This window comes from Chionomys nivalis, chromosome 4 (assembly GCF_950005125.1).
Source record: "Chionomys nivalis chromosome 4, mChiNiv1.1, whole genome shotgun sequence".
Taxonomy (NCBI): Eukaryota; Metazoa; Chordata; class Mammalia; order Rodentia; family Cricetidae; genus Chionomys; species Chionomys nivalis.
The window spans coordinates 118,638,118-118,768,547 of NC_080089.1; the positions used below are offsets into that span (position 1 = coordinate 118,638,118).

The following is a 130,430-nucleotide window of genomic DNA, read 5'->3' on the forward strand; positions in this document are numbered from 1 at the left end:
CACGGGTACGGGAGAGTACTGTACCGTCCTGTTCCCACGGGTGCGGGAGAATACTGTACCGTCCCTGCACCCACGGGTGCGGGAGAGTACTGTACCGTCCTGTTCCCACGAGTACGGGAGAATACTGTACCGTTCTGCACCCACGGGTACGGGAGAGTACTGTACCGTCCTGTTCCCACGGGTGCGGGAGAGTACTGTACCGTCCTGCTCCCACGGGTACGGGAGAGTACTGTACCGTCCTGTTCCCACGGGTGCGGGAGAGTACTGTACCGTCCCTGCACCCACGGGTACGGGAGAATACTGTACCGTTCCTGCACCCACGGGTGCGGGAGAATACTGTACCGTCCCTGCACCCACGGGTGCGGGAGAGTACTGTACCGTCCTGCTCCCACGGGTACGGGAGAGTACTGTACCGTCCTGTTCCCACGGGTGCGGGAGAATACTGTACCGTCCCTGCACCCACGGGTGCGGGAGAGTACTGTACCGTCCTGTTCCCACGGGTGCGGGAGAGTACTGTACCGTCCTGCTCCCACGGGTACGGGAGAGTACTGTACCGTCCTGTTCCCACGGGTGCGGGAGAGTACTGTACCGTCCCTGCACCCACGGGTGCGGGAGAGTACTGTACCGTCCCTGCACCCACGGGTGGAGAGACAAAGGACAGGAAGCCTTTCTCTCCTCAACACCTCGCACCTCTGCTTGTCTTTATTTGTCTTCATTTGTAGCATCGAGTTTGAACTTCTAACGGTATGAAAGTTCTTCATTTCACCAGGGAAACAGCAGGCAGTGGCTTTCCTGAGGCAACGTTGTGGGGAGAAGAAAGCAGAACCCCCCAGGCTTTCTTGTTCTCTCCTCCTAGCCACCCCACACTCCTAGCTGGTCTACCCCTCCACGCAGTCTCCCCAGTGTGAGTTCCCAGCTCCTACAGCCTGCAGCAGAGAGGAGGGCACATCTGTGGAGTGGGAGGTCCCAGGGAGAGTCCAGAAGAAACAATTTGATATCTCCTAAAGGATGCTATATGTAATTCAATCAATAAAAATGAGGCCCTTGGTATCTCACTGCGATCTAGGGCTATCCTCCTATGGTCATAGAACTGAAGCCCCAAAGGAGATTGCGTACAAGCATGTCTATTCTGATCCACATCTCTTTAGATGTGTCTCCACACACTGGGGGAACTGAGTGCCCCTGAAGCCAGCATTGTGTAGAAAACAAATTCCAGCACATTTTTTGTTAGGTATTTATTTGTTTATGTACATAGTGTGGTGTGGTGTGTAGATGTATGTGTGCAGAGACCAAAGGAAAACCATCAGATGCTGTGCTGGTTTGAAAGAGAATGGCCCCCATAGGCTCATGTGCTTGAATGCCTGGTCCCCAGTTGGTAGACCAACGGTGTGTGAGTTCACACATGTGTGTGTACTTAAATGTTGTTTTATTTAGTTTTCAGTCCTAGTCTCATTTTTTTCTGTTGAATTTTAGCCACATTGCTTTCTTGTTCAGGTTTTGCATTGACTTCTATATTTCATTCATCTGTTTATCTGAATTAAAATAACTTTATAGGACCTCAGTATCTCACGGAGGAGTCATGCACTTTTGGGAGTCATACTGCCTGAGTTTTCATATTTCTTGTGTTTCTGTATTGAAACTGTGCATAGTTTTGTGAGGATATATGTTTCATGGGTTCCCTCTCCTACTTATTTTATGAGGTTCTTTTTAGGAGGAGGCTTCTCTTGGATTTATGATCTTCACTACACCTTAGAAGGGAGAAAACTGGCTGTGTTAATAAAAACTACAATTTGGGAACAATTGAGGTATTAAAATGTAATAAAAGCCAACCAAAACATCAGCTGCTTCCTCAATAAGATTAGAAGAAGAGCCAAGATACTTAACAGTTTAGACTGTGATTCTAGAAGTTATTAAAGGTTATAATAATTAAGTTGTAAAAGAAGAAGTCAAGTGTGCTCATTGGCACTTCTGATGGAGCACTTGAGAGGTTGAGGGGAGCATAAAGTCAGGTACGGTCACGCGCATCTATGATCCAACACTTGTAAGGCTGAAGACGGCCTGTGTGTTCAAGGTCAGTTTAGACTTAGAAAGATGCAGTCAGCTGAGCTACATAATGGGAGTGGGTTTCAAAAACAACAAAACAAAAGAGGGAGAAGAACAAGGTTACAAATAGTCAAGGATTTTAAGCCTGTTCCTTGAGGGACAACTTTACTTTAGTAACCTTTACTTTAGTGTCTCTGTGGTAAAGAAATAAGCAATGGATGTAAGTCTGGGAGGTGGCTTGGTGAGTAAAAGTACTCGCTGAGCAAGCGTGAGGACCTGAGTTCAAATCCCCGGACCCACATAAAAGCCGCATACACGCGATATTTGTCATCTCAGTAACCTATACATAGCAACAACAAAAGAGAACCTGTCTCACACTTAGTGGGAAATGAAGACTCACATCCAGACTGTCCTCAACCATATTCAGGTAGAGGCACCTGCATGTTTACATGTGAGTGCATATATACTTAAAGGAAAATGGTTTAATTCTATTAAATTAACATCTCATTTTAAGAACTTTAGTAAACTGTTCATTTGCAAAAGTATGTGTTGATGACATTACTTTAGAAAAACACTATTCTCAGGCAGAAGGATGCAGGGAGGGGAAAAGAAAGATTCTGGATGGTTCCAACCTGTCTGAGTATTAACCAAGAAAATACTTCAGATAACAGCGCAAAGATTGAAGAACTACATCCAGCTGATCCTAGAAGCAGGTGGTGAGCTCTGAGATCCTTCTTACTCCAGCTGTGAAGATTACCTCAGCCAACAAACAAAAGTATGCAAGTCAATCTACAGTAAAGGAGAAGCTGGAAGGCTGGCATTGGAGGACACGGTACTTCTCAGCCGCAGGAGCCTAGTGTCTCTGGGTTTGTACAGTACGTTAGGTACCACTTGAGGCTCCAGTGCCAGCTGGCTCAAGAGGTCTGCTTGAGTACTCCAAGGCAGTTACTTAAGTAGTAACTGAAAAAAAAACCTACAAATGTTTAGTGCCTACAAAAACCACTTTATTTCCAGGATGCGCTGGTTTCTTAATACGTTAGGTAGGCATCTTGCTAGTTTTTGTCAATTTGACACCAGCTAGCATCATCAGAGAAGAAGAATCTCAGTTGAAAAGATGTCTCTTTTGGATACCTATTTGCAGTGGCATTTCAATTGTATTTTAATAAATAAAGATTACCTGAAGATCAGAGAGTAAAACAGCCCCACTGGTCAGCCTTACAGACCAGGCAGTGATGACACACACCTTTAATCCCAGTAGCCACACCAGTTACCAGAGAAACAGGGCAGTGCATGACTTTAATCCCAGCCCTAGAGAGGATTATAAAATGGGAGGAGACAGCTCTCACACACGGTCTCGTTCTGAGATTCCTGGAGGCAGAATAACATTTTTGGACTGAGGTTGAGGTAAAAGCTTTGCTTTTTAGATCTTCAGGTTGAACCCTAATATCTGTCTCTGAGCCTTTATTAATCATGCATCACCTATTGACAATTTTGTAGGGCATTTTCTTGATTGAGGATTGATGTAGGAGGGCTGAGCCCATGAGGAACGGAGCATCCCAGGGCAGATGGTCCCAGGTGATGTAAGGGAGCAGGCTGTGCAAGCCGAGAGAAGTGAGTAAACAGTGTTCCTCCATGGCTTTTGCTTCAGTTCCTGCTTCCAGCTTCCTGCCCTGAGCTCCTGCCCTGATGTCCCTTCATGATAAACTGTAAGTTGTAAGCCAAATAAACCCTTCCCTCCCCAAGTTGCTTTTATTCATGTTCTTTATCAAAACAATATAAAGCAAACTAAGGCGCAGGTAACTCCAACTCAACAAAGACTTAGTTCTCTGAAGCAACAGGGCGCATTGTTATCCCCTTATAAGTCCATCAGACCAAACTTCAGAGGCGTATTACGCTCCACCGGGAGCGGCTGAGGTTTCAGAGAGACAGTTGTTTGGGAAGTCAAAGCAGAACGGAAGAGACTGCAGCTGGTGTTTACAGGCAGGAGGCTGGTGTGGGCTTAGGCTAATTGGCGCGATAACGATGTGAAAAACTTACATCAGCACCAGTGACGTGCACCGAAAACTAATCCTGCGAGCCTTTGTCTCATTTCCACAACTTCTTACCTGCTTTCCACTTCTTACGCCCGTGTGTTCTGGTCTTGTGGTGAGGAAGGGCTGCTTGGCTTGTCAGGAGGTAATGCTTGCGTGCTTCAACTTGTGGAACGTTTCTGTATTTCTCAAAACATCTGAGTCTCATGTTTATGACTCTTGGTATAGCTTGTTCACATCTTCCTAGTATGAGAAACAGGGTGGGGAATGTTGACAGCTTTGATAGGACAGAGGCGGGCGTCACATGACCACCATGCTTTCTCAGCGTGGTGAGTAAGCGTGTAAGTAAGCCTCTAGTTAGGGCTTACTTACAGTGATAGAGGTTTAGTCCATTGTCATCATGGTAGGGAACATGGTGGCATGGAGACATGGTACTGGAGAAGTAGCTGAGACTACATCTGGATCTGTAGGCACCTGGAAGAAAGAGAGAGACTCTGGACATAGTTTTTTGAGACCCCCAAAGCCCATCCCCAGTGACACACTTCTTCCAACAAGGCCACATCTGCTGTAACAACATTACCACACCTCCTGATCCTTCCCAAGTAGTACCACTTTCTGATAACTAAACATTCAAATATATGAGCCTATCGGGGCCACCCTTATTCAGACCACCACCTGGTACAGAGACATAATGCAGACAAAACATCCAGACACAATAATAAAAAGAAAAATGGTGTGTTAATATGCAGAAGGGGACTTCTGAACCCTCCGAATGTAAAGACAAGGGCAACAGAAAGCTTTTCTGGGAGATGCACTGTAGTTTTCCAGGCACACAAGCAAAGAAGTAATTTTAAGAATAAGTGTATAGATAGGCACAAGCAAAGTACATGTGATCTGGGGAATTCCAGGAGTAGCTCAAGGTGGCATAAGTGAAAGCCACGTGTGGTATTAATTTATTTTTAAAGACCTGTCTCACATATAGACGTGAAAATGTGTTAAGGAGCTTATTTCTCTCATCAAGTACATTTTATAACTACTAGTTCACAGCTTAAGAATAAAGAGCAAACACATTTATGGATCAGGATTATTGAAATGGTTATGGAAACAATTTAAGTATAAGTAGAAATTAATTTCTTTGCAATAAGATGGGAAATCGATTAAGCTATTAGAAAGAATGTACATGTGTATAGACTGTTATTTTAAGTTTCTGTCACTTTAGCTGTTTAAAAAGGAAAACAAGCCAGGAAATGGTGGCACACACCTTTAAACTAGCACTTGGGAGGCAGAGGCAGGCAGATATCTATGAGTTTGAGGCCAGTCTGGTCTACAGAGTAAGTTCCAGGACAGCCTGGCCTAGAAACAAGAAAGCTCAATGCACCAGCAACAATTGGAAGTGTGCCTGTTTTGCATAGTTTTCCACTGAAGGACAGTAAAGACACCAGGGCAGTAAGATAATAACCAACTAAACAATCACAGACAGGCACGTTAGACAGGATCCAAAAAAGCACACAAGGAGTTTAAACTCTGTTCTAATCTTTAAGTGAAGGAAGTTCATGAAGGGTCAGGGTGGGAGGTGCCAGCGTCCTCCTTCAATGGAGAGGCAAGGCCTGGCAAGCTGTTCGGGTTTGGCTGAACTGGGCAGGGATGGAGACATCAATAAAATTTAGAAGCGTGATGTTGTAGGTCAAAGTCTGCGGGCCAGAGAGACAGTAACGGCAAAGGGAGGGGAGGAGAAGTGACAAACACTGAAAATAGAACCGATTAGATTTGGCAAATTTATGTGCGAGGGATCCAGGAGAGCATTTAGAAGTTTCTCTCCACAAACAGAAGAGAAGCGATTTTTTAGAGAAATAAATGGTATTTTGCACGTCTGAAGCTGGGGTGGGGGGCTGGGCTACCTGTATGGAAGTGAAGGTATTAGGAAGAAAGCGACAGTGGGCTCCCGGGAGACTAAGGGAGTAGTTAGAGGCCATTTAGGTAGACTATGGTTAGGTTAGTCGGGGTGCCTGGAAGAAGGCGCCCAGGTACCTCCGGACGTTCAGGTCTGGAGGAAGGAGAGAGGGAGGACCACCGGGATGACATCCACAGACCCGCCTGTGCAATGAGGCCCTGTCACCTCCAGCTGCAGCGAGGATCCTCGACGGAGCATGTGGCCAGGCGGACCGCGAGGCACCGAGCCGGTTGCCTCCAGCCGAGCCCAGCCTGCTCCACTTCCGCTTCCTGCCGAGTCGGTAGGCGGTGCGGTGCGGTGCAGTGCGCAGCCAGGCCAGGCCCAGGGCGGGCAGTGGGCTGTGTCCCGCGGTGGAAGCAGCGGTCGCAGACCTGGGGGCCTTCTAGGCTCCCGAGAGGGGCTGGACGAGCGGCGGTGGGCAAATGCGGCCACCAACGCCGCCCTCGGGCCCCACCACAGCCCCAGGGCGCGAAGGCGATGCCCGAGGCCTGAGGAAGCGAAGCCTCCTGCTGACGCCAGAGCCGGGCGAGGTGGGAGGCTGCAGCCTTGAGGCCAGGGGGCGCGAGGAGGAGAGCAGGCAGAAGAGGAGAGTGGTGGCCCAGGCTCCTGGGAGAGAGGAGACAGAAGGTGACAAGTTGGGTGAGACATCCGCCGCCTGGAAGGCAGCGAGCGGAGGGGCCGGGGACCCGGTGGGCCTTCCTTGTAGTGGAGCAACGAAGGAGGTGGAGCTCCCTTTTCACCCCAGAAGACACAGTAAGAGAACTGGGGGCCACAGCTCAGCTGCCCTCCGTCTTTGTTTACCGCTAGCCTTTAGTTGATTTTGTGTGGGCGCTACCAGTGCGCGGGATGGATGAGAGGCGGGGTGGGAAGGATTTTCCTATAAAAGTTTATGTTCATTTAGGAGACCGTCATTATAATGGCTGTAGAAGGAATTAGTACCAGTGGTTTAACTTAACTAGGGTAAAATGATGTTATAAAGGTTTTTCTGCCGTTTTAGAATTTATAGAGGTTTAGTTGTAGTTCTTAAAGATGGCCACAGTGATGCACACCCATAATCCTGAAGATGGGAGGCTGAAGCAGGAGAATCTCAAATTTGGGGTCAGCCTGGGCCAAAACCTGTTTGATTTTTTTTAAAAATATTGAATATTAAAATCAATTGTGTTTCTAAACAGCTCTTCAGGGAAATACAAATGGATGGCTTCACAGGTTTTCTGTTAACTGGTGTTGCTTTTTATCTGCCCGGTATAAAATGTCTTCTGGTATGTTTTTCTGTTTTTTGATCAGCCAAAGAGAAAGGAAAAGTTACTGAAGCCCCAAGTGATGATCCACAGCCAGGGACTGACCTGGTAAGAAAGGTGCCATTAACCAGTTCGGAGTCTTTACAAACAGTGGAGTGCAGTGAATTTCAGACTATGGCTTTCTTACAGTCTTTGGCTAAGGAAGATTTGGTAGACGATATTAAAAGAAGGATTCGAATTAAGAAATGTAAAAGTTTAGAAAATCCACCTCTCAAAATAACTAAGGACGAGGCATTACAAAATATTAAGGTTGAATTCCAAGATGAACTGTACAAGAATACTCCGAAATATTCTTGTAACAGCTTGTCACCTGGAGTAGAAAAAAGTTGCAGTTTCGAATCACCTGATCACAGTTTCCTCCATTCTGAGGGTTTTGATAATGAAAACGACTTTGAGCATGAACCTCAAGGTGTATGGGTGCACATAGCAGAGAACTCTTCGAAGTTAAAGAAAGAAAACCTTAGGCATCCTGCAGAGAAGAATGATAAGCTGTCAAAAATGGAAGGAAATGTAATAGCCAGTAAGTTACTGCTTGAAGAAAGTCGTTTATACCAAAATAAAAACAATGGCTTGATTTCTTGCCTTCAAAGTGAAAAAACCAAATATTCGGTAGAGGAGAACAGCGCTGGGAGAAAACACAGAAAAAAGATGAAACTGTCTGAAAAAGAAGAAAAAGTTATTGATCTTAATTTCTCTAATGTGTATAACAATTCAGAGTTGGTGTTACAAGAAAACCAAATGGGTGTGGAAGGGAAAGAAACAGAGGCCTTAGAGCCTAAAAAGAGTTTCCTAAAAGCTTTGAGAAAAATAAGCCATAATACGCTCTCTCCAGTGGACCATTTATGTCTCCCAGAAGCAGTAGAGAAAACAAGCACCAGACATCAAGTAAATGCTGTGTTTCAGAAAGCCCTTGAATCACGTTTGAAAGAGGATATAAAAAATACTTCAGAGTTCTTAGGATGCAAAAGTATGGATCCAGAAGAATATTTTAAATCGGTGATAAGCTCTTCGGCAAGATCAGCTAGTGATAGTCACCGTATGGGGAAAAGATCTCCATGGGGAGATTTGAGAAATGAAACTGAAGAGCCAAAGGTAAGCTGTCGCAGAATTATACCAATGACTGGTAAAAGAACTTGGCCTTTTTATTCTTGTGCCAGAATAACAGCCCAGTGTTGGAAAAAGACTTCCCTGTCAGGTTTAAATTTCTCACTTCCAGGATCTCTGGAAAATGGTAGGCAACATGAGTCTATCATACACCAAACAAATCAAAGTCGCTTAATTGACTCCAAGCTGTTACAGCAACCCTTAACAGAAAGAACCATTGAGTCCTCAAGTAAAGAAATGTATGATTCTGATTTAAACTGTTTGTCTTCAGTTTCTTCAGTAGAACCTACTTTGATGGTTATAAAGGAAGCTGTACCCAATGATAAAAAGATAGAGGAACCCAGAAATGGGACAGAGGTAGTTTCTAATGCTACTGAAGACACCCAGCTAACTAATGTAACTCAAAGCTTAACAGGAAATAAGAAAAAGAGAGGGAATTTATCAAAACTTAATTTGACAATGGCATCCCAAGAGAGTCAAGAAGCAAATAACATTGCAAACAAAACTATTCATCGAAAAGCTTGCATTACTAAGCAAACACTTGTGGCTCCAGATTTGGTTAAAATATTAAACACGGGACGGCTGGCTAATTTTAAAATCCCTTTACTAAAGAACAAGACAGGAAAAAGAAAAGAAGTGAATGCCAGGTCATGTGAGAGAGATGCTTACAGTCCCCTAGAGCTACTAGACAGTTTGTCTGGAGTAGAAGCAAAGCAAAGCAGAAATAAGGAAAATATCTGCGCAGCAACTTCAGGACCTCAGTCTTTGAATATACCTAAGAGTGTGACTCCAGGGCAAGCTATTTCTCACTCATTCTACAATAAGAATTCCTGCACTTCTCCAAGCTTTGCAAAGAAATGTTATGATAATAAAGCGTATAATCATATCTCTGAACCTGGCAATATTATTTCTAATAAGGAGACTATGTCTCTTAAAATTGAAAATAATACTTTTTCTTGTGATCTTGGGTTTATTGAGCAAAGTTCATTCTGTTCTAAGGAACAAGAAGCATTTGTGCCAATTCCTTCTGAAGTAAGTGGTAGAAAAATGACTAAAAGCATTTCAGAACTCAAATTGGGGTTTCCAGATATTCTTAAAGCATATGAAGATGATGTCCTCTTAATTGATGTAATTCAAGATGACCCGGAGCTCTTCGGAATCTCCAGTGAAGGGGAACTCTCATTTGCTTCAGAAGTCTCCAAGATAAGCCAGGAGCCCAGTGTACCTGAAGAGCACCCACCAGCAGACTTTAAGCACATGCAGCTTCCAGGGAAAAAAGAAGCAGGTGATTTGAGGTATGCATATTCAAGAATGCCTTTGGTTCAAATGATTGTTGGAGGTCCAAAGCTCCTTTTTAAATATTTATTAAACACGGTGTATTACTGCTGATACCTAAAACTGTCGTTATGCTGAAGTAAAGGATGTATGTTTCTTGAAACATACAGAGCAGATTAGTTAGTTTGTTTGTTTGTTTGTTTGTTTGTTTTGTTTTGTTTTGTTTGGATTTTCGAGACAGGGTTTCTCCGTAGCTTTTGGAACCTGTCCTGGAACTAGCTCTTGTAGACCAGGCTGGCCTCAAATTCACAAAGATCTGCCTGCCTCTGCCTCCCGAGTGCTGGGATTAAAGGCATGCGCCACCACCGCCCGGCTAGCAGATTAGTTTTTAAATCGAAGATTATTTATTAAGTGACTTCATCGGTTGAGTTTATTTTCATGTTCTTCATTAAACATGTAGCTAAGCTCGTTTGAACCAATTTACTAATGAATTAGCCCATTTTCTGTGGATTTCTTGTTAGATATTATAAAAATCATTTTTCAGGGCACAGAAAAGCCTTGAAATTTATTTGAAACCAGACTTGGAAGTGGAATTAAAAGCTATACTAGTTTGCAGAGGAAAGTGTTTTACACCTGACTTTTAAGATACTTGTTTTAAGCCATCATTGCCCTGGTAGGACTAGTTTACCTGAAGCAGTTCTACTGTGCTGTAACCTTTGTGCTTGGGAACATGGCCTGTTCTGGTTGGTACCAAAGTTATGTAATATCACATTTGACTACATTTTTATAATCCTTTAAGCTCTGGTTTGTATTTGTATGCAACATTGGTTAGTTCAGCCCTCATCACCCAGTTACTTCTCAGTGATTAGGTCCACCTGGGGATCAGCCCTTTAAAACACAAGTATTTTGTTTTTTGTATTTTGAGACAGGGTTTCTCTGTGTAGCTCTGGATGTCCTGGCCAGCCTCCAATTCACAGAGCTCTATAGCACAATTAATAAAAATTCAGAGACAGAAATTGGGGTTCAACCTGAAGGTCAGAAAAGCAAAACAGCCAGTCACTGACTTTTACCTCGACCTCAGTCTAAAATGGCAATCCTGCCTCCAGGAATCTCAGAGTGAGACTGTGTCTGAGAGCTGTCTCCTCCCATCTTACAATCCTCTCTAGGACTGGGATTCAGGGCATGCACCACCACCGCCCCATTTCTATGGCAGACTAGTATGGCTACTGGGTTTAAAAGTGTGTGTCACCACTGTCTGGTCTGTAAGGCTGATCAGTGGGGCTGTTTTACTCTCTGATCTTCAGGCAAGCTTTATTTATTAAAATACAAATGAAATATCACCTGTCTCTGTAAAGGTGTGCGCCACCACTGCCTGGCTCACACAGCCCTTACAAGTGGCACTTCACAGTCCTCATAACAGGGCTCAGTAAGATGCAGTTATTGGGGGGCCTTTGGAAAACCTGCTATTTCATGATTTTATTTCATTTGAAGAATAAAAGGGAAAATTAAATCCTACATTTTAGAATAACATCTTGAGGTTGCAGAGATGGCTTAGCAGTTAAGAGCATTCGCTGCTCCTCTGCAGGGCCCAGGTGTGAGTCGCAGCCCTCTATAGCTCCAGTTCCAGGACACCCAACATCCTCTCTGAGCCTCTGTGCCAGACATGCACATAGTATACAGACGTACATGTAGGCAGACATGTACATAGTATACAGACGTACATGTAGGCAGACATGCACATAGTATACAGACATGCATGTAGGCATACATGCACATAGTATACATACATGCATGTAGGCAGAACACCCATACACAGAAAAGAGCAAGCATCTTTGATGTCTCAGAGATAGAAAAATATTGTGAACTAACGTGCAGGACATGTTATTTGTACATTTGATTTGTGGGAGTGGTGCTCGGGGGAAGCTGTACATTCTATCACTGAGGCATACCCCAGCCCTCAAGATTTTCTCAGGTAACTTTTCTGATTTCTTTGGACTTGATTTGCCTTCAGATAAAAAGCACTAGTTATACTTTACCAATTCTTTGCCTTTCATATCTGCTCCTAGAATTTCAGTTTTAAATAAGCACATTTTTCTTCAGTAGTTTAATAATTTCATTTTTGTTTTACACTCAACATAGGAGTGCTAAACTAAACCTTAAAAGAGAAAGAGAAGCCACCATGGCCAGAGGATCTGCCAGGGGTTGCACAGAAGGTTGAGTCTAGAACTGAACAGTGCTTAAACCATGACTGCAGCTTTCGGCTCTGCCCCTTTTCCTCTCAGTTACTAATTCACCTACTTCTTTTTCCTGCTGTGAGAGTCAGACTCTGAACTGCCTCTTACAGGTAAACAAGTACAAGCCTGAGCTATCTAGTTATTGGGGTAGTTAGTATTCTCAGACCTTGTTGGTGTGTTTGATAAGGTGATAAGGTGCTTATTTTTGGTAGTCTCCACAGTGAAGAATAGCCATATTGAAATCCAAAGCATTAGAAGCTCATGAGAATTCTTCAAGGCCTGCATTAATGAACTTGCAAATATATAGTAATTAAAATTGGTAAAACATTTGAACTCACTTAAAAATAATTGGAAATGTTTTGAGGATATTTGTAACAGTACAGGATGGTTAGTCTGTCCTAGGACATCTGTTATATGCTACATTATTAGTTGAATGGTGCCCTAAGATGGGAATTCAAGACTGACATCTGGAGGAATTCCTGTGTTGCTAGGGATGGAGGGAGCCAGAAGTGGCTGAAACGAAGCTCAAAACACTGAGTAACCGGAAAGTAGGATTTAGAAGAGGATGAACGTCATCCTGAAAAAGTACAACTATTGATCCTTATAAATCTTGGGTTGTTTTAGGTTTGGTAGGAGAAGAGAAAGGTGGGTCTGAGCCTGGCTGTGTGGGAAGCGTGACAGCTGTGCTCAGGCACTCGGAGCGGGCAGCTAGAGAGCCCGCGTATTTTTAATTGATTTTTATTGAGCTCTACATTTTTCTCTGCTCCCCTCCCTTCCTCTCCTCTCCCCTTCAACCCCTCTCCCATGGTCCCCATGTTCCCAATTTACTCAGGAGATCTTGTCTTCTTCTACTTCCCATGTACATTAGACCCATGTATGTCTCTCTTAGGGTCCTCATTGTTGTCTAGGTTCTCTGGGATTGTGATTTGTAGGCTGTTTTTTTTTCTTTATGTTTAAAAACCACCTATGAGTGAGTACATGTGATAATTGTCTTTCTATATCTGGGTTACCTCACTCAAAATGATGTTTTCTAGCTCAGTCCGTTTTCCTGCAAATTTCAAGATGTCATTATTTTTTTCTGCTGTGTAGTACTCCATTGTGTAAATGTACCACATTTTCCTTGTCCATTCTTCAGTCAAGGGGCATTTAGATGGTTTCCAGGTTCTGGCTGTGACAAACAATGCTGCTATAAACATGGTTGAGCACATGTCCTTTTGGCACAGTTGAGCATCCTTTGGATATATACCCAAAAGTGGTATTGCTGGGTCTTGAGGAAGGTTGTTTCCTAATTTTCTAAGAAATCACCATACTAATATCCAAAGGGGCTGTACCAGCTTGCATTCCCACCAGCAATACAGTAGTGTTCCCTTTACCCCACAATCTCTCCAGCATAAGTTGTCATCAGTGTTTTTGATCTTGGCCATTCTTATAGGTGTAAGATGGAATCTCAGAGTTGTTTTGATTTGCATTTCTCTGATGACAAAGGATGCTGAGCATTTTCTTAAGTGTCTTTCAGCCATTTTAGATTCCTCTGTTGAGAGTTCTCTGTTTAGGTATGTACTCCATTTTTTATTGGATTATTTATTCTTTTGATGACCAATTTCTCGAGTTCTTTGTATACTTTGGAGATCAGACCTCTGTCTGATATGGGGTGAAGCCCTGCATATTTGCAGAGCACTTTGTGCTACTTCAGTTATGACGCCGCTTGGTGAGAGAGTAGCTCATCTCTCAATCCTGCTTCACAAACACTGGCTTCAAGAGAGTAGGAAATACCCATGTTTTATCTTTGGAAACCCGGTACCTCATATAGTGAGGGAAAGAAAGGAGCTTAAGCTGTGATCTTGAGAGTCTGGGAAGATGGCTCAGTGGGTGAGAGTGCTTGCTTGCAGCACAAGGATGAGGATCTAGTTGGGATCCCTGGCCTCTACCTGGAAAAAGCTAGGAAGCAGGCACCTGTAGCCACAGTACAGGTGGTTGAAGACGGGAGAATCTCTGGACTTACTAACCAGCCAACCTAGCCAAAAAACAGTGACTAGTGAGACCCAGGTCCAGTGAGCGCTCTCAAGAGAATAAAGCAGAGAGTGGCGAGACCACAATGCCTGACACCCTCTTCTGGCTTGACATGTGCATGCATAGGTGCACGTGCACATGTGTGCTCACACGCACACACACCCCAAATAATAGTCTTTCAGTTTTTACATGAGAATATTGCAGGCTATTTCTGAACAACTTACTTTGATTTATACGTTATGGGGTGTGTGTGTGCGTGTGTGTAAATGGAACCAGTGAATCTTTTCTAAGACAAACTGATAACTGAAGAATGCTGGGAAACAAGGTTTAGTGAGTAGATGGTGTGACATTGAGACATGAAAGTGTGAGCTCTAGAGTACAGAATTAATGCTGTTACTGCGCAGTGATCAGTTCAGACCTCTTTACCACAGGAGTTAATCCATAAGGTGTCATAGTACAGCATGGGAGATATCTAGGACCACACCTAGAAAATAAAAACCTATGGACGTAGAGATGTCTCGGAAGTTAAGAGCCCTTGTTGATCTTCCAGATGACTTAGGTTTGGTTCCCAGCACCCACACACACCAGTTCACAACTGCTTGTAGCTCTAGCTCACGGGTCCACTGCCTTCTGGGCTCTGTAGACAGCTGCACACACAGGCCCAACGTGTGTACAGACATAAAGTGATTTTCAAAAGCAAAACAAAGCGTGTCACTTTATGTGGTGTTCAAATTATATCATCCCATCCGATTCTCCAAGAGATCAGTCTTTGAGAGCAAAGGGTCCCCACCACCAGATTCGTGTTGTGGTTGGGGAGTTGGATTGGGTTTTATTTTAGTTGTTTTTGAGGAAAGGTGTCACTATGTAGCCTTGGCTGTCCTGGAACTGTTGTGTTCCAGGCTGGCCTCCAACTCATAGAGATCTGTCTGCCTGCACCACCAGATTTGACAGAAAAGGGCAGGAGTGGGGAGGTTGGGGAGGAGGTAAAGACTTTCACAAAAAATAAAGGTCATTCTCTTTCCATTCGTTGTATTTTGTATGCCTTTGCCTGTTTTTCTCCTTCCTACTTCGTACCTGTTTTGTTCTTGCTGCAACGCTGCATGAAATTATAAAAACTGCTGCTTAGTATCTGTCTGTGATAGGTGCATAGTTTAGTGGAACAGGTCTACCTTTGAAATTCTCCCTATTTTTGAGCTAGGCATGGTGTCACGTGTATTTAATCCCAGCACTCAGGAGTCAGAAGCAGGTGGATCTCTATGAGTTCAAGGCCAGCCTGGTCTACATAGTGAGTTCCAGGACAGCCAGAGCCACATAGTGAGACCCTGTCTCAAAAGAAAGAGAGAGATAAATCCTTATTTTTAATAGTTGAACTAAAGCTAATTATTTTCCAATGAGCATGATTTCTAAATGTCAGCTGAGAGCTGAACTTAAGACTTCAGTGATCCACACCAGAGTCTGTGCCCCCCACAGAGTAGCATTCCAGAAGAGGGCACGCTGGGTCCCTCTGGCTTTTATTCTATTAGTCTATGAATTACTATACAATATTTATTTTTAATCATTTTTCTTCAAATTAGTAGGTGAGATAGCATGAAATATTGTGATTTTTTTCACTGTTTTTCAGGTCACACAAATTATTTGCTGTCTTTGCTGCAGTAAACAGTAGTATACTTTAGTGGCGATTCACTGTATCAGAAGACCTAGCACTGCTCAGTATGGCACCAAGCTAGGGATGGTCTAGCCCAGTGCTACTTCTCTGCTCACGCTCATTATTCTCTGTAGGACATTTGCTCTGGTTTATCGGTGGCAGTCCAATCCAGGATAAAATGTGAACACATGAGTAAATGATTCTTACCATCTGTTTGAGAGTGGCCAGGGATACATAGTGAGACCTACCGACCAGTCTGGCCTCAGACTTCTGCCACCTGCCTCTGTGACCTGCGGGCTAGTTTTCAAGGTGTGAGCCCCCATGCCTAACCACACCTTCCGCTTTCATTGGACAATAGCTTTAAACTTGGTTTTGCTTGTAATTATCCTAAAACAGCCATCTTCAAACTTTTTTTTTTTTTTGCCAGTTACCGACTGTAATGTTTCACATTACAGCCCAGTGCATATAAGTTTGTGGTGTTTTTCTTACTACAAGGGATACAGTTTCATATTTTGTATTTTATTTTAATTCTTAGCTGGGCAGTGGTGGCACACACCTATAATCTGGAGTACAGAGGCAGATGGATCTCTTAAGTTCTAGACCAGTCTGGCCTACATAGCAAGTTCTAAGACCACTTAGGGATACATTGTGAGACATTGTCTTTAAAAAAAAAAAATCTATATGGGAATTATTCCAGTTGAGTAGCACTATGGTAGAGGATGAATTTCTGTAGTTCTTCAGAGTAGCCTCTACTCTCTCTCCCCTTCCCCTTATGCCCGTCATGTTTTCTTCCTCCACCGGAGCAGAACTAAAATTTTCACTTCACACATCAAATGGTCATGTTTTTATCTCATTAGCATCACAACCATACTGTGCTGAGGACTAAACTTATTGCTCTCCACATGCCAGAGAAGCACTGTACCTCCGAGCTACATTCCCAGCCCCAACTTAGTGCCCTCCACATGCCAGAGAAGCACTCTACCTCCGAGCTACATTCCCAGCCCCAACCTTATTTTTTTTTTTTCAATTTAGGTGAATTCAACCTCTGTGTGTCTTGAGCTCCAACTGCTTTTAAGAATGCCTTGTCTTGTTCCTGATTTTAGTGGAATCACTTTGAGTTTCTCTTCATTTAATTTGATGTTAGCTATCAGCTTTCTGTATATTGCATTTATTATATTTAGATATGATCCTTGTATCCCTAATCTCTCCAAGGCCTTTATCATAAAGGAGTGTTGAATTTTGTCAAATGCTTTTTCTGCATCTAATGAAATGATCATATGTTTTTTTTTTCTTTCAGATTATTTATAATATGATTACACTGATAGATCTTTGTATGTTGAACCAGCCCTGCATCTCTGGGATGAAGCCTACTTGATCATAATGGATGGTTTTTGATATGTTCTTGGATTCGGTTTGCCAGTATTTTATTGAGAAGTTTTGCATAGATGTTCATGAGTGAGATTCTCTGTAATTCTCTTTCTTGGTTGTGTGGTTTTGGTATCAGGGTAACTGTAGCTTCATGAAAAGCGTTTGGCAGTGACTCTTCTGTTTCTTTTATGTGAAACACATTAAGGATTATAGGTATTAGCTCTTCTTGGAAGTTCTGGTAGAAGTCTACACTACAGCCATCCGGCCCTGGGTTTTTTTTTTTTTTTGGTTGGGAGGTTTTTGATGACAGCTTCTATGTCCTCATGACTTATGGGTCTATTTAAATTGTTCACCTGGTCTTGATTTAATTTTGGTATATGGTATTTATCTAAAAAATAACCATTTCTTTTACATTTTTCAATTTTGTGGAGTAAAACCTTTTGTAGTAAGACCTAATGATTCTCTGAATTTCCTCAGTGTCTGTTGTTATGTCCCCCTTTTCATTTCTGATCTTGTTAATTTGAGTGTTCTCTCTCCGCCTTTTGATTAGTTTGTATAGGGGTTTGCCAATCTTGTTGATTTCCTTAAAGAACCAGCTCTTTGTTTCATTGATTCTTTGGATTGTTTTCTGCGTTTTATTTTGTTCATTTCAGCCCGCAGTTTGATTATTTCCAGTCTTCTACTCCTCCTGGGTGAGTCTGCTTCTTCTTTTTTTTTTAGAGCTTTCAGCTGTGCTGTCAAGTCTCTAATGTGAGCTTTCTCTGTTTTCTTTATGTGGGCACTTAGTGCTATGAACTTTCCTCTTAGCACTGCTTTCATAGTGTCCCATAGGCTTGGTTATGTGGTGTCTTCATTTTTATTGAATTCAAGGAAGACTTTACTTCGTCCTTGATCCAGGGGTGGTTCAAGTAGTTGACTGTTCAGTTTCCATGAGTTTGTAGGTTTTCTGGGGGTGGTATTGTTGTTGAATTCTAACTTTACTCCATGGTGAGCCAATAAGACACAGTGGATTACTCCAATTCTTTTGTATCTTTGGATGTTTGCTTTGTTACCAAGAATGTGATCAGTTTTAGAGAAGGTTCCATGAGGTGCTGAGAAGAAGGTGTATTCTTTTCTGTTTGGGTGGAATGTTCTATAGATGTCTGTTAAGTCCATTTGATTCACTACATCTGTTAGTTCTCTTATTTCTCTGTTACGTTTCTGTCTGTTTGACCTGTCCATTGGTGAGAGAGGAGTGTTAAAATCTCTTACTATTAGTGTGTGGGGTTTGATGTGTGATTTGAGTTCTAGTAATGTTTCTTTTACATATGTGGGTGCTTTTATATTAGGGGCATGGATATTCAAAATTGAGACTTCATCTTGATGAATTGTTCCTGTTATGAGTATAAAGTGTCCTTTTCCACATCTTCTGATTGATTTTAGTTTGAAATCAATTTTGTTAGATATTAGGATAGCCACACCCACTTGTTTCTTAGGTCCATTTGATTAGAAAACCTTTTTCCAATCCTTTACTCTGAGATAGTGTCTGTCTTTGAGGTTGAAGTGTATTTTTTGTAAACAGCAGAATGCTGGATCCTGTTTTCGTATCCATTCTCTTAACCTGTGCCTTTTTATAGGTGAATTGAGTCCATTAATATTAAGTGATATTAATGACCAGTGGTTGTTAACTCCAGTTATTTTTTGGTGGTAGTGTTTGTGTGTTTCCCTTCTTTGAGTTGTGTTGGTGGAGGGTTATCAGATGTCTGTGCTATTGTGGGTGTTGTTGGTTTCCTTGGGTTGAGGTTTTCCTTCTAGTACTTTCTGTAAGGCTGGGTTTAGGATACGTATTGTTTAAATCTGTTTTTGTCATGGGATATCTTGTTTTCTCCATTGATGGTGAAAGAAAGCTTTGCTGGGTATAGTAGTATGGGCTTGTATCCATGGTCTCTTAGTGTCTGCAGCACATCTATCCAGGACCTTCTGCTTTCATGGTTTCCATAGAGAAGTCAGGTGTAATTCTGATGGGTTTACCTTTATATGTTACTTGACCTTTTTCCTTTTCAGCTCTTAATATTCTTTCTTTGTTCTGTATGTTTTGTGTTTTGATTATTATAATGCAAGGGGATTATTTTTTTGATCCAGTCTGTTGGTGTTCTGTAAGCTTCTTGTATCTTTATAGGTATATCCTTCTTTAGTTTGGGAAAGTTTTCTTCTATAATTTTGTTGAATATATTTTTTGTGCCTTTGAGCTGGAATTCTTCTCCTTCTTCTACCCCTATTAGTCTCAGGTTTGGTCTTTTCATGGTGTCCCAGATTTCCTGGATGTTTTGTGTTAAGAATTTGTTGGAATTAATGTTTTCTTTGATCAATGAGTCTATTTCCTCTATAGTATCTTCAGCCCCTGAGATTCTTCTATCTCTTATATTCTGTTGGTTATACTTGTCTCTGTAGTTCCTGTTCATTTACTCAGATTTTCCATATCCAGCCATCCCTCAGTTTGTGCTTTCTTTATTACCTCCATTTTGGTCTTCAAGCCTTGAACTGTTTCCTTTACCTGTTTGATTGCTTTTTCTTGGTTTTCTTGGGTATCTTTGAGGAATTTATTAATTTCTTCTAACTTTTGTTTGTCTTCTCTTCCATTTCTTTAAGGGAGTTAGTTTTTCATTTCCTGTTTAAGGTTTTCAATCATTTTCATAAGATTACGTTTAAAGTCTATTCTTCTACTTCTTCTGAATTAGGATGTTCATGTCTTCCTGCTGCGTGTTCTCTGGATTCTAGTGTTACCATGTTGCTTTTCAGAATGTTGGAGGAATTTTTGCATTGGCGCCTGCCCATCTCTTCCATCAAATGAGGCCAGCAGAGTCTTGGCATCTTGGTCCAATCTTTGGTGTGGCTGACTGTGTGCTTGGGAGTTTTTCTTGGTCTGCCCTCTCTTAGGTCCCCTCAGCACTGGAGAAGGCTCTCAGATCCCCTCTGCCCTGAAGCAGGCTATGTTGGGAGATCCAAGGACCTTGCAGATGAAAAGGCAGGCTTGGGGGTCAGGATGGAATGGGGTAAAGAAAGCCCAGCAACAGGAAACACACCCAGCTGGATGGCCAGAAAAGCTTAGGGAATTGGAGGGGGCCTGGATTCAGTCCTCTGGGACTGTCCCAGAGAGTGGCACTTCAGGCTGTCCAGCCGTGTGGCCACTTACTCACCTCTCCGGATCCCCTCAGCCCACAGGAGCAAATGTTACACCATGCTTTCTTGATTGAGTAATTCTGTTGGAACCTGGTACAACGTTTGAGTTTTGTTTGCTTTGTAGTAAAGAAATTGCCTTGCTGGACCCTGGATTGCAGAAACTGGAGATCTGTCCCTCCTTATCATCAGGTAAAATTTGATGCTTGAAGAGTATTTGGTATTATACTATCTGTATGTCTCTATTCAGGCCTACTCAGTGACTTCATTAAAATGAAAACTTCTTAACATGACACAGAGTTTGTCAGTTTTCTTCCATTTTAGCTGATGAGTTGGCAGATCATATTTTGAGATAGTCTCCATTTAATTATTCAGTGTTATGCATTCTCTACAAAAGATAGGTAGTTGACCTCTGGAGTCTTCCAGACTTCTTTGAAATTGAAATAAATGTTTTAACTTTATCAGATCCTAAATTGGTCATTAAAAACTAACAGCTAATCATAATTGTAGATGCCTGAGTCACAACAATGTTAACTTCTGTTTGACTTTTGAGTTTTTTTTTTTTTTTTTTTTTTTTTTTGGTTTTTTTCGAGACAGGGTTTCTCTGTGGCTTTGGAGCCTGTCCTGGAACTAGCTCTTGTAGACCAGGCTGGTCTCGAACTCACAGAGATCCGCCTGCCTCTGCCTCCCGAGTGCTGGGATTAAAGGCGTGCGCCATCACCGCCCGGCTTGACTTTTGAGTTTTAAAAGTATTTTTAGGGCCAGTAATATGGCTGCCAGACCTGGCCTTGTAAGTTGTCCTCTGGTTTCTGCAGTGACCGTGAGTGTGTGTTCATGAAGTGAAATGTAAATATGGCTGGGTGTGGCGCACACTTCAATCTCAGCACTCAGGAAGCAGAAGCAAGTGGATTTGTGTGAGTTTGAGGCCAGCCTGGTTTTTATCGTAAGTTCCAGGACAGCCGCAGTTACATACAGAAAGCCTGTCTCAAAAATAAATAAATAAAGGTCAGTCAGGGTAGAGTTTGTTTATGTGTGACAGGGTCTCACTATGTAGTCCTGGCTGACCTGGAACTCTGCCTGTTCCTGCCTTCAAGTGCTAAGATTAAAGGCATGTGCCAGTAAAAATATTTTTAAATGTCTGGGACATAAGAAAGGTTCTTAAATATCACGCTGTCAATTCATTTTCTCCCTTACAATGCAGTTATTTTGGTAATGAGTAGGGAGCTACATAATTTGCTGAAGTTCTAATTTGGTGCTTGTCACGTTAGAACTTGAATGCTTCTGAATTCTGGGGTTTATGGCACCGTTTATGGTTGTTTAAAATTTGTGTGGTTGGATGTTGTTTCTCTTCAGCAAAGGAGCCGCAGCATGACCCTAAAGGTGCAGCCATCTCCCTGGAAGCCACTGAGGAAACTGTTGTAAGTGAAAACCTGGGAGACCTCAGTGAACAAGCGAGAGCTTCTGACTCAGATGCAAAGGTACCAGAGAAGTTTTGTGTTTGCCTGTGTCGTGTTCATAGGTACATAGATGGCTAACACAGAAAGGTACCAGAGCTTTTGTGTTTGCCTGTGTCATGTCCGTAGGCACATAGATGGCTAACACAGAAAGCTGTCTCAGCAGTGCTGTGAAGAGACAGACCAAATACTTCCACTCAGTAGGAGTGCCCTTCATTCTGGCCAGGTGACGGGTCTCTTGGTGCTCTGTGTAAGCACAATATAAGCAAATTCTTGAGAGAAGTAGAATGTGATGCATGATTATATGAGCTTCTTCATATCCTAAAGTTGCCAGAAACTTACATAAGACCTTTAAATAAAATGATACATATTCTCCTGCCTCCGTATTGAATATTATCTGATGTTCCCTGAAACTTTTTAATACGATAGTACCTATAGGCCATGAAAGTCAGCATCAGTTACATATCCACAGATGTAGAAGGCATAGGAATTGTAGGTAAGCCTAAACTGGTCTTGAAATTTACTGCTTTTATATGCTAGGGAAAATCTTTGATATTAGACTCTTTAATTAAATTTTATGTCTAAAACTGGGGATGAAGCTCGATGACAAAGTGTTAGTCTAGGATTTGCAAGGCTCCAAGTTTTTCCCCAGCACTGAAAAAAAAAGTTCTGCCCGATAATGTTGGTGATTCTCTAACCCTTTTGCACAATGTAATTTATTCCTGAACAACTATTTTATACTCTTCTCCTTAACCCTTGAAATGCTCTTCACTCTCTGCAAAGCTAACCACTTTGCTTCCTTCTTCTTTGCCAAGAAGCAAAGTCAGTGGGAAAGAACACCGTCAGCTGCCCCCGCCCGCACCCTCCTAGAACTCCAGCTTCTCTCCCAGGTGTAGCTCCTCTTCCTCCACTGTTAAGTCTTTTTCACTAACATATAAACATACTTTTTTCTCATCTTTAAATATAACAAAGCCTTTAATAGTTACCACCCCTCTGATGTGGGGTTCTGCTTCTTAGGTTGTTTGTTCTGTACTCTTAATCTCCAGCTTGCAAAGGTCTGATGGGTCTGTGTCTTCATCCTCATCTCCCACTTCCTTTGCAACCTTTTCCACTTGGTTTCCAAAATGAATGTATTTGTCTGATTTATTCTGTCTTTGTCTGCCACCTTTCAATTGGGTGTTTTTTGTCGGTCTCCCTGACCTCTGCACATTAGAGTGATTTTTCTGCCTAGATTTGCTCTCTTGCATAGTGCCATCCAAATTTATTCCATAAATGTTTATGTAGCACAAATTCTAATTGGTCTTAATAATAAAAACCCAGAGTCAGATATTAGGGTAAATGCTGAAATATCAGAGAAGTAAAAGAGCCATCCACTACAGAGACTTCTTACCCCTACCAGATCCCCAGATGGAAGGGGCTGAGCTCCTGTCTCTACAGATCCTCAGTCTGAATGGCCAAGATCCTGTCTCCACTAGCCTTATATTCCTGTTTCTACCTCCCTAGTGCTGGGATTAAAGACATGTGCCTCCTGAGTACTGGGATCAAAGGCATGAGATCTCAAGTGCTGGGATCAAAAGTATGAGCCACCATCACCTCTCTGGTTACCTAGTGGCTAGCTCTACTCTCTGATCTTCAGGGAAGCTTTATTTGTTAGAGCACAAACAAAATATCACTACATGCACATGCTAACTCCCTCACATTTCTATATTAACACAAGCTCCTCTCTCATCACTGGGATGCCCACTTAGGCATTTAAAACCTAACACAGCTAAAAACAAAAATTCCTCAGTTAAACCTCCCCTTCCCCCACACCACAAACCAGCTCCCATCCTATCCTCCATCTGTGTTAATGACAACACCATCTTTCTCAGTTACCCAGTCTCAAAATTTTAGCTTTCTTGACTTGTATCCTCACTCCATATACAGACTGCATGAGATGCTGCTGATCCTATCTTCACATGATGTCTGGAGACTGTGTGCTGTACCACCCTGTCCACACTGCACAGGTCCATGTCTGTACTGTGCAAATGATTACGTCTCCTCCTAGCCTGTTTCTAACCTTGCCCTCTTATAAGGGATTCTCAGAACAGCATAGGTTTCCTTGTGTCATTTTTTTCTTCTGCCTTAGACTCTCCAGAAGCTTCTAATGTTATTCTTTGTGATGGCTCGCTCTGTCTGCCCTGTTGTGATGACCTCATGACTGGCTCTGTCTGCCCTGTTGTAATGACCTCATGACTGGCTCTCTCTGCCCTGTTGTGATGACCTCATGGCTCGCTGTGTCTGCCCTGTTGTGATGACCTCATGGCTCGCTCTGTCTGCCCTGTTGTGATGACCTCATGACTCACTCTCTCTGCCCTGTTGTGATGACCTCATGGCTCTCTGTGTCTGCCCTGTTGTGATGACCACATGGCTCACTCTGTCTGCTCTGTTGTGATGACCTCATGGCTCTCTGTGTCTGCCCTGTTGTGATGACCTCATGGCTCTCTGTGTCTGCCCTGTTGTGATGACCTCTTGGCTCGCTGTGTCTGCCCTGTTGTGATGACCACATGGCTCACTGTGTCTGCCCTATTGTGATGACCTCATGGCTCGCTGTGTCTGCCCTGTTGTGATGACCTCTTGGCTCGCTCTGTCTGCCCCAGAGCCCTCCTCCCTTCGTCACCTCAGATCTCCCTGCTGTTCCTTCTGCATTTATCTCTGACCACTCTTCCGAATTTTTTTTGAGGCATGCTGTAAGACCCCATACATGCAATCTTGTCTTCCTGGAGTATTCTTCCCCAGAAGATGATACAGCTAATGCTCCTGTTTCCTTCAGGCTGTGTCTTACTGCTGTTCTCAGGAGGAACCTTTGCTGGGTAAAACCCAAAATTGCAGTGTTCCCCAGTTCTGTACCCCACCTTCTTGTGTTTCTCTTGACCTAGCATATACTACAGGTGGAGTATCCCTATTTGAAGTGCATAAATTCAGAAGTATCAGATTTCAGAATTTCTGTATTTTAATTTGGGCTAGATTTTGTTTTGAAATAGTGTCTTACTTTGTAGTCCAACTATTCTCAGACTGGGCAGTCTTCTTCATCTCTGAGATGATACCACCACGTACAGCCTTAGAATGTTTGTGTAATAAGAAATCCAAACTCTGAAATCTTCCCAGAATATTGGAGCATTGTTTTGGCACTCAAAGAATTTCAGGTCTCAGAGTGTTTTATGTTTACAGACCATGTACGCCCACCTAAATACACCTGTGCACTTTGTTTGTCTTTCCCCTCCTGCTAGGATAAAACCCCATAAAGACAAGAATTTTTGTCCATTTTGTGTAATGCTGGGAGAGCGGAGGCTGATAACTGCTGAGGAGTAGGATGAGTGAGAACTGGACGTGCTCTAGAAACAAGAAAAAGTCCATGATGTGCTTGCTTAACAGTTGAACAGACAACACATGGTGCCATTATTAAATGCTAGCTGATCACTGTTAACAGTGTTTCAACACCTCATGGGGATTGTCATGATATTATGAGGCCCTTAGGGTCAGTGAAAAGCCAATAAGAACTCACAGAGGTCAGCAAAGCTGTTACACCATGGTTAAATAATGGCAGTGAAACAATAAATCAGAAAGGGAAGAGGCTTCCAGACAGAGTCCCCAGCATTCTCTTCAGTACATGTGTGTGTCTGTGTGGCATAGCACAAGAATATTGCCAGCCAGAGATGCTCACCTGAGCTTAGTGTTGGAGTTTCTATTAGAATCAGTCACAAAGGCTGGACTGTGCTTAGTTCTTCAGTGTTGAAGGAGCTGCGGGCTACATTCCTGCCACCTGGCTCCCGGCCGCCTGGCTAGCTTATGCCCCAAAATAGCAACACACAAACTGTATTCATATAAACACTGCTTGGCCCATTTCTATTAATATATGTAGCACCATGAGGTGGTGACTTACCAGGGAGATTCTAGCCTACATCCATCTTGGGTCGGAGCTTCATTGCATCTGCCCCAGAGGGGAGAGCTATGGCATCTGAGCTCACTTCCTCTTCCTCCCAGCATTCTGTTCTGTTTACTCCACCCACCTATGTTCTAACCTATCAGGCCAAGCAGTTTCTTTATTAATTAACCAATGAAAGCAACGGATATATGACACTCCCACATCACTTCAGGCTTTAACCCTAACAAAGGTCAAGTTAATATCAATCACATGACCCAGGGTCACTAAAATAAATCATACTATTGTCATACACTGTCTGGCATGGTCCCAGAATCCTAAATAAACAGACACTTACATGGGAAGACATTCGAAGAGCTTGGAGGTTATCTACCAGAATCAGGGCAAGGGACAGTCCTTTAAAATGTAGTATGTGGTATGTGGATAGCCCACCCTCGTTGAGTTTCCTTTAAAATGTGGTGTGTGGATAGCCCACCCTCGATGAGTTTCCCTTCACTGTACATGAGATTTGTACTGTAATTTCCTTTTTCAAATAAGAGGACCAAGTCAAGTGTCAGTGATCTTTTCTGAGGTCATACTCGACAGTTCCACAACTCTGCCAACAGAGAACTTTTTCCTTTTATGGACCCAGATGGTACTATATGACTTTGTGGGCCATTGGATCACTGTAGCATCTACTTAACTCCACCATAGCACGGAGGAAGCCATAGACAATATAGGCATTGCTGTGTTCACATAGAGTTTCATTTACAAAAGGAGGGAGCTGCAGGCTGTCAACTCCAGCTCCTCTGTATCGCTGACCTCTAGGCTAGGGAACTGTTAACTGTCATAATTTTCAAAGAACCTGCTTTTGATTTTACTCATTCTCTTTTGCTTTTTTGTTACCTGCTTAACTCTGATTTATGTCTTTCCTTTCTTCTGCTTATTTTTGAATTTAATGTGCTGTTTTACAGTTTTTTAAAGACTTCCTTTTATTTAATTTTATCCTGCTTGTATGTAATGTGTAATGTGTCCATGTTTGGCACCTGTGAAGGCTAGAAAAAGGCATCAGTTCCCCAGATGACAGTGAGAGAAGTACAGATGGCTGTGAAAAAGGAGAGCGATCTCAGGGAAGAGCTACTGCCCTGGAGTTACAGCTCCTTAGGAGCTTCCACGTGGGTACTGGGAACTGAACCCAGGCCCTCTGCAAGAGCAACAAATGCTCCTAACTACTGAACCATCTCTCCAGTCCTTTAATAGTTACTTTTATTTTATTTATTTTGTTTTGTTTTTTAGAGACAAGGTTTCTCTGTGTAGTCCTAGCTGTTCTGGATCCCATACTATAGACCAGGTTGGCCTCAAACTCAGAGATTTGCCTCCTGAGTACTGGAATTTAAGGTGTACCACCATTGGTGAGACCATTGACTTGAAACATCATCTAATGATTAAGATGTTTTATTTAGTATTGTTAATTCACCATAGATCTGCTTTAGCAGCATTCCACTTAAAATAGTAATTGTGAATTCACCAGCAGTGCTAAAAAAAATACATAGAATATACTTTTACCTAGCTTCTCCTGGTGGCATGCTGCAGAACTGTAGCACAGCGTGGCAGCTTTGGGGCATTAGGATGTTATTCAGGAAGACCTGGCCTTTATCTGTCTGTTGACAGTAATGCAGGTGAGCTACAGAACATCCATCTTATCAAACTGTCCTTCATATTACGCCCCTTATAGTCATACCTACTTCTTTCCTGCACCTAGCCCTTCCTTACTTTAACACTGTTTCCATTTCTACAATTTTGCTGTTTCAAGAATGTTACTATCTCTGTGAGTTTGAGGCCAGTTTCTTTGAATTCAAAACCAGCCTGGTCTGTAGAGCTAGTTCTAGAACAGACAGGGCTACACAGTGAAACCATGTCTCAAAAAAATATAAATAAAAGAATGTTACATAAATGGAATCATGTAGCTTATCATCACCTTGGGTTGAGGATTATTCATTCAGATTGTTGAGGATTATTCATTCAGATTGTTCCATACATCAGTAAATTGATAGATATTTTACTCCTCAGCAGTACTCCACAGTATGGGTACCACAGTTAGAGAACTATTCATTTGCTGATGGACATCTGGGTGGCTTCAGTTTGGGATATTGCAAATATAATTATTGGCTACAGACCTCCCTGTGTAGAGTTTATGTGCACCTAAGTTTGGATGTCTCCGGGATAAGTGGGCTGCCCTTTGCTGGGCTGTGTAGTAGCTGCTACTTTACTTCCCTGCAGTTGAAATCTATGGTTAGGGTTTTAGTGCCTGTGGAGAGTAGAAATGGGTGTTGGATTCGCTGGAACTGGAGTTACATACGGATGGTTGTGAGCTGCCATGTGGATGCTGGGAATCAAATCCAGGTCCTTTGGAAGAAGAACCAATGCATTTAACTGCAGCCTTATCAGAATTAAACTCTTTTTTTTCCACTGGTACTTAGTGCATGCTTCCTTAGCATACTGTCAGTCATTTGGAAAACAGAAGCAGTAAGGAAAACTTGGTCTAAAACATACTAAGACATGTTACAAATTTAAAGCACTTTTGATTCCCTTTCATACATTCTAAGATACATCAGACTCATGCTGAAAATGATATTCAGTGAAGCACCTGGAGAATTAGCATTTTATCTTCCATATTTTCATCTGGGGACATGGCACATCTTTCCACTTGGTGTTTTTGTTTTTTTTTTTTTATGGTTCTCAACAGAGGGCCTTGTGCTTGCTGCATGGGTGGTCTAACACTGAGCCACACTCTGGAGTTTTCTGCTCGATAATGTATTCAATTTTTGTGGTGTTGTTTGTTTGAGACAGGGTCTCATCTAGCCTGAGCTGACCTCAAACTCATGGCTTTGCACAATTTCTCATCCTCCTGCCTCTACTAGGGGAATACAGGTGTGTGCCAGCACACCCAGCAGCAGGAGACAATCTTAAGTCATTGTTGAGCATTGAGCATTTTAAATTATTTAAAATAAAACTGTCTTCAGGCCATCTACTAGTTAAATTTTATCCCACAGCTCTAACAAGGCTGGCAGGCCTCATGGTTTCAGTGTATCGCAGAAATACTCATGTCTGCTTCCTCAACTGTAATCTCTTCACAGTGCAGCACTTCAGACAAGGCAGCTGGTAAAGAAGAGCAAGAGAACACTCAGGAAGTTTGCAGGTCTGTAATACGATTTTAAATCTGTTGTGTATCATTAGCTAGTATCCCACAAGCTATGCACATGGATATGGTCTAATTAGTGTGCCAGCTGTTGCCAGCTGTAAAGGTAATTTCGGTTACTTTAAAACTGGTGGTAAAGTGGGGTCACTCTTATTCTTCGCACAGGTGTGTGTGTTTGCCCTGTGTAGCTGCACATGCGTGAGTTTGCATGCATATCTGTGTTTTGCCTCTGGTCTTCAGGCAAGATTTATTTATTAAAACACAGATAATATATCACTGTAGGGAGGCGGTTTAGGTGATGCACAGACAGGGCAGTTTAGGTGATGGCAGGTGCATTCTCCTAGCACTAAGCACTGAATTCACATGAGACACTTGTTGATTTAGCCATTATGACTTTGATGGAGTCATATAGCCTTTTCTATTGAATTTACCACTATTTTAAAAATGTTTTGTCTTTAATTGTGTGTGTGTGTGTGTGTGTGTGTACACACGTGTGCAGGTGTCCTCAGAAGTCAGGAAAGGGCATCAGCTCCCTTAAAACTGGAGTTACAGATTGTTATAAGCCACTATAGTGGTTTGAAAGAAAACGGGCCCCCAAAGGGAGTGGCACTGTTAGGAGGTGTGGCCTTGTTGGAGGAAGTGTGTCCTGTGGGGGCGGGCTTTGAGGTCTCTTTTGCTTACACTTCCCTCATTGTCATTGTCAGTTGACAACATGTAACACTCTCAGCTTCAGCACATCTGCTGCATGACATCATGCTCCCTGTCATGATGATAATGACATCATGATGATAATGATGGACCAAACTTCTGAAACTGTAAGTGATCCACCCCAATTAAAAGTTTCCTTTATAAGAGTTGCCATGGTCATGGTGTCTCTTCACAGCACTAGAGGTCAGGTAATGGTGACACACATCTTTAATCCTAGGATTTGGGAGACAGAGGCAGATGGATCTCTGTGAATTCAAGGCCACCTTGAGATACACAAAATCAATACAGAAATAAATCCAGGTGGTGGTGGCTCACACCTTTAATCTCAGTACTAGGGAGTCACATGCCTTTAATCCCAGAGGATTAACTAGAGGGAATATAAAATGGGAGGAGAGGTTTAGGCTGTTTAGTTTGCAGTCGCCCGGCCTTGGTAAAGGTAAGACTTTTCTAATGGCTTTAGCTTTGCCTCTGGTCTTCAGGCAAGATTTATTTATTAAAATACAAATAACATACCACTATATTCCAGCCTCATTTAGCCGCTGTGGCAAGGCACACTCAAGTCATAAACATCCATTTGTGTTCAGGCTAAGATGTGCATATGTGGATCTTCAAACCAGCAGTCGTATATGAGAACCCAGACCTGTGAACCAGGAACTCAGTCTGTGCTCAATAAGAATTCAGCCTGATGGAAGCCTAAGGTTGACAGCTCCTATAGCAGAGGACAGAACAGGAGCACTAGACTCCATGGATGCTGTGAAGAGACACTATGACCATTTGGGAGGGGGGGTTCTCAAGACAGGGTTTCACTGTGCAGCCCTGGCTGTCCTGAAACTCACTCTGTAAGCCAGGCTGGCCTTGAACTCACAGAAATCCCCTACCTCCCAAGTGTTGAGATTAAAGGCGTGTGCCACCACCATCCAGCAGACCATGGTACTTTTTATAAAGGAAAACATTTAACTGTGCTGATTTACAGTTCAGAGGTTTAGTCCATTATCATCGTGGTGGGAAGCATGGCAGTGCACAGGCAGATGTGGTGCGTCTGAAACCTCAAAGCCCACCTCCAGTGACACACTTGCTCCAATATGGCCACACCTCCCAATAGTGCCTTCCCTGTGAGCCTATAGGTCCATTTTCACCCAAACCACCACAATGGCCTTGCAGATCTTCAACACTGAGGCGGTATCACTGCAGTCAGCAGTAGGGAGGCTCCAGCAGTCATCATCCATGCTATCCTTCTGCTGCTGCTTTTGTTTGCTTTATTAGGGAAGAATGTTGATTACATGTATCAGTGATATCCCAAATCAAGGAGAAAAGTGATTATCTTTTTAAATTTTTAAATTCTCTTAATGCTACTAAATTTCAGCTGTTATAACTATAATTCCCTGGTTTTTACTGGTTTTTCTGTTCTGCCACAATTCCCCCTTAAATCCAGTGAAAAAGCTTATTAAAATTGTTATTAAGGTTAAAAGATGATAGCATCTGAATATTGGCTCATTTCTCTGAATACCTTTTAGACATCCTCAAGTTATATATAGATATTGGGTTTTTTTGAGACAGGGTTTCTCTGTAGTTTTGGAGCCTGTCCTGGAACTAGCTCTTGTAGACTGTTGACCGAGGTTTTCTGTCCCACCCAATCCTGCAGCTGTTAAGTCCCAAAGAAATCACACAGAGGTCTGCATTAATTATAAACTGATTGGCCCAGTATCTCAGGCTTCTTATTAACTCTTATTACTTATATTAGCCCATAATTCTTGTCTATGTTAGCCACATGGCTTGGTACCTTTTTCGGCGAGGCAGTCACATCTTGCTTCCTCTGCAGCTGGGTCATGACTGCGGACTCAAACTTCCTTCTTCCCAGAATTCTTGTTGCCCCACCTCTACTTTCTGCCTGACTACTGGCCAATCAGCGTTTTATTAAAAATAATGCAAGTAACAGGATAAAAGAAAATTGTCCCACAGCAGTAGACCAGGCTGGCCTCAAACTCACAGAGATCCTCCTGCCTCTACCTCCCAAGTGCTGGGATTAAAGGTGTGCAGCACCACTGCCCTGTATTATTTTTCTATATAAGCAACTTCCAGACTAAAATTTTAATGAAATTTGTTAATTCATAATATTACATACTGAAGTGCAGTTAAAGTTGTTTATATCATCAACCTGGTAATATTTTTATGGATATGTCCAGGGAAACTTTCAAACATGTATAAGTTTATTGTATACTTATCCAGAAGAACTTATATAGTAGCTCCTCTTTATCCACAGAAGATAGTTCCAAGACCCTGAGATGTCTAGAACTTCATATAGTACCAAACCCTATGGCATGGTGTGCTTTCTCCTATACATACATCCTACAACTTAAGTACAGTAAGAGATCAACAGTAATAGAATTATCTTAGCACTATGCTGTGTGACTTGTTCTGTCACATCTCACGATGATGCGAGAAGACAAACTGCCTCCAGGAGGAGATGAAGTAAAACCACAGTGCACAGAGTAGTGCAGGGTTAGGCTATTACTGCTGGGCTCGTGTTCCTTGAGTACCAGCGGTGTAGTACAAACACAGTTGACTGTACCAGCATGGATAAATGACTGACCAGTGCTTGTATATACTAGCAGGAGAATAGTTCACATGCCATGCAGTGTGAAGCAGGATAGCCAGATGCCTTCCTAATCTACAGAACAGGATGAAGTTTAAAGTTAGAAATTATTCTTGGAGTTTTCCATTAGTATGTTAGCATTATGGCCTTTCCTGGGTTACTGAACTACGAAGCTGGATAAGGGTTTTGTGCAATGAAGCACTGGCTGCACTCTGTCCTCAGTGGTGTATTCCTGTAGTTCCCACTCTCGAGAAGCTGAGATGGGGGAGTTCAAGGACAGGGTAGTGATGTTCCATGTCAAAAAGCTTTTTTGTTGTTGTTGTTGTTGTGGTGGTGGTGGTGGTGGTTGCAGCTTTGGGGTTTTCTAGAGTGGTTTTTGTGTGTATTTTGGGGGGATCGAATTTTTGTTTTTGCTTTTGAGACAAGATCTTGCTTGTAGCCCAGACTGTTCTCAAACTCATGATCTTCCTGCTGCCTCCCTCCTGCACTGGGATTGCTGTGGTCTTAACCACACCACCCTGTACTCGTTGTATTTGTTACTCTGACAAAATGTCTGTCAGAAGCAACTTAAGGGAAAGGGGTTTGCTTTGGCTCATGGTCTGAGAGGTGTTTCGTGGCAGAGAAAATATGTTACAGTTTATGGCAATTAGATGACGGCAGGAACTCGTCACATCCCAGTGGATCAGGAAGCTGAGAGCGCAGGCCCGGTCGCCCTCAAGGCCTGCACAATAGGCTCTCATTTCTCCTCCTGGCCCCTGCCTCCTAAAGGTTTTGTAGATTCATTCAAACACATGGACCCATGGAGATCATTTCATATTCAATCCATAATCCATTATTCCTGTCCCGACCTCAACCATTTAACACGTATTGGTCTTTTGTGAAGAAGACAGGACCTTGGGCTAGCAAGATGGCTCAGCAGGTAAAAGTGCTTGCTGTACAAGCCTGAAAACCTGAGTTTAGTGTCCAGAATCCACATGAAGGTATAAGGGAAGACCCAGCCTCGCAGAGTTATCCTCTGCCCGCCACACACTCACTGTGCATGTGTGTCCCCTCCCGAAAAACGTCACCCTCATAAATTAAGTAAAATAAAATTCAGAGAGGACAGGAGCACCCCATTGGAAATATTGTAAAATCACAATATATAGATTATAGATTAGTACATGGCACATGCATAGTACTAGGTTACAGTTCTGCTTTCTTGATTCTCGTTGCTCTAATATTTTATAAATAAGCTGACATTCTGATCCAGTTTTTCTGTTCATACAGCAGAGATTCCAAAGGTGCAGAAGTTGTGGTTAATGAAGGTCAGTTAGCAATCCTGGGCCCTAAACCTCTCTGCTCATCGGTGCTTCCTTTGAATCTAAGTAGTCATCAGGAAGATGTAGTACCTGCACCCTGGATGAATGGTAATACCTGTTCTCTTGTTAAGATCTTGTCAGTGCGAAATAATATGGAAATTTCACAGAAGTCATTGCTACTGAAATAAAAACATCTGTATTTATGTGACAGTGGTACTGTGTGAAAAACCTAAAATATTCATACTTAATTATACTTGTATATGTTTAGGATTTACGTTATTTTTGATAATTCACAATTCTCTTAATTCTCTAAAAAAATGAGCTCTTTTGAAGAATGAGTTTGGAAGCTTAAGTTACTTTGTACATCACACACCTCCTCCTCTGAACCTTCCCAGTATTGCATTCATCCCACCTGGTGTTGTAGGCCATTGTAGCCAGCCCTCAGCAGCTGTGCGTTTTATTTCAAAGCCTTCTAACTTTCATAATATAGATTGCTGTAAAGTGATAGACAGCATATCTTCAGCCTGCTGAAGATTATATACAGATGCTACAGAGGTAAAGTATAAACAACTGAAAAAATATTGTGTTAAGGAGATGGCTCATTGGGCATATGCTTGCTTCACAAATGTAAGGCCAGATATGGTGGCACATGCTTTTAATTGCAGCACTTGGGAGGCAGAGGCAGATGGATCTCTGTGATCCTGGTCTAGCCTGATCCAGCTTGGTCTACATAGCAAGTTCCAAAATAGCCAGAACTAGATAATAGAGAGACCCTGGCTCAAAAAAAACAAAACAAACAAAAAATATGAGGACCTGAACTCAGATTCCTAGCACCCATGTAGAACTTGGGTATGAAGGTGCACATCTATAAACCCAGTGCTGGGGGAGAGGAGTAGGGTGGATCCCAGGGGTTCACTGGCTGCTCAGTCTTGCTGCAACAATGAACTTCAGGTTCAGTGAGAGACCCTGTCTCCAAAACATGAGTGGAGGACTGGAGAGATGGCTCAGCAATTAAGATACTTGTTGCTCTTGCAGAAGACCTGGGTTCCATTCTCAGCATCCACATGGTTTTTCACAACCATCTGTATCCCCAGTTCCTGAGGACCTGAAGCCTTCTTCTGACTTTCTCGGACATTAGGCACACGAATGGCACACACAGAGACTTTCAGCCAAAACATTCATATACATAAAATTAAAAGAAAAACCAAAAGCGAAGTAGAAGCTGGGCATGATAGTTCCAGCACTCCAGACGGAGAGGCAGGCTGAGCTCTGTGAGTCTGAGGTCAGCCTGGTCTACAGACTGAGTTCTAGGCCAGCAAGGGATACATAGTAAAATGGTGGCTCAAAAATCAGCAACAAAGAAAAATGTGGTAGAGACTGATAAAAGAAGATACCTGATGTCAGCTCAGGCCACCTTGAACATGCAGAGGTAAACACACTTGTGCACATGTGTGTGTGTGTGTGTGTGTATACACATATATATATGTTGTCTTTAGAAAAGAATGTTTTTAAATGTCCTAGTTCTTGTTTTAAAAGACACCATTAACCATTAGGCCTAGAGAGATGGCTCCATATTTAAGATCACTTACTGTTCTTTCAGAGGACCTGAGTTCAGTTCCAGCACCCATGACGAGCAGCACACAACTGTCTGTAGCCCCAGCTCCAGAGTATCCAAGGCAACACACTCATATAGATACCCACATGCAGACACATACATTGCATACAATAAAAAACATTGAAACTAAAGTTTTAGAAAACACCATTAAAGAGTACACTGTCTGCTGTGCTGATCAGCGGAGAGTAACTTAACAAAGAACTGCAGACTAGGGGGGCTAAATAGAGATTTCTTTCTGATGATTGTGGAATGCTATCAGGTTGGGTTTCCGAGGATCCTGTTTATGTCTCAAAAGGCCACCCTCTTGCTGAGTTCATGTATCTCTTTCTCTGAGTGTATAAAAAGAGTATCTATGCTAATAGGGCCCCTGGCTTCATTGAGGATTGGGAGTTCAGGCTATGAATCTTTCAGAGACCCAAACAATTTCCTAGTATTCAAATCACCACAAGTACTCTCTTTTGACCTCCTAGGGCAGCAGACATTGCAGATGTTGTACAGACACATAAAAATAAACAAAATTATTCTTTTTTAATTTTTAAAAAATAAAGGTATACCAGAGTGAAACTGAAGCAGTCAGGAGTGGCACCACTGTTCAGAAGTCTGTGTTCATGTGCCTGTTTGTAATTCTCTTTTACTTCTAGATTTCAAATTTCCAGGAAGACCTGTCTTACAGCTGCAGAACCCTGAAACTTGTGAAATTTTTAAAAGAGAAAAAAATATGGGGGTAAGTTCCCCCTCCTGAAAAAAAATAATCTTGTAAATTATAACCCACACTTAGGGAAATATAAGTGGAAGGATCCAGTCCCTTTTTAAATACTTGGAAACACAGATTTTGGGTGGGGATTAGGTAGGAATGAGTACTGACTTAGAAGATGTCCACCAGTAACAGGTTTGAGGTGGAAGAAAGGAGCCTTTGAAACTGAAAGCTGGGAGAAGGAGGGACCATCAGCTGTGGGAGATGTCTGCTGTATAAAGTTCAGCTTTTCATTTCTCTTCTCTTGTTAATCAGAGGAACTGAGGAGAGTTTTGTTTCTAATAAATGTGTCTGAAATGCAGTGTGTTCTTGGTGTAGCTAGCTTTTTATGAAAGAGGAGACAAGAGCATGAAAGAGATGACCCCTTTGTAAGCTTTTACAGATGATTGTGTGGACGGGGAATGCACAGAATGTTTCTGTGGTTCCTAGTCAGTTTTCTCTGAGTCTAAAATTGTCCTAAAAACAAGTCTTAAAGATGCGAAGCAAGCCAGGCATAGTGTGCATAACTTTAATCCTGGCACTCTGGAGGCAGAGGCAGGAGGATCTCTGTGAGTTCCAGGCCAGCCAAGGCTACATAGCGAAACCTTGTCTCAAGGGGAAAAAAAAGAAAAGAAAGAAAGCTGTCAGAATCTTTTGTATGAGAAATTAATAAAAGCCACAGGTAAATAATTCTGAACTAGTTTTTATATTCAAGCATTGGAATACTCAGATGTGTCCTCACGACTATGTTTTATGATTAACTTGGAAGTTTTTTTCTGATCTTGTAGGTGTTCCAGAAGCCCTTAGGGTTGGTGACACCCCACAGATACTGCAGATTCCACTTCAATACATTGCGTGGCTGTGAGCGAGCACAGTGCAAGTTTGTCCATGTGCCTGAGCAGGGAGACGAAAAGGTGAAACCCTGTCTGGGTTCATGCTTTATGTGAATTGTGTGTGAGAGTCTATACAGAGTCTTGCTGTGTTTCTCAGGCTGATCTCAAATTCCTGCTGCCTCAATCTCCCAAGTAACCCTGACTAATAGTGCGTACCATAGCGCCTGGCTTGCCCACTCTGGCTTAGTATTTTTGACATCTAGTTGTTAGCGTTTCCTTCTCCTCACTGTGTAACAGTTAGCACTCTGTTGTACAAGTTTATCAAAATTAACTTCATCAGTGAACATTAAGGTTGGTGGACATTTGCCTTGCTTACCTGTTTGGATAACCCAGCAGTGACTCTCGGCACTCTTTCCCTGTCTCTTGGTGAGCGTGTTCTTCTCGGCCCCAGGACTGCATGTAGAACACGCTCTGGAGTGGCTATCCCAGGTCGCACTCAGCGGTGTCAGGGAGTTCTGGTTGCATCCACTCCTGCCAGTTCTTGGTGCCATCACAGTCATGGTGGCCTAGCCAGCTTTGGTGGTATGCACCTAAAATTCCAGAACTTGGGAGGTGGAGGCAGAAGGACCAGTCGAGTATACATTTCAAGCCTGTGAATTAACACAAACAGCAATTTTTATTATAAACTCTAAGCTCATAACTTTTTGTTTTCTTGTAAAACATATAAAGGTGATTTAATATTTTATGCCTTTTTTTAGATCTGCATGGATGTGTTTAAGAAATACATAAATCTCAATGAGAAGTGTTTGCTACAGCGAGCAGGTATGGAATAACTGAATGATAATTACAAATTCCTGTGAGTGACTTCACACATGTGTTGTTGTATCTCCAAGTGTTAAAATTAGTTCAGAAAGGTAAATGTGCTGTAAAGCCTGTCAGCCTGAGTTTGATGCCTGTGTCCTGCCTCAATGTGGAAGGATAGAGCCAAGTCCTCAGAGTTGTCCTCTGCCCCCCACACTCGCCCCCACATGTGCATCATGCACAGACACACATTTTTTAATTAAAAAATAAACTTAAAATTTATTTTCAGACTAAGTATGAAAGCTGAGTCCTCCCTCATCCCTTTTCCATATTTCCCCTCATTGCCAGGGCAGCAGCCTATCAAGTTTGTGCCGCTCCGTCTAAAGCCAGCCCGTGCCATGCCTCACGGCTGCTGGCACCATGCTGAATTATGAACCCTGAGAGGATAAGAGCCAAGTTTATATAGTGTTCCCGGACAGCCACCAAAGCCACACAGGGTGGTAGTAACAACATTACACTCCACATTCATCAGCTTCAGTCTCATTCCTCTGGAGACATCCAGGGTGAGTCAGTGGCAATAGGACCCTATTTGGGAATGCATTTGTGATGCAGGGGCTGTAACAGCCAAGGAGAAATTAGATGGGATTAAATGTAGGTGAGTTTCCAAGTATTAGAGCCCATTCTCAGGCCTGTGAAAAAAAAGGTACCTGGATGGAAACCGTGGGAAACTCCCCATACGTGAGACTGTGTAAGCATCAGTGGCCACGAGAAAAGTATCTTACTTAGTTTGGGGTGTGTCTGTTTGTCTTTCTCTATGTGTGTCTGTGTGTGTTGCAATGGACCAGAGTTGGGTTCCCAGCACTCACGCTGGGCGGTGATAACCCCAGCTCCTGGCGATCCAGTGCCCTCTTGTGGCCTCCTCAGGTACTTCTCTCGTGCACAAAACCACACAGACACATGCATGTACACATAATTAAAAATAAATGGAATGGGCCTTGGGGACACACGCCTTTAATCCCAGCACTCAGGAAGCAGAGGCAGGCGTCTGCATGTTTGAGGCCAGCCTGGTCTACAGAACACGTTCCAGGACAGCCAGGGCTACAGAGATAAATAAACCTGCTCACCATTACCTTTTCAGTTTCACTGGACTTCTCATTATCTAGTGTCTTTCCCAAGCAATGTTGGGTAATTCAGACAGTAAATGAATATTTGTGGTTGAAATAATACAAAACTAAAAGTGATTTTTGCTAAGGCAATTTTAGCTAAAATGTGCGTATTTGGACTAGGAAATTTTGGAATGGATAAGATGATCTCAGTTAATTTTAGTAAAATAATGGAAAAAGTGAAAATGGGTAAATGCTGTACAGAAAATAAAATAAAGAATTGGATAGCACTTTATTAAAGGAGATTTCTTAGTCTACAATGATAAACTGAAATAAAAAAACATTCCAGGTCAATATGCTGGTGAAGTTAAGGCCGTAAAAACAAGTACTATGTCTCAGGGTCCTCACCATCACCAGGTTACTGTGCATCTCCAGGCCATGCCCAGGCCTCAGCCCTGTGGGAGCGAGGCCCTGAGGATGAGGGTCAGGACCACCGTGGCCTTCACACTGCAGTCTGAGCATGCTTGGCTTCTGATGTCGCTGCCATTTTGACGTTTTGCTTTCATTTTCATCAATTATTTCTGACATTTCTGGTCCCTTCCAAGGAATGAATTTATATATCTTTACAGGAAGTCATCTACATTCAGCAGTATGGCTGTCTTAAGATCCACAATGACTTTTTTTTTTTTTTCGCTTTCAGCGCACATATTTCTGGAGTACTACAGAAAGTTTCCCCCAGGGATCCACTTCAGTTTACAAGTGCTGAATGACCTTCTGATTTCTTTGCTCGAGCATCACTTACTGAAAGAGGTCTTTGAGGTAGTGAAGCTGAGCATCATGGCTAAAATGCTGGTGAGTGCCCTGAGACTCTCTAGCGACACCCTGCTGGTCTCCTCATTGTGGGTGTCAAGTTAGCACTTAGATTTCTGCCTGTCATATGCTCCCCAAAGAACACATTTTTCAGTATAAATGAATTTGAGAAGTTTAAGGCTCATTGAAAGACATGAAAGTAAGTGCTGTTCTTGTTTGTTTCTTTTATTCAGCCTGCTCTGAAAATATTACTAAAAATATTTGAGTTTGTGGCATCCATGAAGTTAAGGAATGCTGTGCCTACTGTAATTGAGATTTTGTGCAAGGTATGATTTTAATTTCTTTTATTCTCTGATGGGGAATAACAAAAAGAGACTGTTTCCACATAATGATTTATCTGTCTTTTATTCATGTTCTACTTGATAAAGAATTCATAAATGTTGTCTTTTTCTCCTGAAATAGTTCAGAAGCATCCTACAGTCAGTGACTTCCCCTTAAACAAATTCTCTAAGTATTCAGATGCTTTCTTACTGTAAATTATGTTTTTCCCTACTCCTTAATTATAGCTAAAAGAATTCTTTCTCAGAACTATTTAAGGTCACAACAAAAACAATTCAGTGTATAAATAGAAAGTTGTAACAAAAATAAGGTAGTTAAGAATTGGTTTTAAAATTTGGCATTAAACAAAATGAGGAGCAAGAAATTTTTTAAGGATTTTATTATATATACAGTGGTCTGCCTGCATGTACACCTGCAGGCCAGAAGAGGGCACCAGATCTCATAGATGGTTGTGAGCCACCATGTGATTGCTGGGACTTGAACTGAGGACCTCTGGAAGAGCAGTCAGTGCTCTTAACCTCTGAGCCATCTCTCCGGCCCAGAGCAAGAGTTTTTTAATGCTATCCAAAAACACACTTAAAGTGTGTGTGTGTGTGTGCGCGCGCGCGTGTGTGTGTGCGCTCACGTGGGGACTGGAGGTCGGCATCACTGTGTGTGTGTGTGCGCTCACGTGGGGGCTGAAGGTCAGCATCACTGTGTGTGTGTGTGTGTGTGTGCTCATGTGGCGGCTGGAGGTCGGCATCACTGTGTGTGCTCACGTGGGGGCTGGAGGTCGGCATCACTGTGTGTGTGTGTGTGTGTGTGTGTGTGTGTGTGTGTGCGCGCACTCACGTGGGGGCTGGAGGTCGGCATCACTGTGTGTGTGTGTGTATGTGTGTGTGCGCGCTCACGTGGGGGCTGGAGGTCGGCATCACTGTGTGTGTGTGTGTGTGCTCACGTGGGGACTGGAGGTCAGCATCACTGTGTGTGCGTGTGTGTGTGTGTGTTTACTCACGTGGGGGCTGGAGGTCAGCATCACTTTCCACTTTATTTTGTGAGAGAGACAAGGTCTCACACACACCGGGACCTGGGCTCTCTGGTTTAAGCCAGGCTGCCTACACATCAAGACTGCAGGAGCCCTGTCTCAAACAGACCTCCCTCCCTGGGACTGCAGCCGTAGGCTGCTGTGCCCAGCTCTTGGCACTGGAGTGCAAACTGAGGTCCTCGTGTTTGTGTAGCAAGCTCTTTACCAGTTGAGATTTATTTTTCAACCCGAAAGTTTAACTTTTGTGAATGCTTCAGAATACCTGATGCCCCGCCAGCACCGGATGAAAGCAGTGTGGCGGCACGAATCAGAATCTAGCCCTCCAGTGGTGGAGGCAGGGGAATCAGAAGTAGTGAGTGTGAGGCGAGCCTGGGCAACAGGAGTCTCAAGGGCAGCACTGCAGGGAACCAGAGACTAGCAAGGCAATGATTGGGGTTACCATGGGGTGTTCTGCAGAGGTTGTAGGTTCCATAGTTAGTTTGGAGCCATTATTCCTAAAAGTTGCTCAGTGCAGTATCAGCATCCCTGGGAAGACATCCAGCGACATCTTCAGGGTCCAGCGATGGCCGTATCCTATCTCCTTAGATGTCTGCTCCTGATTCTAGCAGTACCCCATCCAGTTAACCTACAGACCACAGAGAAAACAGAAAATTCAGAGTTTATTTTATGTTCATAAATAGAGTGTTAACATAGTTTTTCTAAAAATAATTTATATTTACACTGGTATTTGGGCACTTTTTAAGGATAGATTTTTTTTTTCTTTTTTGAGATAGAGTTTCACCATATAGCTCTGACTGCCTTGAACTCACTGCGTAGACCAGGGTGGTCTCAAACTCAGAGAACTGCCTCCCTCCCAAGTCCTGGGACTAAAGACGTGAGCCACCACATCCAGTGTAAGGGTAGGTTTTAAGAAAACCAGTTACCAGGTAGCAAATTTGTTCTTTCACAGGTTTGATTTATTGTTGGCTCTGTCATTTGATCAAACATCCCAGCATGGAAGGAAATACAGAGACCAACAGGTTTGTTACAGAGAACAGGAAATCCTCACGAGTGCTTTCTGTCATAAAGTTGAGTGGTTGAGGGAGGAGCTATTTTCCTTGTGAGAATAAAAATGACAGAAATAGTTCAAGGACTTGAGTTTGTAACAGGCAGGAAGTAGTTATTCATAGTTTTTCATCAGAACGGTTTCCAGTTTGTTTAATCAGAAGGCTTAGAAAGGAGTTTCTAGGACCTAACTAAGAATCCATCATCAAATTTAAGGCAGTTTTCCTACAAGTCAAAGATAGGAGATCCCCTTTGATTTTTTTACTGTTCCCTTTACTAAAGGAAATGCTGTCTCACTTCAGCTTTAAGTTCTTAATGACCAGACGGCACTGGCATCACCATACAGCTTCTCCGCTCTCCCTGCTGTTCTGTTACCCCACCCATCTTAGTTAGGGTTTCTACTGCTGTGATCAGACACCTAGGAGGAAAGTATATCCCAACCACAGGGCTTCATGAGGGGACATCCGGGCAGGAACTGGAGCAGAAGCCATGGAAGAATTGCTGGCTGACTTGCTTCTCATGACTTACTCAGCCTGCTTTCTTATACAGCCCAGGGCCACCTGCCCAGGAATGGCACCATTCACAATAGGCTGGGCCTGCCCACATTAATCACTAAATAAGAAAATGCCACGGGGCTGGAGGGATGGCTCAGTGGTTAAGAGCACTGACTGTTCTCCTAGAGGACCTGGGTTCAGTTCCCAGCCCCAACATGACAGCTCACACCTGCTCCAGGGCTTCTGACAGCCTTGCTGTAGACATACCTGTTGGCAAAACACCAATGCATATAAAAACTTTTTTTAAAAAATGAAAAACATAGAAAGAAAATGCCCCTCAAGCTTGCCTGGAAGACCAGTGTTCTGGAGGTGTCTTCTCGGTTGTAGTTCCTTCTTCTCGGAAGTCTAGCTTGTGTCAAGTTAACAAAACAACAAACAAACAAATATGACCAGGACACCACCCCAGTTTTTAATTCCTATTACTCCTTTCAGGAGACTGAGGACAGGGCTCAGTAGGTAGCAAGCATGAGGGCCCAAATTCAGATCCCCAGAGTGAACCTTCAAGAGCTGGATGCAGTACTGAATCTGTAATCCTGTCACTGTTGAAATGGGAGCAGACAGGCTGGAGTGTACACAGATAAAACAAGGTAGGACACGGATTTTACAGTCAAAAGTTGTCTGCTAGACCCGGCAGTTGGTGGCGCATGCCTTTAATCCCAGCACTCGGGAGGCAGAGGCAGAAGGATCTCTGAGTTCGAGACCAGCCTGGTCTACAGACAGAGTTCCAGGTCAGGCTCCAAAGCTACACAGAGAAACCCTGTCTTGAAAAACCAAAAAAAAAAAAAAAAAAAAAAAAGTTGTATGCTGACCACACACACTTCATACACATGCACCACACACAAAAAAAGTAAAAAATATAGACATCTCAATGTTCAAGTAATTTCTCAATAGGAGAGTATAACCACAGTAGACTTTTAGGAAGAACTAGTGCTCCGGTCCCGGGGGAGCACTCTTGGTCTCTTCACAGGCCGTTAACAGAAGTCACCACCGTCTGGGGACAAGAACTGCTGGATGCTTATCTCCATCCGTCCATTCTCACATTAGAAACATTGGCTACTTCATCAGCACTCTGCATTCAAGATGAGGAACATGAAAGGGACGGGAAATGAGGCATGTTAGAATTAAATATATGTCCATGTGTGCACAGTCATGGTCACCTCGGTTGTTACTGTATTAGATGTAGACCAGTTCCTCCATGGCAAGGGCCAAGTTGAAGCCCAGGACAAACGTCTCGGAATTTACCATCAGAGATGAGGCGTCCGTACCAGACGGACAGTGGGACGGACGTTGCCAGAGAAGAGTCACACAGCACAGTAGTCTAGGGGAGTGGGAAGAAAAAATGTCATTCCCGTGTTTGTTTTCAATTCTTAAGGCACCTTTCTGTGGTTCTCAAACTCTTGAAGAACTTATGCTTCAAACTTTGCTAATAAGTTTTGACTCCCGTGCCCCATGTTTTGCTCTTTCTGTCTCTGTCTGAGTTATTTCTCGCACATGACTTCTCAGTTATTTCACGTTTTTTTTACGAGAACAGTTGCTGTTTTTTTCTTCTGCAGTTCATTGAAGGTGGGATGGCACCTGACTCAAAGCACTTGAACTATATTGTCAAGCTGTTATACCAAACACAGGCATCCCCACAAGAAATAGCTGCCGTTCTGGAAGCCAAATCCAGGTAAGATGGGAGACTTCTTAGGTTTGTCTGTGTCTTGGTGGGGACCCAGGGAGGTGAAAGCAGAGCACTTTTCAACACTGCTGTCACCTGTCATAGGCCCTTCCTGTCTCCATCCAGACGACCTTAGCCTGCCTCTACTTGGCTCCTCGGTTTAATCTTAGTGCTCAGGCTTTACTGCCTGCCTGATTGCACTTCATACACTTCACTGTGCATGCAGATTTCCTTCCTTTTCTCGCTGGCTCACTTCCTGTTAGCCTGGTGCTCTCCTTCCTTCCTCATTCACTATGCCTGCTCAGCTTAGGAGACCCCAACCGTTGATGTAGTCTCTGACTGAGTATCCTGCCATAGGACTGGGGTCCCAACTTGGGAGAGCACTTGCCTGGCATGTACAGGTCCTAGGTTCCATCTCTAGCAAACAGGAAGTACTGCAATGTACCTACATTGAAAGGGAAAGCAAATTTTGTTGGGGTTGGAGAGAGAGTAAAATACTTGACATATGCGTGTGAAGTCTTGTGTTCAGTCTCTAGCATCCACACAAAAGCTGGTCATAGATAACTTTAATCCTAGTGCTGGGGCAGTCTGGAGTCAGCTAGACAGCCAGCCTTACTTACTTCGTGAGGTCTAGGTTTACTGAGAGACGTTAGCTCGAAAAATAAGGTGGGTGGTGCTGAGCTCTTGCTTGTCCTCAGGAACTTGAACATGACTGGGGTGGTAAGAAAATGAAGAAAAGACAGACACAGACAGAAATATGTTAGATCGGTGGTCTGGGCTCTTTGCTAGGGAAAGCACAGCACACCAGAAGCTCAGCATGTTTACTATATAGCATTCTTGTATACAGGGGAACAAGAGGTCGGTTACTACATACAATTAACACGGAGGCACGGTTTACGGTGTACTGCTGGATCATGGAGGCAGGTTTAACTAATCTCAGTAGGAGATTAACATGGAGGCACAGTTTACGGTGTACTGCTGGATCAAGGAGGCAGGTTTAACTAATCTCAGTAAGAGATTAACACGGAGGCATGGTTTACGGTGTACTGCTGGATCAAGGAGGCAGGTTTAACTAATCTCAGTAAGAGCGGTTGCTATAAGAAGCAGTCTTCAGGTGTGAACTTTCAAGGGGAGAAAGCTATGGTGGACATTTTCTGCATATACTACCAACACCCACACATGGACCAGAAAGAAGGCTTTGCCATTTCTCTCTGAGCCTTGACCTGAGGAAAAGGCCTTGCCATTCCTCTATGGGTCTGAGGTTCTGGGCTTCCTCTGCTCCCTGTAGGACAGAGCCTGAGGAGTAACACCTGAGGTTACCCCACCCCCCGTACCCCACAGTTGTTTCTTTAAAAGAAAAAGGCATAGACACAAATTGTAAATATCAGAAATGAGGAGATAAGTACAGATCCTCCCACCACTGAAAAGATTGCTGTGAATATCCGTGGTGTATGAACTCAGCAATGAAGATGAAATTGATTGATTTCTAGATCTAAATAGTTGTATAAATTACAAGAAAAATGTAGTCCACAATTTTAAAACTTCTAAAAAAGGCATCCCAAGGGCCAGATAGCTTTTCTTGAGAAGTATACTCATTATACTCATTTTTAAAAGAGGAGGCTGAGGGAATTTACACATGATTCCAGAAAATAGAAAAGGAGAGAATAATATTTATTGGCCTGTATTTTTTCTTTTTGTGGTTTATATGTTTTTGTTTGCACCCAGGTGGCCTCACTATATAGCCAGCACTAGACTTGAATTCATAATCCTCCTGCCTCTGTCTCCCAAGTGGTGGATGTGCCACCATGCTCAGTTTGTCAAGATTTTTTGAGGCAGGTATTATCCATATACAAAAAACAAAGTGGGCCATCATGGTGAAACATACCTTTAATGACATCACTCGGGAAGCAGAGGCTGGTAGATCTCTATGAGTTTGAGGCCAGTCTGACTTATATAATGAGTTTCAGGACAGCCAAAGCTACATAGTGAGACCCTGTCTCAAAAAATAAAAATTAAAAACCAGAATGGCTACAAGAAATCAAGAGCTGCCAGGTGTGGTGTCCCAATACCTATACCCTGGTACTTGGGAATCAGAGACAGGAGGATCAGAAATTCAAACCAATATAGCGTCGTTTATATAGCAAGTTTGAGGTCAGCCTGGGTTACATGAAACCCTGTCTTCAAAAGACAGAGAAACAGACTTTTGATCTGAAGCAGTTCTTCCAAAGGACCCAAGTGGATTCCCAGCACCCACACAGCACCTCACAGCCATCTGTAACCAAGTTCTAGGGGATCTGATTCCCTCTCTGGTCTCCAGTGGTGTCAGACACTCACATGTACACTTACATGTAGGCAAAACATAAAAACACATAAAAATTTTAAACCAGTACCTTTCATGAGATTAAATGTAAAAACCCTCGACACATTGGGAGTAAAGGACAAGTCCTTTGACTTGGTAAGAGAGTTGTAACAAACCAGCAGGCGTACTCGAATAAGACTGGAAACAAGGCAGAACTCTGCCCACACTTCCGCCGAGATCATTTGCCCTCACCTCTAGCCAGGGCGATAAGAAGTGAAAATAGAAGTGTACAGATTGGAGGTAAAATAATAACCTGTACTTGTAAGTGACATGGATACAAGCCTGTGTGACAAAGAACCTCCCAAAAACAACTCCAGTGACCAAAGACCAGCCCACAGATCAGCCACGCTCCTGCATTAACAGCAGTGAGCGTAGGGACCAAAATCTAAAACTACAGAACATACTCAACTTGTATACTGAAAGCCATGGGATGTCGAAAGAAATTAAGTAAAAAAAAAATATTTTTATGAATGAGAGATTCCAAGACAGTTCTCCTTAAATCCATTTATTGGTTTAATTCAGTTCTAAGCTGTGATTTTTTAGATAGAAAAACTAATTCATTCTAGCTGGACATGGTGATGAATGTCTGTACTACCAGTAGGCTGATATTACTTAGATACTGTATCGCTTAGAGGGCTGAAGCCACTTCAGGAGCTGGGACCAGCAGGTTGGCCCAGCAGCTAAAGGCTTGCCGCTGGGTTCAATATCCAGAACGCACAACAGAAGGGAAAACTGACTGTTGGCAAATTGTCTTCTGACCACCATGTGTGTGCTGTGGCACGGGCATGCCCACATATAAAATACACCCACAGGCATAAGCGTACAAAATAAATCAGTCAATGGATTTTGTTGTTGTTGTTTGTGTTTGTGGAGTTTTCTTGGTTGTTTTGGGGGTTTTATGTTTTTTGTTTTTCCAAGACAGGGTTTCTCTCTATAGTCATGGCTGTCCTAGAATTTGCTTTCTAGGCCAGGCTGGCCTTGAAATCTGCCTACCTCTGCTTCCCAAGCACTGGGATTAAAGACACATTCCACCACTACCCAGCAAATGGCTGTTTTTTTTGTTGTTGTTGTTGTTTTGTTTTGTTTTTTAAGAATTCACCTGTCAATAATTTTTTTTTTTTTTTTTTTTTTTTTGGTTTTTCGAGACAGGGTTTCTCTGTAGCTTTGGAGCCTGTCCTGGAACTCCCTTTGTAGACCAGGCTGGCCTCGAACTCCCAGAGATCTGCCTGCCTCTGCCTCCCGAGTGCTGGGATTAAAGCTGTGCGCCACCACAGCCCGGCCACCTGTCAATAATTTTTAAGGTATCTTCTGTGCATTGGGTTTTCTCAAGTCTTATGTATGTTTAAGCTCTAGAACAGACAGAAGCATTGGTCACTTAGGGATGAAATAAGCATAACCAACTCTCTTCTGTCATTGAAGGTTACAAGTGAGGCAGCTGGCAAAGAACTGGAGGTGCGACTTAGACTCAGCCTTGAGTGAAGTGGAGGTATGACGTTTATCTTCAGAGACATTGCTGGGCTCTAAAGCCAGGAACAAAATGTTTGAATGATTAGGAAATGCTTTATCATGTTAGAGAAAATGCTATGAGAGAAGTCTAGTAGTTATATTTTTAAAGATTACTATTTTGAAAAGCAGACATCTGAATTTCTAGGGCTGTGGGCTGAAGATACAGCTGGGCAGGAGATCATTTGCCTGTGTGTACAGGGCCCTGAGTCCCTCCCCATACACACACAGTAAATAGGGTTGTGAACTAATTTAAATTAATTCTGATGGTAACTTCCATTGCAAAGCTGACTTGTATCAGTCTGGAGTGTAATCTGTCGTCTAGTGCTGGGCAGATGCGTAGCTGTAGGGCAGTGTGGGTGATGAGAGCTAGGCCCACACTGCTCTCCTGGCCTCCAGGGGCACCAGCATGCGTGTGTGCATACCCACACAGAGTTGTGTACATATACATATAATTAAAAATGAAATAGAGTAACAAAGGAGGCCTTAAAGTTGGCCCTCTCATTGTTGACATAGTCTTGGTCAGCATGATGTAACCTTGGAACAACCTCTGCAGTGCCACAGAAAGTTTTTCTTAGTTTTAACAGAACATAGGAGAGTGAGTTTACTGAAATTTCCTTTGTGGGCCCCAAATCTTAAATGGCCAAATAATGGTAAAAATGTGCTCCCTCTAGAAGCAGTAAAGGAAGCAATGGGTTGCTACAGAGATGCTGGTGCACCTTGGTGACTGTGGTTCTGATGCAGTTCTGTCCCGTTGAGTCCTGGAACATTTGAACCACTGAATAGTTACAGCATGTTCAGTGCTGCCTGCAGTTCAGACTCTGCTGCAGGGAGAGCATTGAACTTGAGTGTCAGTTTCCAGACTGAGTCACACAGATTTCTCTATGCCTCCAGGTGCCTATCTGAGAGCATGTGCTTGCAGAGATGATACAGTTTTTACTTTTTCCCCTCTTCCTCTTACCCTCCCTCCCTTCCTACCTCCCTTCCTACCATTTTTAATAATTTTAATAGACTTGTAAAGAAAAAGGTGACTGGACCAAATTGGGAAACCTGTACATTAGCATAAAAATGGGCTGTGAAGAATTTGCAGATTTCCAGCGATTCTGCACTTGTATTGCTGAAACGCTCACCAGAGATTATGAAGAAGAAAGGCCAGGTGTTCCTTTTTGTGAATTTGCTGAAACAGGTAAAATGTCACTTTTGTTTGGAGGACTGCATGATTCTTAACTGGAGGGTAATGCTTTCCTCAGGCAGAGGCTTAGTGTGCTGCGCGTCCCAGACAGGCTGAAATCTGTAGGTTTTCCCATCTACCTGTTAATGTACATCATAATCACAAGGGCAAGACCTGGTTTTTAGTATCAAATATTTCATAAAACATTAATGTATTTTCATTTAGGTTAATAAAATTATTGCATCCCATATTGTCTAGTGGTAAAAAAGTAAATAAATAAAATAAAATTATTGCAAGTGATATGGGAGCACCCAATTTTTGATACCACTGATGTTTCTAGTATCTACAAATCAAAAATACTGTATGGCATTTAAAAATACATTCTCTTGAGGTGACGCCTCACTATGCAGCCTGAACTGGCCTTACATCTGTGCGCTCTGCCCTGCCTCCCAAGTGCTAGGGTTACAGAAGTAAGCAACCACACGTGACTTGAGATGTTGTTGGTGCTGCTATCGTGTGGACTCTGTCAGGATGACAAAATAACTATCCTAGGCTGTACATGCAACCCATACAGTTTCAATTTTTAAAAAATTCTTTCAAAATAAATTCACTATTGGGCTGGATGTGTTGGCGCACACCTTTAATTTCAGCGCTCAGGAGGCAGACGTAAGAGGATCTCTGTTGACTTCAGTGCTAGCCTAGTCTACGTATTGAGTTTCAGGACAGTTAGGGCTCTGTAGACTCTGTCTCAAAAGATGAAACAATAATAACAAAATCTCTCTATTATCTTTAGGGCTAGATTTAGCTTGTGGGACAGTTTGCCAGCACTAAGTCTTTGAAGTGATTTCAGTAATTCTGAGTCATTTTAAGTGACTGTCTCATTTCTTTTGATGTCTGCTTTATGTTTCAGTTAGCAAAGATCCACAGTTCAGTGAGGTGGATAAGACTTTGCTGGGAAGGATCGGGATAAGTGCTGTTTACTTCTATCATAGACTGCTGCTGTGGTCCAAGGTATTTTGTTGGTTTTATTTGGTGCAGAGAATCTTAGTTTGAAGATTAGGAATAGAATCCTTCAAATCTGAAATTTTCTAAGAATCACTTCAACCACAAGAGAATGGAACCTAGACTACTTACTGAATTTCTAGTTTCCACATTTGTTTCCAAATGCTGAAAGGGGGTGTTGGAACACCAACTGCTTTTTTGAAGTATAATTATAGACAATACATCGGAGGCTATGCTAGAATATGTTTATTTAAAAGTTTTCAATTCATAATTTACTTTGATGACTCCATAGTTGTCTTCATAATCTTGAGGGAGCTCAAAGAATTCTTTTCTACTTATTTATTTATTCGTTCATTTATTTATTTATTGAGACATAGTCTACCTCTGTAGTCCTGACTGTCCTGGAATTTGGTATGTAGACCAGGCTAGTCTTGAACTCAGAGATTTTCCTGCCTCTGCCTTCTGAGGGCTGGGGAAAAGGCATGTGCCCACATGCTCAACCTTAAAACAATCTTTCTGGAGAGGAACCCAAGATGCTCATGATCATTAAAACTTACAAATCGCTCCCTTGGATACTCTGAGACGTCCTGTGCCACCCATGTCTAACTTTGTTAATTAAGTCCATTAAGCGGGTGGTCGGATGACTCAAGATCATGCTGTTCTGTGTGATTTCTCTTATTTATGTCTGTGTGCATGCGCGTGCATTGATGTGTACATATATGTACACTATGGCATGCATTTGCAATCAGAGGACAGCTTACAGAAACTGGTTCTCCTCCTTCCATCATGTAATCCCAGGGATTGAAATCAGGTCCTCGGGCTTGTGGGCAGAGCCTTTACCCACAGAGCGATCTCACCAGCCCTCAGAACTACACTGTATTTACACACTTTAGATTTGCCTGAAGTGATAAAATGAATTGTAGACTCACTGAAATACAAATGGAGACCATGAAAATCCAATGTTAAGGGAAAAACTGAGAATAGAATTAACAAAAAGCAACAATTAAGTATGAACATTGTCAACTGTTAAAGCTTAGCTTTTGTTACTCTGGTCATTTCAGAATTAAATGTCTGTGCAATAACATTTAAGTAAGGTTCGCTTGTATGTATATGACATTCATGGACTAAAATGAAATTTTGGAACTAGACTGGTTGAACAGAAAGTCTGTAGATTTCCAGATTAATGCTCACTGTGTGGCAGGATGGGTCCCTCTCTGCTGCAGAGTCTGCTGGGAGGTTTGGACATGAATGAGTGCCTGCACACTGGAACAAAAGTCTCTCTTTGACAAGTGCAAATTTAGCTAAAACTTTAGACTATTCTGATTTATTTGGTTATTATATCTTAGGTCCTTAAGACTTTGTCTCTCTTTGACAATGTGTAGATTTAGCTAAAACTTTAGACTAATCTGATTTATTTGGTTATTATATCTTAGGTCCTTAAGACCTTGGTGAATTTTTCTATGTTTTTTATTGATTTTTATTGAGCTCTACATTTTTCTCTGCTTCACTCCCTGCCTCTCCCCTCCTATATTCAACCCTCTCCCAAGGTCCATGCTCCCAATTTGCTCAGGAGATCTTGTCTTTTTTTACTTTCTACTTCCCATGTAGATTAGATCCATGTACGTCTCTCTTAGTGTCCTAATTGTTGTCTAGGTTCTCTGGGATTGTGGTTTGTGGGCTGGTTTTCTTTGCTTTATGTTTGAAAACCACCTATGAGTGAGTACATGTGATAATTGTCTTTCTGTGTCTGGGTTACCTCACTCAAAATAATGTTTTCTAGCTCCATCAATTTGCCTGCAAAATTCAAGATGTCGTTATATTTTTTCGACTATGTAGTAATCCATTGTGTAAATGTACCACATTTTCCTTATCCATTCTTTGGTCAAGAGTCATTTAGGTTGTTTCCAGGTTCCGTCTATAACAAACAATGCTGCTATGAACATGGTTGAGCACATGTCCTCGTGACATGATTGAGCATCCTTTGGATATATACCCAAAAGTAGTATTACTGGGTCTTGAGGAAGGTTGTTTCCTAATTTTCTGAGAAAACGCCACACGGACATCCAAAGGGGCTGTACCAGCTTGCATTCCCACCAGCAATGCAGGAGTGTTCCCTTTTCCCCACAACCTCTCCAGCATAAATTGTCATCGGTGTTTTTGATCTTGGCCATTCTTACAGGTGTAAGATGGAATCTCAGAGTTGTTTTGATTTGCATTTCTCTGATGACTAAGGATGTTGAACATTTCCTTAAGTGTCTTTCAGCCATTTTAGATTCCTCTGTTGAGAGTTCTCTATTTAGGTCTGTACTCCATTTTTTTAATTGGATTATTTGTTCTTGTGATGACCAATTTCTTGAGTTCTTTGTATATTTTGGAAATCAACCCTCTGTCTGATGTAGGGTTATTGAAGATCTTTTCCCATTCTGTAGGCTGTCGTTCTGTCTTGTTGACCGTGTCATTTGCTTTACAGAAGCTTTTCAGTTTCAGGAGGTCCCATTTATTAATTGTTTCCCTCAGTGTCTGTGCTGCTGGGGTTATATTTACGAAGTGGTCTCCTGTGCCAATGTGTTCAAGTCTACTTCCAACTTTCTCTTCTATATGGTTCAGTGTGTCTGGCTTTATGTTGAAGTCTTTGATCCATTTGGACTTGAATTTTGTGCATGGTGATAGATATGGGTCTATTTTCATTCTTCTACATGTTGATATCCAGTTATGCCAACACCACTTGTTAAATATGCTTTTTTTATCCATTTTATAATTTTTGCTTCTTTGTCAAACATCAGGTGTTTGAAGATGTGTAGATAGATATCTGGGTCTTATATTCGGTTCCATTGGTCTTCCTGTCTGTTCTTATGCCAATACCAAGCTGTTTTCAGTACTGTAGCTCTGCAGTAGAGTTTGAAGTCAGGGATTTTGATGCCTCCAGAAGTTATTTTATTGTACAGGATTGTGATGTAGGTGGGTCTTCTTTCTATGTGTTGCTTTCATTGGTTAATTAATAAAGAAACTGCTTGGACTGATAGGTCAGAACATACAGTCTAGGCAGACTAGACAGAAAAGAATGCTGGGAAGAAGGGAAGTGAGTCAGTTGCCATGATTCTCCGACCCTAGATGGACACAGGTTAGGACCTTTCCCGGTAAGCCACCACCTCGTGGTGCTACACAGATTACTAAATATGGGTTAAAGCAAGATGTAAGAATTAGCCTATAAGAGACTGGAACTATTATGTTCAGCAAGTCACACAATGAGGACTACTGAGAACTCAAGAACAATGGCAATGGGTTTTTGATCCTACTGCATGTACTGGCTTTGTGGGAGCCTAGGCAGTTTGGATGCTCACCTTACTAGACCTGGATGGAGCTGGGTGGTCCTTGGACTTCCCACAGGGCAGGGAACCCGGATTACTCTTAGGGATATGAGGGAGGGGGACTTGATGGGGGAGGGGGAGGGAAATGGGAGGTGGTAGCGGGGAGAAGGCAGAAATCTTTAATAAATAAATAAAAAAAAGAGAGAGACTGGAACTAATGAGCCAGGCAATATTTAAATGAATACAGTTTCCGTGTAATTATTTTGGGTAAAGCTAGCCAGGCAACCAGGAACCAGGCGGGATGAAAAGCAGGCCTGCTCGCCTGATCACTACAGGATTGTTTTGGCTATCCTGGGTTTTTTGCTTTTCCATATGAAGTTGGGTACCGTTCTTTTGAGGTCTGTGAGAATTTTGATGGGCATTACATTAAATCTGTAGATTGTTGTTAAGATTGCCATTTTTACTATGTTAATTCTACCTTCCCAAGACCATGGGAGATCTTTCCACTTTCTGGTGTCTTCTTCAATTACTTTCTTCAAAGATTTAAAGTTCTTGTCATACAAGTCTTCCACTTGTTTGGTCAGAGTTACTCCGAGATATTTTATGCTATTTGTGGCTATTATGAAGGGTGGTGTTTCTCTGATTTCTTTCTCGGCCCATTTATCATCTGTGTACAGGAGGGCTACTGATTTTTTTTTTTTAGTTAATCTTGTATCCTGCTACATTACTGAAAGTGTTTGTGTTGTAAAAGTTCCTTGGTAGAAATTTTAGGGTTGCTTATGTAAAGCATCATATCATCAGCAAATAGTGAGAGTTTGTCTTCTCCTTTTCTGATTTGTATTCCCTTGATCTCCTTTTGGTGTCTTATTGCTCTAGCTAGGACCTCAAGAATATATTGGATATGGAAAGAGTGGACAACCTTGTCTTGTTCCTGTATTCAGTGGATCACTGGGAGTCTCTCTCTATTTAGTTTGATGTTGGCTGTTGGCTTGCTGTATATTGCCTTTATTATGTTTAGGTATGTTCCTTGTATTCCTGTTTTCTCCAAGACCTTTATCATGAAGGGATGTTGTATTTTGTGAAAAACTTTTTCAGCATGTAATGAGATGATCATGTGGTTTTTAATTTTCAGTTTGTTTATATGGTGGATTACGTTGACAGATTTTCGTATGTTGAACCTGCATCCCTGGGATGAAACTGACTTGACCACGGTGGATTATGGTTCTGATGTGTTCTTGGATTCGATTTGCCAGTATTTTATTTAGTATTTTTGCATCAAGGTTCATGCGTGAGATTGGTCTGTAATTCTCTTTCTAAGTAATGTTTTTCTGTGCTTTTAATATCAGGGTAATTGTAGCCTCATAAGAAGAGTTTGGCATTGTTCCTTCTGTTTCTATTATGTAGAATAATTTGAGGAGTATTGGTATTAGCTCTTCTTTGAAAGTCTTGTAGAATTCTGAGATGAAACCATCTGGTCTTGGCCTTTTTTTGTTTGGGAAACTTTTGATGACTGTTTCTATTTCTTCAGCAGTTATAGGTCTTTTAATTTGCTTATCAGTGGTGCCCAACGTGGGCCTTGATTTAATTTTGGTAAGTGATATTTATCCAGATAGTTGTCCATTTCCCTTAAGTTTCCAGTTTTGACAGATTCAACACAATGCCCATCAAAATCCCAGCAAAATTCTTCACAGACCTCGAGAGAACAGTACTCAACTTCTTAAGGAAAACAAAAACCCAGGATAGCCAAAACAATCCTGTACAACAAAGAATTTCTGGAAGCATCACAATCCCTGACTTCAGAATCTACTACAGAGCTACAGTACTGAAACAGCCTGGTATTGGCATAAGAACAGATAGGAAGACCAATGGAACCGAATAGAAGACCCAGATATCTATCTACACATCTTCAAACACCTGATGTTTGACAAAGAAGCAAAAATTATAAAATGGAAAAAAGAAAGCATATTTAACAAGTGGTGTTGGCATAACTGGATATCAACATGTAGAAGAATGAAAATAGACCCATATCTATCACCATGCACAAAATTCAAGTCCAAATGGATCAAAGACTTCAACATAAAGCCAGACACACTGAACCATATAGAAGAGAAAGTTGGAAGTAGACTTGAACACATTGGCACAGGAGACCACTTCGTAAATATAACCCCAGCAGCACAGACACTGAGGGAAACAATTAATAAATGGGACCTCCTGAAACTGAAAAGCTTCTGTAAAGCAAATGACACGGTCAACAAGACAGAACGACAGCCTACAGAATGGGAAAAGATCTTCAATAACCCTACATCAGACAGAGGGTTGATTTCCAAAATATACAAAGAACTCAAGAAATTGGTCATCACAAGAACAAATAATCCAATTAAAAAAATGGAGTACAGACCTAAACAGAGAACTCTCAACAGAGGAATCTAAAATGGCTGAAAGACACTTAAGGAAATGTTCAACATCCTTAGTCATCAGAGAAATGCAAATCAAAACAACTCTGAGATTCCATCTTACACCTGTAAGAATGGCCAAGATCAAAAACACCGATGACAATTTATGCTGGAGAGGTTGTGGGGAAAAGGGAACACTCCTGCATTGCTGGTGGGAATGCAAGCTGGTACAGCCCCTTTGGATGTCCGTGTGGCGTTTTCTCAGAAAATTAGGAAACAACCTTCCTCAAGACCCAGTAATACTACTTTTGGGCATATATCCAAAGGATGCTCAATCATGTCACGAGGACATGTGCTCAACCATGTTCATAGCAGCATTGTTTGTTATAGACGGAACCTGGAAACAACCTAAATGACTCTTGACCAAAGAATGGATAAGGAAAATGTGGTACATTTACACAATGGATTACTACATAGTCGAAAAAATATAACGACATCTTGAATTTTGCAGGCAAATTGATGGAGCTAGAAAACATTATTTTGAGTGAGGTAACCCAGACACAGAAAGACAATTATCACATGTACTCACTCATAGGTGGTTTTCAAACATAAAGCAAAGAAAACCAGCCCACAAACCACAATCCCAGAGAACCTAGACAACAATTAGGACACTAAGAGAGACGTACATGGATCTAATCTACATGGGAAGTAGAAAGTAAAAAAAGACAAGATCTCCTGAGCAAATTGGGAGCATGGACCTTGGGAGAGGGTTGAATATAGGAGGGGAGAGGCAGGGAGCGGAACAGAGAAAAATGTAGAGCTCAATAAAAATCAATTTAATAAAAAAGGTTTTGAACATAAATGTTTTCCAATTTTGTGGAGTACAAGTTTTCAAAATATAACCTGATGATTCTCTGAATTTCCTTCATGTCTGTTGTTATGGCCCCCTTTTCATTTCTGATTTTTTAATTATGATATTCTCTCTCTGCATTTTGGTTAGTTTGAATAAAGCTTTGTCTATTTTGTTGATTTTCTGGAAGAGCCAACTCTTTGTCTCATTGATTCTTTGTATTGTTTTGTTTCTATTTTGTTGATTTCAGCTCTCAAATTCATTATTTCCTGCCTTCTAGTTCTCTTGGGTGAGTTTGCTTCTTTTTGTTCTAAAGTTTTCAAATGTTCTGTTAATTCTCTAGTGTGGATTTTTCCAGCTTCTTTATGTAGGTGTTTAGTGCTATGAACTTTCCTCTTAATACTGCTTTCACTGTGTCCCATAAATATGGGTATATTGTGTGGTCATTTTCATTGAATTTTAGGAAGTCTTTAATTTCTCCCTTTATTTCTTCTTTGATCCATTGATGATTCAGGTGAGCATTGTTTAATTTCCATGTGTTTGTCGGCTTTGTGTAATTAGTATTGCTGTTGAATTCTAGTTTTACGCCATGGTGATCTGATAAGGTACATAGAATTAATCCAGGTTTTTTTATTTGTTGAGGTTTGTTTTGTTACCGAGCATGTGGTCAATTATTGAGAAGATTCTATGAGGTGCTGAGAAGAAGGTATATTCTCTTCTGTTTGGATGGAATATTCTATAGATGTCTGTTAGGTCCATTTGAGTCATAATATCTGTTCCCTTATTTCTTTATTCATTTTTTGTCTGACTGACCTGTTCAGTGCTGAGAGTGGAGTGTTTAAGTCTCCCACTATTAGTGTGTGGGGTTTAATGTATGATTTAATCTTTAGAAGTGTTTCTTTTACATATGAGGGTGCCCTTGTATTTGGGGCATAGATGTTCAGTATTGAGATTTCCTCTTGATGGATTTTTCCTGCAACTAATATAAAATGTCCTCCTTTGTCTCTTTTGATTGATTTCAGTTTGAAATCTATTTTGTTAGATATTAGGATAGCTACACCAGCTTGTTTCTTAGGTCCATTTGATTGGTATATTTTTCCCAACCCTTTACTCTGAGACTATGTCTGTCTTTGAGGTTGAGATATGTTTCTTGTATGCAGAAGAAGGATGGGTTCTGTTTTTGTATCCAAACTGTTAGCCTGTGTCTTTTTATAGGTGAGTTGAGGCCATTCATATTAAGGGATATTAATGACCAATGATTGCTATCTCCTGTTAATTTAGTTTTCTTTGTTGGTGATGATAATTTGTGTGTTTTCCCCTTCTTTGGGATTTGCTGCTATGAGACCATCAATTGTCTGTGTTTTTGTTGATGTAGCCAACTTCCTTGGGTTGGAGTTGTCCTTCTAGTACTTTTTGTAGGACTGCATTTGTGGCTAGGTATTGGTTCAATCTGGTTTTGTCATGGAATATCTTGTTTTGTCCTTCTATGGTGATTGAAAGCTTCGCTGGGTATAGTAGTCTGGGCTTGCATCTCTTAGTGTCTTCATAGCGCTTGACAAGGACCTTCTGTCTTTCATTGTCTCCAATGAAAAGTCAGGTGCAACTCTTTCTGCCTTTATATGTTACTTGGCCTTTTTCCTCTGTAGATCCTAATATTCCTTCTTTACTCTGTATATTTAGTGTTTTGATTATTATGTGTCAAGGGGACTTTTTTTTTATCCAGTCTGTTTGTTGTTCTGTAAGCTTCTTGTGTCTTGATAGGCATATCTTTCCTTAGATTGGGAAAGTTTTCTTCTATGGTTTTGTTAATTAAATTTTCTGTTCCTTTGAGTTGAACTTCTTCTCCTTCTATACCTATTATACTAAGATTTTACCTTTTTATGGTGTCCCATATTTCCTGCATATTTTGGGTTAAGCTTTTGTTAGACTTAATGTTTTCTTTAACTGATGAATCTATTTCCTCTATTGTATCTTCAGTGCTTGAGATTCTCTCTTCCATCTCTTGTATTCTGCTGTTCATGGTTGTGTTTGTGGTTCCTGATCATTTTCTCGTGATTTTTGTTTCTATAATTCCCTGCTTGTGTTGGCTTTATTATTGCACTAGGGTTCTAAATTTCTACTACCCTACCCAGCTTTTACATAGATGCTGGGAATCAAAGCTCAAGGCCTGTGCTGCATGGCAAGCATTTACCAATTAAGCCATCTTTCCAGCCTTTCCTTTTATATAGAGAGCTGGGGACAAACTGAGGCTTCACACATGGAAAGCAAGCACTTTGCCATTGAGTTATACCTCTCACACCTTATCTTGTGCAATTTTAAAAATGTATGTAAGTATTTTGCTTGAGTATATGTATGTGTACCATGTGCATACCTGGTGCTATGGAGTCTAAAAGAGGTGATTATGAGTCACCATGTAGGTGCTGGGAACTGAACAGGTCTTCTGTAAGAGCAGGCAGTGCTCTCAACCTCTAAGCCATCTCTCCAGCTGTTTGTTTTTATTTGTTTGTTTTTACATTTTTAAAGAGCTATGAATGAAAACAATAGCCAAAAGAATTTCAGCCACCAAATGCAGCCTTCAAAGACTAAAGTATTTACTGTTAGGGCACTGAAGAGATAGTTCAGTGGTTGAGAACAGTGGCTCTTGCAGAAGACCCAAGTTCAGTGCCTAGCATCCAAATCGGGTAAGTCACAACTTCCTGTGACTCCAGCTGCAGGGGTCCTGACACCCTCTCCTGACTTCCTCAGACATCTGCATCCCTGTACACAAAGATAACTTAAAATGAAGTGAGCCTTTTTTTAAGGGTATTTATTGGCTGGTAATGGTGGTGCACACCTTTAATCCCAGCAGGCAGGCGGATCTCTGTGAGTTCAGGGCCAGCCTGGTCTACAAAGTGAGTTTCAGGACAGCTAGAACTTTACACAAAGAAACCCTGTCTTGGTGGGTCGGGGAGGAGTATTTCTTGTTGAGCTGCTGAAAAGGAAAGTAGACTGGCTCCTTGTTTAAGATAATAATGCACACCCAAATTCTTATGTCTAAGTCAGAGACAGTCTTCATGTAGAATCTGTCATATAATTCATTTACTGAAATAAAAAAATAACTTTCCAGCTAACAATTTTGGCTTCTCGTCACTAGCATTCCATCTAAATTTGGTGACAAATTATCTTCATTTTTACCTACTCTCTTAGATTTCAGATTGGTAAACTGTAAAAGAAGTAAAATGTAATAAATTTTCATAGTAACAAATGGAACCCTTGGCCAAACAATGAAATTTTTGTTTTGTTTTTGTTGAAATGGCATCTTGCTATAAAACCCAAACTAGCCTTAAAATATTTCTTGCCTCAACTTTCTAAGTGCTGGGCTTACATGCATGAGTCACATGCCCAGGTCCACAATCCTAAGGAAGATACTTAGTGCATATAATCAGTAGAAGGAGAAGGTGCGTGCTTGTTCAGGGAGGAGATGCTTCTTTCTGCCTTTGTGACCAAACAGGAAAAGTTTAGGCAAATGTTCATTGCAATTTGACAGCTGTCAGTCTAGCATAATACTTGAATTGGTAATTGTCTTCTGTGTATCTGATACTGTAAGTCAGTGATACTGAGTGTTGTTAATTTTCATTCCAGGGAAGGAAGGTCTTAGATACACTGTATGAGCTAAAAATACATTTTACAAGTTTAAAAGGACTCACAGGACCTGAGAAAGTAGCACCACGATGCCAAATTGTGAATGTTGCGGTAGAAATTTTTATCAAAAGTGGGAGCCTAGATGGTGCCATTTGGGTACTAAGGGGTAAGTTCTGATATACGAATGCATAATGAGCAGTTACTCTCTTTGTAAACATTTTCTGTGTAATTACCTTAAGTTGATACCAAACTAGAGGTGATAGCTTGGTCTGAACTTCAGTGAATATGTGGAGAGGAAGAGTCACTATGGTATAAAGTGATAGAAGACAGTGGCTTTAACTCAGCCTTGGTTGACAAAAGTTTGTTCTTGGTGTAACCTAGTTGTCTTAGAAGCCCCGAGTCCTGAAATTATTACAGTTCCATTCTATAAATTAAAAAATATAATCAGATATGTTAATCGTTTGAACTAGAACATACCAAATTAAACCCAGCTAGTGCAGCTTCAGAAGGCAGGTCCAGCCACTGTGGGAAATCATGACCGTGGCTTCACAGTCCCTGTGGTGAAGGGTTGTTTTCACGATGTGTCTGTGTTTCCTTTGGGAGAGTCGGAATGGATAATCAGCACACCAGTGTGGCCTTGTGACAGAATGGATGTACTTAATCGCCACAATTTGCTCTGCACCATTGCACATGAGATCCTGGGCAAGAACCTTTACAGACAGACCTTTGAGGTTTTGCGAAATCTACCAGGCTTTCAGAATTCTCAAGGTATGTTTTTTAAAGTCTACTTTTATTATCTCAAAAAAAGATTTATTTATGTTTATTCTATGTGTGAGTGCTTACATATATATGTGTGTATCACATACATGTCTGGTGCCTCCAAAGGCTGGAAGAGTGGATCTGCCAGAAATTAGGTCACAGTCAGTTTGTGAGCAGCATGATGTGGTGCTGGAAACTGAACCCAGGTCCTCTTAACTGCTGAGCCATCTCTCCAGCACAACCTTCATTGTTTGCCTGTCTGGTGCTTAGCAGCTAGTAAGGATCTGTTGACTTACAAAAGAATTCCACAATAGCCTAGAATGGAGTATAACAAAGGTTTATTTATTTGGGGATACACTCACAGAAAGAGTAACAATCTGCAGTCCTCTGTGTGCACTGGAAACTGGAACAGAATCCAGCAGCCAAGAGGGCTGCACACACTTTGTCTGCATCTAAAGTACATAAGACCATGCCCAAAATGGGCTGGTATCTTAAAGGCTATTGGCTAAAGGAGTTCCCACAGCACCTCCCCCTTTTGTCTAAATAAGAGAGTTCTAAGCCTAATACAAAACTATATGTGAGAAGAACAAATATCAAGTATTATCTAGGGAAAAGAAGAGGCAAAAACATGTATAAAATTTAGAATTACAACCAGCATAAACAGCATCAAACAAGAAACATATGTTAAATGTTTCAATAGTCATACTATCCTAAGAAGTCTAAGTCTTATATTAAAAATGGCTTGGCTGAGTCATGAGAGGAAAGTAACTGTGACTATCTAGTCTTCAACCCCATCAAAGACCTGAGAAGGGAAATAATACTTGAGTGAATGGCAACTTCCAAAAGGTGAAGAAATGACAGAGACAGCTGACTAGCTGGGCAATCACCCAAAGTCTTATTGGCAACATTGAGGCAATCAACTTTGGCTAAGGTCTAGAGTATCTGACAGACCATTTTCAGAGGCAGGAAAATTTGCAAAACCATCTTACCTTATCTTGGCAAGGTTTGGCAGTCTTTTGTCTTGTATCCTGCTTGTCCAGTCTGGACACCAGGCATTTTGTCAGTGGTCGAGGCAGGGGCAGTTATTTGCCCAAAGACCAGTTTTGCCAAGAAGAAAACAAGGTCCAAGTGACAAGCAACAAGTCTTTGATGCTCAGCATTCTCTTGGAAATAGATGGGTACTGGCAGGAGAAATTGTGTCTCACTTCAACAGAGTTATTTAAATGAGTTATTTAAATGCCTTATTCTACAGTTCTTTGAAGTGTTTGAAGATTACCTATCTATGTGGAATACAATCTCTATACAACTAAAAAACCTGATTAGTCTAACTATTAGTATGACAAACATGGATGACTATTGACCTATAATTCTTAATACCTATATAGCTTAAAGGCCAAGGCTTCATATTAAAAAATTAAACAATCTTTAAACAATGTGCAACAAATGAGGACAGTGACCTCAAAATGTAAATAATGTGTAAGTATCTTGATCAGAGGTAGAAATTTATAATGCATTATGATAAATATATCCTGAAATTGTATCAATATACAAATATCTTAAGCAGAGGTAGAAGCAGGCATGCATACAATATGACAAAATAACTTTGCATAGGTGCATAAATATTGTAAACAGAAATGGGAACATAGTCAATATAACAAATATAATTTGAATTTGTATCAATACATAAGAATATATGCCAGTATAAATTATCTATAAATAATAGCTCATAAGTAATCTTACTATTACTATTATTAGTGTAAGTAAGCTCACACTAATGTACCTATTATCCCATCACATCCATCCCCGCCCCACTTTTTTTTCAAGAGAGATCCCTGAGCCTACTTTGTTTCCACCCCCAACACTATATCACTTGTAACCCATCCCTGATAATGTCCCTAGCCCTGAGGACAAACTTTGTTGGGAGAGGGGATGTCTTTTTCTAGAATTTCAGCTGTCATGGGGTGATGTTATTTCTATGGGATCCTGTAAAAACTAACATGATGAAATGATGGTTAACTTTCAAGATCACCATCTGGTATAATTACAGATAGTCTCCGAGTAGTCAGTAGGGTTTTTCTGAGGTTCCTATTTGAAGTTATGGCCAGAACGTTGTAAGAAGGTGCACCATCTCAGCTAGCCAAGTTGGAATCATCTTGAGCAGCTTGTAACCCAAAACCAATCTTAAAACGGTGCTGTCAGCATCATGACGTTATATCAACCAGGTGGAATCGTTGTTGTGGGGCCCCATCTTCTTCCTGGAAACTTCAAAGATTACTGCAGGAAAATGTGTTGTTCCTTGTGGAAAACTTAAACATTACTCAATGAAAGGTACCATAGAGACAAAAAGATCTTACCCTGCAAAGGATATTGGTACCATAAGTCAGATTTCTCTTTGCTTGGTGATTCTTTCTGGATAGTTATCTTTTCTTCTTTAGGCATCTAGATGTCCAAGGTCTCTTGACTTTTTGGATATGGGTATTTTCCTGCAAAGACAAGAAAAGAACACTGCCCCAACCTACGTGAGGTTTCCTCAGAACCTGTACAGTTGTCATCTCTGTGGATGAGCCGACATTTCTCTTTATCCAGAGGTTTCTCCTTTTCAAACCAAATCTTTATCTGTTTTGATGGTATTCATAGCTTTCCTTCTCCTGTGGAAATAAGAGCAAAACCCCTTTCCCAACGTAGCACATCTCCTGGTTTCCATTCTGAGGTAAACACATCGTTGAAATACACTAGCTGATTTTATTCAGAAGTTTTTTTTCTATTATCCAATGTCTCTCTGCTTCTGTTGTTCCTTTATCATTAGTATTAAGAAAAGTAAAAGTTAACAAAGCATTATGCAGTCTATTTCTGGGGGTCTTTTTATTCTTTCAGTTTGTTTAACATACGCTTTATAGTTCAATTTGATCTTTCTCTAACTGCCTGACCTGTAGGATTGTGTGGAATACCTGTGATATGCTTTATATTATAATAAGCAAAAAAAATGTTTCATTTTCTTAGAGACATATGCTGGACCATTGTTTTTACTTGTGCAGGTATACTCTCACAACTAGCCATAACTTCTATAAAATGTGTGATTACCAAATCAGCCTTTACTGAACTCAAAGCGGTTGCACATTGGAAACTTAAATAGATGTCAGTGGTGTGGTTGGTGTACATATTTTCATTTTCCAATTTCTACAAAGTGGAACACATGCATGTACCAGGTTTCATTCCTTCGAGTACCCTTTGGGTTACTTCTTGCAGGTAGTGTTGTTTGGTTATATAAAGAACAAGAAGAACATCTCCTTATAATCTCCTTAGCTTGTTGCCATGTAATAGAAAAGTCCTTTTTAAACCTTTACTATTGACATGGTGTTTTTTTGTGAAATTCTGAGGCCTTCAACAGATTTCCAATCAATATCAATTTCTGCATTACCTTGTGCTAGAGTACCTGGCAGGCAATTATGGGATCAGATTGTGTTGTATATATGAAACAGGGCCTATTCCTCATTATATCTTGAACTTGAATAAATAATTAAGTCAATTCTGTATCATCTGGTATAAATTCAACTGTTTCGATGTGCAGAACAACTCTTTCTGCATATTGCGAATGAGTAACTATATTGAGAGGTTCTTTAAAATTGCTTAGTATGAGAATAGCATATAATTCTGCCTTCTGGACAGAATTATAAGGGTTTTGTTCCACCTTACTTTAATTTTCTGATTTGTAACCTGCCTTTCCTGATTTATTTGCATCAGTACAGAATGTATGGGCTCCGGTTATTGGTGTGTCATGTACAATGTGGGGAAGGATCTAATTAGCTCTCTTTATAAGGTTAGTTCTGTCGCTTTGGGGATAGTTGTTAATATTTTAATTGATTTTTTATTGAGCTCTAAATTTTTTTCTGCTTCCCTCCCTGCGTCTCCCATCCCCTAAAACTCTCTCCCAAGGTAACCATGTTCCCAATTTACTCATGAGATCTTGTATTTTTCTACTTCCCATGTAGATTAGACCTATATATGTCTCTCTTAGGGTCCTCATTTGTTGTCCAGGTTCTCTGGTATTGTGGTTTGTGGGCTGGTTTTCTTTGCTTTATGTTTGAAAACCACCTACGAGTGAGTACATGTGATAGTTGTCTTTCTGAGTCTGGGTTACCTCACTCAAAATAATGTTTTCTGGCTCCATTAATTTGCCTGCAAAATTCAAGATGTCGTTATTTTTTTCTGCTGTGTAGTACTCCATGGTGTAAATGTACCACATTTTCCTTATTCATTCTTTGGTCAAGAGGCATTTAGGTTGTTTCCAGGTTCTGGCTATAACAAACAATGCTGCTATGAACATGGTTGAGCACATGTCCTTGTTACACGATTGAGCATCCTTTGGATATATACCCAAAAGTAGTATTACTGGGTCCTGAGGAAGGTTGTTTCCTAATTTTCTGATAAATCGCCACACTGACATCCAAAGAGGCTGTACCAGCTTGCATTCCCACTAGCAATGCAGGAGTGTTCCCTTTTCCCCACAACCTCTCCAGCATAAGTTGTCATCAGTGTTTTTGATCTTGGCCATTCTTACAGGTGTAAGATGGAATCTCAGAGTTGTTTTGATTTGCATTTCTCTGATGACTAAGGATGTTGAACATTTCCTTAAGTGTCTTTCAGCCATTTTAGATTCCTCTGTTGAGAGTTCTCTGTTTAGGTCTGTACTCCATTTTTTTAATTGGATTATGTGTTCTTGTGATGACCAATTTCTTGAGTTCTTTGTATATTTTGGAGATCAGCCCTTTGTCTGATATGGGGTTAGTGAAGATCTTTTCTCACGCTGTAAGTTTTGTCTTGTTGAGCATTCCTTCACTTTACAGAAGCTTTTTAGTTTTAAGAGGTCCCATATATTAATTGTTTCTCTCAGTGTCTGTGCTGCTGGGGTTATATTTACGAAGTGGTCTCCTGTGCCACTGCGTTCAAATGTATTTCCCACTTTCTCTTTTATAAGGTTCAGTGTGGCTGGACTTATGTTGAGGTATTTGATCCATTTGGACTTCAGTTTTGTGCATGGTGATAGATATGAATCTATTTTCATTCGTCTACATGTTTATATCCAGTTATGCCAGCACCATTTGTTAAATATGCTTTCATTTTAACATTTTGTATTTTTAGCTTCATTATCAAAATTGAGGTGTTCAAAGGTGTGTGGATTAATATATTTGATTTGTATTTGATAATATATTTGATTCGGTTCCATTGGTCCTCCTGTCTCTTTTTATGCCAGTACCAGGTTGTTTTCAGTACTGTAGCTCTGCAGTAGAGTTTGAAGTCAGGGATTGTGATGCCTCCAGAAGTTCTTTGTTGCACAGGATTGTTTTGGCTATCCTGGGTTTTTTGCTTTTCCAAATGAAGTTGAGTACTGTTCTTTCAAGGTCTTTGAAGAGTTTTGCTGGGATTTTGATAGGCATTGCATTGAATCTGTAGATTGCTTTTGGTAAGATTGCCATTTTTAATTCTATCTACCCAAGAGCATGGGAGATCTTTCCACTTTCTGGTGTCTTCTTCAATTACTTTCTTCAAAGATTTAAAGTTCTTGTCATACAAGTCTTCCACTTGTTTGGTCAGAGTTACTCCAAGATATTTTATGCTATTTGTGGCTATTATGAAGGGTGATGTTTCTCTGATTTCTTTCTTGGTCTATTTATCATCTGTGTACAGGAGGGCTACTGATTTTTTTTTTTTAGTTAATCTTGTATCCTGCTACATTACTGAAAGTGTTTGTGTTGTAAAAGTTCCTTGGTAGAATTTTTAGGGTTGCTTATGTAAAGCATCATATCATCAGCAAATAGTGAGAGTTTGACTTCTCCTTTTCTGGTTTGTATTCCCTTGATCTCCTTTTGGTGTCTTATTGCTCTAGCTAGGACCTCAAGAATATATTGGATATGGAAAGAGTGGACAACCTTGTCTTGTTCCTGTATTCAGTGGATCACTGGGAGTTTCCATTTAGTTTGATGTTGGCTGTTGGCTTGCTGTATATTGCCTTTATTATGTTTAGGTATGTTCCTTGCATCCCTGCTCTCTCCAAGACCTTTATCATGAAGGGATGTTGTGTTTTGTCGAAAGCTTTTTCAGCATGTAATGAGATGATCATGTGGTTTTTATTTTTCAGTTTGTTTATATGGTGGATTACATTGACAGATTTTCGTATGTTGAATCATCCCTGCATCTCTGGGATAAAACTGACTTGACCATGGTAGATGATGGTTCTGATGTGTTCTTGGATTCGATTTGCCAGTATTTTATTTAGTATTTTTGCATCAATATTCATGAGAGAGTTTGGTCTGTAATTCTCTTTCTCAGTAATATCTTTCTGTGGTTTGGATATCAGGGTAATTGTAGCCTTATAAAAAGAGTTTTGCAATGTTCCTTCTGTTTCTATTTTGTAGAATAATTTGAGGTGTATTGGTATTAGTTCTTCTTTGAAAGTCTTGTGGAATTCTGAGCTGAAACCATCTGGTCCTGGGCATTTTTTGGTTGAGAAACTTTTGATGACTGTTTCTATTTCTTCAGCAGTTATAGGTCTGCTTAATTTGCTTATCTGGCCTTGATTTAATTTTGGTGTTATTTATCCTAAAAGTTGTTTGTTTCCTTTAAGTTTTCCAATTTTGTAGTGTACAGGTTTTTGAAATATGACCTGATGTCTCTGTATTTTCTCCATGTCTGTTGTTATGTCCCTCTTTTCATTTCTGATTTTGTTCATTTTGATATTCTCTCTCTGCATTTTGGTTAGTTTGGATAAAGCTTTGTCTATTTTGTTGATTTTCTCAAAGAACCGGCTCTTTGTCTCTTTGATTCTTTGTATTGTTTTCTTTGTTTCTATTTTGTTGGTTTCAGCTCTCAATTTCATTATTTCCTGCCTTCTAGTTCTCTTGGCTGAGTTTCCTTCTTTTTGTTCTAAAGTTTTCAAATGTTCTCTTAATTCACTAGTGTGGGATTTTTCCAGCTTCTTTATGTAGGTGTTTAGTGCTATGAACTTTCCTCTTAATACTGCTTTCATTGTGTCCCATACATTTGGGTATGTTATGTGGTCATTGTAATTGAATTTTAGGAAGTCTTTAATTTCTCCCTTTATTTCTTCTTTGATCCATTGATGATTCGGGTGAGCATTGTTTAATTTCCATGTGTTTGACGACTTTCTGAAATTAGTATTGCTGTTGAATTCTAGAGTGATCTGAAAAGATACATGGGGTTATTTCAATTTTTTTTTTTATCTGTTGAGGTTGTTACTGACTATGTGGTCAGTTTTTGAGAAGGTTCCATGAGGTGCTGAGAAGAAGGTATATTCTTTTCTGTCTGTTAAGTCCATTTGAATCATAACATCTGTTAGTTCCCTTATTTCTCTGTTCATTTTTTGTCTGACTGACCTGTCCAGTGGTGAGAGTGGAGTGTTTAAGTCTCCCACTATTAGTGTGTGGGGTTTAATGTATGATTTAATCTTTAGAAGTGTTTCTTTTACATATGAGGGTGCCCTTGTATTTGGGGCATAGATGTTCAGTATTGAGATTTCCTCTTGATGGATTTTTTCCTGCGACTAATATAAAATGTCCTCCTTTGTCTCTTTTGATTGATTTTAGTTTGAAGTCTATTTTGTTAGATATTAGGATAGCTACACCAGCTTGTTTCTTAGGTCCATTTGATTGGTATATTTTTCCCAACCCTTTACTCTGAGACTATGTCTGTCTTTGAGGTTGAGATATGTTTCTTGTATGCAGAAGAAGGATGGGTTCTGTTTTTGTATCCAAACTGTTAGCCTGTGTCTTTTTATAGGTGAGTTGAGGCCATTCATATTAAGGGATATTAATGACCAATGATTGCTATCTCCTGTTAATTTAGTTTTCTTTGTTGGTGATGATAATTTGTGTGTTTTCCCCTTCTTTGGGATTTGCTGCTATGAGACCATCAATTGTCTGTGTTTTTGTTGATGTAGCCAACTTCCTTGGGTTGGAGTTGTCCTTCTAGTACTTTTTGTAGGACTGCATTTGTGGCTAGGTATTGGTTCAATCTGGTTTTGTCATGGAATATCTTGTTTTGTCCTTCTATGGTGATTGAAAGCTTCGCTGGGTATAGTAGTCTGGGCTGACATCTATGGTCTCTTAATGTTACCTGACCAGGACCTTCTGTCTTTCATTGTCTCCAATGGAAAGTCAGGTATAATTCTCTTAGGTCTACCTTTATATGTTATTTGGTCTTTTTCCTTTGCAGTTCTTACTATTCTTTCTTTACTCTGTATGTTTAGTGTTTTGATTATTATGTGGCAAGGGGACATTTTTTTTTTATCCAGTCTGTTTGTTGTTCTGTAAGCTTCTTGTATCTTCATAAGTATATCTTTCTTTAGTTTGGGAAAGTTTTCTTCTATGATTTTGTTAAATATATTTTCTGTGCTTTTTAGTTAAACTTCTTCTATACCTATTATTCTTAGGTTTGGTCTTTTCATGGTGTCTTATATTTCCTGGATATTTTGGGTTAAGCTTTTGCTAGATTTAATGTTTCTTTAACTGATGAGTCTATTTCCTCTATTGTATCTTCAGAGCTTGAGATTCTCTCTTCCATATCTTGTATTCTGCTGTTAATGCTTACGTTTGTGGTTCCTAATCATTTTCTCATGATTTCTGTTTCTAGAATTCCCTCAGCTTGTGTTTGCTTTATTGTCTCTATTTCAGTTTTCAAGTCTTGATTAGTTTCTTTCATATGTCTGACTTTTTTTGTTGTTTTTTTTTTAAGTGGTTTGCTGATATCTTCCAGTTTTTGTTTGTCTTTTCCTCCATTTCTTTGAGGGAATTTCTCATTTCCTCTTTAAGAATTTCAAACATTCTCCTGAAGTTATTTTTTAGGTCATTTTCTTCTGCTTCATCTATATTTCGTTGTTCAAGTCTTGCTGTTGTAGGGTCTTTAGGTTTTAGTGGTGTCGTGTTGTTCTTTGTGGTGTTGAGTGTATTCTCATCTTTTCTATTCATCTTTTCTTCTAATAGGTGTGGTTGGGGCTGTCTGTGATTCTGTTGATTAATCTTCTAGGTGCCAGTGAATCCAAAGCCCAGGTGGTTGTTTCTCATGGTACAGTCAGTGCCATTGTTCTAGTTCCCCCTCTGGTCACTCCGTGTTCCTGGAGGTCAGTCAGCGTTCCCAGCCTTTCCTCCACTCCCTTGGAGTTTGCTGTCTCAGGCCTGCGCTAGCCTAGGTTATCAGCTCAGACCTGTTTCTGTAAATGTCCTTGGTCTGGATTCGTTCCTTCAGAGGTCCCTAGTTTGGGGTTGGTCCTGTATAGGACTCTGGCTCTGAGCTACTCTCTCACAGGTCCCAGGCTCAGGTGGGCCCAGACCCACAGAGGGCCTGGCTCAGGCCTACTTCCTCAGGTCCCAGACTAATGCTCGGTCCCGCAGAGGTTTCTGGTTCCTGTCTATTCCCTCTGACGTACCAGGCCGATGCCCAGACCCACAGAGGGCCTGGCTCAGGCCTACTGCCTCTGAGATCCCAGACTCATGCCTGAACCTGCAGAGATCTCTGGTTCCTGCCTACTCCCTCAGAGGTCCGAGATTCAAGCCCAGACCCACAGAGGTCCTGGCTCAGGCCTAGTTCCTGGGAGGTCCTAGACTCACACCCAGACGCACAGGGGTCCTAGCTTAGGTCTACTCCCGTGAAGGTCCCAGGTTCACGTCCAGACCTCCAGCGGTCTCTGTCTCTGGCCCACTGGTTCATCAGTTGTTCCCCCTGTACCTGCTCCTGTGGAATTCACTGTCTCATATCTGCTCTGGCCCAGGTTGCTGGCTCAGTCCTGTGTCCGCAAATGTCCCTGGTCTGGATCTGCTCCCACTCCCATGGAACTCACTTCCTCAGGCCCTCTCTGGCCTAGGTAGCTGATTCAGTCTCACTCCCATGGAACTCACGCCTCAGTCCTGTGCTGCCCTAGGTCGTTGGCCCAGTCCTGCTTTTGCAAATGACCCTGGCCTGGATCTGCTCCTGTTCTCATGGAGTTTACTGCCTGAGGCCTGCTGTTACCCAGGTTGGGATAGTTGTTATTAATCTCACCCAAAAATTTTTTACAAGCTCTTTGCCAAGGTTCAGTGTCTTCCTATAATATTTTAATTTCATCATTAGTAAAAGGTACTATAATTTCTGTTGATTAACAAAGTCTCAAATTTCCTTTTATAATTAATTCAGAGATCTTTTCCACATAAGATTTTAATTTTTTACTCCATTTATGTGATAAAAAAAAAGATCCATCCTAAGATAATATCTTACTTCTGCAGTAAAATTCTTGTAGGGGAATATCTTTTTGCATTCTAAGTTGGCATTTTCAAAAGCCAGAGATTCAATAAGTACTCATCTAGCTTCTGGATCTGTTGCCCCTATCTGTACAGCTTTAGTTAATCTTTGTAAAAAAGTCATTAGAGTATTCTCTTGAGCCTTTATGACCTTGGGATATGATTCAGTTCTTATTCTGATTCTTGAATCCTGTCCCAAGCATTAGAGGCTGCTGTCTGGCATAGGGACAAGATGTGTTCATTGTAAATAGCTTGACTCTGTGCATCAGCATAATGACCCTTGCCAAGAACTTGATCTTGAGAAGACTCAAATCCTCTGGCTCTACCTTGATGTTCCAGGGCTTTAGGCTCCTCTCTCCAATAGCACTTCCACTGTAGCTGTGGCCCATCTTCTAGCACCACACAGACTAATTGAAGGCAGTCATGTGGAGTAGACTTGTTGCTTGAAGCCCATGTTGTTACCATCTCCCTAACAAATGGTGACTGCATGCCGTAAGACACTACTGCTTGTTTAGTCTCTCTTAGACCTTTTACACCTATGGGTTCCCATTTACAGTCTGTGTTTCCATTTGGGTATTGAGTATTTGCTGGCTTCTCAGAGGTAGTAACAGGTTAAGTAGCTAACACTCCTGTAAGTCATCTCTGACTCTGAGAGGTGCTGGTGATACTAAATCTTTACTGTTGTCTTTTGCCTGTGCCTCCTCTCCTTGCTTATCAGTTCTGACCAGTTCCTCAGTCGATTCAAATCTTTTTTTTTAAATATTTATTTATTTATTATGTATACAATATTTTGTCTGCATATATGCCTGAAGGCCAGAAGAGGGCGCCAGATCTCTTTACAGATGGTTGTGAGCCACCATGTGGTTGCTGGGAATTGAACTCAGGACCTTTGGAAGAGCAGGCAATGCTCTTAACCACTGAGCCATCTCTCCAGCCCCCGATTCAAATCTTTTATCACTGCCTTTTGTAAAGCCTGAATCTCTTGACCTGTGAATATTTCTAATGATTTCATCAAATCAATTAATTTATGGTTCTCATTCTGCACATGTGATCCCAAGTTTTAAAATTTTTCCATTAATGATATCTTCTCATCCTTAGATATTATTTGGATAGCATGTATGTTGCCACCCTGGAGGGATCTTCTGTGTGCTAGCTTATCATAACTCTTTAACAGATTTTGATGGTCAATTTCAACAGTATGAATCCTTTCAGATAATCTCTCAATAGCCTTTTTTTTGTTTTTGTTTTTGTTTTTCAAGACAGGGTTTCTCTGTGGTTTTGGAGCCTGTCCTGGAACTAGCTCTTGTAGACCAGGCTGGTCTCGAACTCACAGAGATCCGCCTGCCTTTGCCTCCCAAGTGCTGGGATTAAAGGCGTGCGCCATCACCACCCGGCTCTCAATAGCCTTTTGTATGGTTTCATAACCCATTGACATGGATTGAATTTTGCCTGTCAAAGTAAGGTTATCATTTTCAATAGTATGAATCGTTTCAGCTAAAGACTGTATCCTTCCTAAAAGTTTCTCATTCTTGACTCTTTATCAAACTATTTCTTTAAAGATATAATAGAAGAACAAAACTAATAGCCACCATGACACAAAAATATATGTACCAGGTAGGTAATATAGCTCTTGCAGAATTTCATCTGTAATAGAAATAAAGAGGTTGTTAAATTCTTGGATGGTGATATTGTATGCAGTCATCTTTGGGTTGGTTTACAATTTTAAATTCATTTGTTTATTTATTAATCAAATTAACTTACCTCCATTATAATTTTCAGAGAATTGCTATAGGTGTAATAATCTTGATTGGTCAGTAGGTGCCACAGTTGTGGCATTAAGGTAGGTCCTAGATCAGTACCTGAATTAACCTGAGATTTAGGATTACTAACAGATTTAGTTAATTACTTAAGAGCATCACACCCACATGTGGAGAAGGTTTGAGTCGGGCAAAATATCAAGGAACCCAGAACTTGGCAGGCAGTTGCAAGCTGTGAGGTTACTGGCTGGATTTTGGGCCAGGCATTTGTGGATCCAAGTTGGGAATGGAAGTTTGTGTTCCAGAATCAGAGCTCAGCCTGATCAGAGCAGGTTTGGCTGAAGCCAGAGAAGCTACAGAGACATTGCCACAGGACTCAGCCACTCACTAGGCAGGACCAAGCCATCGTAGGCCAGTGGGAACCTGCTAAGTGCTGCAGCAGGCCAGCCAAGCCAAACCTTGCACAGCTGCACCAGAGGGGTAGCTCAGCTGCGTGGGGTGGGAGCAGGGCCCAGCAATGGTGTGGGCACATTGGGTGCCAATTTGTTGACATACAAAAGAGTTCTGCAGTAGCCTGGAATGGAGTAAAGCAAATGTTTATTTATTTGGGGAAACCCACAGAGTAATGATCTGCAGTCCTTTGCATGTCCTGGGAGCTGAAATTGAATCCAGCAGCCAAGAGGGCCACGCAGGCTTTTCATCTGCATTTATAGTACATGAGACCACACCCAAAATAGGCGGTATCTTAAAGGCTATGGGCTGAAGGAGTCCCTGCTTCCTTCTTATTTAGACAGGAAAGGGGAGGTGATGTGGAATGCCCGTCTGTATGCTGTATATTTTATTACTATTGGTTAATGAAGAAGCTGCTTCGGCTTATGGCAGGGCAGAATAGAACTAGGTGGGAAAACCAAACAAAGAGTAGGCTGAGTAAAGGAGATGCCACATAGCTGCCAAAGGAGAAAGACAACGCCAGAACCTTTCAGGTAAGCCATAGCCTCATGGAGATACACAGATGAATAAAAATGAGTTAATTCGAGATATAAGAGTTAGGTAGGGGCTGGGCGGTGGTGGCGCACACCTTTAATCCCAGCACTCAGGAGGCAGAGGCAGGCAGATCCTGTGAGTTCGAGACCAGCCTGGTCTACAAGAGCTAGTTCCAGGACAGGCTCCAAAACCACAGAGAAACCCTGTCTCGAAAAACCAAAAAAAAAAAAAAAAAAAGAGGTAGGAACACACCTAAGCTATTGCCAAAGTATTGTAATTAATATAGTTTCTTTGTGATTATATGGGTCTGGGCAGTCAGGAAACAAATGAGCAATCTCCATTTATAAGGAACAGTTCCCCCCCCCCATTCTAACAGCTAGTAAGGAACAATTCTCTGCCTGTTCTAACAGCTAGTAAGGAACAATTCCCCACCTGCTCTAACAGCTAGAAAGGAACAATTCCCCACCTGCTGTGCTTAGCTTCTCTAGTCCAGTATTTCTTTTTTTACTTAAAAAAAATACCAATCCAAATTCCTACTCCCTCCCCTCCTCCTACATCCCTCCTTCTCCCTCCACAGACCCTTCCTCCACCCCTCCAATCCTAAGAGAGTGTCATGCACCCCGCCTTGTGGAAAGTCCAAGACCCTCCCTACTACATCTAGGTTGAGCAAGGTTTATATACAAAGGGAACAGGATCCCAAGAAGCCGGTATATGTAGTAGAGACATCCCAGTGTCACTATCAGTGGCCCCTCAGTCTCAGTTTATGAACCGCTCATGGTCTGGAATTCCTTGCTCATACTCTCACTCCTTTGACTCTTCAACTGGATCTTGGGAGCTCAAACCAGTGCTCCTATGTGGGTCACTGCCTTTGTTGTTGGACGAAGGGTCTATGGTGATATTTAAGATAATCATCAGTCTGACTACAGGGTAAGACCAGTTTAGACACTCTCTCCTCTATTGCTTGGGGTCTTACCTGGGATCATCCCTGTGGGTTCTTGGGCATTTTTCTAGGGCCAGGTATCTTGCTAGCTCCATAATGGCTCCCTCAATCAAGATATCTCTTTCCTTGCTCTCATATCTGTCCTTCCTCCATCTCGACTATCCCATTCCCTCAAGCTCTCCCCAACCCTCCTCCCCTCCTTTCTACCCCCTGCCCTCCTGCTCCCAAATTTTTGTCTGATTACAATTTCCAGGTGAGTCTATATATGTTTTCTTTGGGTTAACCTTATTACTTAGTTTCTCTAGGATCATGAACTATAGGCTTGATGCCCTTTGTTTATGACTAGAATCCACTAATGAGTAAGTACATACCATATTTGTTTTTTTTGGGGGGGGGTCTGGGTTACCTCACTCAGGATAGTGTCTTCTAATTATATCCATTTGCATGCAAAATTCAAGATGTCACTATTTTTTACCGCTGAGTAGTACTCTAATGTGTAGATGTGCCACACTTTTTTTTATCCATTCTTCAGTTGAGGGGCGTCTACATTGTTTCCAGGTTCTGGCTATTACAAATAATGCTGCTATGAACATAGTTGAACAAATGCTTTTGTAGTATGATTGAGCATCTTTTGGGTATATGCCTAAGAGTGGTATTGCTGGATCCTGAGGTAGGTTGATTCCCAGTTTTCTGAGAAACCACCACACTGATTTCCAAAGTGGTTGCACAAGTTTGCATTCCCACCAGCAATAGATGAGTGTTCCCCTTGCTCCACAACCTCTCCAGCATAAGCTATCATTAGTGTTTTTGATTTTAGCCATTCTGACAGGAGTAAGATGGTATCTCAGAGTTGTTTTGATTTGCATTTCCCTAATAGATAAGGAAGTTGAACACATCCTTAAGTGTCACGGCCACCCTCGTCCCGCAAGGATGATGCGACCACCGGAGCTCTTCTCACTGCAGTTTTATTCAGGACCTTTTTAACAATTGTAAAATCAATCTCTCTCTCTCTCTCTCTCTCTCTTTCTCTCTCTCTCTCTCTCTCTCCCTCTCCCTCTCTCCCTCTCTCTCTCTCTCCCTCTCCCTCTCTCCCTCTCTCCCTCTCTCCCTCTCTCCCTCTCTCCCTCTCCTTTCATCTCCTTTCCTCTCCTTTCCTCTCTCTTCCTCTCTCCCAGGGCAAACCTCTCCCAGCCCTTAAGTAGGCGTGGGCTACCAATCCTGGATTGCCAGGTGGGCACTGCTCATAGGTCCACACATATGCAAGCAACTGACAATCATTGCGTGATAATAGCATAAGTCAGGCCTAGTTGATATTAGGAGTTGATTATCACAGAGAGCACTCGCTTTCGGGCTCGCGGTAGCACCATCAGGTGCGACTCCACGCAGCTCTCTACACATAGCCATCAGGTGTGACTCCACACGGCTCTCTACACTTAAGTATCTTTTGGCCATTTGAAATTCTTCTGTTGAGAATTCTCTTTTTAGTTTAGTGTACCACTTTTTAATTGAGTTATTTAGAATTTTAATGTTTAATTTCTTGAGTTCTTTATATATTTTAGAGATCAGTCCTTTGTCTGATGTGGGGTTGGTGAAGATCGTTTCCCATTCAGTAGGCTGCCTTTCTATCTTATTGACTGTGTCCTTTGCTTTACAGAAGCTTCTCAGTTTCAGGAAGTCCCATTGATTTATTGTTGCTCTTATTGTCAGTGCTACTGGGGTTATATTTAGGAAGTGGTCTCCTGTGCCCATGCATTGCAAGCTACTTCCCACTTTCTCTTCTATCAGGTTCAGTGTGGTCAGATTTATATTGAGGTCTTTAATCCATTTGGACTTGAGTTTTGTGCATGGCAACAGACATGGATCTATTTTCATTCTTCTACAGTTCATTCATTCATCCAGTTATGCCAGCACCATTTGTTAAAGATGCTTTCTTTCTTCCATTGTATCTTTTTTGCTTCTTTGTAAAAAGTGGTGTTCGTAAGTGTGTGAATTTAATATCCAGGTCTTTAATTCTATTTCATTGGTCAACATCTCTGTTTTTATGCCAATACCAAGCTGTTTTCATTACTGTAGCTCTGTCATAGAGCTTGATGTCAGGGATGGTAATGCCTCCGGCAGTTCCTTTATTATACAGGATTGTTTTGGCTATCCTGGGCTTTTTGTTTTTCCATATGACGTTGAGTATTGTTCTTTCAAGATCTGTGAAGAATTGTCTTGGGATTTTGATGGGGATTGTATTGAATCTATAGTTTGCCTTCGGTAAGATTGCCATTTTTACTATGTTGATCCTTCCTATCCAAGAGTATGCAATATCTTTCCATTTTCTGGTATCTTCAATTTCTTTCTTCAAAGACTTAAAGTTCTTGTCAAATAAGTCTTTCACATCCTTTTGTAGTGTTACCCCAAGATATTTTATGTGACTTGTGGCTATTGTAAAAGGTGATGTTTCTCTGATTTCCCTCTCAGCTTCTTTATCCTTTGTGTATAGGAAGGCTACTGATTTTTTTTTTTTTGAGCTGATCTTGTATCCTGCCACTTCACTGAAGGTATTTATCAGCTGTAGGAGTTCTCCGGTAGAGTTTTTGGGGTCACTTATGTACACTATCATATCATCTACAAATAATGAAAGTTTGACTTCTTCCTTTCCAATTCTAATCCCCTTGATCTCCTTATGTTGTCTTATCGCTATTGCGAAAACTACAAGAACCATGTCAAAGAGATATAGAGAGAGTGGACAGCCTTGTCTTGTTCCTGATTTTAGTGGAATCACTTTGAGTTTCTCTCCATTTAATTTGATGTTAGCTGTCGGCTGCTGTATATTGCTTTTACTCTATTTAGATAAGACCTTGATCATGAAGGGGTGTTGAATTTTGTCAAATGCTTTTTCTGCATCTAATGAAATGATCATATGGATTTTTCTTTCAGCTTATTTATATGATGGATTACATTGATAGATTTTTGTATGTTGAATCATCCCTGCATCTCTAGGATGAAGCCTACTTGGTCATGATGGATGATTTTTTTTTTTGATGTGTTCTTGGATTCGGTTTGCCAGTATTTTATTAAGAATTTTTGCATCTGTGTTCATGAGTGAGATTGGTCTGTAAGTCTCTTTCTTGGTTGATACTTTGTGCGGTTTTGGTATCAGGGTAATTATAGCTTCATAAAAAAGAGTTTGGCAGTGAGCCTCTGTTTCTATTATGTGGAACACTTTGAGGAGTATAGGTATTAGCCCTTCTTGGAAGTTATGGTAGAAATCTGCACTTAAACCATTGGCCCTGGGATTTTTTTGGTTGGGAGGTTTTTGGTAACAGCTTCTATCTTATAGGTCTATTTAAATTGCTCACCTGGTCTTGATTTAATTTTGGTAGATGGTATCTATCTAAAATAAATTGTCCATTTCTTTACATTTTCCAATTTTGTGGAGTACAGGTTTTTGTCGTAGGACCTAATGATTCTCTGAATTTCCTCAGTGTCTGTTGTTATGTCCCCCTTTTCATTTTCTGATTTTGGTAATTTGGATGTTCTCTCTATGCCTTTTGATTAGTTTGGATAAGGGTTTGTCAATCTTGTTGATTTTCTCAAAGAACCAGCTCTTTGTTTCATTGATTCTTTGTATGGTTTTCTGTGTTTCTACTTTGTTGATTTCAAACCTCAACTTGATTATTTCCTGTCTTCTTCTCCTCCTGGGTGAGTCTGTCACTTTTTTTAAAAAAGATTTATTTATTATGTATAATACATTCTGCCTCAATGTATGCCCGCACGCCAGAGGAGGGCGCCAGATCTCAGTACAGATGGTTGTGAGCCACCATGTGGTTGCTGGGAATTGAACTCAGGACCTCTGGAAGATCAGCCAGTGCTCTTAACCTCTGAGCCATCTCTCCAACCCCCTGCCACTTTTTTTTTTTTTTTGAGCTTCTGGCATGCTGTTAGGTCACTGATGTGAGCTTTCTCTGTTTTCTTTATGTGGGTCCTTAGTGCTATGAACTTTCCTCTTAGCATTGCTTTCCTAGTATTCCATAAGTTTGGATATGTTTTGCCTTCATTTTCATTGAATTCAAAGAAGGTTTTAATTCCTTTATTTCTTCCTTGATCCAGGGGTGGTTCAGTAGTTGACTGTTCGGTTTCCATGAGTTTGTAGGCTTTCTAGGAGTAGTATTCTTGTTGAATTCTAACTTTACTTTATGGTGATCTGATAAGACACAGTGGATTACTCCAATTTTTTTGTATCTGTGAGTGTTTGCTTTGTTACCGAGAATGTGATCAATTTTAGAAGGTTCCGTGAGGTGCTGAGAAGAAGGTGTATTCTTCTATGTTTGGGTAGAATGTTTTATATATATATTTATGTGTGTGTGTGTGTGTGTGTGTGTGTGTGTGTGTGTGTGTGTGTGAAGTCCATTTGATTCATGACATCTGTTAGTTCTCTTATTTCTCTGTTAAGTTTCTGTCTGTTTGACCTGTCCATTGTCGAGAGAGGAGTGTTGAAATCTCCTACTATTAGTGTGTGGGGTTTGATATGTGATTTAAGTTTTAGTAATGTTTCTTTTACAAAATGGGTGTTTTTGTATTAGGGGCATAGATATTCAGGATTGAGACTTCCTCCTGATGAATTGTTCCTGTTATGAGTATAAAATGTCCTTCACCATCTCTTCTGATTGATTTTAGTTTGAAATCAGTTCCATTAGATATTAGGATAGCCACACCTGCTTGTTTCTTAGGTCCATTTGGTTAGAAAACCTTTTCCCAACCCTTTACTCTGAAGTAGTGTCTGTCTTTGAGGTGTTTCTTGTAAACAGCAGAATCCTGGATTCTGTCTTCATATCTATTCTCTTAACCTGTGCCTTTTTATAGGTGAATTGAGACCATTGATAATAAGTGATATTAATGACCAGTGGTTGTTCGTTCTGGTTATCTTTTGGTAGTAGTGTTTGTTTGTTTCCTTTCCTTGAGTTATGTTGGTGAGGGGTGGTATCAGAAGTCTGTGTTACTGTGGGTGTTGTTGGCTTCCTTGGGTTGAGGTTTTCCTTCTAGTACTTTCTGTAAGGCTGGGTTTGTGGATGCGTGTTGTTTAAATCTGTTTTTGTCATTGAATATCTTGTTTTCTCCTTCAATGGTAAAAGAAAGCTTTGCTGTGTACAGTAGTCTGGGCTTGCATCCATGGTCTCTCAGTGTCTGTAGCACATCTATCCAGGACCTTCTGGCTTTCATGGTTTCCATTTAGAAGTCAGGTGTGATTCTGATAGGTTTACCTTTATATGTTACTTGAACTTTTTCCTTTGCAGCTCTTAATATTCTTTCTTTATTCTGTATGTTTTGTGTTTTAATTATTATATGGTGAGGGGATTTTTTTATCAAGTCTATTTGGTGTTCTGTAAGCTTCTTGTACCTTCATAGGGATATCCTTCTTTAGACTAGGAAAGTTTTCTTCTATAATTTTTGTTGAATATATTTTCTATGCCTTTGAGCTGGAATTCTTCTCCTTCTTCTACCCCTATTAGTCTCAGGTTTGGTCTTTTCATGGTGTCCCAGATTTCCTGGATGTTTCATGTTAAGAATTTGTTGGATTTAGTGTTTTCTTTGACCAATGTGTTTATTTCCTCAATAGTATCTTCAGCACCTGAGATTCTTTCTTCTATCTCTTATATTCTGTTGGTTATACTTGTCTCTGTAGTTAGTGTTCGTTTATCCAGATTTTCCATTTCTAGAGTTCCCTCGGTTTGTTTTCTTTATTACCTCTATTTTAATCTTCAAGTTTTGAACTGTTTCCTTTACCTGTTTGATTGCTTTTTCTTGGTTTTCTTGGGTATCTTTGAGGGATTTGTTAATTTCTTCCAGCTTTCTGTTTGTCTTCTCCTCCATTTCTTTGAGGGAGTTTTTCACTACATCTTCAAAGGTCTCCATTATTTTCATAAAGTTACATTTAAAGTCATTTTCTTCTTTATCTTATGGGTTAGAATGATCAAGTCTTCCTTTTTTGTGTCCATTGGGTTCTGGTGTTAGGATGTTGGAGGAATTCTTGCATTGGCGCCTGCCCATCTCTTCCTTCAAATGAGGCCAGTAGTGTCTTGGCCTCTTGGTCCAATCCTTGATGTGGCTGTCTCTCTTAGACCACCAAGTATTGGTCTCGCAGGGTTCCAGGAAGTTCACAGGGAATGGTGGGTTGGGGGCGGGTGGATTGAGGTCTAACAGGCCAGCCCCCTGCTGGTGGCTAGGAATGCCAAGGAGACCTGGGGAAAGGGGGCCCTGGATTTTCTCCCACGTGGAGGTTTTAGGGAGTGGTGGGTCTGGAGCCACAGTGCCACTATTGACTCACCTCTTATGTCCACCAAGTATTGGTCTCCATGGAGCTAGCAGGGAACCTAGTCTAGTATTTCTTAATGAAGTCATTTTCTATAAAGTATGTTCTATGTAAGTTAAGTGTAGGTTTTAAAGATGCTTCTCTGGGTTGTTTGTCAGCAGCTCTGGTCTATATACCCTGAGCGATTGATTCTGTTTACAGTGAAGAGGACTGATCAGGACACATCTTAGTAATCTTGGAATAAATGAGTTCTCTTAAAAGTTAAAATTCAAGCTTTAAGATAAGAGGGAGTCCATGAGCAGAAGCTTTAGTCAGTAAAACTGACAAGTTCAGAAAGCAATACAAAGGATGCAGAGTGTTGCACAAATAATAAAAACCCAAAGACAGATATTGGGGCTCAGGATGAAGATCAGAAAAGCAAAGCAGCGAGCCACTAGAGAGGTCTTACCTCTACCAAGGTTCAGACAAACAAAGGGGAGATCTTGGCTCTGTGAATCCTCAGATAGAAACCAAGGCCTCTCTCCTCCAGTGTTATATTCCTCTCTAGTGCTGGCGTGCACCACCACTGCCTGGCCTCTATGGCTAACTAGTGTGGCTGCTTGGGTTAAAGTGTGTGCCCTCATTGCCTGGCCTGTATGGCTGGCTAGTGTGGCTGCTTTGCACTGATCTTCAGACAAGCTTTATTTATTAAAACACAAATAATATACCACCATAACAGAGGATGATTTAGAACCTTCCCTGGGTCACCCCATATCCCTCAACCTCATTTTCCATTGACTCGGAGATGCTGTTTGTAGCTAGCATTGCTAGAATATGTCTTCTTGATAGTGACATGTTCTTTGTCACCCCGTATGCCCTTAACATACAGTTGTGTTGATGATGGCAGAGAGGGTTTAGCGGTGAGCAGTGAGCTAGATTCCTGAAATTCATACGAGACAAACTAAAGGAGTTTGCTTTGTTTGTATACATCAGGATGAGGGGTGATGTAATAAGTTTGATGTTTAGGAAGATACTAAAGGGAAAGGGATTCATTTCCTGATAAGGCCTGGGCCACTTAAAAATTCTACAATGACATGGACCCAACAGAGCAGAAGTGTGATGGAGCTGGACGTCTCCAAGGTGACTTCTGTGCCCTGAAGTCACTAGTGGGACACCGTGAAAGGGTTTTGGTGTGTGTGTTTGTTTGTTTGTTTGTTTTAGGGTTTTTGAGTGAACATTAAGAAAAAATGTATTTGAGTCTTGAAAGCCTGAGGTCTGAGCTGTGCAAACAGAACCATGAAATTTTTCAAGACTGAAGATTCAACCTCATATGGGGACCAAATGCAGGGAAACAGGTGCAACTTCTGAAGTCTTAGTCAAGCTTCTTGCATTCTCCATTAGAAAGGAAGTAACAGTTTCACTTTTGTCAAAAGGTTTTTGTTTCTTACTTGGAGAGTATGAAAGATGATTTACTGCAGTGGCTTTGATTTCTGTAATGGGAAGAAAGCTTGGGTTGGGAGGAAGAAAGTTGAATATTAATTTCAGTCTTTCTATCATTCATCCTTTTTCATTTTATTGTATCATTTTTTTCCATTTCAGATACCGTGGAGGTTTCCCAGTATAGCCTTCTTTTTAATAAACTTCTAGATGCCTGTATAGAAAGTAACAGTCTTGGCATATCATCTTGTGTAGCAGAGTTCATGGTTTCCAAAAGCATCCCTATTGACTTTTCCTTTCTCAGGAGACTAATCACTTCCTTGGGAAGGAGTTGTTTGTGGCTCAAAGCCAGAACCCACTACAAAAGTAAGTTCCATTGAAATGTTTGAATTAATATGTTGGTTTTGACTATTTTCTAATCCAGAACTCATCTATAATATTTTCAATATGCAGAAATAATAGTACATATTCACAGGTAGAGGTCTGATAGATCTGTGCTGAGTTTTGAAAACTTTTTTTGTCCTTTGTTTACAAGTGCCATGCTTTTCTCCTAGCTTGTCATCCATTCCAGTAGAGGGCAAACAAAGAAAATTTGACCCAGTTTGACAGATCTTACAACACAGGAGTAAAAATGTTAGGTGAATTGAAATGGAAATGTTTGGGTGTCAGACATCCCAGCCACCCAACCTGAGCTAGAAGTGTTTTTAAACTCCCAGCTATGATCACCTTAACAAGTGGTAACTTTTCTTCCCAAAAAAATGGGAAAATAATTAGGTTGAAATATAAGTAATAAGTTTAAATGTTTAATGGACGTTTTGTTTTGGGGATTAGGTTTTGATTTTTAACAGGGTCTCATGGTTTATGCATGTGTGCACGCACACGTAAACATAACAGTAATTAAATAAAATTTAAATATTTAAATGTTACTGGAACATCTTTAGATATGTGTTTAGATAGAGTTCTCAGAGATTAGCATCATCATGAATGATATAGTTTAGATATGTGTTTAGATATACTTCTCAGAGATTAGCATTATCTTGAATGAAAAAAACATTTCAAGCAAAGTCAACATGCAGTTTTAATTTGATTTTGATAAACTGTAAACGATGTTACCTGTGTCCAATTGAGTGTCCTCAGAGTATTAATTATCATTTCAAATAAGCAGCCAAACAATGTAAAGTTAAGTCAAGTCTGTTCTGACCTGTGGAGTTGGTGACTGCGATGGCCATGTACAGGGTGGAGCTGCACTTGGTGTCCTGTGCTCAGCACTCGCCAGGCAGAGTAGGAACAGTAACAGCCTCAGCGTCCGAAGTGCTGAGATTAGAGGCATGTACCACCACACCTGACTACTTATTGATTATTCTGCAGTTATGTCATATACATTATTATGACTTGAGAAAATGGGCATTTGCCACAGTAAAACGCAAAGGTCATGTTTCAGAGTTCTCATAAAGAGTAGTATCTAGGGGCTGGAGAGATGGCTCAGTGGTTAAGAGCATTGCCTGCTATTTCAAAGGCTCTGAGTTCAATTCCCAGCAACGACATGGTGGCTCAAAACCATCTGTAATGAGGTCTGGTGCCCTCTTCTGGCCTGCAGACATACATACAGACAGAATATTGTATACATAATAAATAAATAAATATTTTTTTTAAAAAAAGAGTAGTATCTAATGTACCAAGATGCTCACTATCATAAAAGGTGTAATAAATATGCAAATACAAAAGTTACCCTGCCCTCTAAGTAGCTCCCAGCTGAACGCTTAAACAGTTTTAAGTCTTACCCATTGAGGTTTGGTGACGTGTGACCTGTTGTTTAATTTTTAGGTGCTCTTTCACTGGGCTGCTACCCACCACTAGAAGGGAACTTAAACCGGAAAATTCTACTGATTCCTTCTTATTTATCTGAGATTGAAATGCTTTTAGCTATTGAAATATTTCTGGTGTCTAATGCTAGCAGTATTCAGAGCCCAGGAACTTCTATACAGGTGCTGCAGATCATTTTGAAAAGGTGGGTTAATAGAACTCCACCCGCTGCATTCTGAACATAGATGTGGCTCCACACTGCTCTAGAATGCGGTGTCTGTGCCTTGTGTTTGTTTATACTCTGTGTGTTTACATGTATATACACATATATTATGAACGTGGATAACATTTAAACTGAGAAAGAACAAGAACTACTTGAAACTAAAACCCACACAAGTTAAAGGGTTGTTGATGAACTTCAGTAGCAGAGTGTAGATGCATGAGAACCAAAATAAAGGCCCAACAAGTTAACCCCAGTAAACAGACATTAATACATGTCATAAGATAGGGATCTTCTTTAAATACCAACAAATTCCTTGTGTTAAAAAGGGTCTTTATCTAAAAACTTTAACTATGAATCTCTTCTTTATTCAAGAAGGAGAAACTGCAGTCAACATCTGTAACAAAATCCCTCAGATCCAGTTGGCTCATGGCAGGTGCTCCCTGACATCTCATACTCAACCGATGAATGTGCTTTCTCCATTTGTTATAAGAGTCATTTGGCCCCGTTTGTTTGTTTGTTTGTTTGTAGACAGGATTTCTCTATATAACAGCCCTGGATGTTCTGGACCTCACTCTACAGACCAGGCTTCTCAGAGATCCGCCTGCCTCTGCCTCCCAAGTGTTGGGAATGAAGGTGTGCACCACCACACCCAGCTGTATAGCCCCTGTTTAACAAGAGGAAATCATTTTACTTGTACTTTTTTTAAAAACCCCTTTGTTCTTATTGCTCTGTTTTTAGCAGGGGATGGGCTTCCTTTCTTTGACACTGCACACTATGTGGCATGAGGTGTCTGAGTTTTATTCTTAAAAGAATTTGATTTCTTCTTGCATCCATTTCCCACACATGCAGCCTCTGTATTCATTGTTGAATGTGAGGGTAGTTGTAGTCCTAGTTCGTGACCAATGACATCCCTAGAGCTTTGATTTTTATGAAGGTCGATATGCTTTGTCTTGCTTGTGTGCTGATCCCTGCCTTGGGGTGCTAACCTCTACTGAATCTTTTTCATTTTTAAACATTGAGAATATAGCACCTATTCAGTTTTCCAATCTTTCAAACTCTAGAGTGCCTCATTTAGTTTAGGAGTCCCCAGAAAGCACTTTTGAAGGGCGAGCCAGTGTTAATTTAGGTAGAACTATTCTTAGAACTCGATGCTCACTGACCCCCAAGGTACCACGAGCAAAAAGCAAGAGCTCCCCCCAGCCAGGCGGTGGTGGCGCACGCCTTTAATCCCAGCACTCGGGAGGCAGAGGCAGGCGGATCTCTGTGAGTTCGAGACCAGCCTGGTCTACAAGAGCTAGTTCCAGGACAGGCTCCAAAACCACAGAGAAACCCTGTCTCAAAAAAACAAAAACAAAAACAAAAGAAAAGAGCCCCCCCCCCCAAAAAAAATGGCTGGGTGGTGGTGGTGCACACCTTTATTTAATCCCAGGACCCGGGAGGCAGAGGCAGGCAGATCTTTGTAAGTTCGAGGCCAGCCTGGTCGACAAGAGCTAGTTCCAAGACAGGCTCCAAAGCTACAGAGAAACCCTGTCTCAAAAAAAAAAAAAAAAAAAAAGCAAGAAAACCATAATATCACATATTTTAAATACTTTTAACTATTTCCTTTATCCAGAAGAAAAGCTACCATAAATTAAGAATTTCATGCCTCTAAACATAATCATATAATTGATGGCAGATGGAGTTTGAAAAAAATTTTAACACCTAATGAAGTACCCAAGTCAGGGCCAAAGAAAACCACACAGTCCTATAGTTGTTACTGAATGTTAGTTGCATGCTAAGTACTTGCTTGAAACTAGAAATAACTAATGCCAAGAGAAAACTAATGTGATTATTAATAATTTAAGATGTATTGCACTTATTCAGCTTAATATTTACAGTTCTTAACTTTGTAAATACAAATAGATAGGTAGCCAGCTGTGTTCTAGATCATTGTCTCTCAAACTACCCATTGCTACTGGGTCCTAATATAAAATGCCTCTCATATTGCAAACCATGGTCCGAAAAGCTTAACATCTCTGCTAAAAGACAGGATGATAGTTTGGAACCAATAAATACAAATGACTCTCCCACAGAAACCACACTGCTTCTGCTGAGAGTCTCTGCTTTTGTGCTTACTTTACAGAACTGAAGAAAGCAAACCTCAAAACAAGGATGAATACCAAGCTGCAGTAGAGAGACTGATCATGGCTGCTCGCATATCGGATCCCAAGCTTTTCATCAAGCACATGACGGTCAACATTTACAAGGAGCAGGTGTACAGTCTGGAGCAGCGCTCTGCCCTCAAGTGGTTGAAAGAGAATTTGAAGTGGGCTGGAAACATTTGGCTTTTCACTAACCATTAGTTAATAAACGTGTTGTTGTTGGTTTTTTTTTTAAGTTCAAGTAATCATTGTTGAAAATAAAAGACAATAAAAATAGCTCTCATTGTATTCAGCATTTGTATCTTATTGACACTAGAAATTATCAAATAGTTTTCAAGTAATAAATTTCATTTGCTTGCAATAGTTTTATTAACAATAAAAAGTGATTTTTAAAATTGCTTTTTTACTTAAATTTAGAAGAACCTAAGTATTAAATTCCTTTTTAATAATGTAGTTCAAAGAGTTGAGAAGCCTTCACTGAATGCAAGACCTCCCGGTGTGTGGGGGGGGGACACGACACAGAACTGGACACAACACAATGACACTGAGAGCCACCAGATACTACAAATGACTTTGCCATAGTCAGGGTTACCACTGCCACAATAAAGCACCCTTTGTTGTCTGAGGTTTCTGTCCTGCGTTGTCCTGCAGTCATTCAGTCCCAAAGAATCACACAGAGGTCTACATCTATTATAAACTGATTGGCCCAGCATCTCAGGCTCTTCTTATTAACTAATTCTTATAACTTAGATTAGCCCATAATTCTGGTCTGAGTTAGCCATGTGGCTCGGTACCTTTTCGGTGAGGCAGTCACATCTTACTTCCTTTGAGGCTGGGTCACAGACTGTGGACTTAAACTTTCCTCTTTCCAGAATTCTTGTTGCCCTGCCTCTACTTCCTGCCTGGCTACTGGCCAGTGTTCATTTAAAATACAAGTGATAGGGCACAGACCATTGTCCCACAGCAACCCACGACCAAAAGCAACTTGGAGATAAAAGGTTTATTTGACTTACACTTCCACATCATAGTCCATACCTGATGGGAGTCATGGCAGGAACCTGAAGGCAGGGGCTGATGCTACTGGCTTGTTCCCCATGGCTTGCTCAGCCTGCTTTCTTAGAGGACCGAGGACCAGCAGCCCACAATGGGCTGGGCCCTCCCCCACTGATCACTAATTGAGAAAACGCCTTACAGCTGGATATCAGAGGTATTTCCTCAGCTGAGGCTCCTTCCTCTCTCATGACTCTAGTATGTGTCAAGTTGACATAAAATTCGCCAGCACAGACTTAAAACACTAAGATTCAGAGAGCATTATACCAAATGTTTACCCTCAACAGTTTTCTTTTAGTGTCCATGACTCTTTATTAACACATATATAAAGTGGGAGCACACACCTGCCACACCCATGTGGAAGTCCAAGACAGCTTTGGGGAATTTGTTCTTTCCTTCCTTCCACCTTTATCTGCTGAGCAACCTGACCAGCACACAACTGTAGGGTTTTGACAATGTGTGACTCGTGCGTTTAGATATTGTTAAAGAAAATATTAAACAAATATGCCAAAAGTTAACTAACAAGGATTGTTCCAAAGCACTAGGAAATCATCTTCAGTATCTGTAGCCTGTTCTCTTTAATGGAATCCTCATTCTTAATACTGTAAACTACAAATTCAAGTCTTTAAGGAAAAAAAAAACCTCTAACTAGGGTCTAAATGGACAAGTGGTGAGTAGGGGGCACAAGGTATTTAAAGGATGATGGAGGTGGGTCTTGTATTAATCTGTTGCTTTCATTGGTTAATTAATAAAGAAACTGCCTAGGCCCATTTGATAGGCCAACCCTTAGGTGGGTGGAGTAAACAGAACAGAATGCTGGGAGAAAGAAGCCGAGTCAGTGAGTCGCCATGATTCTCCCACTCCAGACAGACGCAGGTTAAGATCTTTCCTGGTAAGCCAGCTCGTGGTGCTACACAGAATATTAGAAATGGGTTAGATCAATATGTAAGAGCTAGCCAATAAGAGGCTAGAACTAATGGGCCAAGCAGTGTTTAAAAGAATACAATTTCTGTGTAATTATTTCGGGTAAAGCTAGCCAGGTGGTGGGACGCAGCCCTGCCGCTATTACAACAGAGTGAAAGCTAACTGGGTGAGGGGGACGCAGCCCCACCACTCCTATTTCAACAGAGTGGCGTTCAACGTGATTAATGCCACGTAAAACCTGAGAGGGCTTTAAAAGGACAGAGAATTTAAGACAGCTTTTTGCTGTTTCTGGGTTGCGTGCCACAAAGAAATTGTCCTGACTCAGCAGCAGGAAAAACTGGCTGTTTTAAAATGCCAGCTTTCTGGGCTGTGCCGCAATTGCGATCTCTGTCTGGCTCCTGCGGGAAACAGAGCTTTTGAATGGAGCATTTGGAGTAAAGTGCTATGGCTTGCTTGATGGCAATGTGGACTGCTGTGTGCCTGGAACTGTGTGTGGCTCAGGGGCACCAAATGGCTCTGAGGCAGGAGGGCTCAGCTCCGCCATGCTGAACTGTGCTGGTCTCAGGCAGGAACTACCATAATTACCATAATAACAGTGCAGTTAAGGTTTGGACTGAGCAGGAAACAGGCGGTACCATATTATCTGTACATGGTGCAACTTAAGTTTTTAAGAAGTGCTTAACATTTTAAGAAATGCTCCTGGATAGTAAAAAAAATTACAGATTCACAATAGAACTGATTCAGACACTATTGGATGAATGTACGTAGGCTTGAGAGAGAGAAAAATATATATATAAAGAATAAAGTTAATGTCTTAAAAAAAGGGTAAAGTCTTTAAAGAGACAGAGTACAGATAGTTATAGATTAAAAGAAAGAAAAATAAGCCACGTAAAAATGGAAAATTCACAGAGAGTCTGGATTCTTTTATTATTGTGTTTTCTTTAAAATTTTTGACTGTGAAGGAGCTAAGTGCAGAGAGACATTTCATTATATGGGCTGCCAAGCTAAACCAGAATGGATATAAGGGTATTATGATTTCAGAATTTGGGTCTAAGGATATGATGCTTTGGAGAGGGTCTTCTTTTGTTTTCACAGAGGATGCGACCCTGTGGATTGTGCCTATCCCAATATGGTATGATAGACCACGCCCTCCTGAAAGGTTGCTATGAACACCTTCAGAAAATTACTTCATTCAACTGCTGACTCAGATGACCCTGACACACAGGTTACACCATGAAAGATCTGAATACAGTGCCCCTATTCAGCAGGAAGCAGTTTGGAGAGAAAAAAAAACTGCGCCCATATTCCCAAATATTGTTTATGAATATTCTTTTACATTTAAAGGGGGATATGATATAGATATGAATAATTTGCATTGGTATAGATTTTAAGGTCAATTTTGTTATATGTATATGTATTTCTGATCTTGATTAAGGTATTGTGATTGTGTAGTTCATTTTAAAATGTAATGTAAAATAGGAAATATAGGTTGTTAATGGATAATCATCAATAATAGTCAAGCTTGTAGTCATGTTAGATTTTCTAGATATATAGAGTATATTTCAATTAGATAGGCATTCTTCATATCTTTCAAAGACTACAGAACATGGCATTTAAAATATTTTAATAACCTAGGGCTTTTCATGACAGTGAGACACATCTGCTCCTGGCAGCACCAGCTACTTCAAGAGGAAGATGGGCATCGAAGAGGATCCTTATGGAGTTTGATAGCCATTTGGGCAAGAAACTGCTCTTGCCTGGACTGTTGCATAAACTGGACACAAAGAGCCCACAGAAAGAGGACTGTTGAACTTGCCTAAAGGTGAGATGGTCTTTAGGGGTTCCTGACCTATGAAAGAGTCTACGAGACATTCTGCAGGACACAGCAGAAAGTGAGTGAACTGCTTTAGAATTTCCTGCTTCATGGAAATGTCTGCTGGATACTATGGGCCTGAAGGCCAAAGATGGATGCCCCAACGGTACAGAGGAACTTTGGGTGACTGTACAGGCAGCGAAATGTCTCTGTCATTTCTAGAGTTTTGGATTTCTTGTTTACTTAGGTAATATTATATCCTTCTGGAGTCTTTGATGGAGTTGAAGAATGGTTAGTTATAGTTTTCCATTATTATGATAAAGAAAAATAGATAGAAATATTATAACTGTAATTCTTGCTTGATAACTGTTTTGCTATATGTAATCTTACTATGTTAAAGTGAAAGCCTTTCTTTTTTGTTTTAACAGAAAAAGGGGAAATGATGGAGGTGGGTCTTGTATTAATCTGTTGCTTTCATTGGTTAATTAATAAAGAAACTGCCTAGGCCCATTTGATAGGCCAACCCTTAGGTGGGTGGAGTAAACAGAACAGAATGCTGGGAGAAAGAAGCCAAGTCAGTGAGTCGCCATGATTCTCCCACTCCAGACAGACGCAGGTTAAGATCTTTCCTGGTAAGCCAGCTCGTGGTGCTACACAGAATATTAGAAATGGGTTAGAAATGAGCTAGCCAATAAGAGGCTGGAACTAATGGGCCAGGCAGTGATTAAAAGAATACAGTTTCCGTGTAATTATTTTGGGTAAAGCTAGCTGGGTGGCGGGACGCAGCCCACCGCTCCTATTACAACAAAAGGAGTTCTCAAAATAGATAAAGTCAGTGAGTATCCTTAAGTCTATGGTCCCAGCACTCTTAAGCCTGATTGAAGTGTGGCAGGTACACTGCCAGAGTCACGAGATGAATGCGGCGAGGGAATTCTCGTGGGCAATTACAAACCACGCTCATATAACCTAGCAGCAGGTTGCGGCTGGGAGAGCGAAGATTCATCCAAGAGACAGGACAGGACTGGACTTGGCACTGGGAAAACGCACCAACAGGTAGCATTAGCGAAAGGAGCAGTTACTGTTCCATCTTTTGCAGTTCTGGATATCAAAGTTAGGGCGTGACATAAAGTAGAAAGCCCATGCTAACTGAGAACACTACATTTAAAAATAGCCTAGTAGCACGGAGTGGTAGCTGCAAGTTCAAGGTCAGCATGGGATACAGTGGGAGACGCCTTCTCAAATGGTACTGAGTGAATCCAGACAATGCTAGAGGCAAAGTCAAGTAGGAAATGTAGGCCAGAGAGGAACGGGAGACTTCAAACTCAGCTGTCTCTGGGAAGCAGATCAACACTTCCAACCGCTGCTCAGTGAGGATTAGCGTCAGCAGAGCGCCTCGCGCCGCCGCCCCCCATACCCCTCGGGCAAGGGTACTGCGCACGCGCGCATTCGCCCCGCCCCCAGGCTCCGGCTCCGGCTCCTCCTTCACCTTTGCTCTTCACCTACCCGCCAATCATCTTTCTCCCTCAGACCCAGTCGGCGCCAGAGCGCAGGCTGTGTCTCCCGAAGCCCGCAGGTGGCGGGGTAAGGACACAAACTCCTGCGGCTTTGCAGCGGGGAGGGAGGAAAGCCACCGACAGACGGCCGCAGGCCCGGCCGGAGAGCGGCTCGCCGGCCGGCCGTGCGCAGGCGTTCTGGGAGGAAGGGCCGCTCCGCCGTAGCCAATGAGCACCGGTCCTGCGGCCTGCTCGCCGGTCAGGGTGACCCGGGCCTGTGCGGGCCTGAGGCAGTGGGCGAGGCCTGTCAGGACCTCCTTGCTTAGCACAAGTTGACCAGGGACTGCACCCTTGCCCAGAGCTCGACCTGTGAGTGCCTGAGGCACGGGCGAGGCCTCCAGGTGGGAGCTGGGTTTTGGCTGCTGGGAGAGCCTGGCGGCTGGTGGGGCAGTGGGAGGCCAAGTTGCGGGCCCTCCAGTTCACCGCTAGACCTGCAGTCAAACTGAGTAGTCTCCTAGAGGGGAGGTGGGAAGTGTAGTCCTTGAGAGGGTGCACTACACCACTAAAGAACTTAGTGACTTTGCTAATTAATAGAATTAAAATACAAATTGTGAAGATTCACAGTTATTGATGTGAATATGTGTGGGAGTGGACTTTAAGGGTGTAGGGAAACGGCCAAAGGAAACGCGATCAGGCGGAATTGATCAATGTGGGGACCACTGAAGGTTTAACATAGAGGTCATATAGTTGTCGTCTTTTAAGGTATCAAAAGCTTGGTTGCTTGGTTGACTGAAGGAAGCATTTATCCCCAGATGGCCTTCTGAAAAGGAACTGGAGATGCCTGATACCCCTTGGCGTAGTGTTGATGAAGGGTACGCTGTGAAAAATCTAGTCCTCCATCGTGGGAAGGACCAAAAGACTGCATGCCCTACACTAATCCTTAGGATGCAGATGGGTTGAGGGGCACCAGCAGGTCGGAAGAGCCTTGGGTAACTCCTTTTCTCCTGCCAGTTCTTAGGGTTGGCGACTGACACTCAGCTGGATGACTTACATTCAGTGAATTTAATTGGACCCTGGATACACAGCACCAAGGCCTGTATATAGGTGAGGCTGGGCCAGCAGTACCAGTATCCTTGAAATGAAGTGTTTGCAACCATCCTGTTTTCTCCTGTGCCTTTGACCTTCAAGATGCAATTGTGTGGATCTCCAGCAAGAGATATAAAAAGGAAGCTAACGAACTTGTTATCCATTGATTTATCTAATACTGTTCCCCGATTTTGCTGTTCTTGTTTACTTTTTACCCTACTCTAAGTAGGGAGCCTAAAAGCAACGGAAAAAGTAATGTCTGGTCTCAGGGTGAGAGGGTGCATGCTTTTAATCCCAGCGCTCCAGAGGCAGAGGCAAATGGATCTCTATAAGCTGGATGGTATCCTGGTCTCCATAGTGAGCTCCAGGCCAGCCAAGTCTACACAGTGAGATCTTGTCTACAAAAACAAAGATAAGAAAGAAATGCATGGTTTTACCATTATTTGAGAGAACAAATTTCTTCTAAAACCTCATTATAGTTACAAAGAATAGTTACACTTTACTGAAGTGAGAATAGTGTGAGGCTTAGTTAAAATAAATTACTTTCAAATACAAATAGTGCCAAGAGCTGAAGCTCAATCTTGAAGATCTCTTATTTGACAACTTCAGTACTTGTCAAACATACTGGCCGGAGACAGTTGGGTCTGCACAGCAGTTCCAGGCCAGACTGAGCTACAGAGAGTGTTGCAGACCTCGGGGAAGAAGGGGAAGGAATGAAACAGAAGGCATTATCACTATCAAGTAGGTCCAAGAACTCATTTACACTGGTGTGTAATTGGCTACCTTCTATCCACATAGCAGACCATTTGTTGGGACAAAGCATTCCAGGGTGACCTCTCCCATTACTCTGTACGAGTCTAAATCATTGCTTTTGCTGCTTTGTTCTTTGGTTGTCTGCTTGTGTCTGTGTCCCTCTTCTCCACCCCCTCTTCCTGCTCTAAGTTTAGTGCGAACAGCAATCTTCTCAATGCTTGTTTAGTGTTTTACCTTGGAGCTGACACAGCACTCGGTGAATGCTCATCGGTACAGTGGTGAGGTAGGAATCAGAGTGCTGGGAGACAGTGTCTGCAGTCGCCGGGTCCTGGGGCTGCGTAGGTGGGCTAGGCTTTTGAAGCTAGTGTCGCTAGCATAGCACAGCCCACAGTCCTCGGTGTTGCCGTCTGTAGCGGTGGAAAAGACAGTCCCTGGCTGCTGGCTGTGCAGACCGAGTTCAGCCAGAGATTTTACTCAGCTGAAGCTGAGATCTTGATTTACACTGCAGAAAAAGAATTTCAGGGTAAGACAATATGAAGACAGGCTAAAGTTTATTTTTTTATTTTTTTTGTTTTTGTTTTTCGAGACAGGGTTTCTCTGTAGCTTTGGAGCCTGTCCTGGAACTAGCTCTTGTAGACCAGGCTGGCCTCGAACTCACAAAGATCTGTCTGCCTCTGCCTCCCGAGTGCTGGGATTAAAGGCGTGCGCCACCACCGCCTGGCTCAGGTTAGAGTTTATTAAGAAAAGATTTTCATATAAATATAAGGGTATATATAACAAGAAACTTATTTCTCCTCACAAAGGTAATAATGATAGGAAGTTCATATTATATGTCAAAAATGCATGACCCTGGCCTGGGAAGATGGGTCCATGTTTCCCTGGATAACATATTCCAGTGTAGAAGCAGTTATGTGAGCTTTCAGTGACGGGATGAAAGAGTCATCAGTACCTGGTGGCACTGTCTGAGAAGGCTGTGGACTCTCTGGGTAGGAGGCGGAGCCTTGTTGGAAGAAGTACATCACCAGCCACTGCACCCCACTTTCTGTTCTTTCTGATCCCTCCTGCCACCATGCTTCCCTGCCGAGTGCTGTCTTACTGCTGATGGACCACATCCCCTTCTGGAACTTAGCCAAAAAAAAACCACCTATTTCTCCTTATGTTGCTCTTGTCAGGATATTTTTGTAGCACAACAACAGAAAAATAACGAGTTTTATATATGTTTTATTAGGTTAATACTTAAGCATTTCATTTTTTAGGATAGTAACATAATGGTTATATCTCGAATTTCACCTGTTCAGCTCTTCTGTTTGCTTGTTCATCTGTCAGGCAATTAATGGATACTTGGAGGTTGGCGTACGTATTCAGAAATGTTTTGCCACCTGAAGCCTTTGAGGAGGTAAGCCCTGTGGTCCACTCTGTTTCTTTAGGGGAAGGTCTGTTATGTATTGAGCTCATTTCAGCTTGTTTTTCAGATCCTGAAACTGTCTCATTTTATGGTTTTAGGCAGGAACAACAACAACAACAAAGAGATAAAATTCATCTGCGCAGCCAAATTGTCTAAGGCTCCATTCAGAGCAGGAGATAGCAGATCCTCACAGGATTGTTCTGTCTGGAAGACTAAAGATTAAACCGCCCAGCACAGCATTATGTTCCCCAACTATAGAGCACAAAGCTTGGTGTTTTAGAGTTTAAGAGACAATGACTATAATAAGAACACAAATTCCTCCTCCTTGTGCATAGTAGATACACAGCAGTTATACAAATAAGTACACGTGGATGGGGACGTTTGTGCACAGTGGAAGGATGGGGCTTAGAAATCAGGTAAAAGGGCCAGGCGGTGGTGGCACACGCCTTTAATCCCAGCACTTGGGAGGCAGAGGCAGGCGGATCTCTGTGAGTTTGAGACCAGCCTGGTCTACAAGAGCTAGTTCCAGGACAGACAGGCTCCAAAACCACAGAGAAACCCTGTCTCGAAAAAGAAAAAAAGAAAAGAAAAGAAATCAGGTAAAAGGAGAATAAGGAGGAAGATTGAGGGCTTAGCTGAGGGCTCTGCGGAAGGGGTGGTGAGACAAAGTCTCGTGTGGCTCAGGCTGACCTCACACTTATTACGTAGTCGTGGCTTGGTCTTGAATTCCTGGCCCTCCCTTTCTGCCACGCTGGAATCAGACTTCTGCCACCACACTCAACGTTTCTGTAAGGAATGTTTGAGAGTAAGTTGGAAAGATTGATTAAAAATAATTACTGAAGCTTTTAAATATAAGACTCAGAAATGGATCTTACCCTGTAGGAACTGGAAGCCATCAAAAGGTGTTTGTGTAAGGAATACAGTAGCATGTGTCATGCTTTGAGAAAAGTCAGCCTCAGTCTGGTAGCAGAGAAAGTATTGACTCTAGAATTAGTTGATTCTGGAATCACTATCATCGTAACAGTACAAAACCATTTCCAAGGACTTTGCAACCTGATTGGTTGCAAAGCGTGCCCAAGACTTCTTTTTAGAATAATTAGGATGGAAAATGTAAATTGCAGTATTAACCAATAGGCACCGTGGAATTGCTTCCCAAGAATCGTAAGTCATTTCCTTTGAGCTCAGAAACGTAGTATTATTGAAGTATTTATTGAGGAAAACAAAAGGTACTTTAAGAACAGTCCAGACAGTTTGGGACACAGTTTAAGAAAGAGAATGTCACCTTGTCTGACTGGAATGTGTTTCCGCTCTAGAGCCTCCAGTTAGAAACCAGACAGACTGCAGCAAATCTGCTTCTGTGTTGTTGCTATGGTTTTTCTTCTCTCGGTGCTTGTAGGTTGGCTGTCACATGCATGGTAGATGTGTGCTTGTCCCAGAGAGTAACACCTGTGTCTGACAGGTTCTGCCTGAAGAAGATCCTCCCTCATTGGCTTCCCTCCTATCGGGCTCTGTCAGGAGCAGAAGCCGTCAATGCCTTAAGGCCTTTCTACTTTGCAGTTCATCCCGATTTCTTTGGACAGCACCCCAGGGAAAGGGTAAACACTTAAATACTTTTTTTTAACTCGTCTATATGTCTGGTTGATTTACCTTTGAGCCAGTATAATAAATAAAGTTCTGTAGGTTTTGGATTATCCTGTCATGGTAATATTTGACACCGAAGCAATACTTACTTGAAAAATTAAGGTTTCACATTAATAAATTTAGCAAATATTTATAATGTTAGAAACTGAAGCCATTGTTTATTCAAAGCTGTCATTATTTCTATAAACAATAAAGTTGCCACATAAATTCAAGAGTCTACTAATCATGTTTCCTGTACTAGTTTTTGGAGTAAAACGGAAGACTTGAGGAAAAAACCTTTCTTACCTGATGGAGCCTTTCTCTGAGGATGCGCTAGGCAGATTGTCAGTGCCTGGGGATTTCCCAGCATGCTGTGTGCTGCCAAGCTGGTGCTGTGTGCTTTGTGCTCAGGGGGTACAAACTGACAAAAGCCCTGGGGAAAGCTCAGAACCGTGAAGATTTTTTAACATTAGATGATGATACCACAGAGCTAAGAGCATTAGCGTTCTCATTGGTCCCTTTATTTTCATTAACATTGATCCCTGATTGAACCTGAAATACTAAACCCTGGGCACCAGGCTCAAGCAAACGTCCCTGCTCGGTGGCACACCTTGAACATGGCTGCACATCACTACTGGGCATGAAGACCTGGCTGTGAGTCTGCGCTGTGGAGCAGCCAAGCGCTTGCCATGTGGCCTGTCCACTGCCAGCAAACCTGGTCTAGTAAACCTTGCGTATACCAGCCCTTCTGAGATCTGTGAATCGTAGCAGTCCATTGGGGACGCTCACTGAGCTCTCAGCTTGGACGGCCCTTGCAGATAACCCAGAAATGCCTCACCTCTCCTTTCAGTGAGCTCTCCCAGGCTGCCTTCCTTTCCAGTATTCCCTCTTCTTACCTATTAGTATTTTCTCTATTTCTGTGTTCCTTCCCGTGTTCCCCGCCCCATCTTACTTAATAGGTTTATTGTTTGTCTCCTGTCATCAGTGAAATGCAGGGTCCACGAAGGCTTCTAACCCAACTGACCATTACGCAGCATAGACTCTTCCCTGGCTCACCAAAAGCTTGCCCTCTGCAGAGGACAGATGCAAGCTCCAAGTACTTGTCACTTCCTTCTCCAAGTGCAGGATTTCACACTGGCACCCACTGGTGTGGTTCTTTTCCTTTTAATACCCCAATTTTAAAATATGTGATACTAATATATTTTAAAAAAATCACAGCAAGGGGGCTGGAGAGATGGCTCAGAGGTTAAGAGCTTTGCCTGCTCTTCTAAAGTTCCTGAGTTCAATTCCCAGCAACCACATGGTGGCTCACAACCATCTGTAATGAGGTCTGGTGCTCTCTTTGGCCTGCAGGCATACACACAGACAGAATATTGTATACATAATAAATAAATAAATAAATATTTTTTTAAAATCACAGCTAAATACAAAGTTCACTTAAAAATCTCAGTCTGGTCCCTATTTCCTTTATCCCATTCCTGTTCACTTCCTATTGATCTTTGCTTTTGTTGACTTCTGGGTTACCCTTCCATTGTTTCTTTTGACAGAAATGAAAACATCAAAAGTAACTTTGAAGATTGCAGTTTTATTTTGGATAGAGTTTGGGTTTGGTTTTGAGACAGGGTGTCACTATGTGGCTTAGGCTACCCTCAAACTCAAGACATTCCTTCACCTGCCTTAACTTCCCAAATAAGGGGATTCTGGTTTGTACCACAAAACTCTAGTCCACTTGCTTTGTTTTGGTTTGTTTTGTTTTTGTTTTCTGAGAGTGCCTCACGAGTAACTCAAGTTGACCTCAGACTTGCTATGAATCCCAGTACCTGTTCTGCTACCAGAACCTCCAAACTCACCCAGCTGCTGGTATTTTAGGAGTGCACCCCTGCATGCAGCAAGATTTAGTTCAGTCATAGGAAGGTACCCAAACTTGCCTAGGGATTCTCCTGAACAGGCATGTCATTTAGTAAGTTCTAGAAACAAATATGCAAAGTGATTTCTACTCTCAAGTATTGTGTTCAGGAAAAGAGATTTAAATAGTCAATTGTTATTGCCAGACATGCACACCTTTAATTCCAGCAGGGCCAGGCAGACAAGGCCTTGTTTCAAAAACACCAGCAGAAAACAAACAAACAAACAAAAAAACACCAATTGTTATTGATCCATGCCTGGAAATGTGCAACTTCACAGCCTTCTGGAGACTCAGAGAAACCTCAAATTCAACTTCAAGGCCATCCTAGGCTTAATTGAGAGACTTAAAAAAATAACAATAATAAGGCTAGCAAGATGGCTCAGCCAGGAAAGGCCTTTACTGTCAAGGTGGTCAACCTGAGCTCAATCCCTATGTCCATGTGGTGGGAGAAAAGAATGGATTCCTGGAAATTGATCTCTGACTTCCACACATATGTGTAACACGCACACACACACACACACACACAAAGTAAATATAACAAAAGGGGCAGTTATTGTTCACATCATTCTGTTATCAACAGTACTTCTTTCTTATATAGCAATTGTCCTTGAAATCCCTCTGTGTCTGTCCTCTCTATCCTGCTTCCCTTCTGCGGACTGTGTAGTCCTCCAGTAATTGAGAAGTTGCCGTGGTCATACACGTCGAAGAGCCCATTAAAGCCCTTTACTATAAAATAAGCTATATTTTCTCCTATTTAGTTATGTGCCTTTATGACATTGCTTACTACGTGTATATGGATTTTTCTTAGTTTTTCTAACTTTTTTTTATTAAAAAAATGTATCTCAATGGTCTGTTATGGAGATACTAATAGAGATAATAGATCCAATTATATGATCATTAATTTATTGCTTTTGGAGAGGAGTCAAAACTGAGCTGCTCTTACTCCTAAGTGAAGAATGAATTCAGTCACCCTTTACCCTGATGCTTCCATGGTTCTGTGTTGTGTCTCAACTTCAGCTGTTATCCATCACACACCCTGGAATGTGGAGCTAGCTTTTTTTACCAAACGGCTAAGAGATCCCAACATTTCCTTAAGGCGTGTGCGTGTGTGTGTGTATACATCTGTGTCAGTGTTAGGGTGAGTGAGTGCAGGAGCTCATGGAGGCCAGAGAAGAGCATCGGATCCCCTGGAGATGGAGTTACAGGCAGTTGTACGCTGTCAGCTGGGTGCTGGGAACTGAACACAGGTCCTCTGCAAGTGCTCTAAACCACTTAGCCTCCAGGTCTCCGGTTTTTGTTTGTTTGTTTTAAGACAAACACTGTGTAGGTCTCACTGTGTAGCTCAAGCTGGCGTGGAACTTGGAGCTCACTGTGTAGACCACTATGTAGGCTAGCCTTGAACTCACAGGGCTCTGGCTGCTTTTGCCTCCAAGTGCTGGAATAAAAGCCATGTGCCACAATGTCAGGTTCCCTCCACATTTTTAACAGTAGATTACGTACTATCTTCAATACATTTAAGGACCACAAATAATTTCTTCTTTCTTTATTCACATGTAAATGCCCTTATGGTTTGTTTTTGGTTTTTCCCTAGGAAATCAATGAAAATTCTCTTAAGAGATTAAGTGTCTACTTAGAAAATCTCCAGAAACCAGGTTTCAAGTCTCTGAAACCAACTCAGCTTACATTTTATATAAGAGAAAAAACAGCTCAGAACTCCTCGGAAGACCAGGAGCCTATCAGTACCTCTGGTAAGTTGTTCTGTTTCTAGTGTGTCCCTTTCCAGCTTCAAGTAAAACGTGTTCATTATGTCTGACATTGCCAGAATACCTTTGGATGAAAGCCTTGATTGTTGAAAAATATCATATAATTGATTTCCTAGAATTAGATTCTGTTCCTACCCGCATATTTTTAAACATTTTATTTTCCTGAAGTATTCCATCCAAATGTTAGGGTTCATGCCTTTAATCCCAGTACTTGGGAGGCAGAGGCAGGCGGATCTCTGTGAGTTTGAGGCCAGCCTGGTCTACGTAGTGAGCTCTAGACCAGCCATGATGGTGTGTAGCCAAACCCTAGAATGAGGCCCTGTACCAAACAACAAAAGCCCCAAAGTATTCCTGTTTATGGTCTCCCAAATCTCATGTTGGTCTGAGTGTGAGGCATGTCTGTTACATTCACACTTTGAAACCTACAGTGTTCCTTCTCTTACTGTCCCTGTGAAGGTAGAATGTTTAACTGTTTGTGACCTACTGACATCTGCCCTACTTTCAAAGACCACAGAGACAGAGTAGGGTCTTGAACTCAAGTCTCTAAACTTCCACCTCATGCTGTTTCTACACATCCTTCTCTCTAAGCACCTACTTTCCCATCAGAATGAAGTAAGGTTGACAAGTAGGACCTCTAGCTGTGACTGCATACCTGTTACTCCAGTGTGGTGATATTGTGTTTGTGCTGTAACAAATAACACTTACCTGAGGATCAGAGTGTGGAGCTAAACCACTAGTTAGCCATGGAGGCCAGGCAGAGGTGGTGCACACACCTTTAATCCCAGCACTCAGGAGGCAGAGGCAGACAACTCTGTGAGTTCAAGGCCACCCTGGGCTACACTAGATTGACCCAGTCTCAAAAGAAAAAGAGCCAGGAAGTGGTGGCTCACACCTTTGATCCCAGTAATTGGTAGTCACACACGTTTAATCCTAGGAAGGTGGAGACAGGAAGGGATATGGCTGGGCAGAAAGAGGAATATAAAGTGGGAGGAGACAGGTGCTCAAGGCATTCAGTCTGAGGACTTGCAGAGACAGGATACCCCATTTGGTCTGAAGATTTCACAGAGGTTAGAACTAGTGGCTGCTGCTCTGCTTCTCAGATCTTTCAGCTTTCACCTCATAATATCTGACTCCAGGTTTTTGTTACTAAGACCAATTAGAAATCGTGTTACACCCCAGTCCTTGGAATGCTAATGTAGGAAGACTGAGTTTGAAGCCATCCTGGATGGTCAGAGGAAGATCCTGTCTCAAAAATAGACAAAAAAAAAAAAAAAAAAAACTGTGAAGAGCTGGATATGTTGGCATGCCCGTGTACCTAGCCCCCAAGAAGCTCAGGCAGGAGAACTTCTACCAGAAGGAGATTGGCCTGGGCTACATGACAAGATTCTGCCTTTTAAAAAAATGTAAAGGCCTGCCCTGTCCCTTCTTGAAATATCTGTCCTTTTGGTTATCCTTGAAGAAATAGCTTTATTTTTAAAAGACTTTTAAATAGTTTAAGATTCATTGATTTAAAAGGTCTCTGAGACATAGAAAATACTTAAACTTCTGCCTGTGATTCCTGACTCTATTATTATTAAAATGAGAGTTGCGGTATTGCATAGAAAACCCCTCATAGCCGGGCGGTGGTGGCGCACGCCTTTAATCCCAGCACTCGGGAGGCAGAGGCAGGCAGATCTCTGTGTGTTCGAGACCAGCATGGTCTACAGAGCTAGTTCCAGGACAGGCTCCAAAGCCACAGAGAAACCCTATCTCGAAAAACCAAAAAAAAAAAAAAAAAAAGAAAGAAAAGAAAAGAAAAAGAAAACCCCTCATAGTCCCTCAGAACCTCAGATGGAAAGAAGGGCTCCATCTCAAAACCATGATCAGGAAAGTAGGTTTTCTCAGGGTGAGGCTCATCCATTGCCTTCTGAGTGAACTTAAATTCAGGAAATCAACTGCGTAGTTTGTGGTGGGAACTGCATTCGAGCTCTCCCCGTAATGGAAAGAGAGAGAGAGAGAGAGAGAAAAGAAAAGCCTCTCTTCATGTTAAAGATGACTTCCTAGCCAGCCTAAGGACTAGCATTTGATAGTGTCTTTCATTCTCCCATGATTGACTGTGGGAGGTCAAAAGTCACACATTCTTTATCTCGGCAGTTTCTCTATCTGACTCAAGGTTTTATTCAAAATAGCCAGGAACCCAGCATGGGGAGCCTGAGAGAGGAGAATTATGGGTTCCAAACCAGCCTGGATTACAGATTGTAGTAATTTATAAAGCACTTTATACACCAAAGAAATCAGAGTATCGCCGGGCGGTGGTGGCGCACGCCTTTAATCCCAGCACTTGGGAGGCAGAGGCAGGCGGATCTCTGTGAGTTCGAGACCAGCCTGGTCTACATAGTGAGTTCAAATCAAGCCTACAAAATGAGACCCTGTCTCAAAAAGAAACTGGAAGAAAAGCTTTTTCAAGCTCTACTGTGAGCTATGTAAATTCAGACTATTCCATCTTAGTGCTGGAATTGAACCTAGGGCCTCACAAACTTAGCCAAGTGCTTCACTCATGAGTGCGGTTATCCCAGCCCCACATACACTCTTAGAATGTACCTCGTGATGATCTCATCAGAAGCACTGTTGTAATAGGAGCGGCGGGGCTGCGTCCCTGGCACCCGGCCGCCCACATGGCTAGCTTATGCCCCGAAATAATTACACGGAAACCGTATTCTTTTAAACACTGCCTGGCCCATTAGTTCCAGCCTCTTATTGGCTAGCTCTTACATATTGATCTAACCCATTTCTAGTAATCTGTGTAGCCCCACGAGCTGGCTTACCAGGGAGGATCTTAACCTGCGTCTGTCTGGAGTGGGAGAATCATGGCGACTCCTGACTCGGCTTCTTTCTCCCAGCATTCTGTTCTGTTTACTCCACCCATCTAAGGTTTGGCCTATCAAATGGGCTAAGGCAGTTTTCTTTATTAGTTAACCAATGAAAGCAACAGATAAGATACAAGAACCACCTCCATCAAAGCACTACTGGCTGTTCTTCCAGAGGACCTCTGTTCAATTCCAAGAATCCACATGGCAATTACAGCAGTCTGTAACTCCAGTTCCAAGGAGATCATACACCTTCTTCTGGCCTCCCTGTGCACCAGGAATACATGTAGTACACTTACACACACACACACACACAAAATCAATTAAAAAAAAATTTTAAAGATGAGCTTCTGTGACCACCACTAGGTAGATGTAGCTTGGGCCTTCCCTTAGCAGGCACTGCCAATGCAGGCATCCCCGTGTGCCCTTCTTTCTGCTAGAAACTTTGTGATGGACATGGAAGCACTTCCCTCTCTTTGGTAGCAAGGTTCATGGGCAGCACTGAAAACCATCTCCATCCCTTCTCAGCTAGGGTGAGTGTCCTCACTGGTGACAAACCGGAAAGGAATCACGGAGATGGGAGAAAGGAATCACAGCTGCTGTGGAACTTGGAAGAGGGAGTGGTTTCCATTTGCTGGGGTGATTTTTAATGGCTAATAAAATGTTTTTAAAGATTTTAACTCTAAATTGTTTCATGAAAAATGATTCTAAGGTAAAACAAGTAATCGTCTGTATTAATTGTTTGGGGAATTATATTCTCTAGGATTTCGAGCAGTCAGATTTACTTTGCACACCAGCGATCTGCTAAGCACAGTATTGTATATTCTCAACTCCTGCAGTTTGTCTGTTGAACACGTCCAAAGCTTGAATACTACTAACGTGCATTCCCAGCCTCTCCAGGAAGCTACAGGGATGCCAGACAGACCCATCAAATGGCATAAGTCCTACTATTCCTTCACTGGGTTCAAGGACCCTGACGAAGACCTACACGTCTCAAGAGTGGAAACAACCCTAATGTAAGTCAAAGGTTTTATTTCAACAGCCTCATGTAGTTTATGTTTAAATGTGTTCTGGTTTTATAGGAAAAGAAATTTTAGTAATATTTTTAATACAGAAACCATGAGAAAAGATATTTCATGTGTCTTGCTTAAAGTTGCAAAAATACTTCCATTTTGTTATTGTTTAATACCAACTACATGTAAAAGATTTAAGTTTTTGTTTTGTTTTATTTTTTTAATAAGTTATTTAGCCATTTTATGTGCATTTGTGTGAAGGTGTTAGATCCCCTGGAACTGGAGTTACAGACAGTTGCAAGCTGCCCTGTGAGTGCTGGGAATTAAATCGGATCCCCTGGAAGAGCATTCAGAGCTCTTAACCTCTGAGTCATCTCACCAGCCCCAAGATTTAAGTTTTTTAAATCAATTATTTGCATGTTAGGCATTGCCAGTCTATATGGAGGGTTCAAAGGTAATTGACTTTAACAAAAATTACTTACAGAAAAGCACACCAGTTGTAGTGACACATGGCTGATCCCAGTCGGGAAGGAGGAGAGGTGAAGGCAGACCACTGTGGATACGTAATGAATCTCTGTCTCGGAATAAACAGACAGACAGACAGACAGACACACAGATGGATAGATTAGATAGATAGATAGATAGATAGATAGATAGATAGATAGATAGATAGATAGATAGATAGAAGATAGATAGATAGATAGATAGATAGATAGATAGATAGATAGATAGATAGATAGATAGATAGATGGGAGATAGCTTTATAAAATATCATCTTAAATGGATGATTGTAAAAGAATGTTTTTAAATTATAACTAGATATGGGCAGGGTGTACAGTGCTTTCCTTTCATCTCAGCATTTGGGAAGCAGGGGCAGGAGGATCTCTGTGAGTTCAAGACCAACTGGGTCCACATACTTGAGTTCTGAGGCCAGCCAGGGCTACATAATGAGACTCTCTCTCTCTCTCTCTCTCTCTCTCTCTCTCTCTCTCTCTCTCTCTCCTCCCCCTCCTCACTCTCTCTCAATATATGTGTGTGTGTGTGTATGTATACACATATTATACATATATGTATATATAATATAAAATGTATGTGCGTGCATATGAAATATTTGGCACAGAAAACTATGAAATAAATTTGGAGGTGGGAGGTGTAGCTCAGTGGAAGAGCACTAGGAAAACAACATAAATCTTGGTTGGAATAAATACAATGTGATGGGCTGAAATGTCAGCAAATCGAGTGTCACGTGGAAATGTAAAGTCAGTGCAGTCTGTAGTGACAGACGTGACTTAGCAGTGGAAGGATCGCCAGGTACCTTCTTGTTAACTTCGTTAGCACTGACTAACAACACCTGCTGGGTTTCCTCAGAATATGCCTGTGTCCGTGTGACCCATGCTGCTGTGGATTCTCTATGTCCTCAAGACACACTTTGTTTTCCATTCAGACTCTGTGCCTTGAAGAGGAGAGCAGCTTTGTAAACTACTGTTTCAGGGATCAAAGTTAGGGAAAATCAGTCCAGGTGTCAGTAGCTGTTTGTCCTGGCATGGTGGCGAACCTGTCGTTGCTTAAATAGACTCTTCCTTGTGTCATAGATGAAATTAATAATGACATAGCATATGGTAGATGTCTAACATTATACAAAGGGCTTTACATGGCTTGAAAACTGGTGTCTCAGATTTACGTGAACCCATTATAAGGCTCTGTGGAGTTTGAGTGTTGTTTAAGCAAGTGTACCTTTCTGACAGAAGTGTAGTTCCAAGCCAAGTAAGATGAGAGCAGACAGTGTTGCGAGAGAAGGACCCTGAACGTGAACCACAGTGTGGACCAAATGAGAGCTGACACTAACGCTAAGTCTGACGCTGATGCTGATGCCAACACTAGATTTATGAGTACACCTGTACTTTTTGCTTTGTTTTGTTTTTGAAACAGGGTCTTACTACTTACCCTGGGCTAGGCTAAAACTCTCAGTACAATCCAGGGTGATCTTGAACTTCCAGAAATCCAGCTGCCTTTCCCTCCGGAGTACTGAAATTAAAAATGTGTGCTAACATGCACAGCCTGGACCCCTGTTTTTGTTTGTTTGTTTTGTTTTTGAGCCTGGGTCTCTCTACATAGCCCTGACTGTTCTAGAATTTACTCTGTAGACTAGGCTGGCCAAGATCCTCCTACCTCCACTTTCAGAGTGCTAGGATTAAAGGCCTGGACTAGTACTCCTGGCTTGGGAACTTAGTAGTCTTAAAAGGGGGGGTGTGGGCAGGATTAATTGTAAATCAAAAAATAATGGGCATATTTACCTAGGAGTAAGGACCCATTTTCTCATTCTGCCATGCAAAACCCTTCATGGTCTTTCCCCTCTTCCCTTTCTTTGCTCCTCAGTATCCCCCCACCCCCTGCCCATAGAACCATCTCTGTGTACGGCTGGGTCATCTGTGGATCTCAGCCCCCCCCCCCCCCGCACCCTCCCCAACCCCGCGGTAGAACCATCTCTGTGGACGGCTGGCTCATCTGTGGATCCGTGTGCACTTGCCTGATTGGTACACCCTCCCTTCTTACTCATGTGTCTCAGGCTCGGGTCCACGCTGCCCGGTACCTAGAACCTTCCAGCTAAAGTTGATTTCTGAGTCACCTTTTTCTTTCTGATACTCTGTTCTCCTTTTAGGTAAATCTTTACAACACCATGCTGTGTTATAGGATAAATATTTGTTAGATAAATTCATAATGATTTCATTGTTTTGCAGGTTTTAAACTTTAAAGCTTTAGCTCACTCTAAAATAGTTGATTGAGGGCTGGAGAGATGGCTTAGTGGTTAAGAGCATTGCCTGCTCTTTCAAAGGTCCTGAGTTCAATTCCCAGCAACCACATGGTGGCTCACAACCATCAGTAGTGGGGTCTGGTGCCCTCTTCTGGCTTGCAGACATACATGCAGACAGACTATTGTATACATAATAAATAAATATTTAAAAAAATAAGAAAGACTGGATTTTTAAAAATAAATAAAATAGTTGATTGAAGCATCTTCTGTCTAAAGGCTTTGTCAGGCACATTTGAGCTCTCTTTAGCATGACTTTTATTACATCTTATCGTGGACATACCCCACAGTTTTTCAGGCATCCCCGTGAAATATGAGTGCCCTGTTTACTCTTTAAATTGTTTCTCTCCTCCTGGAGCTTTCGTTTGTACTGGTGTGCTGGATGGCTACCCACTCCCACATCTGAATTGTTCCCCTTGGCTCATTCTGTGAAAACGATCACATACACACACTACATGCATTACTTTTTCACCACCCACAAACTCTACATAAGTATCTTATTTCTCTAGATTTCCTTTGGAGAGCTGGAGACTGCAGGCAGTGCCATGCATACCTGGTGAGACTGCTTAGCACAGCAGGAGACACCATCCAGGGAGGGCAGTGCCCCTCTGGATGCTCCTTCTGAGACCCACCCTGCTCTCATCCTCAAAGCATTTTTTAACATTTATTTTTCCTTATAAGCTTATTGAGGAAAATATTCTAAGAAATAAGAATAAGAGCTTATTTTATACTGACCCTATTTAATTATGTAGTCGATGAAATTGAGACAAGTCTTTAGCTGGGCACTGGGCTGGGTGAAAAGAAAGGGAGGCCCACTTGGATATATTCTGGGCACACTGTCACTAAAGAACTAGAGTGGTAAGGTCTAGCCCACAGACAGATTAGGCAGAGAGATGAGGAGTTGGCTTTGAGAGCACAGGGTACTGCAACCTAGTATTAAAATCAAAGATTAATTAAAATGAAAGGTTCTGCCATTTTGGAATCCACAAGGCAGTTTTTCATCTCCTTCCTTAGGATACATCCGCGCAGTGTGCATCTCACAGCCGTGCGTGACCCACGTATGCTCACTGTGAGCTGCATGGTTCTCAGTTCCGCCCTCAGCTGTTGTGTGCAGAGTAATGAGCTCCTGCAGCCAGCAGTAATGTTCTTATTAATTAATCAATGTTCTCCAGTAAACAGTTAAAGGCTTAGAAGACTCTTCACATTCTTCTTGGTTGTTTCATCTCTAAACATAGGGACAGGTATGGTCTGATTTAATTTTTGTAATACTGAAAAGAAGCTGCCATAATTGAACATGCAAGGGTGGACAGCCTCTTGAAGTGGGCTTGTTAGAAGTGAAGCTCTGGGAGGCTGGAGAGATGGCTCAACAGTTAAGAGCATGGCTGTTCTTCCAGAGGACCCAGGTTCGATTCCCAGCACCCACATGGCAGCTCACAACTGTCTGTAACTCCAGTTCCAGGGAACCTGACACCTTCACACCAATGCACATAAAATAAAGTTAAACAATTATTTTAAAAAAAAAAAAAAAAACAGAAGTAAAGGTCAGACTGAAAATTCAGGTTAACAGTGGACTTCTGGTTAGTTTGTTTTATTTTTGTTTGCGGTCCTAGGAATGGAACTAGGGCCTTGCTTGCTCTAGGCGGGTGTTCTGCCACTGGCCTCCATTCCCACCCCCGTGTGCTGTCTCTGGTTCCGGTCTAGGTCCTGGCTAGGTAGCAATGGGCAAAGCGCAGTGAAAAAGCTGAAGAACAGCTTGCCTCTTAGGAAGGAGCTAGATCGTCTGAAGAAGGAGCTGTCTGACCTTCTGCAGCTTTCAGATATCAGGTAATAAAGTGTCCTGGCTGTCTTACTGTCCTGGTCCTGTAAAAAGACATCATGACTAAGCAGTTCACAAAAGAAAACATCTAATTGGGAGTTGCTTACAGTTTCAGAGGGTGAGTCCATGACCGTCATGGTGAGGAGCATGGCAGACAGGCATGGTGCTGGAGCAGTAGCTTGGAGCTTAGATGTTGAGACAGCCATGAGGCAGAGAGAGGGGACTCACTAGGAATGACCTGGGCTTTTTAAACCTCAAAGCCTGTCCCCAGTGGTACACCTCCTCCAACAAGGCCACATCTCTTAATCTTTCTCAAGTAATTGCATGAAGTGGTGAGCAACAATTCAGACATATGAACCTGTGGAGGCCATTCTCATTCAGACCTCCACACTAGTACACACAATCAAATATGCAGGAATGAATTAGCTCAGTTAATAAAGTGCTTGCTTAGGACACACTGGGCCCTGGGTTTCATCCCCGACACCACAATAGCTGGGTGTGGTGGTGCGCACTTGCGATCGCACCGTTATGGAGATAGAGGCAGAATGACCAGACAGTGATGGGAATCTTTGGCTGTAAAGCAAGTTTCAGACTAGCCTGAAACTAATGAGACCGTGTCTCAATATATATATATGTGTGCATATATATATATATATTTTTGCCAGGCAGTGGTGGTGCATGTCTTTAGTCTCAGCACTCGGGAGGCAGAGGCAGGTGAATCTCTGTGAGTTGGAGACCAGCCTGGTCTATAGAGCGAGTTCCAGGACAGGCTCAAAGCTACAGTGAAACCAGAGAGGGAGGGAGAGAGGGATGGAGGGAGGGAGGGAGAGAGAGAGAGAATAAACATCGTAGAAACATGATTCTCTCTGCTCCAGGAAGAGGCTGTTGACCTTGTCAAGAGTCATTTGGGGTGAGAGGCTGTCCATCCCTTGGTGCTGCTGTTAACGTGGCTGTGTCTGTTGGCCTAGGTGGCAAAGGGGCTGGGGTGTTGCCCATCGCTGCAGCCAGCTGCACAGTCTCAGCCGCCTTGCGCAGCAGAATTTGGAACCACTTCAGAATGCAAAAGGTAACTGTTGTCTGCTCTCTTGTTTGTTGTTTTTCTTCAAAACAGGGTTTCTCTGCATAGTCCTAGCTGTCCTGGAACTCACTCTAAAGAACTCAGAGATCATCCTGCCTCTACCTCCCAAGTGCTGGGAAAAAAGGTGTGTGCTATCACTGCCCGACTGTCCACTCTCTTTCAGAAAATCTGTGGTAAACATCTGTAAATTGTAGCACAAAACTAAGAGACTTTATCAGAGTTAGATGTTTAAATCTGTGGATGGTGGTAGCACACGCCTTTAATTCCAGCACTCAGGAGGCAGAGGCAGGCAGACCTCTGTAAGCTTGAGGACAGCCAGGGTTACACAGAGAAACCCTATCAAAAAAAAAAAAAAGTAAAATAAAATAGATGTCTAAATCTGTTCCTTTGAATAAAGGAGAAACATAAAATAGGCTTCTAGGATATTCTAGATTTAATCCTGAGTGTATACGCTGGACTTCAGTGATTGTTTGCACCGTGTTATAAGGACAAGTCCTCTGGGCCATGACCACAGTTTGTTTTCTCGTCAGGATGCACCATCGTGTTCACAGACCGCTCGGGCATGAGTGCGCTGGGCCACGTGATGCTGGGAACCATGGATGTCCACCATCACTGGACGAGAGTAAGGATGAGCCAAAGCAAGCAGGCCTCTCTGACTTGCCACACGCTTTCATTTCAGACAAGAGCATTACGTCAGCAAACGGCAGCACTGGAAAGCATAGCTCTAGATTTCAGTCCAGTAATACCACATAACTAGTACTTCGGTGTGAAGATAACTTTCTTTTGCACTTATTTATCTTGCGGGTATGTCTGCATGTGTGTGCACAGAAGCCAGAGGATGAACGGTAGTTGTTGTTTTTCCACCTGGGTCCAGGGATTGTGTTCAGACCATCACACTTGAGCAGGCCTTTGCTCAGCATCCGTCTCACAGGCCCACATGTTAGTTTTAAACTCAAATAAAGCTGAGGTGAACATGTTTTATTGCTAAATTTTATTCTTAGATTTATTTATTTTATATGTAACTGTTTTGTCTGCATATATGTATGTCTATGAACCATGTGTGTGCCCAGTTCCCGAGGAGGTCAGAATAGGGCATAGGATCCCCTGAAGCTGGGCTTACAGATAGTTGTGAGCACCATGTGAGTGCTGGGAGTCAAACCCAGCTCCTTTGCAAGAGCAAGCACTCTTAACCACTAAGCTGTCTCTCCAGCCCCTGATGTGAACATTTTTATTTAGTTGGTTTGGTTATTTTGTTTTGGGGGCTTTGGGAGTGTTTGTTTGTTTGTTTGTTTGTTTGTTTGTTTGTTTGTTTGTTTGAAAGAGTCTCATGTAGCCCTGGCTGAACTAGAACTTACAATATAAATCAAAGCAGACTGAAACTTGTAGCAATCTTCCTGCCTCAGCCTCCAGTGTCTTAGGATTACAGGTGCACACAACTGTGCCTGGTTGATCAAACATGGGAAGCGCATGGATAAATTCCTAGATAGAATTGCTGGATCATATCCTTTGATCATACCAAAAGAGATAATCATATTTTTAATTGTGATTATGTTACTCTAGTAGGTATGTGGTGGTGTCTTACCTTAAGTTTAGTTTGCATTAAATAATACATGATGGTGATCACCTTTTCATTTTTTATTTGCCATCTTCATCTTCATGCCGTCTTTAGTGAAGGATTTATTCTAATAAAATACTTGGTAGAGGGACTGGAGAGATGGCTCAGTGGTTAAGAGCACTGACTGCTCTTCCAGAGGACCCAAGTTTGAGTCCCAGCCCCTCATGGCAGCTCACAGTCATCTGCAGCTGCCGTCCCAGGGGATCCAATGGTGCCAGACACTAATGTGGTATAGAGATACACATGTAGACAAAACACACAAACACATGGAATAGATCTTTAGCCAGGCTTAGTGGCACACACCTTTGATCCTGGCACTAAGCTAGCCTGGTCTTATAGAGTAAGTTCCAGGACAACCAGGTTACACAATGAAACCCTGGCTTTAAAAACCCTAATTATTGTTGTTGTTGTTATTATTATTATTATTAATTTCAAGCCATATATTTAATAGGTATTTTGTATCTAAAGAATATAAGAACTCTTAACACTCAGCAGTTAAAAAAGAAATACCAAACCAAGTAGAAAATGTGCCACCGACATGAAGAGAGTCTCCAGATGACAGAGCTCAGAGCTGGGACGGGGCAGAGAGCTGGAGAGCTTGCAGCCTGTAAGATGCTGGGTTCCAGCCCCAAGCTGGGCAGAGCTGTTGAGTGGATAGAGTGGCAGACCACGTGATGCTGAGGACGTGGAGACCTGGCTCGCTCCTGACAAGGACCCATATGTACAGAGCTCCACACGTAGAAATGTACACACAGATACTCATAATAGCCAGGAGTGGAGGAAGTCCTAATGTACGTCAGTGTAAGTCCTGTTCAGAAATGGGCAGGAACCTCTGATGTGTGCAGCGGCCTAGGTAGGAAGGTCAGTATCTGCAGGTTATAGTCTGCACAGCTCCCATGTCTGTACCATTCTTGAAGTCACAAGGTAACAGGAAGGAGGCAGAGCAGGGCTGTGGCTGCCTAGACATGGGGGTCAGCAATCTGACCACTCAAAGGGCATATGGCAGATTCTGGGCGAGCTCTATTCTGTGCGGAGTAGTGATTTCACATGGTCTGCACATGTGAAAAGGCAACATACAACAAAACGCACAAGGATTGCTAGAGTCCAGGTGGAATCAACAGCTGCTGTATAACTGTACCGTGTCTGCACTGTATAACTGTACCGTGTCTGCACTGTATAACTGTACCGTGTCTGCACTGTATAACTGTACCGTGTCTGCACTGTATAACTGTACCGTGTCTGCACTGTCGTATATAGTGTACAGAACCCAGCACACTATATATGAACCCACTGCAGCGAGTCTGCGCTGTCCCCAGTCTCACCCTTACAGAACCCATATAGCACATGCTATATGAACCCACAGTTCTCAAAGCTCCTGAATGTGCTTACACTGCATATGCAACCCAAGAAGAGGAGAGTCAAGGAGTAGAATTATTTTTTACAAAATGTAGTAAGTAGATGATAGATGGTTTATAAAAACTAGTTATTATCTTCTTTATAGGCTACCTGATGCCTTCTAGTCCTCCCTCTCTCTCTCTCTCTCTCTCTCTCTCTATCTCTGTCTGTCTGTCTGTCTGTCTTTTTCTGTGTAGCCCTGGCTGTCCTGGAACTCGCTCTATAGTCCAGACTGGCCTTGAACTCACAGAGAACCCCCTGCCTCTGACTCCTAAGTTCTAGGGTTAAAGGTGTGCACCATCATAGCCTGGCTAAAGCCTTCTAGTCATATTAACATGTGCAAATCCCAGATTTCTACAGAAAACCAAAGTCCTCCCTGACCCCAACCCCTCCTACTCACCAGCACATGCCATGTACCAGCCCCTCCCACTCACCAACACACGCCATGCGCCAGCCCCTCCCACTCACCAAGACACACCATGTACCAGCCCCTCCCACTCACCAACACACGCCACGTACCAGCCCCTCCCACTCACCAAGACATGCCATGCGCCAGCCCTTCCCACTCACCAACACACGCCATGCGCCAGCCACACACAGCTTCCTGTTGGTTTTGGACATGGCCTTTTTCCCCCAAAGCATTCCATTTATCTACTGTTTCTAAATCCTTTTATGCTTTCTGTCAAATCAGAAGTCTTGGTGGGCTGGACGGTGGTGGCGCAGCCAGGCGGTGGTGGCACACGCCTTTAATCCCAGCACTCGGGAGGCAGAGGCAGGTGGATCTCTGTGAGTTCGAGGCCAGCCTGGTCTACAAGAGCTAGTTCCAGGACAGGAACCAAAAAGCTACGGATGTGGCGGTGCAAATGAATGCAGACAGATTATATAGATATATACAGCTTTAATAAGGAAATAGACTTACAGGACCACAGGTTCCCGCGGAGCACTGGAAAAGCGGAGCAAAAGAAAAAGGGCTGCTGGGCTCACGCCCGGCAGATTTATCCGTAAACATTAGCCCGAGGCGAACACGCCCCCAATGGGTGGGGCTATGTCCCTACATACGGAGAAACCCTGTCTCGAAAATTAAAAAAAAAAAAAAGAAGAAGTCTTGGCGGCCATTGTCTAAACCTCACTTTGACCTGTCAACCCCATGTGACACTTGAGGTGACACACTCTTGCTTTATTTTCTGGCCCCTCGACTGTGAGCTCTAGCAACAGACAAACCCTTATCCCTGCATGTGCACTCCCTGCTTACACACACAGTAAGTGCTCCCTAACGCGTTCTGCGTTTGTCAGCTGAACTTGAAATTCGGTGACTGAAAGTAAATTTTTAGGGAATACCTGAAATCAGATTGGTGACAGCCTAGTTGTCATCAGAGAGCCTTCAACCAGTACCGATAGAAGCGGATGCCGAGATCCACAGCCGAGCACAGGGCCAAGCTCCCAGAGTCCAACTGAGGAAAGGGAGGAGGGATTTGTTTTTATTTTTTTATTTTTTTGAGCAAGGGGTGAGAGTCAAGATTATGAAGGGGAAACCCACAGAGACAGGTGACCCAAGCTATGGGAGCTCATGGACTCTAGACTGACCTAGGCCCTCTGCATCCGGGTGACAGTTATGTAGCTTGGTTTCTTATGGGGCCCCTAGCAGTGGGACCAGGCCTGACCCTGACACATGAACTGGCTCTTTGGAAGCTATTCCCTATGGTGGGATACCTTGCCCTGGCTTGATGCAAGGGGCGGGGGGGAGCTTGGTCCTGCCTCAACTTGGTATGCCATACTTTGTTGACTTCCAAGGGAGGCCTTTACCCCTTCTGAATGGAGATGGATGGGGGGCAAGGTAGAACAGAGGTAGTGGGTAGGGGATGGGAGGAGAAGAGGGAAAAGAAACTGGTTGGTATGTGAAATAAATAGATTTTTTTAAAGTTTTTAGGGAATACTTAAGAGTTGGGATGGGCAAATGTGCATTGAATCATTGTAACCTAGCTTAAGAGTCCTGTGTGAGTCTTTAAATATTAGTACCTAGGGTTGAATTTTACTCAGGTTTTTTCTTTTTCTGAAATCTCTTCTCAGTTCAGTCTAAAACCACTAGACTGATAGTTTGTTTTGAATATTAATATTTACAGGATTATAGTATCCTTTTTATTGTATTTTACTTGACTATTCCATCTACAAAAATAATTTTTATAACTTCCTCATTTATTGGACTCCTAAAATTATAGCAACATAAAATTAAATGTCTTTTTTTCCCAATACTATAGCTTTTTGAAAGCTTGCCAAGTTATTTTGACCTTCAGAGGAGAACGTCAGCCCTAGAAGACCAGATAAGCGATCTTCTCGGGGGCATACAAGTGCTTTATATCGAAGAGTTACAGCCAGCACTGACCCTTGACGAGTACTGCTGTCTCCTTGACGTGTTCCACAGTCAGCTCCTGAAAAGCAGGACGCCTGCCCACCCGCAAAGTCTGAGCGGCTTGGAGATGATCCTCAGCAGGTAAACATCCGAAACTGGGTGGGGTGTGTGCGTGTCAGAACATGGTCGTACGGGCAGTGCGATGTTTTACTCTTTTGGCTTTTGGGACTCACACACAGATGCTTATTTTACTTATGAATGCCCGGCCTTAGCTTGGCTTGTTTCTAGCCAGCTTTTCTTAACTTATCCCATCCACCTTCTTCCTCTGCGCTTTTTTCTTTTCTTACTTCTATTTATCTTATTTTCCTTCTTACTCTGTGACTGGCTGACTCCTTGCCTCCTCCTTTTGTTCCTCCTTCTCTTCCCCATTTCTCCTTCTATTTATCCTCTCGGCCTGTCAGCCCCACCTAACCTTGCTCCTGCCTCGCTAGTGGCTGTTCAGCTCTTTATTAGACCCTCAGGTCTTCTAGACAGGCAAAGAATCACAGCTTCATGGAGTTAAACAAATGCAGCATAAACAAAAGTCACACACCTGAAAATAATATACCCCAACAGTGCATTGAGCTGTTTTTTGATTTATTTGGTTCTTGTAAAGTTAATAAAATAATAATAGTAGTGGAAATGAGTGGCTGGAGAAATGGTTTAGGAGTTAAAAGCAGATACTCCTTTGGCAGAAGATTCAAGTTCAGTTCCCAGGGCCCATGTCAGGTAGCTTACAGCCAGTGAATCCAGTGCCTTTGACCTCCTCAGACACTGCATTCACGTGCAGAGACAGACACACAGAGAGACGTGTGTGTGTATGCGTCTGTGTGTGTGCGTCTGTGTGTGTGTGCGCGTGCGTGTGTATGTGTGTGCGTCTGTGTGTGTATGTGCATCTGTGTGTGTGTGTATGTGTGTGTGTACATATATACACATTCACACACATAATTTCCAATGGAGGCCAGGCATGTGGTACACACCTTTAATCCCAGTACTTAAAGCAGAAGCAGGAGTCACTGTAAATTCAAGACCAGCCTTAGCTAAACAATGCAACCCTGTCTCAAAAACAAAACAAAAAAAGTCACTGCTTGTGAAAAGAACTGTATTCATAGCCCTGTCCTCCATAAGTCCAAGACCAAACCGAGGGACTGAGAGTGGATTCTGAAAACATCGCCACTGATCAGCAAAGTAAATCACTCAGTCATGATGTAAAGTCAGTAGCTAAAGTGTGTGTGTGTGTTTGTGTGTGTGTCTGTGTGTGTGTGTGTATGCATGCGTTACCTGCACTTTGCTTTGTGCTTAAATGCAGTCCTCCTTGAGGAGGGTCATGCCATGTCAAGACCAGCACGTCGTCATCAGTGTTGCTGTGATTTAATGTGGTCGTCCCCATGACAGTTCTCAGTCACTTGATAAAAGAAAGCATTGGTGTGGAAGTGGTGATGTGTCCCTTACTACACACTTGGTTTCAGCGACAGGTACGAGCCGAGCTTGCATGAACTCGGGCATTTTAACATCCCAGCCCTCTCAGATCCAGCAAGCCTCCAGTCATTTATGAGAAGCCGAGCCCAGCAGGCAAGAGAAAACATAACAAGAAGGGAGGAGTAAGTACTGTCCGCTTCGGGAGGTGTGAGGCCTGACTTGTAAACAGACGGCAGGAAGCGTCGTCTGCATTTTAGTTATTTTGTTCACGCGTAGCTGTTGTGTCTGTTGGCACAGACCAGATCAGCAGGGCTCCCTGAAGATGGAGTTGTGGGCAGTCGTGAGCCACCACATCTCGCATCTCTGTGAGGATCATAAGCGCCCGTAACTGCTGAGTCATCTCTCCAGCCCTACTATATTTAAATTTTAAAGTGTATCTCGTTCACAAGTAGTCCTGTTTCTGTGTTGTTAGAACTCGGAGTCACTTGACAGCCTGTGGTTTCCTCGTCGCAGGTTTGAAGCTGTAGAGTTGAGTCCGTTGTAGAGGAGAGACGGTAGGAGTGGGTCCGTACAAAGGAATGGACAGACAGATGGGCACCAGGTCCAGATAGTGAGCAGGGAAGGAGAAGCAGCTCAGGGCAGGGCACGGCCTGATGGCAGCACCCAAGTCAGGGTTTATTCTCCCAGTTTTCCCTTCATTTCATCGCCAGCAGTGGCTAGGAAGAGGTATGAGAGCTTCTTAAACCACGCTCCATTGGGCTGGAGAAGGACTCAGCTGTTGAGATCACTGGCTGCTCTTGCAGAGGACCCAGGTTCAATTCCCAGCACCCACATGGTGCCTTACAACCATTTGTAACCCCAGTTCCAGGAGTCCAACACCCTATTCTGGTTTCCAGGGGCACCGTGCAGACAAAACACCATACACAGCAAAAACAATAAATCTTTGAAAATTAGGAATACATTGTGTGTTGTCTTTACCTCCCTGATGCTAAAAAGATTGATTAAATACCTTTAGAGATTTATGTAGAAATAAATCAGCCAGTACTGGACACAGGGTACTCTTGGCATGACTTTTCACATGACTGCCTTGCATGGCACTATTTGTCACCCCAACATTTAAGAACATCTTTCTATGTTATCTATATTTATATTTTATCTTTAGTAATATCTCATGACAATTTTTTATTTAATAGGTTAAAAGTTATTGAAAATGAATTGATACAGGCTTCCACAAAGAAATTTTCTCTGGAGAAGTTTTACAAAGAGCCCAGCATTTCCAGCAGACAGATGGTGGACTGCTGTCGGAGACTCCTGCAGCTGCCGCTGCCTTATCTGCACGGGATGCACCTCTGTGTGTCGCATTTTTATTCCGTCATGCAGGATGGAGACCTTTGCATCCCGTGGAACTGGAAGAAAGGAGGAGCCACGAAGTGACATAGACGCCTGTCTTATTTCCTGGAGAAGCGAGAAACTGTTGGGTTTATTTATATTCAGTTCGATGTTAGTGTTCGCATCAGGACAGAGTTTCCAAGTGCTGCGTTAAAGCGGGAGTTTTCTTTGTAGTGACTTTATGCTAAGAAACTTGTTTCTAAACGGTTTGTCCCCTAGCCTTGTGATGCTGATGGCTAGGCAGAGAGATGCTTAGAAGAAAAACTTATTTTAAAAGAGAGTTCTGTAAGAGTCATATATTTTTATAGAAGTGAGTGTGTGTGTGTGCACAAATTGGTCTCGTTCAGTATAGCTCTGTGGTACTAGAACTCATTTTTACATGCAGCGCAGTTCAACACGTGTCTTCATAGTTACATCCCACAGACACAAACACTTGGTAGCCGGTAATGGACAGTTGTGTTCAGACAGATGATTGATGAGTAGCAAAAATTAAGTAACCACATTTTGTTTGAGAAAGATTTTTTTTAAAACTATTGAATATATGCCATTAACATTGCCTGATACTAGCTTATTAAAACATCAGCAACAGAATTTAAATACATGACACCTTCTACCAATTAAAATATTGATAGAGCATGTTCTTGGTAGGCACAGGCCCTGGGTTCCATCCCAAGTAGCAAGAAAAAGCTGTCTTCATCTCTTCAGCTCTGGCCCAGCTAGGCCTGCTACCTGCTGTGGTCTCCGGTGTCCCCCACGCTGTGGAGCCCCATTCTCTACCCAGAGAAGACCACCCTGCACTCCACACCACACGTTCTCTGAGGACGCCCTAGGGAACTTCCCCTGGTGCATCAGAACAAAGGAGACACTCAAGTCAGTTTTTCGTGTTTTGGATTTTTATAAACAGTTCAAATGTATGTTCAAAATAAGAACTGGCTTTTAAAGGATTGGTTGTGCCACTGTTGCTTTTGACCCACGCCAGTTTGACAAATGTTGCTGTAAATACTCTCCCTAAGAAAGAGTCCTCAAGTTGGGTTTGGTGGTGCACGCCTTTAATCCCAATACTCGGGAGGCAGAGGCAGGTAGATCTCTGTGAGTTCAAGGCCAGCCTGGTCTACAAAGTAAGTTTCAGGGCAACCAGAGCTGTTACACAGAGAAGCCCTGTCTCAGGTGGGGGAGTCCTCAAAGATCTGCTAGTGTATTGGAAAATTGTTTGGATTGTGCCACTTCTAACATCAGCTAACACAGACTCTTCTGTAATGTGTGTTGAATTGGATTTGGTTTTGAACTAATTGTTACATAATAAACAATAACTTGTCGGCCACATAGCTGTTCCCCTTGTTTTCATAACAAGGAGTTGTTGGAAGAGTGACCCTGTGGACTTCATCTCCCCCACCACAGAGAGAACAGGTCCCCCACGAGATCTGAGCTCTGATCACAGACAGCCGAGTTTGCCCCCACAAAGAGAGCTGTGGCAAGCCCTCAACTCCAGGGCTGCCAAAGCCCCTCTCCTTCTCCTTTTGTTCCAGAAAAGGAACCCCTAAGGAGCCTCTGAGTTAGTGAGAGAGAGGAAGGCTTTGAGAAACAGGCACAGGAAATGAAGGAGCCAGAGGTTCTTGCTGTATAGGCCCCGCGGTGGTGGGCGTGGTCTGTAGCAGGACCTGGAAGCACACCGCAGGAGGGAGGACAGCCTGTGCTTCCCAGCCCCATGCTGTTTGGGTCAGTGTGGGGTGTGCAGCCCTGGCCTGCCTGGCAGTCAGCTTCCGTAGGCTCCTTCCATACTGACAATCAATGCCCATCTCTGCAGGACCCTGCTTGCCTGGCAGGGTCTGGTCTCATCTATACCACCCGCACCCTGCACCCTGACGGTTGCTCCTTGCCTACCTAGTAACGGGGCTGACTGAAGCTTCTCTGCCATCCAGCTTTGTCTGGTGGTACAAACAGCACCCCTTTTTGGTGTTGTGCTGGAGATTGAGCTTAGGACCTTGTGCCTGTTAGGGCAAGTGTTCTACTGAGCTACACCTCCAGCCGAAACACCCTTTTACTTTGTGTGTGTGAAAGTGCGTGTGCGCGCACACTACCGTGTGTATGTCCAAGTCAGAGGACACCTTTAAGAGCTGATATGCTCCTACCATGTGTACCCTGGGGATCCAACTCAAGTGCAGACGTGGTGGCAAGGTGCCTTCCCTGCAGAGCTCTCGCCCTAGCCCTGGGAATTTCCCATAGCTATCAAGAGGGAGTTACGTGTTTCTGTTGTGGGGACAAGTGAGTCTCTCAAGTAGTCAGTGTAACAGTGTTATTTCTCTGGAGTCTGGCCTTTTATGTAAACCATTATGGGCACTAGGGGCTCCAATGGTTGTAGCTCAAGTATTAAAGGGTGGAATTCTGCTTAATATTTTCGGCCTTTTGCCTCTACGTAAACTACTTGTTTCCTTTGGAGAAGCGCTGCCGTCCTGTGTTGGCGCCTTGAGAAACACAGCTGCATCCAATCAGGACTCAAGAGAACAGGTCGCTCATCTCCCGCAAGCCCTGATGTCTTCACAGGCCACTATACAGACTTGAGCGTGCCCTCAGTGTCCTTGTTAGTCAGGAGAGAGACTAGGAAGATGTTTTCCTGGCTTTATAAAGGTTTATATTTGCAGTCAGCTGAAGCCATCCTGGGCCAGTGGGGACGAGTGGTCCTGTGCTGGGCTTGCTGCCGGTAATTTGGCTGGGCTCGCTGCCGGTAATTTGGCTGGGCTCCTGTTGCTTTCCTAGGGCTGCTCCTTGGCAGGCTTTGTAACCCTCAGCTGCTAGCAGCAAGCAGTGACAGCAGGCATCTATCTGGAAGCAGCAGGTAAGAAGAACCAGGCCAGACTCCAGTCCTCACAACACTTCTCCTTGTTCAGGATCTTCATCGCAAGAGGCGCAGGAAGGCTTGTTCAAGAGAAGCATGCTGAGGCTGCACAGACAGTGGTTAAACAGCACTGGCTGCTCTTCAGAGAGCCAGAGTTCGATCTCCAGCACCTACATGGCTGTTTAGCTCTACGTACGGTTCCAGAGGATCTACCACTCTCTTCTTGTCCTTGTGAGACAAAGCGCGCGCGCGCGCGCGCACACACACACACACACACACACACACAACACCCATGCACATTAAATTAGAACATTTGTAAAAGCTGGAAGTCTCGGCACTTGGGAGGCAGAGGCTCCACAGGGAGTATGGTGAGAGAGACTGAGGTGACAGCTGGCTACCCTACTCTAGCTGCTGACCCAGGATCTCCACATTTCCTTCTCTGGTCCCTCTGCCTGCTCAGACTGCTTGTCCCTTCAGATTCCCATAACATCTCAGCCTTGGTCCTGTTGTTACTTTTGCAGTCTGTGGCCGTGACAGCTGACAAAAACAATATAAAGAGGGACAGATTTATGTTTGGTCTGTGATTTCACAGGGTTTCTGTCCACAGTGGCTGGGGCATCAGGACAAACCAGAAAGCAAAGAGAGAATCAGAAGCAGGACGGATCTTTTGCCTTCAGAGTTCTGCCTCTAGTGAGCTACTGCCTCTAGTTAGATCCCACCCACTAAAGATTCCGCGCCATGTGGGGGGCGTTCCAGATTCAAACCATAACACCCTGAGTCCATCTACAGCACCCACCAGCACCCCATCCCCACCAACGAATCCTCCCTGCTCAGGATGGCTGCCGTCCAGCCCCTCTGTGGCTCTCCAGAAGCAGATGGGCGTTCAGCCTTAACCTCTGTCCGGCTCTGCCTGGGTCCTCCACTCACACCACACTTGACTGAGGCTGTTCCCCCCTGTGTGTACAGGACCCACACAACACCTTTGGCCCCACTTGGACCCTCATGGAGCCTCGAACAAACTCTGGGCCGCTTTTCAAGAACTCTGACATGGGGACCTGCCCTAGGCTCGAGCCGGCAAGACAGTAGGGACACCATAGGCACAGGCGTGAAGTTTGTTAGGTGCTAACCCGAAAACAGGCTTTTCCATTCCAAGTGCTGCCCATAAAAGCAAGTGTAGCCTGGTTGTGACCGGTCAGTGGGTCCCACTCAAAGCCTACTTCTGCCCCACAGACGACTCCACCACCAGAACAGTAGTACTCGCTCTCAAAGTGTCAAGACAGCAGAGGAAGTAATGGGAGTCATAGGAGGCAGTCTGTAAAAGTCTCAGAAAAGTTTGTATTGGGTCTGAAAGAGTTTTTTGCTGGTTCCAGTTAAACCTGTGCTTCTGGGGTGAGTCTGACGGGATCTTCACAGATCGCTGCCAGCTGCTCCACGGAAAGGCCCGAGGGGCGCTGCTAGCTCAAAAGGAAAACCGGTTGTTTCCAGTCAGGGCGTTCCTCAGCTTACCGGGCAGAGCCCAGGGCGGAGAAGGGCTGGCTGGAAGCATCACGGTCAGTGAAGGGGATGCTCTCAGGTGGTGCGGCTGCCGCTGCTGCACAGGCAGAGCGCCCCCTGGCGGGTACAACATGCGGGGGCGGGGCACGGCAGAGTTGGGTAGAAAGAAGTTTCCTGCCCAGGGGTCAGCCTCGGGGGTCGCTGGGGAGGCTGGTCTGTGTGCAGCCACCGGCGCGGGGGGCGTGCCCCCAGGCGGAGACCCCGACATCACCCGATGCTTCTCTCCAGAGGCTGCAAGTGTGGTCTCCTCCCCTGGAGGGACCGTGACTTCGCCAGTGATTTCATTTACCCAGACAAAAGAATCTAGTGGTTTCTTCTCCTGTTCAAGCTGATTCCTAGACATATCTAAAACGGAGAAAGCAGGGTCAGGAGGCGCAGATGAAAGCTGCTCTTAATTTTTAAATAGTCTTTTCCAGTTTTTTGTCCTGAAGACAGGCCTCGCTATGTATCCTTGACTGTCCTGGAGCTCACTGTGTAGGCCAGACCGTGGCTTCCAACTCTCAGATCTGACTGTCTCTTCGGGGATTAAGGGTGTGTACCACCATGCCAGATTCATTTTTCTTGACTAATGATTGATGGAGAAGGATTCTGGGATGTAAAAGAAAACAAACTGAGCAAACCAGGGAGCAAAGATTCTGCGTGGCCTCTGCTTCAGTTCACTACTTCGAGTCTCCGCCTTGAGTTTCCACACTGACTTCCCTCAGCGATAGAGTGCGAGCCCAGAGTTACGAACTGAAATCAATCCTTTCTTCCCCAAACTGCTTTCGGTCATGGTGTTTACCACACAGCAACAAAAACCTAAGTCATATGGATGTACTGAAGACGGACTTGTTCCTGTTGTTACTCCCTGAGCAATTCAGTAGAGCAACTGCTCCACGGCATGTATGTTACATTATGGTTTAGGAAAGGTTTTAGGTATGGGAGAAGATGGGAATACATTGCATGTATAAATACTATCCTGATTTATATTAGCCATTTGAGACTGTGCGTCTGCTGGGCATCCTGGTGCCAAACTCAAGAATAAGGAAGGGCAACTGGATACTAACTGTGATGATTCAGTCACAATAAGGCTGATACATCCGGGTTCTAGGGGTCATGCATGTGCAGACGAGCCCTCAGGCATAAGTGCCTACTGGCCCTTGGGGATGTTAAAGGGGCCCACGTCACCCACGTGTGGCGTAGATTACATCATCCACGTGTGACTCAGCTGAGCCCTTGTGCGCATGCGTGAGCCCCGTCATCTGCTTATGACGTAGCCTCATCAACCCCGTGTCCATGCGCTAGGCAGCTTTTAAAAGATGGACTCGAGCCGGGCGGTGGTGGCGCACGCCTTTAATCCCAGCACTTGGGAGGCAGAGGCAGGCGGATCTCTGTGAGTTCGAGACCAGCCTGGTCTACAAGAGCTAGTGCCAGGACAGGCTCCAAAACCACAGAGAAACCCTGTCTCGAAAAACCAAAAAAAAAAAAAAAAAAAAAAAAAAAAGATGGACTCGACATCTTCCTCCTCTCTCTCTTTCCCTCTCTCCTCTCTCTCTCCCTCTCTCCTCTCTCTTTTCTCTCTCTCCTCTCTCTTCTCTCTCTCTCTCTTTCCCTCTCTCCTCTCTCTCTCCCTCTCTCCTCTCTCTCTCCCTCTCTCCTCTCTCTCTTCCTCTCTCTCCTCTCTCCCTCTCTCCTTTCTCTTTTCTCTCTCTCCCTCTCTTTCCCCCTCTCCCCCTCTCCTCCTCTCCCCTTCTCTTTTCTCTCTCCTCTCTTTCTCTCTCTCCTCTCTCTTCTCTCTCTCCCTCTCCTCTCTCTCCTCTCGCTCTCTCTCCTTTCTCTCTCCTCTCTCTCTCTCTCTCCCCCTCTCCCCTTCTCTTTTCTCTCTCCTCTCTCCTCTCTCTCTCTCCCCTCTCTCCTCTCTCTCTCTCCCCCTCTCCCCTTCTCTTTTCTCTCTCCTCTCTCTCTCTCTCTCTCTCTCTCTCTCTCTCTCTCTCTCTCTCTCTCTCTGCCCTCTCTCCTCTCTCTTCCCCCCCCCAGGCCTGCGCATGCCCCCTCTAATAAACTCCTAAGTGGGTTTGTTGCATGTTCTGTGTTTCCTTCTCACTCACACCAGGTAATTTCACTAAGCATATTTTATCTGTTTTCCTGACCCAGTTCAGATATCTATGCTAACAATCTCGGTGGAAGATAAATGTTTAAGTTTCTGATATTTTCTACACAATTCTATTGTACTGTTTGAACAGGCTGATCACCATTCCTTAAGTTCATTTTGTAAGAAAAGCAACAATGATTAAATGGCTGTAACTTGAAACAGTTTGGCATGAAAAATAAGGAGAGAGAACAAAGAGTAGCATGGGGTAACTCGACACTTGTAATTCAAGAATTCTAAGAGCTGAGGCCAGCCTGAACTACATAGTGAGTTCAGGGGTACCCCAGTAAGACACCACCAGCAGCTACCACCACCAGTCAAATTGCTTTTGCTAAGTTTTCTAAGACATGATCATGTCTGATCAGCAAAGTGGTACATCAGAATTGGCCATGCACTTGGAACCTGTGCCTGTGTTCCTTACATGGCAGACGGCCTTCCAAGCACAATTTTATTTTGGACCTAACAAAGTGGTGATCTCTGTGCATTATCTAGGTGACTCAGTCTCAACATCTGAGTCCTAAAAGAGCGGTTTTGCTCCAATTCAGAGATGCAGAAGCAGGTGCGAGGAAGCCTGGGGACTGGGCAAAGCAGTGGTCCCTCCATCCGCTGAAGCCAGTTTAGGTTTTAAGTAGAATTTTATCTCCTTGATGGAAAGTCCTGTGGAAAATTACCCAACTCTATTTTAGGAACCTGAGGTCAAGATGCCCCTCTAATTTATCTTGTCTTCTGTTAAACTGCCTGTGTGTGCGGAAATGCCCCCCACTAACTGCTTATCTTAGCTTTTTGTTAAACTGCTTGCTTGTGCAAAACTTGCCCCTGCAGCTGCCAAGCAAAATAACAGGATGTAATTTTCATATTTAAAAACCCCTTGCTCTAAACACTAGAGCTACCCTTGGGTCCCAGGTACCTGAGTATAGTCCCAGCCAGCTGGAATCTAGACCTTCAATTGGCTATTAACTGAATGGTCTTCTCTGCTGGGCTCCCCATAATAGTCTATAAGCAAGAGGATTTGACTGGCTGTTGCTAACTTGAACCTGGAAGGGGCTAAATTAAAAAAAAAAAAAAACCATGAGAAGGAGACAGCTATGGATAAAGTGAGGGAGGGCCAGGTGGAGGCAGGAGGATCCCAAGTTCAAGACCCATAGTAACAATAAATAAATCAGCAACTGTTACAGTAGCAGCAGGAAGCTCAGGAAAGATGTGAATGCTGCCCCAGGGCAGGTGCAAGGCGAGGAGACTCTTTGAGGAGAGCTTGCAGTGTTTTGCTTTCTTTAGAATGGTCTTTAGGAACTTCACCATGTTCTGCTCCGTGTGTTACCCAGGCCAACCAGCAGCATTCTGACTCCTGGATTCTTTGTGAGGCTCTGCTTGCACAGGCCAAAGGAGCCCTGCCGTCTGCTCCACCCTACGCCCCCCCCCCCAGGCCCACAGGACCGACCTACAAGAAGTCCGGGTTTGAAGCTCACCTGCTGGAAGGTTATGGGGTGGCCGAGTGCGCAGGTAGCTTCTTCACAGAGTAGGGATAATATCAGAAGCTGGGTGTTCCTAGCAACCTGGTCTTTGTTATGTAACACATTCCATCCTGGCCAGGCCTGCCTGATTCCTCTCAGTGTCTCTCTTACTGTGCCAGGTGTTCCCCATCCCTGGAGGTGATCCCAATATTGTCTTTGCTTTCTGTAGCTCTTGCTTTCTGGCAGTCCAACACATGGCTTCTCTTCCAGAACATAAACGTGTAGCCAAGCAAGAATATGGCAGGTTAGCGTACATTCAGCACAGACCCGCGCCCTACTCGCCTCATCAGAACAAGACCCCGCTCCCTTGTTCTCATCCACGTACTCCTCCCCAGTTTAGGTGCACCTCAAATCCTCAGCAAGCTGCCTCTGACCTGGGGTGAGCCAAATCGGATGTGGGATTTCCCCTGTATGATACCATTGGTTAATAAAGAAACTGTCTTGGGCCTACACAGGAAATAGAGGTAGCCGGTGAAAACTAAACTGAATGCTGGGAGGAAGAAGGCTGAGTCAGAGAGAAGCCATGTAGCCCCACCAGAGACAGACGTTGAAACTTTGCTGGTAAGCCACTGCCACATGGCGATACACAGATTAATGGAAATGGGTTAAATTAAGATATAAGAGTTAGCCAAAAGCCGGGCGGTGGTGGCGCACGCCTTTAATCCCAGCACTCGGGAGGCAGAGGCAGGCGGATCTCTGTGAGTTCGAGACCAGCCTGGTCTACAAGAGCTAGTTCCAGGACAGGTTCCAAAACCACAGAGAAACCCTGTCTCAAAAACACCAAAAAAAAAAAAAAAAAAAAAAAAAAAAAAAAAAAGAGTTAGCCAATAAGAAGCTAGAGCTAATGGGCCTAGCAGTGATTTAAATAATATAGCTTCTGTGTGATTATTTCAGGGCTGAGCAGCCGGGAACCAACAAGCGGCCTCCTGCAACACAAATCCTTCAAGTCTCGTGTCTGTTATGTGTCAAATGGTGCAAGCTCATTTCTCTAGGCCATCCTAGAGGACTGGCCTAGGTCATTCAATAAGATTTCCTCCTCTTACCTACCTGGTGGTGTTCACCGATGGGGTCCATGAGCACTGCACCTTAAATCGCATTACTCTACGCCCCCGGATGTTTCCCACTCAGCAGCCTCCATGGCAACTTTCCCCATGGGCAATGGTGGTCATAAGTACCCCAAGGTCTTGGGGCAACCGTGTCCTAGCACAAGGTCATTCCTAAAATCAGAGGGGAGCCCTCTGTCTCGCCTCCCTCCCTGGCTTTACTCGTCAGCTTTCATTGGTGTTTAGTGTGCAGCCCAAGATGACTTTTCAAGTGGAAACCAAAGAAGCCAGACAGTTGGATATCCTTGTTTGGCAGCATCACACGGAAGTTCTGGCGTCCATCTTACTTAGGAGAGGTTAGGTCTGGGTCCCCATTTCAGCCATGACACTAAACTGATAGCTACTCTTATCTTGTTAACAATGAACCCCAAATTTCTTCTTTGATTTCATATACCTTCAGGTACCCACACAGCTGGATGGGATCCTTTCGTTCTATTTGGGAGTCACAAGTAAGCAAGGAGTAACAGCTCTATTGTTGGGAGTCCTTGGGTTCTGAAGGCTTTATAAGATGAGCTCATAGACTTGGAGGCTTTAAACTCCAAGCCTTGGGAATTCAACCTGTCCCTCCAAGCTCTAGTGCTCAGGTTAGAGAGTTACAGCTTTGGGTTCCCATTGCTTGGAGGTCCAGCGTTTGACAGCTAGTGAAATCCTCCACTCCAGGCAACAGCTAGTGTTACAGCTCTTGAGTTCAGTGCTGGGATCCTCTGCCTTCCAAGACTAGCAGCTCCCAGGAACCCCTCTAGCTGCAGTGTGCTTTAGTCGTGTCTGTCCTTATGTGTTTCTGAGAAAGGGCTCTGCACTCTCTTTTATCGAGCACCACAGAAAGCATCACATGGGGAAAGAATGAGGGATACTTTATAGAAATCCTTAACAGATTTTACACGGGATTAAATTTGACGGTCTTCACCTGACCCAGGAACACTAAGAAAATGCAAACATTCACTTATCAAATAATATCCGCATGTTGTCTCGTGCATTTACGGCAGATTATTTATTGTATAAGAGTGCTTTCAACTTATTAGTATTTATTACCATAATACACATAGAAGCATTATATGCATTGCTCTCTGGGTCAGAGGCATAAAAGAATACATAACTTAAAATCAAAGCTATATATTAGCATAAGTTGGAAAAGATGGTTGCCAAGGCAAATAAAGTTGGTTGTTACACTATTAACTGAAAGGCAGGTTAAATATAGCTGGGTAGTGGTAAGTTACGTCTTTAATCCTGGCTCTAGGAAGCAGAGGCAAGTGGATCTCTGAGGACAGCCAGAGCCACACAGAGAAACCCTGTCTTGAAAAACCAAAAATAATTTTAAAAGGCAGGTTAAACAGATTTAGCACACAGCAGGAAAGCAGTTTGTTTCGTTTTGTTTTTTTTTTTTTTTTTTTTGGTATTTTTGTTTTGAGACTGGGTTTCTCTGTGTAGTCCTGGCTGTCCTGGAACTCTCTTTATAGACCAAGCTGGCCTCAAACTCACAGAGATCCACCTGCCTCTGCCTCCCCAGTGCTGGGATTAAAGGTGTGTGCCGCCGCCACCACCTGGCTTAGGAAGGCAGTTTTAAGTGACATTAGGGTATACTATTAATTTGATTATAAGATTCAGCATAAGTTCCAGTCTCTTAGAATGTAATATTTTCACAGTATATCACAACAGCCTTGGTGGGTCTTGTATTAATCTATTGCTTTCATTGGTTAATTAATAAAGAAACTGCTTGGCCTCTGATAGGGAGAATTTAGATAGGCGGAGTAAACAGAACAAAATGCTGGGAGAAAGAAGCCAAGTCAGGAGTCGCCATGATTCTCCCACTCCAGACAGACGCAGGTTAAGATCTTTCCTGGTAAGCCAGCTCGTGGTACTACACAGAATATTAGAAATGGGTTAGATCAAAATGTAAGAGCTAGCCAGTAAGAGGCTGGAACTAATGGGCCAGGCAGTGTTTAAAAGAATACGGTTTCCATGTAATTATTTCGGGGCATAAGCTAGCCTTGCAGGCGGCTGGGTGCCAGGGACGCAGCCCCGCCGCTCTTATTTCAACACCATGGAACAGCAGCACAGAGGAATACCTCCCAGCTGAATAGTCTTGACTGTATGGGGGAAGGGATTTGGGCGTGGAAAGCAAATAAAGGATTGTACATGTACCAATCACATCAGAGCTCTTGCTAAATTGATGTGATTTCCCCTCATTTCGAGAATAGCTTTGAGGCCATTTAAATTTCTAGTCTGAGAAGCTGCTGTCTTCTCAGAGCCCATCACAGACTAACACTGCAAACAGCACTGAAGTTTTTAATGTGTAACAGAGCCCAAGTTCTGGCCAGTGCTGACAGAAGTTGGGTCCCTCCAATCTTGTTTCAGCCATGTTTCCATATCCTTAAATCCATTCTAAATGCTCCCTGAATTTCTGCCAGTGAAGATCGGCAAAATGACGCAGCCGTGGAGTGCTGTAACTCTGTCAGTCACTGTGGCCCACTGAGATGTATATGAATATGCACATGAACAAGCACAGGTGCCCACAGAGGCTGAAGGAGGCGTTGGATAACTCTGCAGTTAGTTTGCAGGAGCTGTGACTACCTGAGTTGGGTGCTAGCATCCTAATTCAAGGCATCTCCAAGCAAGTACTTGTAACTGTTGATCCATCTTTCCAGTCCCCTGGATGTTGGTTTAAAAGAAAAAAAGAAAAAGTAGAGTATCCTGGGCATACATACCTTGTGTATCAACATGTTCTTCAGGCAAAAGGGGACTAGCATTTGCAGTTCAATCTTGTAATGATCTGTCCTATCCCTTTAAGAGACAAACCACGTCCCCCCTCCCCACCTATCTCCTGAGGCAAGCTGATCTTCAAGCTTCCAGCCTGAGTCCCTTCTCTCTCTCTCTCTCTCTCTCTCTCTCTCTCTCTCTCTCTCTCTCTCTCTCTCTCTCTCAGCTTCTCTCCCTTCTCCCCTCCCCCATAATCCACTAAATAAATATCCAACTTCTCTCTGCATGGTGTGCCTATCCATCTGTCTCTCGCCCACCACATGGCTCGGGACCAGCTGTTTTCCGGGACCTGCAGCGTGGTCTCGTGGGGTGCCCATTGGTCTCTCTCTCTCCTCGTGGGACCCTCTGGGGCTTGCTGCCCCTCGTGG

General features: G+C 42.6%; 2 protein-coding genes across 8 annotated transcripts; both read left to right on the top strand.

The window, feature by feature from the left end:
* Nucleotides 1-6,446: 6,446 nt before the first annotated feature.
* On the top strand, nucleotides 6,447-86,798 carry Topaz1 (testis and ovary specific TOPAZ 1). Of its 2 annotated transcripts, XM_057768839.1 has the most exons (21): nucleotides 6,447-6,663; nucleotides 7,309-9,721; nucleotides 20,242-20,306; nucleotides 21,468-21,592; nucleotides 28,607-28,672; nucleotides 29,178-29,179; nucleotides 33,239-33,375; nucleotides 35,524-35,606; nucleotides 36,404-36,529; nucleotides 37,207-37,270; nucleotides 39,053-39,204; nucleotides 39,396-39,488; nucleotides 43,677-43,792; nucleotides 47,562-47,628; nucleotides 48,657-48,831; nucleotides 49,727-49,827; nucleotides 59,991-60,156; nucleotides 60,594-60,758; nucleotides 82,593-82,796; nucleotides 84,255-84,438; nucleotides 86,579-86,798. In XM_057768839.1, exons 1-21 carry the CDS (start codon nucleotides 6,447-6,449, stop codon nucleotides 86,796-86,798), a joined length of 4,941 nt encoding a protein of 1,646 aa, XP_057624822.1. The 2 variants fall into 2 exon arrangements, with proteins under 2 accessions (XP_057624822.1, XP_057624823.1); XM_057768840.1 differs by lacking the exon at nucleotides 29,178-29,179 and having other exon boundaries at nucleotides 28,607-28,668; nucleotides 33,236-33,375.
* A 5,175-nt stretch (nucleotides 86,799-91,973) lies between these two features.
* Nucleotides 91,974-119,513, top strand: Tcaim (T cell activation inhibitor, mitochondrial). 6 transcript variants are annotated; one of them, XM_057767435.1, is made up of 12 exons: nucleotides 91,974-92,246; nucleotides 92,889-92,981; nucleotides 95,043-95,112; nucleotides 96,518-96,716; nucleotides 100,239-100,395; nucleotides 104,020-104,272; nucleotides 108,780-108,902; nucleotides 109,863-109,960; nucleotides 110,503-110,594; nucleotides 115,238-115,470; nucleotides 116,838-116,969; nucleotides 117,981-119,513. In XM_057767435.1, exons 3-12 carry the CDS (start codon nucleotides 95,084-95,086, stop codon nucleotides 118,219-118,221), a joined length of 1,557 nt encoding a protein of 518 aa, XP_057623418.1. In that variant the 5' UTR covers nucleotides 91,974-92,246; nucleotides 92,889-92,981; nucleotides 95,043-95,083; the 3' UTR covers nucleotides 118,222-119,513. The 6 variants fall into 6 exon arrangements, with proteins under 6 accessions (XP_057623418.1, XP_057623419.1, XP_057623420.1 ...); XM_057767436.1 differs by having other exon boundaries at nucleotides 95,220-96,716; nucleotides 117,981-119,512; XM_057767437.1 differs by having other exon boundaries at nucleotides 96,581-96,716; nucleotides 117,981-119,512.
* The last annotated feature ends 10,917 nt before the right edge of the window (nucleotides 119,514-130,430 follow it).

What these genes read in the sequence shown, in the direction of transcription:
- Tcaim (XM_057767435.1), top strand. Translation starts at nt 95,084, where the DNA reads ATGTTTTGCCACCTGAAGCCTTTGAGGAG. An exon ending in GACAGCACCCCAGGGAAAGG is followed by an intron (nt 96,717 to 100,238) that starts GTAAACACTTAA and finishes GTTTTTCCCTAG; the next exon opens with GAAATCAATGAAAATTCTCT. An exon ending in TCCACCATCACTGGACGAGA is followed by an intron (nt 110,595 to 115,237) that starts GTAAGGATGAGC and finishes CCAATACTATAG; the next exon opens with CTTTTTGAAAGCTTGCCAAG.
- Topaz1 (XM_057768839.1), top strand. Translation starts at nt 6,447, where the DNA reads ATGCGGCCACCAACGCCGCCCTCGGGCCCCACCACAGCCCCAGGGCGC. An exon ending in AAAGAAGCAGGTGATTTGAG is followed by an intron (nt 9,722 to 20,241) that starts GTATGCATATTC and finishes TTTGCTTTGTAG; the next exon opens with TAAAGAAATTGCCTTGCTGG. An exon ending in AGCCAGAACCCACTACAAAA is followed by an intron (nt 82,797 to 84,254) that starts GTAAGTTCCATT and finishes TTTAATTTTTAG; the next exon opens with GTGCTCTTTCACTGGGCTGC.